We start from the raw sequence: 125,338 nt of genomic DNA, 5'->3' as shown, positions 1-125,338 counted from the left end.
CCTTCTTTCTGACATATCAGGGTTTTTAGTTTTTTGGACTCAACAAAAATGTTTGTTTGTTTTTTGGACTCAACAACACTGTTTGTTTTTTGGACTCAACAACACTGTTTGTTTTTTGGACTCAACAACACTGTTTGTTTTTTGGACTCAACAACACTGTTTGTTTGTTTCTGTCGGGGCCTTTTTTGTTCATGACTACTATAATGACCGCTCTTCCCATTTCCTGCGTGTTCTGCTCCTTGTGTATTTCTCCTGTGGCAAAGCCATAAGCTGGTGTGGAAACGCTCCATGGACTATAACTGTTTGGTGCCTGATTTATATTTTAGAAAGTTCACCTAAATCCGCTTGACCTTTGTCAGAAATAATTCATTTTTGATGTTTATGGCACTCTGTCAGCTGTTTAGTACCATACCTGTCACTGTCTTATTTGCATATCAGCATAGATCAACAGAAATTGGGTAGAGGGGGTGGGCAGAGGAACTGGAAACGTCTACTGATAATGTAAAACTGGGGAAATGTGTTCAAACGGCCCTGAATGGTAACAGCTGCACTCTTGAGTTAAAGTTTCACTTCGGCCACTGTGACCACTGTTAAAGACAATTCATCCATATGAACATATTTTTTTAATGAATTGATATTTAATCTATTCATATTTGCAGCTTTACTCTTACATACTCTTTAGACATTTTAGACTCTAATTTGTATAGAAAATATGATGTAAAGAAATGTCTCACTTTAAAGCCACTATTTAAGCATTTTAAAATGCCTAGCGTTAGCATTATTGGGTGGTAGCATTTGGAAATGGCAAAAAACAGTACCCTTCAACCAAAAAATAAATGATATACTGTAATAATAATCCTTTGTTACACAATCTGTACGAAGATTATCCCTGTGAGGATACATTTGTACTACATTTTGAAATGTTTTACATTACATAGTGAATCAGTTGCTTTATGAAGGAATCCCTTAAAGTTAACCCTTTAAACATACAGTATAATGTGATGAACTCTAAATGCTTTTGTGTGCATCTTTCAATCCAAATCGGTTTGGGGGGGATGTGATAAGCAAGAGCATGGCTGTAGCTGTGAGGTCACTGAAGTCATGTGACCTCTGTCCTTGTCAAATCTTGTTAACAGCCCTGTTCAGAAACCACTTTTGTTCCACTGCACTGAATTTCTTTGAGTGAGTGTATGCGCTGTCTTAGGTGTGTGTGTGTGTGTGTGTGTGTGTGTGTGTGTGTGTGTGTGTGTGTGTGTGTGTGTGTGTGTGTGTGTGTGTGTGTGTGTGTGTGTCATCCACTCAGTGTCATGTACAGCTGTGATGTATTCCAATAACATGTCACCCCTCTCTGTTTGGTACAGTCCTCTCTGCTTTTTATCGCCCCCTCTCTGTTTGGTACAGTCCTCTCTGTTTTTTTTAAATCATTTTACTTTTGATCATCCCCTCTCTATTTCTTTACTTCATTCACTGTTTCCACCAGCTCTCCTCTCCCTCCCCATCCTCCCTCTCCTCCCGCAGCTGTTCCTATCCACCACCACCGCCCTGTTGCCCTGCTTTCCGCCTCTCAGTCTTCCTCCCGCTTCATCTTCCTCTCTAATCACCATCCATCCACCCTCCTGCCTCTCCCACTCTCTTCCTTTCATCCTTCACCCTCTCCACTCATATCCTTCTCCTTCCACCCCATCTAACTTTTCTCCTCTTCATCATCTCTCTTTCCTTCCTCATCCATCTCCTCGCTCCCCTCCCTACTCGGCCTCGTCCCGGTCCCCTCCCCCATCGCTGTCCTCCGTCCTCCTGCTTTCTCGTTAGTCTAATGGAGGCAGAGTAATTCACTCAGCAGCGGGGTAATGTGACAGAGCGCTTGCTCAGCCTCTGGCCTGCCAGCCAACGCTGGATGGATGGCTAGATGGAAAATGGAGGTGGAAAGGTACAGAGATGAGGCAAGGAGAAAGGGACAGAGGAGGAGGGGGGGGGTGAGGCAGAAGGAGAGGTGGAGATGTGATGGAAAGATGAAAAGACAGTCAGAAAAATACATCATTGCATAACTCTTCTCCTTCGAAAGCACTGCGTGTGAGTTTCAGCTTACACTGTGTGACAGTGAAGATGAATTATTAAAACGTAATTAAAAGTTGAAAACCTCACTTACTTAATAATAAACAAAAATATCCTGCTTATATTGCCCATACCACATAATATAACTACACAATTTCAATGTAAGTGATGTTAGAATATAACAACAAACCAACATACAATCTTTTTTTTACCCAAAACCCTTGACTAAAAAGGTATTTTACACACTGGACTTATTTATATAGATTTACTTTGTTTATTTTTTATTTGTAGAATTCAAATCTGCTAACAGAGAAATAGACAAAAATGGTTTAGCGGATTTTGAGCCCTGAAAGTCCTGAAACTAAATATGTTATGTGCGTTAATATAATAACTTCCATATAATACTGTATACAGGTTATTATTTAATTGTAATGTTATTATCTTGTGAGAACATGTTTTGTTTGTTTGTCCACAAAATAGTAACCTGGGCAAAACTTCCATATGTGGTGTGCACGTTATTATTTTCTGGGAATAAGATAATCCACAAGAAAGATAAAAAAATCTTTGAGAACTTTGGTGGCATTCCAAGAAACAATTCAGTTAGGACTTCGAATTCCTTTCCCCCCCCCCCCCCCCTGAGTGTGTGTGTGCGCGTGTGTGCGTGCGTGTCTCACTTTACCTGTCTGTCAACCTCCATTTTTCTGTATTAACAAGGAGGGAACTGAATCCGCGCTGTGATTGGCTGAATGCTGTCCCAGCAAAGTGTCTCTGTTGGCATGTAAAGCTCCTATTTATGGACCGGAGTAGATTAGTCTAGCTTTAAAAAGAACTAAATATGAATAAAGGATTGTATCTGATGTCTAAAATACCAGTGAAGAATGCATGTGTGACTGGCTGTGTGAGTGACAGCTCCTCTCATCCAATGGGAGATCCCCACTTAAGCCCTCCTTCCCCTGTCCTCCTATCAGATCCTTGTGCATGTCCTTCCAGTATATCCTTCCAAACTTGGACTGTTATTTTCTGTAAAATTTGTACTTTTGAACAAAACTATTATCAAAGTGACTAATATAACTCTAATGTTAGGTACGTTTAATGTTAGCAATAAATATATCAGTAAAGGAATATATTTGATATTTAAATGCAGTGAAAATATAACGTGATTAAACAACAATGATGATGGATAGAGGTTGTGTTTTAAAAGCAATATTATTCTGACTAAAAATGAGTGCCATAAATCCTTTTTCAGTTTGTTTGACTTGGTTTCAGTCCTCTGCCTCATCGTTGTTTGTTCCAGTCACCAGTACTGTACGTCTTGAAGGCTTCTCTTCCCATGTCTCTGTGTATCATGAATGCTGACTTGGTTAAGCTATAGCAACAGAAATAAAGACACCCTGCTGCTTCTGTCCACACTGAGCTGTTATTGAGTCCAGCATGCACCAACAGCTGTGTCATTTTCTGAAAAAAGGCGAAACAAATATGTAAATGTAGACAGAATCATGGTAATTAAAGATACCATGTCAACATTATGGGATAATTATGGGACTTGCCACGACAATTTTTATTGTTGTCATCAATTATGAACCAGTTTTGTAGACCCCAACGGACACATCAGAGGAAAAAGAGAAGCTCATGTTTCCAGAGATAATGTAAAATGTTCCTTTACTGAGGATGTTGGTTTCATGCTGCCCCCTAGTGCATTTTCTCTGTACCTAGAGCAGGGGTGGGGATCCTTTTTCCTCTCAAGGGCCATTTCAATGTTTTCAACATCCTCCGAGGGCCGTACAAATTATTGACCTCTGCTTAAAAGGGGAAAGGAAACACCAATTACAGTTATAATATTCCGGTAGTTTATTCATTTTACAATGGATATTGATCGTAATATTTATTGTATATGATATTACTCGCCAAAAGAAAATTAATTATCCGCCGGCCGGGTGGGGAATTCCGGGACCAGGCCGCGTAGGGGAGTCCCAAATGGTGACGTCACTGGCTGTGTTTTCGCTCCACCGGAAGTCAACACAACGTAGCAGATATGGCAGCGATGGAGGAATTTTGCAATGAGATCGACGTTTTGAACGATGAATTTGACTATTAGTCGGGAGATGACATTGATGTGGAAGCATCTACAGTTACCAGGCATCCCATGGCCTATGCTTATGAACCGATTCGGTCGAATAGAGTGGCATACGATCCGGAATAAAAAAAATTAAAAAACACAATGCTAACAGTGAGCCTCTGAATTAGCCCCGAGCGAAAATGCTAACCTATTACTGCACCGAAAATCACTCCTAGGTCCCTTATTACTTATCCTAGCCGCACATCCAACACATCGTTTATGATCGCAAGGAGACACAGAATCTAACGGTGCCCACCTCAACACTGAAAGATACAAACTCGCGAGGTTATCCACAAAAACGTACATCAAAACAAGTGGCGCTAGGTACTAACATACGCCAGGCTAACGGCTTACCTTCCTCATTGTCTGGTCTAAACTGGTCTTCAATGGCATTACAACGATAAAAACGATGATGTAGTTAATCCATAGGTTAATATCCAATGGGGCTGTGTCCCCTTTGAAATGTTCTGATAATCTATAAGCAATACAACTGCAATTCCGTTATCTGCTGTCCGCTCTGTGCTCCGTGCGCTCTGGGTCCTGCAATACCATCCATCAATAGCAATACTAGCCTTTTTAGGGCTGTTTTCGACAGATGAGCGTGTGTATGCCAGTTTAATTAGTTGAGCTATAGAACACCCCCAATTCTCTATTGTACGTCATAATAATAGCTACCATTTAGTTTGGACGCGATTGCGTTAATTAATAAGGTCACACTGTGTCAGTAAATACATGTGTGAGCTAGTAATCTGGTAGTGCTGCAATATTTACCTCTCTCTCGGCAGCTGAAGCAACTCGTTTGGTGGCTCGAACTTCACGTTTGTTGACACTGTCATTGTCTTGCGCGACCGACGTGCTGGGACGGTCGGTGTTCCCGACTGCATACGTTGAGAAATCGAATATTGTGGGAACAGATCCTGGCTTCAAATCCAATGTTTTGTATTGAACCAGGCATCCACACTGGACTTTGAGCAGCTTCTCATCCTTTAGTGGCAGCCTATGGAAATGTACTTCTTCCTTCTTTGTATAAAATCCATTTGTGCAGCCTGGGGCAATACAATAAACTCTTGACGACGACCGTTTTCTTGTAATGTAAACTACTGGTGCATTGCACGCCATGTTGGTTGTTATTGAGCTTTGGCCCAGGAAGCCGTACCCACTCAGTGACGTCACTGGAAAAGTCCCGGAGTAATGGAAGCGCCCATGGTCATTAGGCACGTATTTCAAAAAGTAAATTCGCGTATCTCGATCGTTTACATTGGAAATAGACTAGATAAATACATTTCCTAATGGTAATATTGTCGCATGGAAAGCAGTTTGAAAAGTGTTTCCATTTCCCTTTAAAAAGACTAAAATCACAGTCCATTCATTTGGCCTTTCTTTCATGCTGTGGAAAGAAAAAGCAACCTCTTAATCCAGATATCTTGCCATGACTCGCGTATGCATGCACGGTTGTGGTATGAACACCCAAACAGAAAGATATGGACACAAGATGTGTGCAAATGTATTTAGTTTCCTATCCATGTGAACGTGATTTAAGTGGGGGGGACCTAACCTCCTCTAGGGGGGTCCGGGGGGCATGCTCCCCCAGGAAGATTTGTTTTTAAATGTTGAAGTTAAAAGCATCAATCTGGTGCACTTTGAGAGCAACATTAGGAGATCTATGGATACATCTCTCAGCACCCATATGAAACAGAACTGTAAACAGATTTTCTTTTTCTTTATGGATATTTTACAAATCACTCCCCTTTCAAACTGTATTCTTGTTTATTAATAACAACTTTTTTTACTGTCATATAGTATTTTATACCTGTTTACTTTATTCTCTTATAACTAATGATCATATAAAGATGTGCCTTTACCTCAATGGTTGTAGAAAAAGCTTCTTATATTCGTTAGCATAGCTAGCTAACCAGGTGCTAATAACAACAAAGTTATTGACTGTATGATCAGTATGACAGATGAACAGATCGCCACTGGGCTTACAACTAAAGACACAGCCACGCAGAAACTGCGGCATGTGTACGGCTCCTTATGGATACTGCAATTTCTGGAATTGCCAGAGCGGAGCTGCGTTCTGGTGCTCCCCGTCAGAACTACACCCCTGTCAGAGATACCACCTGATGACATGTTAGGCTTGTGTTGTGTTCAAGGACCCTGACCGTGGCCAGGAAAAACAGGCACTCACTTGTTTAATTATTTTGCGGTCTAGATTTCTTTAATTTTTTTCTTTTTTGCGTGTGTTTATAAATTACCTCGAGGGCCACACCAAATTGTCTCGCGGGCCGTATACGGCCCGGGGGCCGGAGGTTCCCCACCCCTGACCTAGAGCAACTTCGGAATGTTGTATTGTATTAAACCCTGCTTATTTCCTAAAAACCCAATTCTCTCCTCACAAAAGCCTCAGATCGATGATTATGTGTCTTTTTGTCGTACACATAAATGACCCCCTCCCCTCTTTACTTATAAGAGTAAAATACTCTTTCCTTCTTTGGTTTATAGCCAATTATACACTTTTAATGTATATAACATATTTATTAAAGGTAGGGTAGGTAATAATGGATAAACCAGCTCGAGTGCGATAGAATTGGAAAGTACGCAGCCGAAAAAAATCTGCCCCTTCCTTCAGACTTCCTTACAGAGCCCCTCCTCCAACACACACGAACGGGCACATGACCAATGAGGGCACGAGATAAGTTTGTGCACAGATGGAAGGCTGACAGGCAGGTAGGCCATCCAGTTATTTTAGCCGGGCCGGCTAAAATGATTGGTCGTGCTTTTTACAGCGCCACGGCTTCCACAGATGACATTTTTTTATGTATTTTTTGTCAAAGCATTTAATTTATTAATTGCAATCGGGATGTTAAGAAAGAAAAAGTGTTTCTGAAGTGAATTACCTACCCCACCATTAAGCTTGAAGTTTTCGATTATTTTTTTTAACAAACAATTTTAAATTGTCCTAAATAGTTTAAGTATGGGCATGGGCATGGACATGTCCCCCCCACTTTTCAAAATCCCATTTGTGACCCCCCCACTTTTTAAATGTCCATCCATCCATCCATCCATCCATCCATCTTCTCCCGCTTATCCGTGGTCGGGTCGCGGGGGTAGCAGTTCCAGCAGAGAGCCCCAAACTTTCCTTTCCCTGGCGACATCAACCAGCTCTGACTGGGGGATCCCATGGCGCTCCCAGGCCAGCGAAGAGATATAATCCCTCCACCTGGTCCTAGGTCTACCCCTTGGTCTCTTCCCAGCTGGAGGCGCCCAGGTGGCATCCTAAATAGGTGCTTTTCTTTCGGTCATGACCCATCCTTCATGACCATAGGTGAGGGAAGGAACGAAAATGGCCCGGAACACAGAGAGCTTTGCCTTCTGGCTCAGCTCCCTTTTCGTCACAACGGTGCGGTAAAACGACTGCAGTACCGCTACCCCGATTCTCCGGCCCATCTCACGCTCCATTGTTCCCTCACTCGAGAACAAGCCCCCGAGATACTTGAACTCCTTCACTTGGGGTAAGGACTAGGGATCGACCGATATGGCTTTTTCAAGGCCGATACCGATTATTAGTAATCAAGGAGACCGATAACCGATATTTGGAACCGATATACATTTGCAGTAAAAAAAAAAATCTTGGTGTCAAAATGTAGAATAACACAAACTCCAACACAACTTCTTTGAAATGCATTTAAGCATAGCCTATATTATGTTTAATTAACTTTTAAACATCTTACAACTGGTTTCCTCTCTGTGCCATTTTCTTTAGTGCAGTCATCTGCAATGAGTTAGAGAGAGACAAGAAGTGGGGCTGCAGGCTGACATGCTTAACTAACAATAATGCTTAATTTATTATATCTGTCTATCTAGTATAAAATCCCAATAAGCTGAGCAACTGCAAAACACTAGTGCTAATGTTTTGCAAACTATTAAAAGTGAGGCTATTAATGTAGACCTAACGTTAGTATAGTAGCCTCACTTCTAATATTTTGCTAAACATTTGCTAGATACATGTTGGCTAGCTAATGAGCTTCACATATCAACCTGAAAAACTGCGAGGCTCCACTCGCAGCCCCTCCCCCACCACAGTTACTCCGCTGCGAGACGCTGCACGCACCCCCAACTCTGACTGACTTCCCGCATCCCTGTGTAACTGGGAAACTGATAGAATTGGATCATAAGATCGTGGTGTTTTTGCAACTTCAGCATAGGGGATAGGGATGTTTATTGAACTTCGGTTTAACACATGTATGGCTCTGTCGCTCAGCGCTGCTGCTTGCTTCAGTCTGTGTCTGCGTTCTTTCGCACCTGCCTGTAATCTGAGAAGGTCCCGCCTCTCTGGCTGGCTCCCGCCCGGAAAATCTTCAGTAATAGCCTATCAGATAGCCCTGTGGGCGGGACATTGCTCGTGTACACAGAGTGGTGACTGCAGCCAGAGAAACAGCCGCATCAGAGCCAACGTTTTATCGGCAATTTGATAAAAAAAAGGCCGATACCGATAATCGGTCAAATGCGGAATATCGGCCCCGATAATCGGTCGACCCCTAGTAAGGACTCATTCCCTACTTGGAGTGGACAGTCCATCGGTTTCCTGCTGAGAACCATGGCCTCAGATTTGGAGGTGCTGATCCTCATCCCAGCCGCTTCACACTCGGTTGCGAACCGATCCAGTGAGTGCTGAAGGTCGCAGATCGATGAAGCCATTCGAACCACATCATCTGCAAAAAGCAGTGGTGCAATCCTTAGTCCACCGAACTGCAGACCCCCTCCCCCACGACTACGCCTCGAAATCCGATCCATGTATATTACAAACAGGATTGGTGACAAAGCTCAGCCCTGGCGGAGGCCAACCCTCACCGGAAATGGGTCCGACTTACTGCCGAGGACCCGGACAAAGCTCTCGCTTTGGGAGTACAGAGATTGGATGGCCCTGAGTAGAGACCCGCTCACTCCATACTCCTGCAGCACCTCCCACAGTAACTCCCTGGGAACTCGGTCATACGCCTTCTCCAAGTCTACAAAACACATGTAGACCGGATAAGCGTACTCCCAGGCCCCCTCCAGGATCCTTGCGAGAGTAAAAAGCGGATCCGTCGTTCCATGACCAGGACGGAATCCGCATTCTTCCTCCTCAATCTGAGGTTTGACAATCGCCCGACCCTCCTTTCGAGTACCTTAGAGTAAACTTTCCCGGGGAGGCTGAGTAGTGTGATGGTCTGATCCCCCTTTTTGAAAAGGGGAACCACCACCCTGGTTTGCCACTCCTTCGGTACTATTTCCGACTTCCATGCAACGTTGATGAGACGTGTCAACCATGACAGTCCCTCAACACCCAGAGCCTTCAGCATTTCTGGGCGGATCTCATCCACCCCCGGGGCTTTGCCACTGTGGAGTTGTTTGACGACCTCAGTGACCTCCCCCCGGGAGATTGGTGTTGATCCCCCGTCATACTCCAGCTCTGCCTCCAGTGGCGTTTCTATATGTACAAAAGTGGTGGGGCACAAAAAACTTAGATGTCCATAAGCTTCTGCAGTGAGGTTCATGGCTGGTGAGGCACTGGCACTGACTGTTCAGGTTTACAAATATTAAATTTTGACCTAAATCAAAATATAATATTATTTTCAAAAGCTTGACTTGAAGATGAAGTCCATTTGCCCATCCTTCTGGACAAAAATCTCTATTACTTTTTTGTAAAAGTCATCCCTACCTTCTTGTAGTTTCAAAAGTCATAAATCTAATCGATAGATTTATGATTCGAAAAGTATAAAAGTAGGGTAGACACGTAGACAAAACGTGCATTTATCTAACAGGTTTGTTTCCCACAGATCTTATTTGGAGCTATTTTCTAAAATCCTATGGAGAAATCTTATTGCTTTTTTGTCGAGGGAAGCCATGCGCAGCTTACTTTCTGGTTTTAGGACGCGTCTATCTCCTCTTCTTCCCCTGCTCACCACACTTTTCGTGGCACACGTACTTACAGCCAATCAGCTCTGAATTATGTGAGATGACGTATGGTGGGGATGGCAGCTCTATGCCCCTATGGTCATTATTTTTTGCCACACACATTAAATAGGAAAATATTCTGAGCATGCGCAGTGTAGTTTTTACAGTCACCGTTCACTTAGACAGTGAGAGGGAGGGGCAGGATCGGGTTTTGTCCCACATGGCTCTAAACAGCTCAATAGGCACACACTGTAGACACTAATTAGAAGAACACAGACTAAAACAGCAATGTACAGACGAATCAGATGATTAAACATGATCTTAAAATATATCTTATATATTTTTTGCATTTTTTAGTAATCATTATTTTTAATACTTTCTGCTGACACTAGTGCCCCACCTGCCCCAAATGACCAGTCGCCACTGTCTGCCTCTAACATAGAGGGCGGAGTTGTCGGGTTCAGGAGTTCCTCAAAGTGTTCCTTCCAACGCCCTAACACTCCATCAATTGAGGTCAACAACGTCCCATCCTTACTGTACACAGCTTGGATGGTCCCCTGCTTCTCCCTCCTGAGGTGTCGGACAGTTTTCCAGAACAACTTTGGTGCCGCCCGAAAGTCCTTTTCCATGTCTTCTCCGAACTTCTCCGAACTTCTCCCTTGGCCACGGCTGAGGCTGCAGCTGAGGAATCCCCCTGGATAACAAATCCCTGAAGGCCTCCTTTTTCAGTCGGACGGCTTCCCTGACCACCGGTGTCCACCAGGAGGTTCGAGGGTTACCGCACCTTGAGACCACAGCTCCCCGCCGCGGCTTCGGCAATGGAGGCTTTGAACACTGACCACTCTGGTTCAATGTCCCCAACCTCCACAGGAATGCCCGAAAAGCTCTGCCGGAGGTGTGATTTGAAGGCCTCCTGAACTTGGGCCTCCTCCAGACGTCCAAAACATACGGCCTCAGGTCCGATGATACGATAACAAAATCGATCATGGACCTTCTGCCTAGGGTGCTCTGGTACCACATACACTTATTAGCATCCTTACGTTTGAACATGGTGTTTGTTATGGCCAATCCATGACTAGCACAGAAGTCCAGTAACAAACCACCACTCCGGTTCAGATCAGGGGGGCCGTTCCTCCCAATCACGCCCCTCCAAGTGTCTCCATCATTGCCCACATGTGCGTTGAAGTCTCCCAGCAAGATTAAAGAGTCCCCTTCAGGAGCCCCATACAGGACTCTTTCCAGGGTCTCCAAGAAGGCCGTATACTCCGAACTGCTGTTTGGTGCATAAGCACACAAAACAGTCAGAGTTTTCCCCCCCATAACCCGCAGCCGTAGGGAGGCGACCCTCTCGTCCACTGGGGTAAACTCCAACAACGAAGCACCCAACCGGGGACTTGTGAGACTCAGTGAGTGAGACTGAAACTGAGAGAGTTACGTGGGTTGTTGTTAGCATCTGGTGCTAGCTCGGAGCTAACGGAGATTATTGTTATTAACAATAAGGAGAGGGAGAGTCCTCTCCTGTCGGACTGAGAGAGGTAACGTCAGCTCAGGGAGGTAAAGGACTCAGGTTGTAAACTTTAGTCTAAGTTATCTCAGTGGGTCTCAAACGGTTTGGTCATCTATGTAAACAAATAATTCCATCTATGTAATATTAGTTGTAAAACAAGTTAAGAAATCCATCCAATGTGTACTATAGGTCAGTACAAAAATAAAAAGCACAGTTTGAAAGGGGAGTGATTAGTCAAATATGCATAAATAAAAAGAAAGGATGCAGACTAGGTAAGATAAAGATAGGAGAGAGGAGTTTATCAAATATGTGTTATTGTTTGTGAGCATATTCTAATCGTTTTTTGATTATTGAAATATATACAGTTCTGTTTCATATGATTGTTGAGAACTGTATCCATAAATCTCTTAATGTTGCCCTCAAAGTGCACCAGATTGATGCACTCAACTTCAATTTAAAGAAAAAAATCTTCCCGGGGTACATGCCCCCGGACCCCCCTAGAGGATGTGAGGTAATCACAAATAAAACAGGTTCACATGGATAGGATACTAGATAAGTGTGCACACTCACTATATACACTACACATTTTTCTTGGATTTGTTGACACTATAGTCCCTAATATATGTGTAGAAAGGCAGGAAATGGAATTAAATTGAGAAAATGTTTCATGTTTTCAAAACAGGGGGAGGACCCCCTGTTTTGTGTGTCCCCCACTTCTCAAACCAAAGTTACACCCTTGAGTTTAAGTCTTGTGTTTACTCATATTATTGTCAATTGAATTAATAAATGAATCAAATACCAATATTTTGGACAGCATGTTTAAATGAATAATTCCAATAGGTTACTTTCATGGCAAAAAAGTTAACTTAAAAGTAAGTCTCAAATGTGTGATGTTATCAGGTATAAAGTCTGGAGCTGCTCCAAAGACAGAAAGGATTTTTTCTTTATACCGGAATGAGCTTTATTCTAGTATCATAAGAACAGGGCCGGCCCTCGGCATAGGCAGTATAGGCGAATGCTAAGGGCATTCAACCAAACGTATTTCATAACAACACAATTTCCCGATTTTGGATCAACAAAGTACATCTTATTATCTTATACTAACATAACTACACCTATATTGCGTACAGCGCCCATAAACTATGGCACACACCCCCAAATTGTTCTTTTTTTTTTTAAATAATGGTTTTAGTGTGCAATTATAGGTTTTAATTTTGTATTTGTATTCATTTAAAATAAATCAAACTTCCAAAAAACGTACACAGCTTCTGTGTGCTTTTATTAACATTGGAATTTACTGTGTAAACGGCCGCGGGGGGAGAGCTTTAGAGAGCTCTCTCCTGAAAGACTGAGAGGCTCTGATAACCTCAGCTCAGTGAGGTAAAGGCACACCTTTATATGATCATTATAGTTATAAAAAAATAAGAGAATAGGTGAAAAACAGGTATAAAATACTGACAGTACAAAAAAGTTGTTATTAATAAACAAGAATACAGTTTGAAAGGGGAGTGATTTGTAAAATATCCATAAAGAAAAAGAAAATCTGCTTACAGTTCTGTTTCATATGGGTGTTGAGAGATGTATCCATAGATCTCCTAATGTTGCTCTTAAAGTGCACCAGATTGACGCTTCCCGGGGGTGCATGCCCCCCCTAGAGGAGGTGAGGTCCCCCCCCCACTTAAATCATGTTCAAATAGATAGGAAACTAAAGACAGTTGCACATATCTTGTGTCAATATCTTTGTTTTGGTGGTCATGCCACAACCGTGCACGCGCGAATCATAGTGAGTGTCTGCATTTGGGGGGGGGGGGCGCCAGCTAAAATCTTGCCTAGAGCGGCAAATTGGTCAGGGCCGGCCCTGCATAAGAAGTAACTGTAACTCCTATTATAATGTTGTTCCTTCTGAAATATAGTAGAAGTATAAAGTTATGTTCATCCTACACTTACTTAGGACTTTATAGAAATACTTTACTTGGTGTGTTTAAGTAAAATAAGTCCTTACTTTAAACCAGTGTTGGAAGAATTACTCAAATCCTTTACTTAAGTATAAGTACAGATACTATGGTTTTAATATAATCTATTAGAATAGAATAGAAGTATTACAAGTAAAAGTCCTGTTTTAAAGTACAGAAGTGTTATCAGCAAAATGCACTTCAAGAAAAAACACATCTACAAAAAAAACTAGATGCAAGTCCCAACACCTCTTCAATCACTTAAAGGGAAATGGAAACACTTTTCAAACTGCTTTCCATGCGACAATATTACCATTAGGAAATGTATTTATCTAGTCTATTTCCAATGTAAACAATCGAGATACGCGAATTTACTTTTTGAAATACGTGCCTAATGACCATGGGCGCTTCCATTGCTCCGGGACTTTTCCAGTGACGTCACTGAGTGGGTACGGCTTCCTGGGTACGGCTTCCTGGGCCAAAGCTCAATAACAAACAACATGGCGTGCAATGCACCAGTAGTTTACATTACAAGAAAACGGTCGTCGTCAGGAGTTTATTGTATTGCCCCAGGCTGCACAAATGGATTTTATACAAAGAAGGAAGAAGTACATTTCCATAGCCTGCCACTAAAGGATGAGAAGCTGCTCAAAGTCCAGTCTGGATGCCTGGTTCAATACAAAACATTGGATTTGAAGCCAGGATCTGTTCCCACAATATTCGATTTCTCAACGTATGCAGTCGGGAACACCGACCGTCCCAGCACGTCGGCCGCGCAAGACAATGATAGTGTCAACAAACGTGAAGTTCGAGCCACCAAACGAGTTGCTTCAGCTACCGAGAGAGAGGTAAATATTGCAGCACTACCAGATTACTAGCTCACATGTATTTACTGACACAGTGTGACCTTATTAATTAACGCAATCGCGTCCAAACTAAATGGTAGCTATTATTATGACGCACAATAGAGAATTGGGGGTGTTCTATAGCTCAACTAATTAAACTGGCATACACACGCTCATCTGTCGAAAACAGCCCTAAAAAGGCTAGTATTGCTATTGATGGATGGTATTGCAGGACCCAGAGCGCACGGAGCACAGAGCGGACAGCAGATAACGGAATTGCAGTTGTATTGCTTATAGATTATCAGAACATTTCAAAGGGGACACAGCCCCATTGGATATTAACCTATGGATTAACTACATCATCGTTTTTATCGTTGTAATGCCATTGAAGACCAGTTTAGACCAGACAATGAGGAAGGTAAGCCGTTAGCCTGGCGTATGTTAGTACCTAGCGCCACTTGTTTTGATGTACGTTTTTGTGGATAACCTCGCGAGTTTGTATCTTTCAGTGTTGAGGTGGGCACCGTTAGATTCTGTGTCTCCTTGCGATCATAAACGATGTGTTGGATGTGCGGCTAGGATAAGTAATAAGGGAGCTATCGGTGCAGTAATAGGTTAGCATTTTCGCTCGGGGCTAATTCAGAGGCTCACTGTTAGCATTGTGTTTTTTAATTTTTTTTATTCCGGATCGTATGCCACTCTATTCGACCGAATCGGTTCATAAGCATAGGCCATGGGATGCCTGGTAACTGTAGATGCTTCCACATCAATGTCATCTCCCGACTAATAGTCAAATTCATCGTTCAAAACGTCGATCTCATTGCAAAATTCCTCCATCGCTGCCATATCTGCTACGTTGTGTTGACTTTCGGTGGAGCGAAAACACAGCCAGTGACGTCACCATTTGGGACTCCCCTAATGGCAAGGCCTGGTCCCGGAATTCCCCACCCGGCTGGCGGATAATTAATTTTCTTTTGGCGAGTAATATCATATACAATAAATATTACGATCAATATCCATTGTAAAATGAATAAACTACCGGAATATTATAACTGTAATTGGTGTTTCCTTTCCCCTTTAACTAAGAGAAGCAATACAACACTATTTTAAAAAAAAATACACATGAGTAAAGTATGTATAATTTATACATTTAAAAGTCAATTGTATATTTATCATAATGCAAAATGTGTGTTTAGAATATACAACCAGGTGGGCACCGGTGTGGCCTGCATAATGACGTCCTGATATAAGGGTTCTAGGTGTGTCGCATTTACCTGCGTGCAAGAACTTGCTGGGGGGGGTGAACAAAACACTTTATTTTCTAAAAGTCCTCTCTTATATGTCTCTCAGGCACAATGCTGCAACATTGACGCACTTTACAGTATTTAACCAAGTGTTTACATAGAGACCTGAGCCGTGAAGACCACCAACTGTCCATTCCTCACATTTGAATGTGTACAGAATAATGGGAACGTGAAACTGGACACCTTCACCTCCACCTCCACCTCCACCTCCTCCTCACTGCGTCAAGCTGACAGCTGACATCCGTTCCAACCGGAAACACAATGCGAGCGAAAAAATAAAAGCATGGCAGGAGAATAACGGGCACTTCTATTAAATACAAAAAAGTGCTGTCTCAGTGAAGACTTGGTACATTTACTCAAGATCTGCACTTAAGTACACATTACATGTTACTTGTTAGACACTTTTATCCAAAGCGACTAACATACTCAATACTGTGGGCAATCCCACAGGAGCAATTTGGGGTGAAGTGATCTTGCCCAGGGACACAACGACATGCTGATTGCAGTGGAGTTTGAACCTGACCCCAACACCAAGACTCTATCCGCTGCGCCACACACCTCCCACCAGTACACATTTGAGGTACTTGTAATTTACCTGAATATTTACATTTTCAGAATCAGTATCAGAATCAGATACCTTTGTCCCACATAGGGGAAATGTTATACTAATTTATACTTCTACTCTACTACATTTTGGAAGCAAACTTTGTACTTTACTGCGCTACATTTACAATTGTGATTCTAATTACCACCAGCACTCCAACACAAGGAAGGCTTCTCAATTCTCTAATTTCCCCTCCTCGACTCCTATCCTCGTGTCTTAGTCCCGCCCACAGGAGATGCGAGCAGAGGAGTCGAGGAGGGGAACCGAGGAGAGAGGAGGGGAAGCAGCAGGTGTTTAGAGAAATGAGAAATCCTCTCCTCTGAGCGGTCATTTTAAAGAGACGTCCATTAATGATGACAGGAGGCACAGTCCTCTGTCTGATGAACAGATGTGTTCATGACTTATATATATCTACTTTTAATTCATTCACAGTGCGGTATAATGACACAATAACAGGCTACAGATGCGGACATATACACACACATATATGTATGTAAATATTGTAGTGCCGAGAGATAGGAGTCGGAGGCGGTGCATTGAAAGTGCAGTTGACTTTATTCAGGAGCAGCAAAGGACATGTTGTCGGGTCGCAGCCCGGGAAGACAAGAGGAAGAATCAAAGAGAGCACACAATATATACAGCAACACATATGTCCGTGCGGAAACAATACCCCTACCCCACAGTTCCGTGGTGAATTACGTCAACCAGTGATCACTACACAAGCCCCCCCAGAATTCAACCATGGACACAATCCCCGCGTCTGGGAGGAAGCACCACAGGAGCCGAGGAGGGCGGGCCGCAGGAGAGGTCCCAAAAGGGGGCCGCAGGAGAGGGTAGGGGCCCAACGAGGGCGAGGGCATCCCCACCGGGGGTGGGGGGCGGGCCGGAACGGGCCGTCATAAGGGGGCCGCGGTCTGCGTTGAGGCGAACAAAGAACACACCCGCCAGTCGGAGAAAGCTGGCTGAGCCGGAAGGGCGTGAATATCCCGGTGGTCCCCAGCAGGAAGGAGCGCTTCCCGGCCGCAGGCGAGGGCACAGCGGCGGCGGGCACGAAGTCCTCGGGAGGAAGGAGCCGTGTTCCCGGGGGGCAGGAGCAGCATCCCCGGGAGGAGCGAGCCGTGGACAGCGGAGAGGCCAGACGGGGTCAGACGGGGCGCCGCCCGAAGCCGCCGTCGAGGCGAACTGTGAGCCGCGGTAAGAGGAGAGACCAGGCAGGGTCCAGAAGCACGCCACCCACGGTCCGATGAAGGCAGGGGCGACGTCCGAAACCGTAGAGTCGAGGCGAGACGGGGTCCAGAAGCGCGCCACCCAGGCGCAGATGAAAGCGTAATAAGTGATCACTACAATATACTGATATATCCAGTCTCTGATTGTGTTACGTTATTATGAGAGTGCTCTCATACTTGTTTGATTCTGAAATTGTATATATATTTATATAAATATATGTGTGTGAAATCTGTAGCCTGTTATTGTCTCATTATACCGCACTGTGAATGAATTAAAAGTAAATATATACATTTGCAAGAAAAAGTATGTAAACCCTTTGGATTCTCCACACATAGCGTTGTGTGTTCCTTCCAAACAACTCTTTGGTTTCATCTGTCCACAGAATATGTTGCCAGTAGTGCTGTGGAACATCCAGGTGCTCTTTTGCAAACTTCAAACGTGCAGCAATGTTTTTTCTGGACAGCAGTGGCTTTCTCCGTGGTGTCCTCCCATGAACTCCATTCTTGTTCAGTGTTTTACGTATCGTAGATTCGTCAACAGAGATGTTAGCATGTGCCAGAGATTTCTTTAGGTCTCTAGCTGACACTCTAGGATCCTTCTTCACCTCATTGAGCATTCTGCGCTGTGCTCTTGCAGTCATCTTTACAGGACGGCCACTCCTAGGGAGAGTAGCAACAGTGCTGAACTTTCTCCATTTATAGACACTTTGTCTTACCGTGGACTGATGAACATCAAGGCTTTCAGAGATACTTTTGAAACCCTATCCAGCTTTATGCAAGTCAACAATTCTTAACCGTAGGTCTTCTGAGAGCTCTTCTGAGCGAGGCATGGTTCACATCTGGCAATGCTTCTTAAGAATAGCAAATTCAAAACTGGTGTGTATTTTTTATAGGGCAGGGCAGCTTTAACCAACACCTCCAATCTCGTCTCATTGGTTGGACTCCAGGTTGGCTGACTTCTGACTCCAAGTAGCTCTTGAAGAAGTCTTTAGCCTAGGGGTTCACATACTTGTTCCACCCTGCACTGTGAATGTTTACGTGGTGTGTTCAATAAAAACATGAACACATATAATTGTTTGTGTGCTATTAGTTTAAGCAGACTCTGTTTGTCTATTGTTGTGACTTAGATGAAGATCCGAACACATTTTATGACCAACTTGTGCAGAAATCCAGGTCATTCCAAAGGGTTCACTTTTTCTTGCAACTGTAAGTCTTCATGAACACATCTGTCCATCAGACAGAGGGCTGCTGTGCCTCCTGTCATCATTAATGGACGTCTCTTTAAAATGACCGCTCAGAGGAGAAGATTTCTTATTTCTCCAAACGCCTGCTGCATGCTTCCACTCTCCTCGGTTCCCCTCCTCGACTCCTCCACTCGCATCCTCGCATCTCCTGCTGTGTGCGGGACTAAGTCACGAGGATAGGAGTCGAGGAGGGGAAATTAGATAATTGAGAAGCCTTCATTGTACGTGATAGGCTAAGGGGCGGGACTTCTCTAAGCGATTGACCAATCACAACAGAGCCGACAAGCTAACCAATCAGAGCAGACTGGGCTCTGGTTTCAGACAGAGGGTGAAAAGAGGTGCTGCAGCATGCAGCATTTTTATGAGAAAAATAAAGAGCTTTTTGAACATTAAAGCATGGAGACATGTCACAGTAGAAACACTAAATACTGGGGGTGTAACGGTTCACAGAAGTCACGGTTCGGTTCGTACCTCGGTTTGGGGGTCACGGTTCGGTACGGTTTCGGTACAACAAGGGAAAGTAAAAAAAAGTCCCAAATGCATAATTTTTTGCTGTTATTTATTTTTAACAGTCGTGCAAGTTTTGGTATGAAAATAAGGAACTCTAACATTTTGAATCATTAACTGTATTACACAGTTAAAAACAAACCACAAACAGTAACACACACACTCGGATGGCCATATTATTTATAATGGCTGATGTCAAACAAAAAGGTTAAATAAGCTGTACAACTAAAAAGAATGTCTTGATAATATTAAAATAAATAATAAGAAAGTGTTTCAATAAAAGGCAATACAGAACTGTATAACATCTCCTGATGTCAAAATATAAAATAAATACAATGCTAAATATAAAACAAAATAAAATCTGTACCTTTAGGAGCAATGTCTAACATGTGTAATTAACTTGTGAGTGTGTGAGGCCATTATGCCTAAATAAAAGGTACTCAAGCTTTACTCTATTTAAGTTTTTCTTCAAAAAGATGAGTTTGTCTATGTTGTCAGTAGCGAGGGCAGATCTGTTGGCGGTAAATATGTCACCTGCCGTCGAGAAAACCCTCTCGCTGGAGACTGAGACTGAGCATGTTTGACGTGTTACCACTAGCATACCGCACCGCTGTCGAACAACGCCGACACACCGTCCTCGTCCGATCCACAACTCGCACCGCATCATTGTTGTAGTCCACAGGGAACCCGAAATGTTCCCACACACCTGATTTAAAAGAAGCAGGTGGGTCTTCTAGCTCCTGTGTGTCGTGTAAACTCGCCGTAACTAACTTTTCTTCTTCATGTATTGTGTTCGTTTTGTTGTGTTTTGTTCTTGTTCTTCATTTGTTATTTACGGGCGGCTGGCTTTTAGGCGCAATACCGCCCCCTGGATTATATATAGTGTAATACTGCCCTGAGTGACAGACTTTTTTCCCACTCGTAAAAAAAGGCGTATTCGCGGTGTGAATGCATGTGCCGAACCGTGACGTCCGAACCGTGACGGTACGGGACGAATACGGATACCGTTATACCCCTATGAACCTGATAATGAGCATAATAGGGCCCCTTTAAGATATCCACAAAAATAGTTGTTCAAATTACAGATAATTTACTAATTACATTATAAATTCAGATTTTGAGACACAATAAAAAACACTTTTACCATATGATTATTTGGTATAAACCATCAAACATTATATTTCAGTGACTTAAACCACGAGTGCGGTAACAATACATTAATCGGCGGAAATGTTGCTAAGAAGTTATTTGTTCAAAAATATTTTTCTACTTTTGCGTTAAAATATTAAATATTTTTTTTAGTTTTTTCTGCAATTAGTACTTCTACTGCCAATACTTTTAGTATTTTCCTTATTGTACTTTAATATTTTACTTAGGTATCACTCCTTGATGCAGTACTTTTACTGGAAATTAAGTATTTCTATAGTGTGGTATTAGTACTACTTTTACTCAAGTAAAGAATCTGAACACTTTTTCCACCACTGCTTATATTGTCCAACCTTGGACAGAGGTTAGCTAGCTGCTTTTGGATGAAGTAAGTAAGCTAACCTTCAAACATACTTTTATTTTGAAGGGACTGACAGGAAATGGAAGACTCGAATTTCCAGATGCCAACTTTTTCCTCCGTGAAATTCCTCAAGTTTGTGTCTTTTGTTTGTGTGTTTGGACTAAGAATGGGTGGATATCTGGCATGATAATAGGCAAAAAGAGCTCCTAACCGCCGGGACACCGTGTGAGAGAGTGTGAGAGAGCCGGCAGACTGAGAGCGGGAGATGAGAGCCGCCTTTCAGACATTTTCCAGCTTCTTCTGCAGGGAGTGAGCTCCTGATGGAATGGACGGGGAGATAACAAGGAGGAGCTGAAGGAGCTAGCAGGCTGTTATGTGGCAAAACTGTCTTCTACTTCTCTGACAAAGACAACTCTTGAGCTGTGTTTATATTCTGTGGTAAGTTACCTTTTACCCATTAATGTCTGGCGTGGAACACGCTGGTTAGTCTAACGTTGATCTTAGACACGACCGTTAAGTGTTTCGAAACTCATGAGAGTCCAACCCTGTCCACAGTCTGTGGTCCAACCACACCAAGAAAGAGTGACTTTTTTCACTAACTGAAAAACATTTGAATATGTATCCGTTATGTTCCTGGATGCATGTTTGAATTTAACGTACTGGATATAGACATTTAGTTGTTCTAACAGCAGCTTCTAATGCAATGCAATACATAACTGTCTTGATACACTACTTTTAGAATATGCGTTCCCTACAGGCAGTGGTGGAGAAAGTACTCCGATACTTTACTTCAGTAAAAGTAGAAGTACCACACTTTGTTTCCAGTAAAAGTTCTGCATTCATAAAATAACTTAAGACAATTGACTTAAGTATTGCAATCAAAATCGACCTCAAACGTTGCAAAAGTACTTATTGTGCCTAATTTCAGAATCATATATATTAAATTACTGGATTATCAAGTAATTTAGCAATAATGTGTTAAAGTAGAGCTAATTTTCATTTAATTTATATACTACTGCTGGGTATTTTAGCGTCTTCGGGTTCAAGAAAAGCGCTATAGAAATCAAATGTATTATTATGTTACTTAACTATATAGCATGGTATATTTCTTAGTTTATTTACATTGTGTCTAATAATCTGAATCTTTAAAGTAACAAGTTGAACATTTTGTCAAATTATTGTTGTATTACTTGTCTTTCAAATTGATATATATATTAGCTGTACACTTTACGAATATAATAGTTTTGTATGGACAACTTTACCATTCAATCTCGTCCAACTGATCTTGCAGCTCTCACTCCTCGGCTCTTGGTAATTCAGGCATTTATCAAACCTGGCAACTCCGGGCTTCCTTGCAGCTGTCAATCAAAGTCCAGTGGCTCCGCCCCAAAGTGCCAGAAACTTTTCACGCGCGCGTAGACAGACTCCGCCAGCGAGTGAGGCTGACACTCCCGCGAGGAAGCAAGAGGGCTGTCTCTCTCACGAGCAAGCGCATAGCAGCTCGCGGGGGTTTAATCTGTGCGCAAGGGTCATTTCATGCGCGTGTAAAAGCACATTTTCCGCTCGTGAGTAGCTTGTTTTGCGCGCTAGAATATTGACCCAAATCTGACTCCATAGTAAGGACTTCCAGCAAATTGCTAAAAACTCCAAATTCCCAGAATGAGCATTAGGGCTGGGCAATATAGATTAGAAAACAAATCTACCAAAATGTGTTACAATATTATCGATATTCTAAGAACTTTGTTTGGGTTGACCATTGCTACTTAGACAACATTTTTTATTATTCATAAAAGTCAACAGAAACAAGAATCGCATGAAAAGTAAAAAGCAGATAATAGAACAGCTAGAAAACTGACATCACTTTGATGTAATGCATCCTTTAACATTTATTTTAACATATTGCACATTCTAATACAATATCTTGTATTGGATAACAATACTGATAGTACTACCCATCCCTAGCTGCAGTCCTGATTGTCGGAGTGCATCTTTCAATGCACTTAAGCTGTATACTTATCGAATACAGTTACAGGAGGATAGGATTTCAACTCCTATGTTTGGTGCCAACATATATGTTAGCCCATCTATAACTTTTCCATTGCAATAACTACGCTGTCATTGGAGGCAGTCGCAATTTCTACAGGCTCGCACTTATCTGTTAGCATCTAGCTCTCCTGCTTACAAACTTTTAGCCATCCCTGCTTATACAAGTAGTAGTTTTAGTTGTCTGCGATCTGCGGAGGCCTACTCCCACCTGTCGAGTACGGCTGTACTGAGGTGTTTTTCCTCCGGAGACGTCGCGAAGAGACGGAGCGGCTCCACCTGTTGCTGCAAGCGATCTGCGATTTACGGAGGCCTGCTCGTCGCGAAGAGACCGAGCGGCTCCACCTGTTGCTGCCTGCGATCTGCGATCTACGGAGGCCTGCTCCCATCTGTAGAATACGGCTGTACTGGAGAGGTTTTTACCCCGGAGTTGTCGCGGAGAGACGGAGTGGATCCACGCTTCGGGCTTGGCCTGCTTCCACCGGGCGTGTGCTGCTGTGCGGAGGAGGATTTTACCACCGCTGGGGCCTGCTTTCCACCTGTCCTGGTTCTGCTGTTGCAGAGGCCTGCTTTCACCCCGGGGATACCACGGAGGGACCGGAGCGCTTCTACGCTGCTGTTTTCGCATGTCCTTTGCTGCTGTGCTGATTTTGCTCCAGAAACATCGCGGATACTGTGTGCTGGTCTGGGAAAATGGCCCATATCGGGATTCTGCTGTGCCTGTTAACTGTTTTGGACTATGAGAAGATCTCTAGTCATTCTGAGAAGTCTACTGGATTCAGGTCTGTTCTGCCACCCGCAGTGGGCATCCCCTGCAAAGGTTCAGATGTGTTGCACAAACAATTACCGGTTGCCTTGTCAGAGACAATCTGCTCGACAAAATATGTTTGTCTTTTTTGTTTTCCTGCGATGATGGTTCGTCAGGACTGCTTCTTAAGCTCAAATCACACTCTCGCAGACTTTTCCGGTGTTTCTAAATTAGATGACAATGTATGTGTGTCGTTTAAGAGGAAAAGATGCCTGTTTTTTGTTGTTGTTATTACTGTCAGGAAATGTACAACCTAACCCTGGTCCGCCCAGTAGTAATAGTCAGATCGCTACTCCTGCTGATTTTAAAGCTAGGTCTGGGTTGGGTTTCATCCACTTGAATGTGCGCAGTCTGTTAGGTAAACTAGATTTTGTCCGTATCTGGGCGAGCTCGCCTGACGCTGACGTCATTGTTTTATCAGAAACATGGCTAAACAAATCTATTTTGGCCTCTGACATTGCCTTAAATGGTTTTAATGTGTATCGTACCGACCGGCCTAATAAAGGTGGTGGCGTTGGCATTTATGTTACAAATAAGTTCAGTGTAACCACATTAGTTTCCAAATCTATCAGTAAGCAATTTGAATTTTTAGCCATAAATATAGAAGTGGCAAAGGGTCAACAGGTCATGGTAGTGAGTTGTTACAGACCCCCCTCAGCTGTCAAAGACTCCTTGTCTTCACTAGCAAATCTTTTATCACAACTACAAGGAAATAGTGCTACTTGGAGATTTTAACTGGGACTGGTTAACTGCAGTGTCAGAGGATTTTAAAAACCTTTGTATCTCATTGAATGTTACTCAGATTGTTGACAGTCCTACTCGCCCTAACATTAAGTCCCCTAATAAATCCTCCCTAATTGATCTAATTTTAACCAATGTTCCCCATAAATATTCATCTGTGGGAGTATTTGCAAATGATCTGAGCGATCACTGTGTTGTAGCCACAATTAGGGACACTAAGGTCCAAAAGGTTAAACCTCGCATTATCATTAAGAGAAACATAAAACATTTTGTGGAGCAGGGTTTTGTGCATGATCTGTTTGGGTTTGATTGGGGTCAAATCGATCTGTGTGCTGATGTAGAAACCGCATTGGTCTTATTTTTATCTTGGTTTTATGGAGATCATTGATAGACATGCACCCCTGCGTAACTTTATTGTAAAGGGACGAGACAATCCTTGGTTTTCTGCTAATCTGTTCAGTCTCCTTCATGAGAGAAACAAGGCCTGGGCAAAGGCTAGGAAATCAGGCTCAGAGGTAGAATGGCTGCGTTTTAGGCAGCTAAGGAATAGCTTCACTTCACATGTCAAAAGTGCTAAATCAAAGTACTATCTGTCAGTAACCACAAAGAATCTGAATAATCCTGGAAAATGTTGGAAAGCCATTAAATCGTTATCCACCGACGATATCCGTAATGAGCTACCTCCGTGCCTTACCACAGCATCTGGCACTATATCGGACAGGGCTACTATGCTAAATTGCTTTAATGAGCATTTTGTGTCCTGTGGTTCTCTATTTCATTCCGTCACTAACTCTGCTTCTGTGAACACCACAGTCTGTGACTCTGAAAAACGTGTGTTGGAAAACCCTTTTGGTTTTACCCCTTTTACTGTTGATGTTGTTCGTGAAGCTTTAACCAAGTTGGATCCTAAGAAACCGGCTGGCCCGGACAACGTAGAACCTTTCTTTTTAAAGATAGCTGCAGATTTTATTGCTCCACCTCTCACTACTCTTTTTAACCTCTCCCTCAGCACTAACACAATTCCAAAATTGTGGAAGTCAGCGTATGTCCTGCCTTTGCTAAAAGGAGTGGAGGCCACCTTATTAAATAACTATAGGCCAATCTCTAAGTTGTCAGTTCTGGCTAAGGTTCTTGAACGCCTAGTGAGTGAACAGGTAAAGGTGTTTTTATGTACAAATGACATCCTGTCTAAACATCAGTCAGGCTTCAGAAAGCAACACGGCACCATCACTGCGACAATGAAAGTGGTAAATGACATTACTAGTATTTTAGATAATAAGCAGAGTTGTGCAGCTCTATTTATTGACCTTTCAAAAGCGTTTGACACCGTCGATCATCACATTTTAAAGCAGAGGCTAGCCAGTATTGGCATGTCCAGCCATGCAGTAGGGTGGTTTGTGAACTACCTCTCTGAAAGGTCCCAATGTGTTCATTTTGATGGGCTGCCTTCTGAGTGGTTGAACATTGAAAATGGTGTTCCCCAAGGTTCTGTTTTAGGTCCACTTTTATTCTCCATCTACATCAACAGTTTAGGTGAAAATGTGGATGAAGCTACTTTACATTTTTATGCGGATGATACCGTGATGTACTGTGCAGGTCCCTCGATTAAGGAGGCTGGTGTTAAATTACAGGCTGTTTTTAACATTATTCAGACTCAGATCTCTGAACTAAAGCTTCTTTTAAATGTTGAGAAAACCAAGGTAATGCTCTTCTCTAAAGCTAAAAAGACACCAGAGCCTGTTTTAGATATTGTAACTACGCAAGGAATAAAACTTGAAGTGGTTACCTGTTACAAATACCTTGGTATCTGGCTCGATGACTGTCTCACTTTTAAACTTCATGTCAATAACCTGCTTAAAAAGCTGAGGGTTAGGCTAGGTTTCTTCTACAGGAACAAGTCCTGTTTCTCGCTTGAGGCCAGGAAAAGGCTAGTCACTGTGACCTTTTTACCTGTGCTGGACTATGGTGATTTGATGTATATGAATCCAATTGCCTGGTCAAGTTAGATGCTGCGTATCACAGTGCACTGAGATTTGTGACAAACTGTAAAGCATTAACCCATCACTGTACCCTGTATGCAAGGGCTGGTTTGCCTTCACTAACTGTACGGAGGCTCAGTCACTGGTACATTTTTATATACAAAGCCATGTTAGGGAAACTTCCATCTTACATCTGCTCCCTGATCTCACGGAAAATTGTAAGTGGCTACTGCCTGAGATCGAATGCTGTGGTTTTATTAAATGTGCCAACTGCAAGGACTGTCTTAGGGAAGACGGCTTTTAGATGCGCAGCTCCTCTGTCTTGGAATAGTCTGCAATTGAAATGGAAACTGAGCAATCTGGTGCCACTAAATGTTTTTAAAGCTCGGTTGGATGCTAGTCAATCGGAAGCTATTGGTACCTGTGTACGTGGATAATTATGTAAATGATGCTGTATGATGTCCTGAGCAGGTCTCCCTTGAAAAAGAGATCAATGATCTCAATGGGATTTATCTGTATAAATAAAGGTTTGAAATGAAATGAAATGTAGATAGCTTGCAACATCTTGGTTTCCTACATCCACATCATTACAATCTTTTAACACTCTTAGCATTCTGCCTCATGTTTCATAGAAAGAGTGCTCTGTAAAGACTTGAACCCGTATACTTGTCTTTAAAGATGGAGGGGGAGAAGGAGAGACAGCGGCAGCAGGGGGAGGAGAAGGAGAGCAACGAGGCGGAGGACGACCGGAGGAGTGATGAAGACGCCGACAATGAGGAAGAGGAGGAGGATTCCGAGTGTGCGGCGCTGGTGTGGCAGGAAGGCTACGGCGAGGACAACCTGGGCCTTCCCATCATGCACTGGGAGGCACTGAGTCTGCGCATCGCTGAGCTGGAGAAGCAGGAGGAAGAGAATAAAGAGAAGAGGGCAAAGGTCAGCGGGTGTTATCTGGGAGAGGGGGGGTTTAGTGCTGGGAACTCCCACTTTTATTGAGGGTCATAGAACTCTCCTGGTTCTAGTTAGGACTGATGCAGCCTGTTGTTATGAGAGTTTCTCCTACTTAAGATCGTTTTTGCAGACAAAACTCTGGATCAGAATCAGGCTTATTACCATGAGGGTTTGTATAAAAGTATGGAGTTAAATCTGGGCCAGAATGATAGAATATTGACACATTCTATTGCTCTTTTACCGTCAGAGTTGTGTGTAGAAAGTGTTGAGCAATATTTCCTAAAATTCCTGAAGGCAACATGACTATGTAAGGCCTGTCACTCAAGATTCCAAGCCCCTCTCATTTAAAGCCTGCCCCCACTCAACATCAGGGCCATAAGTCTGAAAAGAAAAAAAAAGATCGGAATGGAAAATAATTACAATTTGATATCTGAACGAGAAAGAAAGGAGGAATCAAACATCAAAATATAAATAAAAGTGAAATATGATTTTGCTAATCTGAATCAAAATAATACTCAACCTGAAATAACTTTTCAAATACTTGTTTTTTGTTGGAGTTCATCATTTTATTTTTCAAAATTCAGAATCAAGCCTTCTAAATACATTACATGTTTTCCAATGATCAAAACGTTTTGGCCCAATTCAGCTCTGTTAAAAAGGAACACATGTAATTTACTAATATAAAAACAATTAAAAAAATTATTATAAAAAAGAAAAATTCAAATAAATGTTAACAAGAAATATAAATATATAATAAGTAAGTCTAACAAGAATATGATCAATTAAATGCATGAGTCACTCAGACTTGAATTATTATTGAATCCTTTTCCAGAATTGTTTTCATTGGACATGATGCCTGGAATGGCTATTATTAAACAGTCATTCTAAGAAATGCCCCCTGTAACTCTCCTGTCTCCAGAGTGGAGTCTCTCTGGAGCGAGGCAGAGCTCCGGTCAGCTGGTCGGAGGAGAGAGGGAGGAGGTCAGAGAGCTGGGAGGATGGGGACGACGCCTGCAACAGCCACGTGCTGGCTCTCACCTCCAGGTACACACACACACACACAAAGCCCGCCTAAGATATTCCAAAAAATAATATTTGAAAATATTAAAAACAAATGCATTTTAAAAAAATGTTATTACACACACACACACACACACACACACACACAAAGCCCGCCTAAGATATTCCAAAAAATAATATTTGAAAATATTAAAAACAAATGCATTTAAAAAAAATGTTATTACACACACACACACAAAGCCCGCCTAAGATATTCCAAAAAATAATATATTATTAATTTATTAATATTAAAATATTAAAAACAAATGCATTGAAAAAAATAAATAAAAATGTTGTTGTTACATTTTTCATTCGTTTTACCAATATAACTTGATTTAATTGTATTTAAAATAACATTTCCAAAGAAATAAGTCCTTCGAATCTGCCTGTTCAGTTTCTGTTGGAATGTGAAGGGTTAAATGCCGTCTCTGCGAGTTACTGTGAAGACGGGAGAGCTTGTTGGTCCCTCTGTACATTCACAGAGGGCCCGCTATAGTAACTCAATGAGAGAGTAATGTCAAATGACAGTACAATTGACCAATCATATCTTCCCTCTAAATGGGTGGGCTTTATTTTCGCCGACTTTATGACAAGTTCCGCCCGCTGTGAGGTTTATACACGTGTATAAAGTGGTGCAGTGAAAACCCGAAAGTAAGCTGCGCTCCGGTTCCCTCGACACAAAAGCAATGGGATTTCTCATGGATGTAATAGCTCGAAATAAGGTCTGTGGAAAACGAACCTGTTAGATAAATGCACGTTTTGTTCAGCCGGATAATATCCACATGTCTACCCTACTTTTATTATTTTCGAATAATAAATCTGATCAATAGATTTATGATCAATAGATATATGATTAGCATAAGTTTGTTCATGATGGCTCACTTCAGTGATAGTGATGACATCGTTGCGAAATTATTAACAGTCATTTTCAAGATTGAGTTACAATGATAAACTGGAGTGGCAAAAGATCAGCTGAATGACCCGCCATCAAGTGCTTCATCCTTTGTGTTTAAATGATTTATCATCAAAGGTAGGCCTACGTCATTTTCAATGTGGGCCGCCGTGCCGACTTAATTCATTTTTAATTGCTACTTTGCTGTGGGTGCCCTGTCATGATATGTGTTTATATAAATGGTGTTGTTCTGTGTGGTAGAGGGTCGCTGTCATTGATGCGTTTTGCACCCCGGGGCGCTGTTTTGATATTCCGCTGAAGTATACGCTGTGATGTAATAACTTTTTTTTCGTGGGGGGGGGTCAGAGGGCCTAGGTATAAAAGTCACGGCTCGCCACTGCAGAGCAGATTAGTCGCTCTAAAGTCCCATTTAAATATATAAAAGTCAGTGAAGGTAACATGATATGTTCTATTGATCTACCTGTTATAGGCAACAATGATCTGCATGTTAAGTTCATCGTAATCAATTTGTTATGTGAGGACAAATGGCAACTGAAAAAGTTGAATGAAATGGAACGAGCTACTCTTTTTGTAGTAAGTCACCACTCTGTAGTCTCGCTTGTTATCCCGCCCACAGCACCATCTGATTGGTGGCAGACTACGAGCAATAGCCAATCAACACTGAGGTCTACTGTGCCACACACACCTCCCTGATAAACCAGAGAATTGAACGGTACCATTGGGCTTCATGATCAAACAAACTGTTCCCTCTCTCTTTCTTGGTTGATGCACTACTGAACGATCTTAATGTGCAGTGAAAAAGTTTTCCATTTATTATAATGCTCAGCAAAACATCTTTAAAAATTAATTATATTTAAAAAAGCTATGCTTAGGCTGCCGGTGTTGTAATGCTTTGGCTCCAGTCTTGAAGGGCTGCAATAATGTCTGCAGGCCACCAGATGTAGCTGTGTATGCTGCGTTTGAAACCCCATCGTTTTTGTATTTGACACTTCTCCCACGTATGTTTCTTTACTGGGGCATGATTGTATCTGCTGTGTATCCTCCAGGCTGCAGACCCAGATGAACCTTCAGCTGTGCTTCATCAACGACAGTGAGAGTGAGGAGGAGGAGGAGAAGGAGAAGGAGAGCGACATCAGTAAGGAGAGCAGCACACGGGTAACTAACGGCAGATCCTCAAACAGAACACAGTTTAGATGAACCTGCTGAGCCTGTGGTTGGTAACCTGTTGCCCCCCCCCTGCTGATCCAGAGAGGGACGGTGCAGGTCCAGAAGAATCCTCAGCCTGCTGCCAAGCTGGAGAAACCAAAGTCCAGAGGCTTCCGGAACACTCTGAGGAATCTGAGGGATAGACTGAGAACGGACCACAAGACCCTGGTGAGAGCCGAGACCCTCTTCTAGCCTTTCATTCTGTCCTTATTGCCTCTCCCTTTCTTCTCGCACCTCTTTTCCTTTACCTTCACATAGTTTGCCTATCCTCTCATTTGCTCTACTTTCCTCCTTTCCCCTGCTTCTATCTCCTCTCTTTTTTCCTTTCTTCTCAGCTGCTCCTTTCACCCTCTCTCCTTCTCAAATGTTCTCCTCTCCTCTATTCCTCTTCTCCTCTTCTCTCCTGCTTCCTCTCCTTTCATCCTCTCCTCTCTTTTCATTCTCTGCTTCTATATAGTCCCCTTTTCTCTTTTGATATCCTTTCCTTAGTTAGTCAGTTTGCTACCGTCGACAGACTAACTAACCCCCCAGTGTCAGTAGCCTCTGAATTTCTATCCACCAGGGTAATGTCCAATGATTTTGCCTCCTTCTTCACTGACAACATTCAGAAAATCAGACAAGCAGTCAGTGCCTCTGCATCAGGTATAGCAAATGTGTTGTCTCTGTGTCCACTTAACATCAATTCAAGCACCATGACACAATTCCATCAGATTAATGATAAAAACCTAGAGGACATTATACAACTTCTGAAGTCCTCCTCCTGCTGCCTTGATATTATTCTAACAGGATTTTTCAAAGATGTTTTGCCTTGCATGGCCTCAGATCTACTTCATATAGTAAACACATCTCTTCACTCAGGTATTTTTCCACAGGCCCTGAAAACTGCAGTCATTAAACCGCTCTTAAAAAAGAATAATCTAGGGGTGCCCAACCTTTTTTGAACAGAGAGCTACTTTTAAAGTTGCCAGTCTGCCGAGATCTACCAGTCCAATAGAGAGGCGTAGCCATTACTGACAGCCTACTACCAGGTAAATACACACTTCTACTTGAATAAAACTGACCTTTTGTACGATTAATACTTCATAAAATACTGCAGATCCTTTATCTTACCTCTTTCTAATCTACACGCATACAAGTATTTAACTGAAGTTACACAACAGTGTTGTTGATACAGAGTTGGAGTTTATTTACACGTCACATACTACAGTGGGTAATGTTTTCAAGAAACATTGAACAGTGCTGCCACATATGACACAGGAAAAAAGAAAATACTCTGAACCCTTTCTTTGCCTTCATATCAAAATAGTGTTGCTACAAAAGTATAAATTAGGCTTACTAATAAGACAACTCAGATCTGAAGCTACACAGGAATCTGCTGCCAAAGTGAAATAAAAAGACAAAAAGAATCAAAAATAGGATGCAAGCAACACTAGTTTCTTAACCTGAATTGATGATAGACTATAATCAATTTAAGTTTGCATTCTTATACCATTTTGTACAATAATTATAATGAATAAGTTCAAAGAAACTAAAACTTACAGCTGATTAATAACAGTATCTAACTTGAGTTTTTATTACATCAATAACCTGTTGAAATTCTACGGTTATTTTTACTGTCCCCAAAAAGCGCGTCGGCAGCCTCCAGGAATGCTTCTTTCACAACTTCGCCGTCTTTGAAAGACTTCATGTGTTTCGCAAGAACGTGACTGACACGATAAGATGCTATGGTAGCAGCCTTGCTCTTGTTTTTGGGCCTGGTGAAAATGGACTGCTGTGCATTTAGCTGTCCTTTCAGGCCCCTCCCCTTTTGGGAGCGTAGGGCAGAATTAGGAGAGAATTCCGTCTCATAGCGTTTGTGCACTGTTTTGAAATGCCGCTCCTAAATTACCCTTTTCGATAAAGCCACGCTCGCATTGCAGGAGACAGATGGACTTTGAACTGGAATAGATATAAAAATAATCATCCTCCCACTCGGAGTGAAATTATATATTTTGGGCTTTTTTGCTTCTGCTATAATTGCGGTCTTGTGTGTGTGCGGACTGTCACTCCTGTTGAGACGGACAACGTCAGCGAAATAGTGCCCACTGCCCACCAGCCACGCCCCCACACATGGGGTCACGCCGGCCAATCACAAAGCTTTGGTGCGTTCAAGTGCATTATTCTGGCACGGGAAGATTATGTTATAGGACATTAACGATAAAACAGAATATTGTTGTTCTATTTTTAGACACATCTCGCGATCGACTGGGAATCTCGACTGGTTGGGCACCCCTGATCTAGATGCTTCAGTAATGAACAATTACAGGCCCATATCAAACCTGCCATTTCTAGGTAAAATCATTGAAAAAGTTGTTTTTCAACAGTTGAGTAATTTCTTGCATTTAAATAACTGTTTTGATGTGTTCCAGTCAGGCTTTTGTCCAAACCACAGCACTCAGACTGCTCTTGTAAAGGTCTTTAATGACATCCACTTAAACACAGACAGTGGCAGAACTTCAGTGTTAGTATTATTAGATCTCAGTGCTGCGTTTGACACTGTTGACCACAACATATTACTAGACCGACTAGAAAACTGGGTGGGACTTTCGGAAACAGTTCTAAATTGGTTTGAATCCTACTTAAAGGACGGAAACAACTTTGTTTCTATAGGTAAATACATATCTGAGTTGACAAATATGACATGTGGGGTTCCTCAAGGCTCCATCTTGGGGCCTCTTCTCTTTAACGTCTACATGCTACCACTGGCTCAGATAATGAAAAACAACAAAATAAGTTACCATAGCTATGCAGATGACACACAAATGTATGTAACAATTTCACCAGGAGACTATGCTCCAATTCAAACACTGAGTAAGTGCATTGAACAAATCAATGACTGGATGTGTCATAACTTTCTCCAATTAAACAAAGATAAAACTGAGGTAATGGTTTTTGGAGTTGATTCAGAACGCCGCTGCTCGAGTCCTCACTAACACTAAGAAAGTGGATCACATCACTCCTGTTCTGAAGTCTTTACACTGGATTCCTGTGTGTCAAAGAATAGATTTCAAAATAGTGCTGCTGGTTTATGAAGCACTGAATGGTTTAGGCCCAAAATACATTTCTGACCTCCTGCTAAATTATGAACCATCCAGATCTCTCAGGTCTTCAGGGACTGGTCAGCTTTCTGTCCCCAGAGTCAGAACTAAACATGGTAAAGCAGCGTTCAGTTATTATGCTCCAAATATCTGGACCAAACTCCCAGAAACCTGCAGGTCCGCTGCAACTCTTACTACTTTTAAATCCAGGCTGAAGACTTTTCTTTTTGTCGCTGCTTTTAATTGAACTATTCATATGACTGCACTGTAACTTTTATCCATGTATTTTTTCTTTTAATGTTTATTTTATTAGCTTTTCTTTTTAATGACTGATTTTAAATGCCATTTTCTTTATGTCTTTCATTTTTTGTAAAGCACTTTGAATTGCCTTGTGTTGAAAAGTGCTATATAAATAAACTTGCCTTGCCTTGATCCTCCCTTCTCATCTTCTACCTGTTCTCTCCTTCCATCCTCTGCTCTCTCCTCACCTTTTCTACTCTCTCCTCCTCTCCTCTGTCCATTCATCCTCCCTTCCTCCTCATCTCTGTCTCCTCTTTCTGTTCTCTTTCCTCTCATTCTCACCTGGACCTCTCCATTTATCCTTGTTTTATTATCATCCTCATCTCTTTTTGCCTCCCCTTTCCCCACATCTCTTTCTCTACTCCCCCCACTCTATTCCGATCCCTTGCTCCCCTCTCTTCCCTTTCTCCTCTCCCCCCCCCCTCCCCTTCAGGCTACAGCTGGTAGTGATCCTGAGGTCCAGAGAAGACATGTGGAGCGCAGTGATTTAGAGAACTTCAATCTAAAGGACCTGAATGCTCTCTGTACGTCTCTCAGCAAAACCATACAAGGTACACGCACGCACACGCAAACACACACACACACACACACACACACACACACACACACACACACACACACAGAGTATACACTGACACTAACCCACCCCACAAACATCCTCTTTTTTTAAACTGAGTCCTGTACATATTCATCTCTCTGAATACTTATGCACATTTGTTTAAAATCTGACATATTATATTCAAAGCGGAGAGCGTTGTGCAGATTTTAAAAAGAGGTTGTGTGGACACTTATTTCCTTTTGTTGTTTATGTTTGCACAACCATACACCAAAGCTAATTCCTTCTGTATGTACCTGGCAATAACTCCATTCTGATTCTGAATCTGTGTATTAATGAAACTGCATTCTAAACGTATGATTCTGCACATGTGTCCCGTCAGACCTGAGCTCAGACCTGGTGGGCCGTCTGCAGGCGCGGGACCAGCTGAGGACGGAGCAGGACGCCATGCTGCTGGAGGTCCAGGATCTGACGTTACTGTGAACCCCCCCCCCCCCCCCCCCCCCCATCACTGCCAGTCTTTATGTCCCACAAACATTTGTGTGAGAACATTGCTGAGAACCAGACGGTGCCACAGTGGCTCCACAAACATCTCAGTCAGCCCCACCCCATGTGGGTCTGACCAGCCAATCACTGTGAAGAGTGTCCCTCCCTGAAAGACATTCACTTGCTTTTATGTTATTGTCTCCTTTTTTAATTTTTAAAGGGATTTATGTCTCACACACCAGAAGTGGTTTAAAACTCCCATGCGACAGAACCAGCTTTGTATGGTCGTCATGGTAACCGTGCCAGAGCCATATGGTACGGTCATCAACATTAAAGTGAATGGGACAACACCCTTAAAGGAACAAGCTGCAATTTTTCTTGGGAAATATGCTTTTCCTGCTCTGAGTCAGAAAATAAGTTCTAGTTTCATCTCCTCTTCCTCCGCATACGGTCTGACTATTCCGACACTTCTTGAATGCAGCACAGAAGCCCTATCTCGCAGAAGTGAAACAACATTTTGGAGGGTGGGTTCTTCCTTGGCCCCTGCTACACCCTTCCACCATGTTTCTTAAAAATCGTGTCTTTAGTTTTTCTGACATCCAGCTAAAAACATCACCTCCTGGGTGGAGGGACAAATAAAAAGGGAAACATTTAAATACATTTTGCACATGAAAAATGCACATCCAGTCAGAGCCGTAATTGTACACTGCGCTCTATTTAATTTAACTTTTGTGCACCTGGTCAGCATTGGAGTCTCTCTGATAAATCTTGATAAGAGGCTGTTGTGTTTGACGTTGGATCTTAATTGATATTTTTGTAATTGTTTACAGAGTAACTCAATACATGTGGACAAGGAATGTGGCGATGCAGTTTTGTAACGTCCTCACACAGACACCGATTTTTGCTAGCAGAATGTTTAAAAAAAAGAACCCCCCGAAAGTTTTTGCTTTGATTTTAGAGGAACACATACGATTTGACTCTCCTAGTTACTATCACGTGTAAATTCAGACTCTGAGTTGTAACATGAGGGTGCTCTTTCATCAACGATAAATGTTTTTCTAAAAACTGCAATTCAAAAGGGACTTTTGTTATGAAGCTGCTAGTTCTGCAAACCGAACAATGTCTTTATTTTGTGTTGTCGTGTTTTCTGGATTTTTTTTTTTTCTGAAAGTTTTTAAATCTTTGAGTAGGCTTTTTAAGGGGACTTAATAAAGAACTAAATGTGGTCTAATGTACATCAAATGAAACGCATTTTTAAGTGCTTGTCTTTAAGGTAAGATATTTTAATATTCTTTTAATCCAACTAGTTTTGGGACGGTTTTGGCACAAGTTTTTGATGTTTTGTTTTGTTGTCGCTGTTAAACTACCATAAAAAAGACTTTGAGTACACACAGCAGCTATTTCATGATGTGCTTCACAAGTGAACATTCACCTTAGCCTAACAGAACAAAACATATTAACAAAGTAGAAGCTATTTAATTTAAACAAATGTATTATGTTGAATTTGCCATGGGAACAATTATAGTACAGCTAATGTTTACCCCACAAGAAACCAGCAATTTTTTTATATCAGCAGCATATTTCTGCTTCTATACAAAGTACCAATATTGTGGACCACATGGCTGGTATTTCAAGTTTCTAAGGACGCAGTTAGAATCTGTTGGCCCCCAACAGCTGAGTCAGCGTAGGGTCAGGCTTTAATAGATGTGGGTGGACATCACTCCCTTTCATTATTTTGGAAACAGAAATTCATTTATTTAATTCCAGTCTCATTCTTGTACTCAGTGTTTACATTGTTTTTATGCATGTCAATTTGCTAAAAAAACAGGATCCTGTTAACATTCTTGTTCTATTTTCATAGAAAAACATTAATCCTGTCACCCAGTCATGTATTAATCTGTGTATTGAGAAATCATTGATTGATTGCACGATCTAATACTGTGTTATTCATTTTGATACTGGTTCAACTATTTTGTTTACATTTGATCATGGATTGCGCCTTTTTAAATAAAGTATTAGTCAGGTCAACAAAAAAAAAAATCAGTTTCAGAGAACAACGTGTGAGCAGATTCTTTACGCTGAGCAAGTGTATCTGCTTGGGTGTGTGTGTGTATGTCACATTGTGGGGACACACGTTCCTTTTGGGGGACAGGTCCCCATAATGTAAATCCTTACATTCTGATAGGAATACTTCATTTAAGGTTAAGTGAGGGTAAGGTATGTGAAGTTGAATTTCCTCTGAAGTGATGGAACCACTTTTTGTGTGTGTACTTGTGTTTCTGCTTTTGAGACATGTCAGTGTTATGTTGAAATACGGATCCAATTAGAGAATGTTTTTGATCATCAAAGATTTTTAAGATTCTTACATCTGGCTCTGTGAGTAGATTTTGTATTGTGTTTTTTTCTCATTATGATAATAATTGAAAATAGATTTTGGCTGTGAATTTTTTATTTTTTTTATATATATTGGGCTACAGTGTATTTTATTTTTTTTGGGAGGAAAGTTTGGGTAATGGAGTCGCTATTGGTCACTCCAACAAATTCAAAGAGTGTATAATTCAAGATCAGTATAAGTATACAGAGTGTGAATACTGAACGCCTACCTAAATGGACATGCATTGGTGATTCCCATTCATCTGTGTCCTCAGGGTCATCAGCCGCGACTGAAAAACATCCAGCTCAGCTCAACAGGTGAGAAGGGACGCACACACACACGTCACACACACACACACACACACACACACAAAGGTGAAGTGGGGAAGAAGAATTGGATGACACACAGTGAGGGACAGGGGGCGGGACTGAATTACCATAGAAACTGCCTGTACTGTTCAGAGAAGCAGCAGAAAAAGGTGAAAGCTGAAGAGGTCCAACTGTCAAGGTCACAGATCACCAAACCACTGACCACTGCTCATCAGCTGTTTGAAATAACCAGGAAAAGGTGTTTTGAAGCCGTTGACATACAGTCAACAGCTTTTGGATGTTTTCGTACTTTCCTGTTTTTTCCGATTGTCCCCAGGGAAAGGAGCCATATGGAGTGAAAGTCATCGCCGTCTGAGGTAAGCTCTTTGTCCAACAGCAGATTGCAGTGATGCAGGTATTTATGAGTTTGGTGCAGGTCCCTTTACACAAACACTAATGCATCTCTCGAGACACAGGTTATTTTAGGCCTGAGAAAACTAAAACCATTTTGAAAGATTAGTATAGTTGTTACTAACTTTAATTACGTTAAAAACTTGCCTCTGAACATTTCTTAATGAGATTAAATATATCGATTTAGAGGCAGATGATGCGTTAGGCTGGAGAGGGATTTCCCAGAAGCTATTAGCTGCTCCTGGAAAACAACCTCTTTAATTTTGCCATGCAGTCCAGAAAAGAAGAACATCCATTCCCAGAGATTTGAACTCATCAAAACATTAATATCAGGCCAAAATATCATAGAAATGTATTTACTTGTATTTAAAACGTTATTCAACTACAGTTGAATAACTTTCCTTTTTCCACTTGTGCATTTCCATAGCAGCAATATGTGATCGCCTTTCAAATGTAACCTCTGTGTAGAACATAACACTTAAATAAAACGTTTAAGCTTCACACCTTTCTCAAGGAGATCAACATATTTTCATACTCAATTAAAGAGAGGATTTTAAAGACCTTGACAATTCCTGACAAATGTAATATTGTGATTTGTGGTACCACCATTTCAAGCATCCATTTATTTCTGTGTGAAATAAATCTATTAACAGACTCTTAAAACAAGCTTAAATAGTGCAATCCATTACAGTGTAAAGCAGATCTGACATCGAAATGTATGGAAGTCATTGGAGACATGGAAAGGAATAAAACGATGTATTCACCTTTCTAAAAAACATGCTTATTGCTAAAAGGTTAGCTGTTATGCAATTGATGTATTTATTGTTACTTTGTTACTAGTAAATTGGCTAGAACACACAAAACACCTATTGACTTCCATTCATTTTCTCTAATGTGAATGCGATGCATTATTGTATGATTTTGTCGGTGATCAAAATGGAGGCCAAACCTAATATCTACTGATATATTGTGCAACTCAAGCAATTATATAAAGTCTTCTAAACATCCCAACATTGAAAACTATGCATTCAAAAATGTTGTAGTTCAAGATCCTGGTTTATTAAACTGGTAAATGCTTGTCTAAAATATTAATAGGGGCCCATTTCATTAATCATTTACAGTTACACACCAGGAAGCAGGTCTGTAATGTAATACTGTTTTTTTAGCTCAGAATCATTACCTGTCTCAGGTTGTGGGATCATGTTTAGGGTACAGGCTTTAGACCTTTCACATCTTAAAGTATGGTGTTGTACTGTTAATATGTCATGGTACTGGTTGACACATTACCCTTATTTAGTTGAACTCTGAGGTGAATTGGTAGTATAACATGCGGGTGGCTCACTTACACAAACAGGCGTAGTTGCACCACCTGCCTGCGCACTGATCCTAATAATGATGGTGAAAGAGAGCTTAGCCTAATTGATCATGTGTCGCACATCATTCATACAACAGGTGTTCACCAAATATGCCTTAAAATGATAGAAAAATAGGTTAAAAATGATACAAGACAAGTTACAAAAAGTATAGCCTTTTATTAGGACAAGATAGTACAATAAAAAGGGAACAAGATACGCATCATTGTCAATACATGTTTTGGTCTGCTTTTGTAAAGAGTGCGCAGTTTTAGCAGACTGAAGAATACCATAATGACTGAAGGCACCATTACTTGATCAAGTCCATTCAACGATTTTATAGCATTCTGAATCAACCGCAGATTATTTAACACCTGTGTTGGAAGCTCAGCAACATGTTCATTACAGTAACCCAGAAATAAATGCATAAACTGAGACAGGAAGCATCTACGACAGCACTGATGAGTTATAGTAAATAGTCAGGGGGGTGACAGCAGGACCAATGTACAGAAGGGTGCATGGAGACATCTAGGGGAAGTGTGGTTACTTATTGCTGAGTTAATGGGGTGAGAAGAGACTGAATCAGCAGCATACCCTTGTACACAGGAAGGCAAACAAGCACTAAGAATCAACAGTGTACAGCAGGAGGTCAAACAGATTGTGCAAAGGCCTTACTCAAAAGGGGGGAGGGCGGTAGGGTCTCAGTTGGAAAATAAATACTATTCATGATCTAAGATCCTAAAACGGTAAAGATGGATTACTAATTTGTGTTTTTATCTCTAGGTATCCATGGAATTGACCAACTGATCATCCAGAACTACCAAAAGAGTATAATAATGTCAGAGAGGATTGACAGATCCCAAAGTGTACCAGACACCGTCTTGATCAGCTTCTCCCTTCCATGAACATCTCTTCACTCCTCACAATGCCATCCAGAAGTGGAGATCCTCCCAACATCAGTACCTCAGTACTCAATGACTTACTCAACTCCTCCTCTTCCTCCAGCACCACCCCACCTCCATCTTGCAGCATAGACGAGTCCTACAAGTACATCTTCCTTCCCATTTGTTACTCTTTCACATTCCTCTTCAGCATTTCCCTAAATTCTATCATCCTCTACCGTTCCTTCCGCCGGACCAAGCGTTGGAATGCGTCCCTGATCTACATGGTGAACCTGGCCTCCACAGACTTCATGTATGGCCTGTCACTGCCATTCCTCGTGGCTAGTTACGTCATGCATGACCGATGGGTCTTTGGGGACTTCATGTGCCGCCTGGTCCGTTTTCTCTTCTACTTTAACCTGTACTGCTCCATCTTCTTCCTCACTTGTATATCTGTCCACAGGTACTTCGGTATCTGCCACCCAATGAAAGTCATCACACTAGAGACCAAGAAAGCTGTCAAGTCCACTTGTGTCGTAGTTTGGGTGGTAGTGTTTGCCTTGACCTGCCCTATCTTCCGATTTGCTCAGACTGGTCATGTGACAAGATTTGGAGGGCTTGGCGGCAATGCAACTGGTATTGACAACCCAAGCCACGAAGTGTCATCCATGAATGGTAATGCCAGCAATAGTAACATGGGAGGGGTCATCGAGGAGTACCAGAACTGTTGGGACGACGCCATCGATAAGGAGTTCCCTGATTACGTGCCCTATGGCATGATTCTCCATTTGCTGGGATTTTTTCTGCCTTTTTCCATAATTGCTTGGTGTTACTCTCACGTTGTTCTGACCATATTTAGGACTCTGCATTCACAACCTTCGTCCTTCAGAGATCGGCGAGAGAGAGGAAATGGTGGGATAGAGAGAAGCAGCCTTTCAACAGTTGCCAGAGGAAAAAGAGGAAGCAATGGACTGTCGAGGACATTTGGAAGAGGTGAAGGGACTTCAATGTTCCTTGGTGCCCACTCCCCTTATGCCAATCGCAGACGGAAATCTATCAGGACCATCATCACCATTACCCTCCTCTTTGCTCTGTGTTTCTTCCCTTTTCATGTTACGAGAACCATCTTCCTCCTGCTGAAAGTAACCAAGGGAGTCCCCTGCCACACCATGACCATGGTCTCCATGTGCTACAAGATCACTAGGCCTTTGGCCTCATTCAACGCATGGCTGAACGCCCTCCTTTACTTCCTTACTAAAGACAAGGGGGGAAGTCACTGTTGCCCGGCGGTCAACACCAACACTCATCATCATGGTGGACTCCTATTGCCCCTGAGGGTGATGGGAAAAAGAGAGCACACAGAGGAGGGAAGGCTGGAAGACAGAATTGACAATAAGCAGAATAAAGAATTTCACAACAGTCCATCATACATAAACAGAGCGAAAATCAGATATATAATTGAGTGAGTGTTTTCATGGGGAATTAAATCAATAATTGTAGATGCACTGTAGATGATTTTTACTTTTAAAATATATAATATACTTTATAAGAAGACCCAAGCAAGAATTCTAATATGCCTTCTATGTTTAATTGTATGCGCCAAATGCTGATCTGCTACAGGTTTGACGTTACCCAGTGTAGATGCAGCATGTAGGCAAGACTGTAATCTGCGTTTTAGAAACTATATTGGGAAGAACCTAGAAAGTGTATTGCACAATATGAAATCAAACCATGTCTAAAGAGAAAAGTGTTTCTACTGGTTCTGTTACAAGAGAGAGACAAGGAGCAAATAGCAGTCACATGGGAATATTGGTGCACACTTAAAGAAAGTCTCTCCAGCATGGAATTCAGGGGGTTGCATGAAGTACACAGCAATTGACAGAGTGTAGAGCTTGAGAGAGACATTCAAACACACGTTCACACCTTTTCATGCCTTGCCAGTTCCTATTTTACAGGGGGTGTGCACGTTGGTTTGCAGTTTTGAGGAAGTTACAAATATGGTTGTGGTCGAAAGTTGTTTGGTTTCAGATGCTGTCATGGAAATGTGTTGGGCAAGCTGTTGTTGTGGTGTGACATTCCTATGTAAGTGTTTTGTGAGTATTCTGTTGCCATTCTGTTGGTGCAGTTACCTTCACCTTTAACCCTCCCCTTCATAAATGCCCCTTTCACAGCAGCGCTTTTTCAGCTCCTGCTCGGAGCTAGAGCCTGAAAAGCGCCGGTTTTTCCTGTTCACACCGCGGCGGCGCCGGCACTTAGCTCCGGAATCGGGTTCACTTCCAGCTCCAAAAAATTGTTGGTCTAGAGGCAAGAGCTTCGGAGCTAAGAGGTGGCGTCGCTTACGTCTCTCTTACGTCGAGGTGTGCAAGAAACTAAACCCACCTCCCCTGAACATGGGTCGACTGTTATGCCTGCCTACAAGCAGTAGTGCCTATAAACACACTTTATAAAGTCAGGCAACACTAACCAGGCTTCGTGTGATTCTGTTTATTCGTACCTTACTTTGACCATCCGTTCACTGTTATCGATCACTGTGGAGAGAGGCAGACGTGTTGTTTTGTATTATTGCAGCTATCGGATGCAAGTAGTCAGTTTAGCTTCGGTTGCTATGCTAACATCACCCGTTTTATACCAGAGAAACTTTCATAACAGCGTTGTGATACCAAACAGCGTCAATTCAGACTGACACACATTCACTTAGGCTAAGGGGAACTGGGGATATGCATCAGCTGCTTGTGTGAGTCGGACAGTGAATACTTTAGAGCGGCCGCTGCAGTGTGAGCTAACCGGGAGCTAACGGGAGAATAAACTCCCGTGGAAGAGCAGCACTGCAGCGGTCGGTAAATGCTGCAGAAACACATTAATAAACAATGAACCACAGCACTCTGGAGCAAAGTATAAGGTTGGAGAAGTCGTTATTCAATTTATTCTGGCTTCGTGTGATTAAAAGCAACACGATCATCGACCCCGACGCAGTTCCCCGTTGTTGTGAGGGCTGTAATGGCTACCGTTGGGGAGCAAATCAGCGATGTAAACGGTGACGTCATGACGTAGCAGGGGCAGCTCTGGGGCGCCAGTGGGCGGTGTGAACAGAGCGGGAGCTGAAAAGGGAAACCGGAGCTGAATCAGAAAAGCTCCCGCTCGGAGCTAGAAAGGGAAAAGCGCTGGTGTGAAAGCCGCAGAGAACCTTTGAGATTGTAAAACCAAATGTAATGTAGGAGATTCACTCTACACTAATGACACTAATTCTGTATGAGAAAAAGCGACCCATTTACCTCATAATTCACAGTAACGCTTGCCATTTCAGTGAACCCGTACCTCAACGGTATTTTAAGATAAAGATATTTTTGCGCACAAGTGAGTGTAACACCATGGTTTTCCTTAAAATACAGACTGCCAGTGAGCTTGGTTATACCCAGCTGTCCCATCTTTCCACTCGTTATGATGACATGCTAATTATAATTCTTAATCCTTTAAACTTATTTAAACAACCTAATTAGTACGTATTTCACCACTTCTGCAACCGACATCATTTATAATTTGCTTTCATGAATGAAATAATTGATTTGTGATTCGTCCAGTCAAGTTTTTTTGAAATTGTCTCTTGTCCAGACTTTTTCTGATATCTGGGGAAAGCCTTAAAGTTGTTCAAAAACACTGCTGCTAAAATCCATCTTTACATTCGATACCGTTCCACAAACCTAGCTGCACCTGTCTATTTTAGTTGTCTGGATGATTTATCATGCATTCAGAGCCTTTTCCTTCCATAGTCCATACCTTTTTGTTTTGTCTTTACCATTGTAAAACGTGTTGATGTTATTATGTATCACTATCTTATTCTACATGCACTTATATTCTCTAAATGAACTATTAATGCAGTTTAGTACCTTTTCTAATATTGTTTTTCTGTAAATATGATACACTTTTGTGTGATAATGCTTTTAAATAAATCTAGACCTGACTTTAACTGAAGTGTTATAGAGATTGACAGTTTACTTGTTTGGTGGCACTATGAAATGAAGCAGTAAACACTGGAGATACTGACAGTATGGTACAATTTGATCTCAAATTCTTACCTCTTCCAATATAATTAAGCATTTAGTTCGATTTGACTATACAGTCAGAGATACACTTGCTTTACCAATTATATCATATCCTCCTGACGCAGCCCATTGAAAATGTCCACTGTAGTGGACATTTTGTTAACATGCATCTCCTTTTACTCTTTTGAGCTACTCTATCAATCCTGGAGGAAATATTGTTGAATAATTGTCATTTTTACCATGAAAATCATATATGTTCTTGTTTGTTAACATGTGAGGAACTATATAATTAGTCCTGAAAGCAATTCAATAATTCAAGTTTTCAAATAACAGCCCTTTTATAAATGTCCATTCTAGTGGACGTCAGGACTATCTTCATGGACTTTATGACTCAATATTGTTGCAGGAGACGGAACTGAAGCAGACATTTTCTGTACCAGATAGTTCAGGGAGATTAAGATTTAGAGCTCTCAGATGATGAGAGAGATGAGGCTTTCACACCTGGGAGGGTGAAGAAGAAGGGGGGAAAGATGCAGGATGCTCCATGAGCGCACAGATACAGACAGAGAGACAGATAGGGACGAGCTGGAAAGACATGGCCCCCTGTGGGCCAAGAGTAGCACGTATGTCTTATTGTTGTTTTTATTTTAAGTGGAGCCATGAAAAATGAGAATTGCCTCAGGAATGCAAGATTTGTTTCTATGAGCATGGTCAAATGGAGACCACATCCATAAAACTAGTCAAGATGACCCTACAGCCCGTGCTGACTGGAGTCAATGAGGTACTTTCCGACGACATTAACTACAAAGTATTTGAAGATCTGGAAAGATTCACCAAAAAACAAGCTAGTTTTGTATTGACCAAATAAACAGCAATGTTCAGATCAATTACTTATTCATGTTTTAAATAAAGGTGAATGTATTATTGTATTAATATAACTCTATAACCATAATACGTTACATAGTCCATCTGTTAATTTTGGCTGTCTTTTCAAACTAATATGGTCCCGACGTCCTCTACAGTGGACATACTGTAACATTTTTTAAATAAAATTAAATAAAAAGTCTAAATTGCATGATGTTTTTTAACCCTAAATAGGTAGGAAATCACAAAAAAAAGGAAATTGGAAGACACTTTTTTTTCTCGGGTCCCAGGAGGATATCAATGAGCAAGTCTTATAATGAAATATGCATGCAGTGTAAACCATTGAGTTCTTGTTGAGTTTTTCCTGTGTTATGAAGGGTTAAGTCTGCTTGAATGAGTAAATCTGATTGTGCATTGTGTCTTTATTATCCAAACACTGTTATTCGAATAAGAATATCCTTCCCTTACTGTGGTTTATAATATTCATTTTGGATATAACTCCGATTTACCATTATTCATTTTTGCACTCTTGTTTCTGGTGCCCTCTGCTGGTAAAAAAGGGTATTTACCAGGCCACTTTATAAGAACTTACTGATCTAACAAAACAATCTACAACCAACGTCATTAATAAATAAATGCTTATTCTCTACCACTCGATTGTTACTTAAACAATTGAAATACACAGTTTCCTTTTTGTTTTTACAAGAAATTTAAGTTAAATTAAATATTGAAAACGTTTGGGTTTGTTACATTAATGTTCATAATAGACGTTGTATGCTTTAATTCAAGATGTTTCAATGTTTCAATCATGTATTTGTTTGCATTTATTTTCTATTTAATTAAAATGAACACAAGGTGGTTAACATATTTTATTTTGTAATGTACAGTAAGGCTAAGAGAAGTAGTTAGCTACAACACAGTCACAAAATCCCAAGTAGCTACTTGAGTTTGAAGAAACTGTGAGGTCATCTTTTCTTTTTTTTGCTGATGTGGCAAATTCAGAAACCAGTTACTATGTTTCAAAAACGAGAGTGGAAATGCAGACTTTGAATACTTTTGTACCAATATTGATTTGAAAATGCGGCTGTTTGGTCATATTTAAAAAACAAAAAGTGGAGCTACAATGTAAGAACTATACTGCTTTCTTGTCAACTGTCATGCTTTCTAGTAGAGGCCTGCTATTTACAGCTAACTCTACGCCTCAAAGTTAGCAAGTAGAGTTTAAGTACTTTTTGTTAAATGTATATATACATACAATCTATGCTTCAATGGTAAGTATGCATATGTATAACGTTTGAATTGATAGTCACACACACACACACACACACACACACACACACACACACACACACACACACACACACACACACACACACACACACACACACACACACACACACACACACACACACACACACACAGCCCCTGCAGGGGGAGACACTGCCCTCCTCTTCTCAGGCCGGTTAGAAATTCAAAACACAACCGCCTTGCACAATCTCCCGTCCTGCACCGCGGCCCTGAAAAGCCTGTGACGGTTATTTTAATTTAACATAAAAAATAAATAAAAATCACAGGAGCGATATTATTCAAAAGTAACAACGGGGATCGATCGTGCTGGTCCATGGGCACAATTTGATACTTGCAAAATATTGCTGCGCGCTCGTTTGAATTTCTATTTATTTTTTGTGTGTGTGACGGAGTGTGGGGAGCAAAGGAGCAGAGCGGTTGGCGCCACTTTCAAATCCTCCACTGACACAGAATGAGAGTCCGGCTTCAAATACATTCACTTAATTCCTCTTTTCATAATTTAGTGTAAATCGAGGAATATTTTAACATCATTTCGCTGTTGGGCATGTTTCTTCTTCGGAAGGTAAGGAATTCAGTCAAATATTTTTTATATTTTTATTTTATTTTATCCGAGATACTTTTGAGTTTTTATTAATATATGGTTAGGCAATATACTTGTCTTCCTTCTCATATTTTTTAAGAAAGAACGCTCCTTTGAGTGGTTTTGGTGTTACTACAGTGAAGCCGTTGTGTAACCTCCTGCTTAGTGGGAAATAATGAGCTGCTGTTTAAAACAAAGGCTGTGTCGCATTACAAACAAAGCTTTACGTGGCTCTATTTCTTCCGCTGCGCATTTATACCTTTCTACATCGAGGCAAGTCTGTTTGAAAAAGTCTTTAGCTCGTTTTTACAAACGGTCAAACATTTACATGGAAGGAATTGTTTTATATTTCTTTACAAAAGAGTTTTAGTGGAGTAAGTTAAGCAAGCGGACACTCCCCCAGTCATAGCCCCCTCCCCAAAGACCCCAACCCACTCCTGCCTGACTAAATAGGCTTTAAAATAACACTTTAATTAAAACGAAGTATTTCTCGAAATGCAGTCCTTCCGAGGCAAAGCGAGTTTAATCCAGTTTACAGTTTGAAGAAGAAAAAAACGAGAGCGAACTCGTCGTTTTTAGGGGGGAGGAAAAGTGACTCAGCAGTTTCCCGAGGGCTCGCGCTGTCTGTCATCTGTCAGTACAGTGTGAGCAGACTGTCGACAGTCCGACCCATTACCACCGATTCATACAACTCGTTAGCGACAATGTTACAGGTGCAGTCAACTAAATATACATTAAAGTATATAATAACCAACTAAGTGTTTTTATTTGTATTAATTATTACCACATTATATCGTTAAATATAATTTTGGCACGACTACCAACAAAATAGTCCCTCACGAACATGCTAGAATGTGGTGTATGCCATATAAAGAGCTGGGTGTTTCGTTGAACTAAGTGTAATGTTTCAGCAAAGTGTAAAAAAAAATACCAGCACATTTTATTTGAACTATTATAAACTAAACCTATAACATAATAGTAACTTTAACAATGCACAGTGCAGGCAGTTTTTACATTTATAGACAGACACATTTTTCACATCAAATAGTAAAAGTAAAGTAATCGTCATTTAAGTAATTTGTACCTGTTTTGAGGGTCTCTCATATGAGAATGCATTAATAAGTCAATTCCCCTGGCCCTCTCATAATCAATCATTTAGTTTAGACAGCTGTTTTTCATCTTACCAGCAGTCTCACTATGGGATCAAATATACAAACATTAGCCCTACATTTAAGTATAGGGAGGACAATCATATAATGTCTTGAACATTCTGGAAAAGAAATATGAATTTAAAAGTTTGGGTATACTTTTTTGGAAATATCTAAGGAAAGGGGAGTCAACTGAACCTCGTCTTAATACGAAGAACTTTATTTCTGGTAAAGTTGACTTATTTTGAGATAAATACAGATTGATTGGCTATAACAGGTGCTTAAATAGAAGTAAAATAGCAAGGGCCGCTTCGATACCATTTTTATAAATTAATTTTTTGGAAGTGAACACTTTGCTCGTCACACCTTAGACGAGAAAAAAGGGATATCTTCTCATATAGCTTTCTTAGTCTGGGAAACAATCCAAAAACCTCAAAGTGCAATTGAATACGAAAACAGTCCAGAAAAAGTGGTAGCATCTGAAAACCTTAGTGAATTTATTGAGATTTTTCTTGAGTTTATTTTTTCCGTCTATTTTCTGTAAACTGTCTGATTACTTATTTAAGTACCACGTCATATTCATGTAGGTGCTACTGATTTGGCTCAAAATGATTTAACAAAAGGACTAATATAGAGGATTCTCATAATTCTTCTACAAAAATTAAAGGAACAGTGTGCACTGAAAATTAGACTATACATTGTTGAAAGTGGAATTTAGCTCTTACTGAAACACTATGTTCATTCGAAAATATAAACTTGCCTTTTTTATATTCGATTAAGATATATTTATTAACCTAAATGTGCCATGTTTACCAACATGTTCGGATAACCTTCATATTATAGCTCTGTACGTGTCTTTTTATTTGTTTAAAGATAGCAATCTGCTGAGCTGTTTAGGGCAGAAACAATAGTCTTTTTATCATCTATTAATTTGACTTTTTGGGAATTGTTCATGCCTTGTACAAAAGTCAGAAAATGGTCAAAAGTAAGAATCCCATCTCAGTTTACAGGAGCAGAAGGTGACGTGCAGCTTTCTCGTTTGGTTCGGCGAACATTAATAAGACAAAGATATACAGTTTACAATAATATAAAACGGAGAAGGGCGGCAAACCCCCACATTTTCAACCTGATGTTGTTTTGCATAATGAATAACTAACAATTAATCTATTTAAAAAAGGTTTTTACCAATTAATTTTAAAGCAGTTTAAAGTTAGAGGCTTCACAAAACTAGTACTGGTTATTTAAAGTTGGTGCCATCGCCTGATTTTTTATGTAGATGTCCAAACGTATACCCTTGTCTTAACACCTGTTTTCCAATGAAGCCTTTTTTCTTTTTCACATGACAAAAAAGGGCCAACTCTTCAATTCCCCAAGTCCAACGCAAAATGGACGTCCCAGAATATTTGATTTAAAGTAGTGTGAAACTTTGACCAAAGCATTCAGTTCCAATCTTTAAAGTGACGTATTGTGATCAAAATGTAAATTAGAAATGTGGGCTGTGCCCTCAAAAGGGACATCTTAGAAAATGATGCAGCCAGTTTTTAATGCCATGCCTTACATTATTATCAACCTGAGGTGATTTGATGGGATTAGTCTGGAGACTGATGGTAATTATTTCTGTGTAAGTGAGATCATTTCTAGTGAAGGCATCCATCCATCCATCCATCCATCCATCCATGTCTTCAGGGGCCTGTCTCTTAGCTCTAACACAAGCTGGAGAATTTGGCTCATTTTATGTCTTTTAAAAAAAAAAAGTCATTATTCAGCAGAAAGTAAATCCTTGTTCTTTTTTTTTTATGTGCACTTCTTTTTCTATGTGCACGGCTAACAGAGAGGGGGTGGGCAGGGCCTGTGTGTCCTCCTGGTAAAACTGTTTAGTTTGAGAGCAGCACTTTCTGCATTCTGAGGGCCGGCCTCCTTCCCGCCAACTCCCATCTCATGACCAAATTACACAAGAAAATACAGGAGAGCCACGCAAACATGTATCCCAGCTATCAGTGCGTTTCGCTTCATATTTCTGCTTTTAATGCCCTCTCCACCTGTGCCTCCATTCAGCCCTTTCCCTTCTTTGTCTGGGTGTATAAGAGCCAGCCTGTTGCACTCACTTCCCTCATGTCATTTCTGTAGTTTATGCTTAATATTTTGTAACTTTACTCTTTACTTTTTTTGCATGAAAGGGAAAAGAGCTTCCTCTCAGAGCCACACTTTCTTTCATTTTATTTCCCTCCCTCTCCTCCCACCCTTGGTCTTTTTCTTTCCGTCTGACAGCCGAGCAGCTTGGCAGGCTTACAGCCCAGCGCTCGGCGCAGCGCAGCAGCCCCCTCGCCCTCGCAACAAATTATTTTTTTACTCCCAAACAGTAGCTCTGGCAGACCCCTCCTTTCACACCTGTCTCACACACACCCACGGGGGCGACCCTATTTTTTCTCCGATTTTTCGGCGTCCCCAAAAATGTTGATTTTTATTGTAGAAAGTGAGGGCCAGGGAAAAAGGCTGCAGCCCTGTAGGTTTTTATGCCTACTGAGCCTCCTCACTGTCTCAGTGTGCGTAGCTGGGGCTCCAGCGAGGCAGCAGGCAGCACTGAGGAGGACGGGGGGACACACACTCACATAGCTAGGAGGTGAAGATGTGAAGGGCCAGGAAGGAAGGATTAAGGGGAGGGACACTCAGTTTTGGGGGGCCAATTTTTGGGACTGGGACCCCCCCTACCCAACCCCCCCTGAAACCCCCCTCCCTCTCACTAGGAACAGGAGCAGGAGCAATCCCTTAACAGGCCTTTTTTCTATTCTCTCCTGTCACTATAGTAGACTGGGTATATTCCCTTTGATATGTTTTTGTATGGAGCATGGGTTTGTGTGACGTTTTACATTTTTATTTTAATATCTTTGCAGCCTGAATGTAGCATATTTATATCTTTGCGTGTGAGCATGTGCGTGTTGATTACTAATTTATTTTTTTGAGGACTAGTTATAGCTGAGTTTGTGTCTGGTTGGTGTCACTGGCCTTTTGGTAAGAGCACACACACAACGTGAGGGCCTTCGGGTGACTAGTGCTGTTAGTTAGGCAACAGTTAGGGTAGTTATTGCTCCCATCACTTGGTTAATGATCTCAGCAGCAGACGGTAAGTGAATCTTTTTTTCCTCTGTGAAGCGTTTAAAATGGCCTCTGTTGATGTGAATGAAGCGAGCAGCAGGCCACAGAGGGAGCTTTTCTCAGCTCTGCATTGCTTCTTTCTCCCCCCTTTCCCTGCACTACAATTTTAGTTGTGCTCTTTTTTTGTCCTTCTCTGCCTCACCCCCTCCTCTGTCTACCACTCTCTGGCTGGTTCAGTTTTTTTCTTCTTTTGAATGAAGCTGAAAGTTTGGGTCTGAATTTAAAGCTTGTCTGCTCTCCCTGCTGACATGACCTCTTGTTTCAAATCCCTCAGCACTGCTCTTTCTCATTGACTCAGGTCGTATTGCTCTGTAATAAGGCTTCACTTGAGCCCTCAGCACGAATTACACTGCTTTTCCACTTCATCACGTCCATATAGGCCTTAAATGCTGACCCCACCTTTTAAATTCTTAATCGGATAAAGCTAGTTGATTTTCTCGTATTTAATTTGTGGCAGAGAATATGAAGTGTACTTGTGTTTTTACCCCTTAGATGAAACTTTGTGGAAGGTACAAATCTTAAGTACATGAGGTAGGGTGTGGTGCTTCAGGCCATGAGTTCTTCCTCTCTGTGGCCCTCAAACTTTATCTCAGGTTTACAGTCAAAGTTTGGCACAACTCTTAGTTTGCCGTTCTAATCTACCTATTGTTAAATTACTTGATATCATTTATTTTCGTGTGGAAACGATTAACAATTATTTGATTATTCAATTGATGGACAATTATTCATAAACACATGTTTTAATGATTACTTTAGGCATACAACCTCTGCATTGAGATGTTTTTTGTTATAGTAAAATAAATATTTTGGGGTTTTCGACTGTTTGGATAAAACTAACATTGCATTGAGAACTTAACGTGGGCATTCTTCATTATTTTCTAACATTTAAAAAAACAATATATTAAATAATCCAGAAAAACATCTTCATTAATTTCATTTATGACAAAGATAAATAAAACAAGTGTTATTTGCAGCCCGATACAGCACATCTCAAAGTATACACCTACATCCCATTTCTGGTGTAGTCTAATGGTGAAATAGGGATGTCTTTTCAAAACGTCCAACATAAGAACATTTTGCCAACATTTTTAATAAGCAATTAATTGTTGAAGTCATTAATCAAGCAGAAATGTCAAACATGTTTTAGGGTTTGGACTGTCGGCCTTTTGAAGACACACCAGAACTCATAACATGTTCAAAAATGCTCATCACAGTTTTCAAACACATGACTTTTTATAATGAATCATTAGTTAAATAATTTACAACAGTTTTGTTGATGGACAGCTTAATCCGACTCACGTGGCTCAGCTCTGGTTACTCTCTCTGGGTATGTGGCATTAATAAAGCTGCTCAGGGCGATGGAATTAATTAACTTCATAATTAACAACAGCACTTGTAAAATACGATCCATTTATAGACTTTTCTTGTGTGTTTTTTTTATAGTATTAAAACATTATTGGTGTCCATTTACCCAGAGTGAGGTTGTGCTGCTATTCCCTGTTCCATGTGTAAAAGTAATACCTTTTAACAAAAAAGGTTTGCCTTTGATAGGAAATGACTCATTATGACTGTTTTTTACTTTTTAATTGAGTATTTTTCCTGTGTATTTGTTATTGGTCTTAGTATATTAAAGTGCCTGCTGTATTTGATATGCTAAATGCAAATGCTTCATAACCAATTGCCCCACTGAACACAATTCAAGTTTTTTTTAATTGATCATTGTGATAGACAGATCCCCATCTCACTTTAACCTGCTGAGCAGATTCAGGATGGAAAGCATGTCAAGTGGAACAACATTCCGAGGGATTGAATGCCTCTAAACCACTTTTAGGGAAATGAGTGTAAATGTAGAATGAATCTAATCCACATTAGCAGCCCATCTAGTGTTTAATGAGAGCAGAAGCCAATCAAACATTTCAGTTTGAACTTTTCTCCCATCTAGTCCACTTTTTGTTCCTTTCATTTTTGGGTTTTTTAAATAACAATTTGCATTGCCTTGTTAGTATCCTGCTCTCTTCCGGGCTCTTGTGTCAGTGTATAGAAATGACACTAAAAGCAGATATGAAATCGAAATGTACATTTAAAAAAATGCATGTCAGAAAGAATGAGGCGGATCATTGATTAACAATTTCATCAATTGTACATTTTGTAAAGCATTTAGCAGCGAGGAGGAGATGCTCACGCACGTGTTGACCCTTGGTGTTCCTGTTAACAGCATGGTGATTTGCACTGACACAATCTGAAGGGTTTGTTACATTTGTGCATCATTTCTTTCTATTTTCGTTATGTTAACATTATTAAAATAACAGGAATGTTGTCACATGTGAATGGGCCTGAGCAAATGCATAGACAGGTTGTTCTCTCCAAAACAGAAATGAAGAAAAGGAGGAAACAAAAAAGGAAATTGTTACTCGTCAAATGTAACTCGTTCAGTTGTCTTATTCTGTACTTGAATGCATCATTTAAATGTTCCTGTGTAATTCTTAGAGCAGAACAGCAGTGTGTCTCATGGACTCTTCACCTCTAGTCCTTCCTCTTTTTTTCTTCCTCCATTTTGTCCTCTTCAACCATTTTGTTTGTGTCAGATTTCCCTTACAAATAATACAGAACATAAAAAACGGCTGTATGTATTCATATTTAAAATAATAGTATTAGTTCTGTCATTAACTGCAGATTATTACATATTTGACTGAATTGAACTGCTTTAAAGAGAAATCCTGTTTGTGATACAATGAAATGAAGATATTGTAAATGAAGAGAAAAGGAAGACTCTAATTTCCCTGTTATGTCTGAGTGTTAAACTGTTTTGCGTGTGTGTGTGTGTGTGTGTGTGTGTGTGTGTGTGTGTGAGAGAGAGAGAGAGAGTGTGAGCCAGTAAACGTGATGGACTCAGTGTCCAGGGTGCGCTCTAGCAGCACATCATGTTTTGCAGATATTTGCTGAATCACTCCAAATCATTTTGTGCTGCCACCGTGAGCCCTGGGATTCCCACCATCACACTGGGAGCTCCCAGTACCTGATCTGTGTCTGCAGTCTGTCCTCTGAAAGGTCAGAGGTGTCATATGTCCTCTGTCCACGTGTGTGTGTCATCTGCCTCACTGTCACCTGTGGAACAGCAGCTCTATGACACGTTTGGTTTATTTTGTTCAATAGCATTGAGAAAAAACATTTAAATATAGAGAATTCTTGTATGTACACCATTTGTAGATTAAGGAAAGACTCATTATTAATAAAGTTAATCTGTGAAAATTCTAGAAATATTTAATTTGTTTGGAATTAATCAATCGGATAAATTAATTCGTATCCGATTGGCTGTTTTCGATACTTCTTTTAGGTAAAATAATTGAATTACATAAGTGACTGAATTTTTAAGAGTGGGCCTTTTTTCAAGTGTTGTCAATTATCGTTAAAAATTACAAAACAAAAAGAGAACTTGTTGAAAGCTGACTTCTAGCCTTCTCAGTGTAAAAGCTGGGGATCCGTTGATGCCAGAGGTGGTGAGTGGGGTCATAAGTGAGTCCAATAGGACAAATCCACTTCCAGTTATTCCCCTTTTCATTAGCTGTCTTTAACTAAATAATTGTGTGCCCCCCCCTCTTTAAACCAATGTTATTTATGGGGAAAGAATAAAACACATTGTTACTTCCTCTTTTGTTGCAGTTGAAGAGTCCGATGGCTGAACACAGATTATAACCCAAAATGAATCACTGTCTGCTGCAAATCCAAGCTTTTTCAATAAAGATAGAAATAGAAGTGATGCGTTTAATACCAATGTGATTTATAATCCACTCTGATTGTCTCATGGTCATTTTATGAGACACAGAAGACGACATGTTTTTGGTTTCTCTGATATCAATGAATTCTTGCAGGCGGTGCAGTTTATCTGTTAAATAAAATAATACTTTTTTTCCCTTCATTTCTTTCTTCCAGCAGGTGGAAGGGATCTGCTCCCTGTACGATGTGGACTAGAAACAGTTCACTGAGTGGAGCTCCTGTAAAAGTTCACTCAGCTTATTCTATTCACACATGGGAAGAAAGTATTTCACAAAAGGTATTGGATAATATAATCTGTGGATGATGAAATATTGCACCATGCTGTCCGTCTGAACATTCTAACATCATTTCTGGTTATTGAAATAAAAAGCTTCCTGTATTCCACCGATACAAAACATGTTTGTATCACATGATAAACGCCATGATATCCTTAAAGATTTGAGTTGATATATATTCCTTCTGAATATGTGAGGTTACCTTCAGTGTGCCAGGCTGTAGCAGCACATCATTACTGGTAGTTCTGTCCGTTACCAGTATGACGTGTGCTGCTCCTGTCAGACTCACACTCCTCCACCACCATCTTTGAGAAGCAAATGTGTTCCAAGCTTTCACACTTTTTTTTGCAACAAATGTAGCAAAATTATGAATTGTTCTTACCTAGTGCTGTTGGGATATATGAATAATTACAATATTAATAAAAACACTTAAATCAAATAAAGAAGTGTCGGCTCTTTTCATGTCTCTTCTTCATACAGCCCGATTTAAACTGCTGATTTCACTCGGCTCACTTTCCTAACTTTGGAAAAGGAACACAGGCAAACATAATCTCAAACTGGACCAAGGAGATGACTTTCAAATAGTCTTTATTAAATCACATGTGTATCAGTCACTCCTTCCTAAATGTTGTCCCAATCAAAGTGTCTCTTTACAGATTGAAACTACTGAGGTGACAAAGCTAACGGGCATGTTTGAATATTTGATTTGCACTATGTAAATGAAGGTAAATGCTACAATAGGCAAATCACTTGCTTTGCATTTAATGCAAGTCTTGTATTATATATATATATAAGTTCATTTGAAATGTTTGCTGTTTTTTGTATCATCAGACACCTGGGTTGATATGACACCTGTGAGTATTTCAAAGTATAAATAATTAGTTACAAGTCATTTTGGTTACATCTCCAAACTTTTGTAGCATTTGTTTTGTGACAAGAGGATTGTTTTCTTAGACAAAATGTAGTCGAGTATTTAATGTGTACAACTTAAATGTACAGTATACGTCAAAAATACCGTGTTCCACATTTATTTCTAACTCTTGTTTCTGATAGCTTCAAGATATGTACTGTACTCATACATGTGTACTACTGATACTTATGTTTCAGTTCCTAAACAATTAGCAATGACCCTTGTTAGTTATTTAACAGAGTTTCTTAGAATACAATGCGACTGTTGTAACACTTTAACTGGCATGTTAGGAAGGAAGCATTTCATTCACTCAGACGGGAGTCCAGCATGTCTTTGTTCTAAAGACTTTAATAACTACTTCAATATGTTTATCCTAAACTAAGACTTGTGTAATCACCTGCTCATACAACCATTAGCTAAAAGTGGCGAGGACAAGAAATACAATCAAACATTATTATTCAGACAAACATACCATTTCTAAACTCTGTCCCACTTGTAATGTTGTTGCTGCAGCCGAGGTTTCTCTGTGGCATTGTGTTTGTCTTCCTGGCTTCTTTGTAAAGAAACACAGGAAGTTTGAATGTTGGAACAGCTTCCTCACTTTTGTTTTGGACGCTCCTACAAAGCAAAATTAGGAGAGGAAATGGTCTAATGCAATAATTACTGCAGTAAGAAAATGTAAATGATCCAAACATGATTCTGAGAGTGCTGACAACTCTCACACTAGTAAGACGCGTCCAATTGTCCCGCATGATACCACACAGTATTCAATACTATCTTCAGTCCGTTCTGGGTGGTCAGCGTCTTCTGGCTCAAAGGAAACGTCCGTTTTTTTTTAAAAACTTGGGTTTTTGGGTCCATCACTTTGTGTCCACAGGAAGTGACGGGTCAGCGGGAGAGCAGAGGAAGGTCACTGGGGTTCATGATGAGGCCCGAGTCCAGGTTCAGGTTATCTGTGGAGACACAAAAAAAGCACCAATATTAAAAGGAGAGAAGTCTGGGGTGAAGCTTTAAATATGGCAAACTAATTCAGAGAAAAATAACGTCTGATTTCCGTCCCCAATCTGCAGCACTCAGCTCAACTGTAAACACTGAACCTCTGCATTGCTTTCAAAAATACCTGAAACATAATGTTACCTTTACGAGGCCGGGTTTTCAAGTAAAGTATGTGTTGTTTTTCAAATGTGCCATTTTTATTGAATTGAAGCCGTTTGAACATCTTGTGTTTTATACAAAATTGTGATTTTTAACATTATTTAGGTCGTAACTTTAAATAAGCCCAATGGGTTGTTGTGCCTCTTCCTGCTCTGTTTATCATTGGTTATCTGCTATGTTTGTGTGTTTTTAAAAATGGTGGAAAACCCATTAACCCTCCTATTGTCTTCGTTCCCCCCCCCCCTTACTTTGGTGTTCGCGGTCAAATTTGACCGGTCCTGTTTTAACTGCTATTACATTAACACAAAAACCATTAATCATCATCCAATTTCATTTCACACCCTTTCAAACTGTAAACATTATATCAGACTACTGGTATACATGAAACACTGCAGTACATATACAAAGAATAGACACTGAACATGTATTGTGTGTGAAATGTATCAAATTGTTCTTTGTGAGTGCCAGGTGTGATTCACATGGGGGGATGGGCACATCAGGGGGGGGGGGCACATCTAGAGTATGTGTGTGGGTGTGGGTGTTTGTGTGTTTTATCTGATCCGGATGGTTACTAATTCCTTTTCTTTATGGCGGTCATTTTTGACCGGGAACACCACGGGTGTTACAAAGTTGACTAAATCATCCAGAATTCAATGAAAGTGGTGATCAGCCATTTTCTATGTTCACAGGTCTACTGTGAAGGACATCATGAAGCCTTGATGCAATCGAATGTAAAACAAAAAAGTTATGATTGATGAAAGTAGTAAATCGGTCAGATTTGACCCGAAGACAACAGGAGGGTTAAATAAATCTAATTAAATAAATGATGCAAATTGGCTCCTACTGAGGACTATTGAATCTTTAAAAACAGCTCTTTAAAATTAAGATTTTTAAAAGCTTATTTCTTTTTGGTCAATTCCTTGTTGATTAATGGATGTTTAAAAGTCGGATCCCTTGGTCTATTCTCTCTGAAATACTTGTAGATGAATTATGCCGGTGTGTACATTTGATTATGAATTGTTCAATGCTGCCTGCGCATTAGATTTAAAGCCACCATGTCCAAACTGTTTGGATGTCCTGTCCCCAGCCCTTGTGTAAAATCCCTCTCTTTTAGGAGCTGTTCATGAACTCACCTTGATCAAAGTTGTTGAGTTTCTTGGAGTTGGATCCTTCACCGAGTCCCTCCATGTCCACAAGATCGCTGTTGACATCTGAGTCGTTGAGAGCGCTGAGGGTCACGTCTACACACACAAGAAAGAAAACTGTTATGACATACTGTACCACACATTGATTGATTTGATTTCAATAATACTTCCATATAAGTATTCAGTTTCAAAGATCGAAAGCAGAAAGAAAGTGAATGATATGTTTGTCTACTAACATGTCATCACCCCTTCATTTTGTTTTCATATTGTGGTTTTATCAGTGTAATTTAGGTGGCTGTTACATTGCTGCTAGACCACAGTGAGCATTGTTGCTGGTTGCAAACAAATGTGGACTGTAGTTGACATCTACTTTTTGTCCCAATTCATTTGGACTTTTAGAGCTTTACAACACACTGAATTGGAAAGGTCAAGAAATCACAGGTGTTTTACCGACTATCATCAGTTTTCTGGCATCATCTTAAAATAGATATATAAGGTATGGTGCACGTCAATGGAAGCCTAAAGTATGCACACTATAAACAAGTTATAACTGATATAGGTTAGTCCTATATATACAGTTGTTGGCTAGTTGTCACTCATTTAAGCGTTTTGAGCACCAGAAAAAGCGCTATATAAATAACATGTATTATTATTATTTGCAGAAGTGAGACATTACATCTTGTGGACTACATAGAACTGGACTGTCTAACAACACAAATAACTTATCTTACAGCTTCAACCCAAAACAGCAATCACAACACTTCGTAAAAAACCTGCAAATAAAAAAACAATATATAATTTGTTTTTTTTCTGTGTGGGCTAAAGCTTTGACCTTATCTTTATCTGCAATTTTCCAGAAATACCGGAGGTAAACAGATCAATAATAGACATGGACAAACAAGATATAGATAATATGATGCCTGTGGAAATATGTTGATGCTAATGGAGATCAATTACTTATTGAAAAGTTTGGAAGAAAACAGTTGCAAAATAATTGCACAAGTAAAAGAGTGTGTGGATTCGACACATATTTTAGTTTAACTATCAGGTTTGATGAAGAAGAGATTGTGATATTAACAACAGATTTATTTTTGCAGTAACCGTATAGTTTCCAGACCCACCTGCAGTCTTCTGTTTCTTCAGGGTGGGCTGTCTGGAGGGGGCACCTTGTAGTCCTGATGCTACGACCACCCGACCAGTGCGCACGGAAATGACATTTGGAGTGGCCTGAGTTGCCATGGTGACAGCAGTGTTGGTTTTCTTGGTGCCCTTCTTAGGCCCGTCAGAGATGGAGGGCAGACCTCCGTCTTCATACAGCTTCCTCTTCACGGTGCCCTTCGTCTGACCACTGGAGGGAGGGTGGGAACTGAACTGACTTTAGTATTTATAACAGTTTAACATATTCTTTGTAATTAAGCGATCAGTGTCTAGTGTGTGTGTTACCCTGCAGGACTGGAGTCTGCCACCGGGTGAAGCTGCATGGTGAGCTCTCCTAGTTTGGTGAAGGCGGCTCCAGCTGCAGAGAAGATCTCCCCAACCTGTGGGACACACACTTATTCATCAGAATGTTTGACGCAATGTGAAAAACCACACATATCATCTTTTTAAAAAAATCACTTTTATTTGACATTTCCATGGCACCTTTGTACCATCATGAATAATGATGATGTTGGAGGCTGGCTCCAGGGATTTACTTTTTTACACAAAAACATTTAATATTGGAGTCTTAAACTAAGGTATGGAAGCAGAGGTGAAAGAAATACTCAAATCTAGTACTTTAGTAAAAGTAGAAGTACCAGAGTGTAGGAATACTCTGTTAGAAGTAAAAGTCCTGCATTGCAAATGTTACTCAAGTAAAAGTACAAAGGTATTAGCATCAAAAATGTACCAACAGTATAAGTAGTCATTGTGCAGAATGGTCCATTTCAGAATAATATCTATGATATGTTTTATAATGATTGATCATTAAAGTGTTAGTGTTCTCAAAGCTGGTAAAGGTGCAGCTAGTTGGAATGACGTTGTATACTGCTGGGTAGCCTTTGAATTTACTCCAGGTGGAAATAAAGTCTGATTTAAGACTTGATTAGATTTCACATCATTAATCTAAATCTGTAAAGTAATTTAAGGTATTAAAAAAATGTAGTGGAGTAAAAGTACATGATTTACCTAGCAAAGCATGGACATACTCAAGTATAGTACCTCAAAATTGTACTTAAGTACAGTAGGCTACTTATGTTAATGTACTCAGATACTGTACAGTGCTGCTTGTGTGCATAGTGTATGTAGCCTTGTGGAAATTATGACAGCACAAACTTTAAAACAGATCAGACTTTAGACAAATTAAGGGCACATTAATTTCATTCAGCGGGAGAATTAATTTCGAAAGTGTTTCTGATAGAACTGATAAAAGTCTCCAACTTTCCTACGTCCATCTCTGCACACTGAAGTGACCACACTCTGTTGTACCTGCAGCAGCGGGAAACACTGAGGGGCTGTGTGTACAGTACATGCTATTATTTAAACCGGGCTAACTGCATGGGCTATCTACCTCATATGTGAAAATGACTTACTTTAGTGGAAGCTGAGGTCATTCTGCTGATCTCCTTGGTACCATGGACTGTATGTAGTCTGTATAGTAGGACTCTGATGCCTTCAATTGGACGGAACAGCTACTAAGATGCTAACAGTGTAGCTAGGCAAGTTAGCATTTGGTGCTCATCCTGGTGTAGCAGAGCAGCTACAAATCTGCTCTTAAACCGCTACTGCTTGGAAAACTCCGACATTGTTCACAGTGCTGCATAGTGCATTAAAATGTTTCTGCGTTAGGTTACACTGCACACAAATAGGTCACACAATAAAACGACAATGCTTAAGCCGCATTCAATGTCTCCTCGTAATCTTCACTTTCGGTAATACCTTATTTCGCCCTATCTTTCAGAGATGTACGTCAATGGGGTAAGGTATATATTCAAGTACTCTTCTCAATTACAATTTTGAGGTACATGAGTGTCTCCATTTTCTGCAACTCCTACCCAACTACAATTTTGAAGTAAATATTCTACTTTGATTCCACTACATTTATGTAGTATCTTTACTGATTTGGATTAATGTTGTGAAATATAATCAACTCTTACATTTAGCTACCCTGCAGTATACAAAGTCATTCAAACTAGCTTTTACCAGCTTTGATAACACTTTAATGCACCAATATCGTTTATTTTTTATTATAATCAAGACATATCATATATATTATTCTGAAATGGATCATTCTGCATAAAAAGTAGGCTACTTTAAAGGTGGGGTAGGTACGTTTGAGAAACCGGCTCGAGATACACTTTTTGTTATATTCCATGGAATGCTCTTAACATCCCGATAGCAATGAATATCTTAAGTGCTTTGACAAAAAATCCATTAAAAAAAATAATTTTAGCCAGCCCGGCTAAAATAACTGGATGGCCTACCTGCATGTCAGTTTTCCATCTACACAAATGTATCTCGTGCCCTCATTGGTCATGTGTGTTGGAGGAGGGGCTCTGTAAGGAAGTGGCAGATTTGTTCCGGCTGTGTATTTTCAATTTCTAGCGCACTCGAGCTGGTTTCTCCAAAATTACCATACCCCACCTTTAAGTAGCCTATATTTTGATGATTATGCTTTTCTACCTTTACTTGAGTATCAATACATTTGAGGATTACACAAAAAATGATTAGGTATGACCATACTGAAAAGTAGCCTTTATGCATTAAGTAGTATACATTTATGTTAACATGTTAAAGTAGTTGAATTAGTTATCCCCCAGGTTTTCAGAAGGCTTGAGACTTTTTGATTTCATGCCGTAAAGAAACAGAACATGTACATCATGTATTATTACGCCAACGTTTTTCCATGTATCACTAGTTGTTTGGCATCAACAGATTACTTAGGCAGTGTATGGTGCATGTCAATGGAACCCTAAATGATGCACACTACAAAAAGTTAAAACTGATATAGGTTAGGTCTATGTTTGACAATGTGTGGCTAGTTGTCACTCATTTGCTAAAGTGAAACATATCTTGTAGACTACATATAACTGGAATGTGTTTAGCACTGGGAATCAGCCCTTTTTTTAGCTGTTTGAGGGCCACTTTCTGGAAGTAAACAGGGGATTATATATATATTTTACAATGTATAGAACCATCCTAAAGGCACCAAATGGTTTCTTCAACACAAATAACTTAACTTACAACTTCAACACTAAACAGCAATTACAATACTGTACAAATAAAAAAAGCACATAAAGTGCTAAGTAAGCGCAAATGAAGAAACAAATGTATCATTCCGTTCTGTTGCGTGGGCTGAAGTTTTTATTAATTCCGACAGAACTTGAACGCAGCATACTATCACGTCATGGTTATGTCTCGCCTCGTCATATCCGAAGCAGCCAACCACTACAGAGAAATAGAGAATCAAATCCAATATGTACACTTACTTAAGTTTTGACAGGAGCCAAACATAGATTATTTGTGCTTTGTTCAAATTGCTAATACATAACGCAATAAAAGCATTTGACCAGTGTTAGCGGAGTGTTGTCCCGGTTCTTCCCATTCTACCGACACTGCATGAATCACTGAAAAAAGTCAGAGGCGTGACGCTTGTAAGGTCACGTGATTTAATGTGTTCATGGACAATAATGGGATTTTTGTATCTGTATGTACATATTTGTGTTATATTTACGTGGTAATGACTTCAAATCGATTATATATCATTCGGCATAATTAAAATTAAACAAGTGACGTGATATTTAAAACTTTTTTTCTCAGCGGATTTAACAACCTGGAAACTTCCGGTTTTCAGTCAGAGTCACATGACCAACACAGAGTTTGACCCAGTTTGACCAGCAGCAAGACAGCTTTCTTTTGGAATACATCAGTTTAATCATGCGTGGGTTAATTTGTGGACCAAAAGTAGCCGCGTGCGGGATGGTGTTGAGCGCGTGGGGGGTTATAATGCTGGTGAGTGTGTTCTTTGTTAACTTCTTTATTCTCGATTTTCTTACCTTCATGTTCAAAAGACTACAGTCATTCAGTCCCTCTTCTAACAGTACCCAAAAGACAGGTTTCCTCGTTACTGTTTGAGTTCCACTTACATGAGGTAACTAAGGCATATTATCACGAAAAGTAGCAAGAAATTACAACTTCCCAAATAACCAGGGGGTTGAGTCAACACTTCTCTAAAGTAGTTTTAGATAGGTGGGAGAAGTACACATGTCTTGTAACTGAGTTGAAGTACCAGAGTGTAGGAATACCCAGTTACAAGTAAAAGTCCTACATTCAAAATGTTACTGAAGTAAAAGTCCAAAAGTATTAGCATCAACATATAGTACACCTACACCATTTACCTCTGAACTGTAGTGGGTTAGAAGTACAAAGTAGCTTAAAATGGAAATAAGTCCCTAAAACATTTTACTTAAGTACAGTACTTCAGCAAATGTACGTAGTTACTTTTCAACACTGCCTATACTTCAATCAATCAATCACTGAAAGCAGCAAGAAGTTGAGTCAACAATAATGGAGTTTAAATAGGAACAGGTGCAGTTGCATAACATTTTCCAAAAATGTCTTTTTTCTGATTTTTGTAACACACTGTAAGTTGACCTTTTTCTGAAATCTTTGAACTAATATACTATAACTTTTTGTCTGATGTTTTCAAACTTAAAATACTATGACACACAAAACATTTTCTAAAATGTTCGACATATTTTATTATAAAAAAAAAAATCTGGATATTTTTGACCTATGATTTTTATTTATTTTATTTACACACGCCATGACCTTTTTTCAACTTGCTATATTCTGACTTTTTTCTTATATTTTCAACATGCTATACTACAGTATGAATGTGCTTTTTCAACATACTATACTGTGATTAATATTTTCCGATATATATATTTCTTTTTTTAATTAATGTTGTGTTTAAGGTTGATGTTATAAACTGACTGTATTCTGTTGTTAAATGTTGCACTTTAAAACAAGTTTGGTCATATTATTTTTGATGAAATTAAACATTAAGTTTAGTTTAATCATACTTTTGTCATATAACTTTACTTTTACTTGTATTTATATATTCAAAACAAAAGCCATTTCGACCCCTGTCTGACCCCCCCCTCCCCTCTTTCTCAGGTCATGCTGGGGATTTTCTTCAGCACACACTCAGCCGTGCTGTTTGAAGATGTTCCTGTGACAGAAGACGACCTCAAAGAGTAAGGACTTTACTACCCCCCCCCCCCCACAGAGTACACAGACCGTTATTGACATTTTAAATAATATTAATAGAGTATGCCGAAGACAAAATGTAGCTGTCAGAAACCCTCACTAGATCCTACTTTGCCTCAGATTTCCATATGACATCCCTAATCACTAATGACTTCATACAATATTTACATTAGTGAACTTTTTATATCTGTATGTGTGTTTAACTTACTGTGTTTCCTTGCTTTGAGTCTTTAAATCCATCTTTTTACAAGATAAGGTAAAAAGATAAACACATATTATTTGAACATAATAACAACAACAATTTGAACATAACAACAACTCATTCTGTTCAAAAGGAAGCAAACATCTCCTACAATTCTGAAGTATTCCTTTAATGATTTAACAATGTTGTTGTTCTGATGTTGTCCTCCTCAGTACGGACCCACCCCGCAGGATCTACGCTCTGTACAACAAGGTGGGCTACAACTGCTTCATCGCTGCTGGTATCTACGTGCTGTTCGGACTCTTCTCCTGCTGCCAGATGAAGCTCAACAAGCGCAAGGTCAATTCTTTATTAGTTTTTATTTGATTTATTGAAAGGGTTAGGCCAGAGTAAAGGACGAAGGGAAGGGAGCCCTGATTGTGTATACAATACAATACGTACTTTCTTCTGATGTACTCGCTTTAACTGATGTTGAGAAATGTAAGGTATTTAATGTCACATCCCGCATTTTTTATTTCTTAGTTTATTTCATTAACGGATGCACTTTGTTCAGAACTTCAGAATATAAACTCATATTTTTCCAAATAGCATAGGTAAGTTACAAAGAAAAAAATCAAACGAATAAAGAATAAGAAAAAGAGGGAAAAGAATCTAAGCAGTAACATATACGTTATATTTAGAGTTATTTAGAGCTGGTTACAAAGCAATGACTCATGGGTCGAACAAAACACAGGGATGATTTCACGCGGTGGCTGTTTCTCAATGTCGAGTAAAGCTGCTCCAGAGCCACTATTTCAAGCATACCACGTCATCGAGTGCCGCCGAAGGACTGTTCCAATGTCCAGGATACTTGGAATTCTACTGAGCCCGGCGTACTTCGTAGCGAGAAATTTCGAGGCTGCACATGTGTAGACTCCGCGGTCTTAAAATCCCCACAATGCTTTGCGCACAGACCAATTTCCCCAAATCTGTGGTGGAAAATGTAAGGCGGGCCTCTCATATGACGCACACCTGCACACTTCACTCTTCATTTTCCGAATGCCAGGAAGTATTCTTGCCTCACTTCTGAAGCAAGTGACTCTGAAGACATGTGCTACCAAGCAAGCGTACTCGACATTGAGAAATTCGACATGTATATACCCCCGTCATCTACATACAGGGTTGGGAGGGTTACTTTGTAACTGTAATCAGTTACTGATTACTGATTACATGGCTCTGAAAGTAATCCGAATACAGTTACAGTTACGTGTCTTTAAAAAGTAACGTAATCAGATTACTTTTAGATTACTTTTAGATTACTTTATTTTTCCATCACAGATGGGTATGTTTTGGTGAACAGGAGACACAAAAAGCAAAAGGAAACTGAACATGTTTTTACTGTTTTAATGGTTTATCAAGAGCACACTGAAACACAACATCTGAAACGATGCAACAACATAATACACTTTTTGGGGATGCAGCTTGGGATGTGAGAAGAGTGAGGGACACGGCTTAGAACGGGCGTGTCGCCTTCTGTCCTGCCAGTGTTGGCAGGACATGAATTAAAATGTCGAACTCGGACTTCATTTTAAGGACATTTCGGCCAGGGGTGGAGAGCTATATTTGTTTAAGCACCGGATCGGCAAAACAGGAGTGTGTGCACCAGTCTGCCTTGATCTATGAATTCATGTCCGTGACTCTCACAGTATCTGCTGCCCACAGCTGTTTTATAGAAGGAACACCTCCTTCACTTCATGACATCTCTGCAGCACCAGGAGGCAGCGGGAGGGTTAACTCAGCCTCTGAGAAGACGAGCTCGCAGTGCCTTTCACGCACCGCCTTTCACGCACCGCCTTCACTGTGTTTACCTTCAGAAATAATCATTAGTAAGACTAAAGAGCGACCGCAGGCTGATGTGTTTTAACCACACACACACACACATGCGATTTAAACGCAGACTTTTGTTCCTCCATGTTTCGTTGTTATTGTTTCAGAGCGAGCGGACCCGCGATTTTCTTTCAAACGCTTTTTTGGCCCATCTGCGGCGGTAATAGGTTTTGTGCGCTGTGATGATTCGGCTGTACCTTTAGTAATGAATATTACATGTTGTGAGGAAATCTTTCCACCAATAATTCCAATAAGTAATCCAAAATGTATTCACTTCAGGTTTACGAAAGTAACTATAATCAGATTACTCATTTTTCAAATGTAACGCGAGCTGAATACAGTTACTTGATTTTTGTATTCTGATTACGTAACACCGTTACATGTATTCCGTTACAACCCAACCCTGAATATATATATACATTTATATACATACATACACACTTACTTGTATACATATTAGCATGCGCAGCCTTATGTTTAGCAGCTCAGCATAACTAAAAACAACCAGCATGCACTGGGGAAAGGAAAACATGCTCTGTGCTTTAGCCCAAATAATAATATGAATCATTTAAAAATAAAAAGAGCATTACATTTTAGTTTTAGTTTTTGCAATATTCAATCCATTTTCTCCACCCGTTATCCCCAGTTGTGCAGTTTTATCTTCCAAGAATATGCCAAAAAAGTGAATTTGTTGTCTTGTGCGTTTTATTATTATTATTATTATGATATTCATTTCTAATTCCTCCTTCCATTTTTCTTTGAACCCGAATTTATCTCGTTTATTTGTATTAGTTAGGATTTAGCTAATGATAGATATTAGGTTTTTAATAGTTTTCTAGAATACGCTTTACAAAAGAGAATGACCAAAACTTTGAATGATATATTATATTGAGTTGTGAACTTCCCAAATGTTCAGAATAATTTTAAAACATGAGGAATCTGTGTTTTTATCAAGGTCTCTTTCTGTATGTCTTGTACACATCATATCCCCTTTGTGGATTGAGTCACTGGGTGTGTTTGTCTCAGAGGTCTCAGTTCTGCTCCTGGTCAAAACCCCCTGAACTATGGACCAGAGTTCCTGTTAGCCGGTAATTACCGGACTATGACCGGTAACATATGCTGAAGACCGGCAAATCTAAATCTCCGGTCAAAGTGTCCGGTCAAAATAATTTCCCCTTAGCGCAATACCACATCAGTTGCGCCACTTATGTGACAGACAAGAGAGTATGTGACAGACAAGAATATCAATTATAATGTCTAACACTTAATAAAGAAAGAGATTTCCTGTATGGGATGATTGTGCGTTGATCTGTTGGTAATGCCTCGGGTGGGCACTGCGCTATACTTTGCTAACTCACCCGGTTGCATAGCGACGCTTATTGTTTAGGTGTCTTTTAATAAGCAGGTAGTCATATCATTAGCTAGAACTAGCTGGATCTGATCGATATGGACATAAACGAGAGTAAAGTCTAATCTGACGGGAGAGAGAGATCAGCTGCTGCTGACGAGTCGACACGCAGCTCTGCATGATCACCTGCAGCGGGTGATGGAACAAAACACACACTTCAGGTTAGAATATCACACGTAGCTATTTTAATGACCTCTCAAACTAACTAAACTAGTTATAGAAATGTTTAGTTTGACTCTCGGGTCACTCATTACTGATCCGCGAGCTGCATGAGACTGACGCGCTGCCAGGAGAGGGAGAGCGCTCCGTTTATCATATTGTAAATTACTGAACACTTTTGAATAATGTAGTTAATCTACTCTAATTTGTTTTTTTAATATCGAATCATATCAATTTGTTTTAAAGCTCAATAAATAAAGAAGACCTTTGACCGGCACTTTTCAAATTTTGTCCGGAAGATTTAAACTTTAACGGACAAGTTGACCGGCGAAAAAATATTCTAACGGGAACTCTGCTATGGACTACAATTCTCATGAACCCAGAACGAAACACTGCCGGTTTACAATACAATCCAGGAAAGTCAGTTGAAGATGATGGTCCATGATGTTGAAGCTATAAAAGACAGTTTGATCAGCTATAGAGCATGAAAGTATCAAATCATTCATTATCATCTGGTAAATCTTCCCCGTACTATATCAAGTCATTAATATAAACCCCTCTTTTACCAAGTGCAGCACTGAAGTAATGAACACATTAATGCATCAATAATTATAATACAATATTTTAAATATATGGTGCTTAAATCGTGCATTCTGCGTAACGAGTAGTTTTACTTTTCAATGCAACACTTTTACTTGTAACTGAATATTTTTACACTGTATTATTGCTACTTTTACTTAAGGGAATCATTTGAGTACTTCTCGCACCTCTGATTATTTATTAAATATGTCCTTAACCAGTTTTATATTTAATGATATAACTGTTTTCTGTTCTTTAGGAGTACCTGGTGCACTAGTGCCTCCTGATTGGCCGAGAAGTTCTATGATCATGTCTTCGTCTCAGGATCTAAACTCCTGACAATTATCTACAGGGGGGGGGAGCTGTGAGCAATGTTGTGCACCTTTCTGTATTTCAAATTAGATTGATTCTACCTCTGTGCTAAAATGATTTGTTTGTGCCATGATGATACCCACTGCTGTTCTCCAGAGTTAACTACATGTAAGGGTTGTAAATGATATTGTCCTGATTTGCTCTTTCAAACTGTACTGTACAAGTTCATGTATTTCAAATTGCCAGAATCCAGCTGTGTGTGGAACGTTTGATCACATTTCCTTCCTGCTTACTTATCACCGTACAGTTCCTCAAAAAAATCCTATCCTGTCTCTATTTATGGCCAAGGTCGCATTACATGTATATAGTGTTCGCTTTATTCACATGAATTCTGGAAAGCTTTTTATTTACATGTTTATATGTCCTTTATTTCAATAAACGGTAAACTGGAACGTTCAACTTTTTAAGACATCATCAACATCTGTAATTGAAGTATTTAAGTTTTGTAATAAAGTGCATGGGTATATATGTAATGACATACCAAGACTCCAACTTGCACACACTGCACAACACACAAATAGAACATTGTCGAGAAAATATATATATTTTTAATGAGATGGTATGTCGAAAATGTAAAAAACAACAACATAGTATATAGATTGTCGAAAGTATTTGAAAAAAACGGGATAGTATAGCATGTTAATTATTTGAAAAAAGGACAAAGTATGTCGAAAATTTAAAAAAACTACATAGTATAGTACACGTGTCAAACTCAAGGCCCGGGGGCCAAATCCGACCCTTGGTGGATTTAATTTCGGCCCGCAGGATCATTTCTAATTACTATTAGATCTGGCCCGCCGGTATATCGCACGCACACCTTCACTCCATCCTGAGGGTTTCCTCCGCTCAGAGCCTGAGCCCAAACATTGATGACCTTGCACCCAAGATGAGATGCCAAGTATCTGCTTTAACTAGCATCACGGAGCAGCACACTGAGTTCAATGGATGTTTCCTTCTGCACTTTTTTTCTTGAGACAACAGGGCAGGTTATTTTGTTTTTTTAGCGAAATAGTTTTTTTTAAGCTGTTGTTGGCCTGTGGAAAAATGTAATCATAAGAAATTACTTAAAGCTGCAGATAGAGCCATAAGAAATTAATGCAACTGATTATTTAATGTTTAATGTTGTTTTTATAGGCAATAATTTAAGCTTTGTTAGTTCCAGGTTTAATATGTACAATCAGTTATTTCAATACGTTTTGCAATAAACATTGAACCAGTCCGGCCCTCGACTAGTACCCATTTTTTTTATCTTGGCCCACTGTGTATTTTAGTTTGACACCCCTGTCGAAAGTATTTTTAAAAACAGCATAGATATACATATATGTTGAAATTATAATTTTTTTAAAACTAACATAGTATGTCCAAAAAATGTAATAACGTAAGTCAAATATACCAAAAAAGTGGCAGATATTTAAATAACGACATAGTATATAGTATGTCCAAAATATTTATTTTTTTAAACACATAGTATAGTAAGGTTGAAAGTATTTTTAAAAAACAGCACAGTATAGTATGTCGAAAATATAAAAAAAAAAAACATACTATGTTGTTTTTTCTTTAATTCTCGACAGACATACTAAATCCGCCTTAATTTTCCCTACATATTATAGTATTTTTTCTGGTACTTTTTCAATACACTATTCATTTGTCTTCATTATTCTGTCGTTCCCCCTTATATTTGGCCAGTAAACACCTGTGCTAGGAATGTCATTGGATCACATTATTCAAAAATATTGGTTTCGTGACAAAATACGTCTACTGCTACAACTTAACACATTGTACACTTTGTCCAACACCAGTGGTGGAATTTAATAAAGTAGATTTACTCAAGTACTGTACACATTTGAGGTACTTGTACTTTACCTGAGTCTTTTAAATGTATGCTACTGAATACTTTGGCAGCTTTAGTTACTATTTACTTTATAGATTCAGAGTATGAGATAAAACCAATTATAAATCAACTAATAAGTACAAATTAACATTAGCATTTCATTTAAGGCTAAAATATCCAGATCAACTTACAAAGTCATTCAAATTAGCTCAAACTTTTCCAATTGTGATGGATGAATTAATGCATTACTCCTAAGTGAATCCTGAAATGGCCCATTAAGCATAACGAGTACTTTTACTTTTGTCACTTTAAATGTATTTTTAATGGCAAACTTTTTTACTTTTACGTAAGTAAGATTTTTGAATGATTGCATGAAATGTAGTATTGCTACTTTGACTGAAGTACAAGATCTCAGTACTTCTTCCACCACTTTACAACACACAGCATATTCCATAAAATGTTTCCTTAACATCATAAATAGTTTAATATTCAAACACATATAAACATATTTCTCCATACTTGTGTTTTCTTTTGATTACAACATTGAATGTAATGACTCCCTGAGTGTTTCTCAATCGCGAGGATGCTGGTTTGATAGTCGCGTACTTCCAAGTCACTTCCTTCTGAAACTAAGCAAGTATGCTTCCAAGCCACGGGCTTCGGAAAACGAAGAAGAATGGAACAGGCTAACAAGTGTGCCACTCTCTCTAACGGTTTAAACAAACTGTACCGAAAATAAATACCTCACAATGTCTATCTAATTATGAACTTGCTTTACTTTCACGGAAGACATCTTTGGTGATAACAAACAAATGTAACAAAGTAACATATTTACCAACACATGTTCTACGCCACTACACTTACATTTAAATGTGTGCTGTGTCGGTTCAGCCATTCTCCGCAAGGGTTTTTGAAATTGGTCTGTGCGCAAAACATTGTGGGGATATTAAGGACGCAAAGTCTACCCATGTGCAGCCTCGAAATTTCCCACAAACCAAGGACGCGGCCTCGGTGGAATTCCAAGTATGCTGGAGATTGGAACAGTCCTTCGGCGGCACTCGATGACGTAGCATCCTTGGAAGCCAGTATCCTCGAGATTGAGAAACGGCCTCTGACTCTGAATCTGGATGTTCTCTAAATGGTGATGCTGTTCTCCACACGGCTGGGCAGCAGGAACAGGTACTGGAGCTCCAGTCCTTCATTCTGACCCAGGATCTGCTCCTCGATTTCCTTCAGCTCTGCTCTGAACCTGTCAATCACCTCCTGGGCCCGCCCCTCAATGAAATGCTCCTCAGTGTATTGTCCCAAAGGAATCTAGGCAGGAGGAAACAGGAAGTTACAGAGGAAGTGTTAGAGCCAGTTTACTTTAAGATGATTATTGTTGGAACTTTTGCTAAGTGGTTTAGATTGAACGTATAGATAGATGGATAGATAGATAGATAGATAGATAGATAGATAGAGAGATAGATATATGGATAGATAGATAGAGAGATAGATAGATAGATAGATAGATAGATAGATAGATAGAGAGATACACTGAACAAAAATATAAATGCAACACTTTTGTTTTTGCTCCCATTTTTCATGAGATGAACTCAAAGATCTAAAACATTTTCTATATACACAAAATAAGCATTTTTCTCAAATATTGTTCACAAATCTGAAAAAATCTGTGATAGTGAGCACTTCTCCTTTGCCGAGATAATCCATCCCACCTCACAGGTGTGGCATATCAAGATGCTGATTAGACAGCATGATTATTGCACAGGCTGGCCACAATAAAAGGCCCCTCTGAAACGTGTAGTTTTGCTTTATTGGGGGGGTCCGAAAACCAGTCAGTATCTGGTGTGACCACCATTTGCCTCACGCAGTGCAACACATCTCCTTCGCATAGAGTTGATCAGGTTGTTGACTGTGGCCTGTGGAATGTTGGTCCACTCCTCTTCAATGGCTGTGCCAAGTTGCTGGATATTGGCAGGAACTGGAACACGCTGTCGTATACGCCGATCCAGAGCATCCCAAACATGCTCAATGGGTGACATGTCCAGTGAGTATGCTGGCCATGCAAGAACTGGGATGTTTTCAGCCTCCAGGAATTGTGTACAGATCCTTGCAACATGGGGCCGTGCATTATCATGCTGCAACATGAGGTGATGGTCGTGGATGAATGGCACAACAATGGGCCTCAGGATCTCGTCACGGTATCTCTGTGCATTCACAATGCCATCAATAAAATGCACCTGTGTTCGTCGTCCATAACATACGCCTGCCCATACCGTAACCCCACCACCACCATGGGCCACTCGATTCACAACATTGACATCAGAAAACCGCTCACCCACACGACGCCACACACGCTGTCTGCCATCTGCCCTGAACAGTGAAAACCGGGATTCATCGTGAAGAGAACACCTCTCCAACGTGCCAGACGCCATCGAATGTGAGCATTGGCCCACTCAAGTCGGTTACGACGACGAACCGGAGTCAGGTGGAGACCCCGATGAGGACGACGAGCATGCAGATGAGCTTCCCTGAGACGGTTTCTGACAGTTTGTGCAGAAAGTCTTTGGTTATGCAAACCGATTGTTGCAGCAGCTGTCCGAGTGGCTGGTCTCAGACGATCTTGGAGGTGAACATGCTGGATGTGGAGGTCCTGGGCTGGTGTGGTTACACGTGGTCTGCGGTTGTGAGGCCGGTTGGATGTATTGCCAAATGCTCTGAAACGCCTTTGGAGACGGCTTATGGTAGAGAAATGAACATTCAATTCACGGGCAACAGCTCTGGTGGACATTCCTGCTGTCAGCATGCCAATTGCACGCTCCCTCAAAACTTGCGACATCTGTGGCATTGTGCTGTGTGATAAAACTGAACATTTCAGAGTGGCCTTTTATTGTGGCCAGCCTAAGGCACACCTGTGCAATAATCATGCTGTCTAATCAGCATCTTGATATGCCACACCTGTGAGGTGGGATGGATTATCTCGGCAAAGGAGAAGTGCTCACTATCACAGATTTTTTCAGAATTGTGAACAATATTTGAGAGAAATGGTTATTTTGTGTATATAGAAAATGTTTTAGATCTTTGAGTTCATCTCGTGAAAAATGGGAGCAAAAACAAAAGTGTTGAATTTATATTTGTGTTCAGTGTAGATAGATAGAGAGATAGAGATAGATAGAGAGATAGATAGAGAGATAGAGATAGATAGATTAGATAGAGAGATAGAGAGATAGAGATAGATAGAGAGATAAAGATAGATAGAGAGATAGATAGAGAGATAGAGATAGATAGAGAGATAGAGATAGATAGAGAGATAGAGAGCACTTCCTCACTGCCCAACTTTTGAACCTGTACGGAAACAATTCTTCCCAAAACTCAAACATAAGCATCCTCAAATATTGAAAAATGAAAATGAAAAACTAAAAATACTTCTCGGGGAATATAAAGAGAGCTGCATTGTGGCAGCACAGTTTGTCTCTGCCTGCCACAGTCTGAGGGAACCGGAGAGAGCAGATACACCAGGTCTCACATCTTATATATCTTAAGTATATATATCATATTCTATTTTGTATTAATGTATTATATGAATGAAATGAATCTGTATTGCTTGTAAAAAAAAAATCTTAGCAGTTTGTTTATAACTGTTTATTTGTTTATTTGTGTGTATTTTTGTATCGATGTTACAACTATACATAGCTTTGGCAATACTGTATGTAAATATGGTCATGCTAATAAAGCTTTTGAATTGAATTGAATTGATAGAGAGATGGATAGAGATAGATAGAGAGAGAGATAGAGAGATTAGATAGATAGAGAGATAGATAGATGGATAGAGAGATGGATAGATTAGATAGAGAGATAGATAGAGAGATAGAGAGATAGATAGATAGAGATAGATAGATTAGATAAAGAGATAGAGAGATAGATAGAGAGATAGATAGATAGATAGATAGATAGATTAGATAGAGAGATAGAGATAGATAGATTAGATAGAGAGATAGAGAGATAGAGATAGATAGATTAGATAGAGAGATAGATAGAGAGATAGAGATATATAGATTAGATAAAGAGATAGAGAGAGAGAGAGATAGATAGATAGAGATAGATAGAGAGATAGATTAGATAGAGATCGATTAGATAGAGAGATAGAGAGATAGATAGAGAGATAGAGATAGATAGAGAGATAGATAGAGAGATAGAGATATAGATAGAGAGATAGATAGATAGATAGATAGATAGAGAGATAGAGATAGAGAGATAGATAGATAGATTAGATAGAGGGATAGAGAGATAGATAGATAGATAGATAGATAGATAGATATAGAGATAGAGAGATAGATAGATAGATAGAGAGATAGATAGATAGATAGAGAGATAGATAGATAGAGAGATAGAGAGATAGAGAGATAGAGAAATAGATAGATAGAGAGATAGATAGAGAGATAGAGAGATAGATAGATAGATAGAGAGAGATAGAGAGATAGAGAGATAGAGAGATAGATAGATAGAGAGATAGAGAGATAGAGAGATAGATAGATAGAGAGAGATAGAGAGAGATAGATAGATCGAGAGATAGAGAGATAGATACGTTATTGATCCCAATTTTGGAAATGTTTGCGTTGCAGCAGCATAGAAACACAAAGGAATGTACATAAGAGAAATTAAGACACAAGAAATGAACAGTCCAAAATATTTCAGAAATAAAATAGCATACAACATTTAAAAGGTTAAAGAATAAAAAATGTACAATGTGTGTCAAATGTCATTGTGTTAAATGTTGTTTTATTGCTCGATTTTAATTTGACATTTTCTTTCTTTCTTATTTCTTACCCCTGTTTTTTTACCCTATTTGAGCACCTGATAAACGCTTGATAAATAAAATTTCAAAATATAATATATATAGTATATATTTGACCACAATCTTTTTAGTTATATTAGGTTACACAGAGAACTCCTTTTTTTTACATTTAAATGAAGGAAGTATAAATATGTACATGCTGCCTGCCTGCTAAATAAATATTATGTGATGCAAGGTTACATTTGGAAACAAATTGAGGCGAGTCAGAACCCAAAGGACAGTGGCTTTTTATTTGAGAAATGCACTAAAACGCCACGACAGGAAGTAATGGAGTCCTCACATAGGCGGCGCGTGAGGCTCAGGTTTGGGAAGGCTAAATCACTTTTTTTACCTGTCGCTGCCCGCCTCCGGCGTCTATAGAAAAGAGATCAGCTCAGTGAAAGCACCGCCTGCTGACCAATCAGAGCTCAGTGTGCGGAGTTTAAATCTATCAAGTCATATTACAGGATAAAGGAAATACAGTTTAAACTGCCGTATGCAGAGAAGACGCCGACGTGTCGCACTTATCATTCATATCACATTCAATCAGATTGTGACGAAGGTAACTTCGTCACTGTGAACTGACGGCTTCGGACCTGGTAACTCAGCACTTTGGTGAACAGTTTTGCACTTTATGAGCGCGATTGCACAGTACCGTTTGGCATGGCATATTTGCACATTTTATATAATTTATACTAATTATTGAGAGAGTATTTATTAAAGGATTAAACCGTATTAATTGAAATGTCGTCTGGCAGGTGCTGGTCGGGCCCTCGGCTCCGCCTGACAAGATAGGGGAGTTAGCGAGAGCGCCGAAAGTGTTTATGCTGGTGTATAATGACAGCGGTTAAGAATAATCCGGGTGCAAATAATATGTGGGGGGTGTAGACATCATAGTGTTAAGTGGCATTAATTGTACAAGTGCTGACTGCGTTTAGTTGGGTGTGTACTTCTGTTCAGTTATATGTTTCTGTTTGAAAAGTGTTCCCCCTCCCATTATGTCTGTTGCTGGATTGTGTGCACCTGGGGCCCTGTGTTGTCTCCTCCCCCCTCACCTGTGTCTAGTTGCTGATTAGTGTGTGTGGGTATTTAGGCTCTGTTTCCCTGGCTGTTAGGGGGAGGTAGTGTGTGTGCGATCCTGGTGGCTGTGCTCATGTGAACAGCAGATTGAGGCTGTGTCATGTTTGTGAGTAATAAATGCCCACACCGGCTTATATTTGAATTCTCTGCCTCTTTCTCCTTGCTTGGTCGGGCCGCTCAACGGTCAGCGTCACACAGATCATCGATCATATAATATCATAGCCTATATTATCTCCTTATCTGAGTCAGCTGAGCCGTGCAACACTCACAGCGTCACATACTGTATGCAGGGGCGCCGTAAGGGGGTGAAAAGTTAGGACGATTCTAAGGGCCCATGACTGACAGGGGCCCCAAAATGTTCAGAACATTAAGAAAAAAAATGTAAGTAACCTTTAATCAATAATTAACATTAATAGAACGTTATATTGATAAATTACTCACTAAACTTACGATACATTTAACTTATTTTCTTCCAAAAATTAATTACCCAAAGCCTCTGTACACCCCCTTCTATTTACATGTAATGGTTTGGTCCTGCCTCCAAACGCGGTGCGGCACCGGCACTTGCAGAGAGTGAAAGCATGTGAGGAGGGATGCTAGTACTTAGCCTATACGTGTGGTGTACCATGTTTCAACAACAAAGTCAGGCTCTAAGCAAAGAAGAGAAAGGAGAGAAAGACAAGAGAGAGGGACTAAAGGGCGACAGCATGTCACCCAGTTTTTCACAAGAAAAGGTGGGTGTGGTCCATGAGTGGTGGAAATTAGTCTGTTAGCTAATGTTTTTTTGTTTACTAAGCTGACATTAAGTACTGTTAATATCTTTACAGAAAATTCAGAGGTCTTTAATTTCACTGCTCTTTTAGCTGATATTTAAAGGTATGGTAGGTAAGTAACTTCAGAAGCACTTTTTGTTATATTCCATGGAATGCTCTTAACATCCGATAGCAATGAATATATTAAATGCTTTGACAATAAATACATACAAACATGTCATCTGTGGAAGCCGTGGCGCTGTAAAAAGCACGACCAATCATCTGAGCTGGCCCGGCTAAAATAACTGGATGGCCTACCTGCCTGTCAGCCTTCCATCTGTGCACAAGCTTATCTCTTGCCCTCATTGGTCATGTGTGCATTTGTGTGTTGGAGGAGGGGCTCTGTGAGGAACTCTGAAGGAAGGGGCAGATTTTGTTTTGTACTTTCAAATTCTAGCGCACTCGAGCTGGTTTCTCCATTCGTACCTACCTACCTTTAAAGAATGCAGGCACATTTTTAGCGCCTATTCATACTAATTCAGTTGTCCCTCCCCCTGGTGCCAGGTCCAACAGATCCATCTTTAGGCTCAGCAGCCCTGTCCCCCCATAAGGCTGAACCTGAACCAGCTTTTCTCCCAACTGAAGGAGGTGAGCAGCATTGTGTTGAATGACATGCCACTTAACATATCTGAAGGGAGACTGGAATACAATATATATATATATATATATATATATATATATATATATATATATAAACAAAAAGCTAACATCTCATTTCAATTATACATTTCAAACACAGTATTTTCCCACATAGCCAATGATCTATATAAAACTGCTTTTAGTCTATTTAGGATGATGGACAGTTTGAAGCATTGAGTGATCAGTCTGTAAACAAAATGTTAATCACTGACATTTTGGTTATGATATTAATACTAATGTTATTATATTAAAGCAGGGGTGGGGAACCTCCGGCCCCCGAGCCGTATACGGACCGCTAGACCATTTGGTATGGCCCTCGAGGTAATTTATAAACAAAGTGGCCTGTGCCTGGTGGTGGGGCCCAATGTGATATATTTTCATGGGGCCCAAAATCCCTGGCGGCGCCCCTGACTGTATGCAGAAGTATTATTTTAAGCAACACATTATTGACGAAACACTCAACTCAAATGTAATTTAAAGTCAGATCCACTCGTGTCTTAGATGGGGCAGTGATATCATAAAACTGTTACGCTTTCAAACACTCGGTAGTTTATTTATTTTGTAACCAGTTGTTCTGTATTCACCCTGCAGGTGGCTTGTATCCTGGATTATTATGTTTAAGTCATGGATGACTAATATTAGACAAATATGAACCTTAAAGTTCATATTTGTCTACTATAAGTTTACTTTTCATTAATGAAGTATGACGCTGCGCTGTCAGTACACTTGTCCCTGTTTGTGATTGGTCAAATGTTGCTAACCCCACCCCTTTCACGTGAACGCGCTCTCTGCTGGTGAGAGAAGCCCTGGCTTGATTTACCGAGTTGATATAAACCATCTCGTTTGTTGGGTTAGTTTAGATAACTCAAACATATCCAGGGTTTGAACTGGCTTCGTAGTACAGGGCACAGGTGGCTGCATAGCAGCGCTAATGTCAAAGACACAAACATTATACATTATATTTTTATTTTACCAGGATGCAGTGACACAAATATTTGGGAAGGCTTAGCCTTCCCTAGCCTACAGCACCCGCCGCCCCTGAGTCCTCATCACGTTAATGATCACCTGACAGATATACTCACTGCGTCTGGCTGGGCCCGCCCTAGATGCCATGTGATGGCCATCTGCACACAGGACTGGCTCACATCAGGGAGGGTGGCCATGATCATCTCCATGGTGACAGCATCTTTGTCTGCTGGGGGGGGGTGTCTCATGGTGCAGGGGGTGTTCGGGACCCAGGCGCACCAATCAAACTGGAGAAACATCAGAGAGAGGAGGAGTCAGAGCCCTGAGTGGGAAGTAGAACTATTTCCTCCAACAATTTACATCTCAAAACTGACTTTTGCAATAATCAGTGTGAGAAGAAGTACTTAGTAAAAGTACAAATACTATTATCTTAAAGTACTCCATTATAATTAAAAGTCCTGATCTCAACATGTTACTTAAAGATACCTATCATCAAAATATACTTAAAGAATAAAGAGTTCTCATTCTGCACAATGACCCATTTCGGAAGAATATAACATACAGAAGTATTATCAGCTAAGTGTACTTTAAGTATCAAAAGTAAAAGTACTTGTTGCAGAATGGATCTTTTCACAGTATTATATTATTATGGTTATATATTATCCTGTTTGTATACATGTAGGAGCATTTTAGTATGATAGTTGGTCAATGTGGAGCAATTTAGATACTTGAAATCCAGAGTATATTAGTATTACAGTACTGCATTACAATATGTTTTATATGTACAAAGTAACTGTATCTGTGAGTGTTAAATAAATATAGTGGGAGCAAAAGTTCAACATTTGCGTCTAAATGTAGTGGAGTAGAAGTTTAAAGTAGCATTAAATGAATATCCTCAAGAACAAATATGTTAAAACAGTACTTAAGTACAGTACTTGAGTGAATGTGATGTGAGCACCTGTCCGTTGTTGGTGGCAGCGTGCTGGGCTGTGGCGATGAAGATGACCACTGACAGCAGGGTGCTCAGCTCCTCCAGGGTCAGCCTGCTGGGCAGACCTGAAAAGGTGGAAATAATCAGGACTAATTATCTCATGTTTATATATGTGTTGTATGTATTCTGGTTTTTGTGCTTTTACGTTGGAATCAGGGTTGGAGTTATGTGGGAGCCAATGGGAGCTGAGCTCCCATAAGGAGGGGTCTGAGCTCCGATGAAAGCATTGAAATCATACATCTGTGGGGGTCGCTAATACATTACCAACAACCATTATTTTAATCACAAATAATGCATGTGTCAACGTAATGAGTGTTATTTACGTTAATGAGGTAAATAGGCTAAAATAAAAACATGTTTTCCAAAAGAACTACGCATCGTATTCTCTCTTGAATGACAATATGCACCTCCAAGGTTAAATACATTATTGCGCAATCTATGCCTGTGAGCGTGCTGCGCGAGCCGAGATGATGTGTGTGTGCGCGCGTCGTTGAACATTTTCATATTTAAGTTTGTAGCAAGTAGAGGGCTGTGTGTGTGTGTGCGTGCGTGCGGACGCGTTCGCATGCACGCACACACGGTTAGTTTTAAAGACCCCCATAAAACTCAGATTATAACTCGAACCCTGGTTGTAATAAAATAATGATATACATTAAACTGACCAAAGTTGGGCAGCTCTGTGAAGCCCTCCTGAGTGATGTCTCTGAACCAGGCCTGGAGCTCCTGGTCCTCCGTCACGTCCTCGTCTGACTGGTAATAAAGACCCACAATGCCCGAGACAAAACTGGAGAAAGAGGCGCAGAAAACAAATGATTTATTAATAGGTTAACAGTTCCTTCATTATTTTACTATCCCAGTTTCAAGTTTCAGACAGAGGGCGAAAAGAGATGCTGCAGCACAGGCAGTATGAGAAAGATAAAGAGCTTTCTGAACATTAAAGCATGGAGACATGTCCCAGTAGAGACACTACATACAAATATGAACCTGAACATGTGCATAACCTGTGCACAAACACACAAAATACATATTTATATTGTTGAACTTCAGGGGGCTCTGTACAAGTCTGTATCATTATAACCACTCAGGTACCTCAATATAAAAAACACCCTACATTATTGTGATATGGCATTATAAAGCTCTTAAATGTGTACAAGCATGATCATTCATGTCCTACAATATTATTATGGAATAAAATGGATCTCTGTTAAAAATGAAAGTGTGGAAGTAAGATCTGCTAAATATCGGTTGCTACCATATCTGCAATGGTCGAATCACATGTTAGGGCTTAATATCCCTTTGGTGGATACAAAGTGAACACAAGGACATTCTAACTGGTCTGTTGTTTCTGAGATCCCTGGGTCTTCTTGTTTGCAGAATAAAGCAGAGCCAGCAGCATGTGTGTGAATACACAGAGTGTGTGTTGTGTACCTGTGTATGGCCTCCCACAGCATCAGACTGTTGTCTCTGTAGAAGTATTTGGGGAGCTGGAACACACCCCTGTCAGCGAAGTCGTTGGGGGGCTGCAGGGAGCGGTACGTCAGCACCTTGTACTCCCTCTGGGCCAGGATCATAAGGCCGTCCCCCCCGGTGGACACAACCTACACACACACACACACACACACACACACACACACACACACACACACACACACACACACACACACACACACCATGGTTAGCTCCATCATTATCGGATGCACACACATGCACACATTATATAATTTTCAAATCAAAATGTAATTATGTAGCACTTTTCATACACAAAAGTGATTCACCAGCTTTGTGATTAAAAACAACTAAGGGACTGAATAAAAAAGGAATAAAATCAATAAATAAATTCAAATAAAATACATAAAAATGAATAAAATCTGAATAAAATCAGATACAATCTGAATAAATCCTTGCCCTCAGGTCTTCTGGGAGGCTGGTCTACAGTGGTGGGCCGTAATAAGAAAAAGACGCCTCACCGGGGGTCTTTGTTTTCACTTTGGGTATGATTAAACTGCCGGTAACAGAAGACCTGAGGGGTCCTAGGCCCAAGACCAATAAGAGCTTTAAAAACCAATACAAGTGTTTTAAAATGGATCAAACTATGCGGTGGGGAAGTTAAACCTTCCAGTTACATATTATTTTTCAGTGACACACCCTTTTGAAGATGCCGTTGGACGAGAGGAGCTGAGTGCGCCCCCTGCAGTTGATCTCCAGGGTGTAGCGCAGGTGAGGGGACAGGAGCTGCAGGAGAAACAGAACACTGATCAGAACACCATGACAACCAGAGAACATAACAGAAAAAAAACTGAGCTGTTAAGATCTGGAAAACACCTCAGGTTACAATTCCTCTGCAATGCGAGTAATAGACATAGATTGCTGTTTGTTTGTTTGTTTGTTTGTTTGTTTGTTTGTCTCTTCTTAGTCTGTTTTTGTTTTGTGGGTTTTATTATGTGTTGGCCTTAATATGTTGGTATTGTCTCACCTTGTAACTTCTGGGGGAAAAAAATATTGGGAAGAGAAATAATGTTTTCATTCATTAATTGTTTCCAGTTGCCTCTATTTTTTTATTTGAAAGGCTTGCCAGTAAAATAATTATGGAATTATGAGCCACCAGAAGTCCTTTGAGTGTGCCATTAGTATTTGTTGTTGTGTTGGTGTCAGTGAAGAAGGCTCTGAAGAAGACAATAAATAGTAATAGTAATAAATAGCACCTACGAATATCTTGTTGCAATAGATGAGAGTAACAAAGAGTAACACTTCCGGGCAAAAATAACGGCTCCGCCCACTTTTGGGGGAAAACAACGCTGTCAGTTGAACGGCGGTCAATACAAATTCTGAAGTTTTTGCCAATCCGATCAGAAATGTAAGAAAACCGGAGACTTTTGGATCTTCAACGAGCCCGATTCCAATGGCCAGACAGGCAAACAATTGCATTAAGCCATTATAAATCGACGATCGGGCTCGATATATGGTTAAATATAGCAGTAGACGATCGATTTTCATAGATGAGAGTAACATCTACGTGACTTTACGGCCCCGCCCACTTTTGGGGGAAACAACGCTGTCATTTGAATGGCAATCGAGCCTGAAGCCACAGAGCTCTTCTGTTACTGTCCTTTCTTCTTAGAGGAAGTACAGAAACACGTAACTCTGGATATGTTTTTATGTTTGAGGTGCAATAAACGACACAGCAGCTTTTTGGCATGTTAAAAACTATTATGTTCCGCCTCGCTTATGAGAGTAACAGCTGGAGAAATTACAGGCTCGCCTACTGATTTTAATTTAACCATATATCGAGACTGATTGTCGATTTCCAATGATCGAATGCAATTGTTTGCCTGACTGGCCATCGTAATCGAGCTCTTTGAAGATCCAAAAATCCACGGTTTTCAAAAAAATGTGATCGGATTGGCAAAAACTTCAGAATTTGTATTGACCGCCATTCAAATGACAGCGTTGTTTTCCCCCAAAAGTGGGCGGGGCCGTAATTTTTGCCCGGAAGTAACGTAGGTGTACCCGATCGGTCCCCCTGCCCTGCGCATGTGCGAGACGAATTTAACTTCTGTTAGACAGCTATATACCATACTAAATATTTATTCAGTATGATAGCTGTCTAACAGAAGTTAAATTAATTTCTCACTTATTCTGACAATGTACTTAACCCCAAATAAAAGAACCCAATAAAAAGAGTTGTTAAATAATATTGAAGTCACGTTGTAATAACAATAACTCATCTCTCTCTCGTTTTCTTTTTGAGCTTTGCTAAAAGCCACTATGTCAAGTGTCCATCTTGGGTTGCCGCCCGGAGTTGTCCAATATGGCGGACCATCTCGCACATGCGCAGTACCGATCGGGCAGGGGGACGAATCGGGTAGTGACAACCTTAAAGGAGATATGTCATGCTTTTCTGGTTATTACCCGTCCACTTGTATGTTATGAAGGTTGTTATGCATGTAAACGGTATGCAGAGTCATAAACCCTCAAAGTGCACCCTGTAGCGAGTACCCTGTACCCTCTAACACAGAAAAGACCTCCCCAAAACGCCTCGTTGGAGATACGTCATTGTCCATTTGATTCTTCCGGGTACGGCATAATGTCAACCCGTACCCGGAACGAAATGGACCAATCCGTGGAGCCGTTACGTTACGTCCGCGGAGCCATTACGTTAAACCCCCACTGATTGGTCCAAATTGACCAATCCACGGACTTCCTCACACACACACACACACACACACACACACACACACACACACACACACACACACACACACACACACACACACACACACACACACACACACATGATTTCTGCTCCCTGGCTGCAGGCTGATAACAGACAGTTGGGATCGCGGAGAAATTCTCTCTGCAGACCCATTCTCACAGCGTTTATCAACCTTTTTCTTACTCAATATCAAGCCACACTTATTGTTTTTACTTCGGCTGTGACTTTGTGTGTGCTCAGGATGAGTTTGGCTGTGTTTAGCTGTGTATCGCTAAACAAGGAAACAACACCTCCACGGAGCTCAGCGCGATTCAGAACGTCCCGACCAATCAGAGCACACTGTGCTCACAGGGAGGGTGGGGGCTGGAGCTATAGAGAACCGCAGTGACGCGTCCTAAAACCCGGAAGTAAGTTAGCATTTTTAGCACTTCCGGTTCCTTCGTCAAAAAGCAATGCATTTTCTCCATAGGGTTTTGTAAAATAGCTGGAAATAAGGTCTGTGGGTGACACACATTTAAGAGATAAATCACGTTTTGTTCTACGACATTAAATACATCAGCAGTGACCCCACTGGTGATTTTTGAAGAGTTTACGTGTCTGAAAAACGATGGTTGTTACCGAGTGGCTGAATAGGACAACAGAAATTGTCGAGGCCGTTGTACGTCATTACGCCGAACATGTAAACACTCCTGCTAAATTTGTTTCCCCCTGTGTTCTGCTTGAAAGCAAGTACCTGCCTATCTTTAGTATCTGTAGTAGCGTTAGTATCTGTATATCTATATCTGACCATTAGAATCTGTATTTTTGAACGCTACCAGTTAGCTACGTTTGTTGCTTTGCTCCGGGTTGCAGCCACAGGTCTTCGCATGAAACGTGCTCGTTCTATCGTTTCCCGGCCAATGTTTTCCAAAGGAGAGTCTGGATTCGTGCCATGAGGTAAGCTGACGTTACATTTTTGTCCATGCCATGGTGAAATGTAAATGACGGGTAGTGACTGTATCGCCGTTTAAGAGATGGTGCTGCTGAAAAGACCGCAACATAAGTAAAGATAATGAATACATCCTATTAAAACCTGTGTGGCTTATATGATAAGTCTAATTAGTACAAGCAGCATAACGTTTCACCATGTAACTAAAGATTGTAGTCAGGGAAATCAGTTTGACATATTGAACTAATAACAAATAACCTCTGGCAGAGAACTCTACTCCATAGCTTCTCTTGGACGTACAATCATGTACATTTTACATTTATATTCAATTTAATATTCCATCCCTCACATACTTTTGTATATATAATAACTTATATTTTGTTTTTCTTGTTATGCTGCTGCAACACAAACATTTCCCAAATTGGGATCAATACAGTAATATTTTATCTTAATTAATTAAGAAATATAACTATTATAATTAGTGTAGCAGCTGACACCTATTTTCAATATGGATTAATCTACCATTTATTTCTTTAGTTCAATTTTGAACTATAACAATGTCAAAATAGTGAAAATGTTCACGAGACAAAGTGCAAGGTTATATCTTTAGATGTTTTGTTTTAGCCTATGTACTGTATGTCTTAATGCTCTTATATGTGACGGTGTGACTTCCATGAAACTAATGTTTTATATCTTCCCAACAGACGAGCTGACAGGAAACCTAACACTCTAACAACCACAACATTGCAAAGGCGAGCAAATGTAAATTAAAAACGATTCACAATTTCTTAATTTCTTCTTCTTTCTTGTAGTGAGGTGAAGCTGACCTTGCACTTGGTGCCAGTAAGGATGCTCCTCACGCAGGCTGAATGTTTCTCTTCCTTACTGACACAGAAGCCCTTGACTTGCAATGCTTCACTAATTGTCATTTCCCTGGCTCCGTAGGGACACTTTACCTCCAGCACAGCGGAAGACCCTACCAGACCATCTGGAGATGCCCCCAACAATCCTGATTGGGAGAGCCACACACCTGACTCATGGACCTGCATCTGGGTTGCAGTGGTGAATGCCCTAACGCCCTCACATTCATTCATAGTCCCCCACTGTACAGACAAAACACCATCAAGGGCCTGTTGTTGCCCTAGCACCCTGGCAATAAGGGAAGCAGTCACACGCTTTGACCTCAGGACAGCTCCAACGTTGCTGGCAGTCAACCTTCCTTTCCTGAACAAATGCCAGTTTGGGTTGGTTCGCTGACCAGTGGTAGCCACCTGAATTGCCCTCTGTTGCTCCTCAGACAATGCCATGCTTGCCACAATTGCCTCAGGTCCTTGATGCCCAACAGATTTGATAATTTCAGGAACAGTAAGTGTTTCCAAGCTGTAGTGTTCCTCTTCTGGCTCGGGGGAGAGAAGCCAAGAAATTCCTGAGAACCTGCCCCAGAGTCTGTCCCTCAGCCAGTCACGATCTTCGGAGGTGGGCTCTCTTGTCAGCGGGTTGAATGACTTATTGGTTGGAGGAAATAGCTCCTCCACTGAATGCGTATGTTTAGCTGCCTTTGGCTTCTTCCACTGACAGGGGGTGTCAGTGCAGCTGAAAGTGTGGATGGCAAAGATGGCTAATGAGCCGCATGACTGCATTTCCATTCTCCACGTGGGCATTCACAACATTTTGTGGAGAGAATTCCCTCTTCTCCTGTAGATACCTGTGGTGGTGGGATTGTTTTATTATTTAAAATATATTTACATTTGAAATGCCTTCCCAATTATCCCTTTAATTGTTTATAGCCTACTGTATGTTTATTTCATGGATATTTCTGTGTTTTCTGGTGTGTAATATTTGTAATAAAGATTTCATGTGACACATAAAATGGATTTGTGGATGGGAATTAATGTCACTAATGTGAATAAATTAACTCTAGGTTAACGGTACTCTTGCTATCACTACTCACCGACACTATAAACCTTGTCCCTCATGCTAGCCCTGACAACACCGGTATGCACACCTTCATCTAGGCTGCACTGTTTTACGTGTCCTGACTTGTAGTGGCTCTCTCCTCTATCTACACTCTTCTTGTCATCTTTGTAAAACGATATCAGACTGGTAATTGACACAGCCATGACTTCTAGTTAAATTCAGTGTGGCTACAATTAAAAGCTTTGTTAAAATATGCAAGTGTGCGAAAGTCAAAGTCAGCTTTATTGTCAATAATTCTACATGTGTTATACATCCAGAAATATCGTTTCCCACAGTGTGACATGTATACATAAAACAAAACAAAAAGGGCCTAGATAAACGTGGTATACATTAAACAAACAAAAAAAGGGCCTAGATAACCGGGGTATACAGTTTAAAATGTTAATAATATATTTAAAGTGTTCAAAATGCAGTTTCAGTGCAAGTCAGTTGAAACGATCTGAAGTTGGCGTGACGTTGAAGTCGTGCGACCATGCTGCTGTACTAGCTTGTAGTTCGTTTATAGCATAACGTTAGCATTTTGCTTCTGGCGACTAGATTTATGATTCAAAAATGATAAAAGTAGGGGAGACATGTGGAGATTATCCGGCTGAACAAAACGTGATCCCTCTCTTAAATGTGTGTCAACCACAGACCTTATTTCGAGCTATTTTCCAAAATCCTATGGAGAAATTGCATTGGTTTTTGACGAAGGAACCGGAAGAAGTTTACTTCCGGGTTTTAGGACGCGTCACTGCGGTTCTCTATTGGAGCTACAACGAGCCGTTAAAGGCAGAGAGTGAAATTCAGTGAATACACGTCGTTTACAGAGATGCTGTTTGAGAAACCAATGTGAGTTTGGAAAATTGCACAATATAAATCTATTCTAGTAGACCTCAACAATGGAATTATGATCAGTGGAAATGGCCATGACATGTCTCCTTTAACCTATAAATATATGCCAAAGTGTATTTAAAGGTAGGGTAGGTAAGTTTGAGAAACCGGCTCGAGATCGCTAGAATTTGAAAATACACGACCGGAGAAAATCTGCCACTTCCTTATAGAGCCCAACACACACAAACGTGCACATGAGTCATGACCAATGAGGGCACGAGATACATTTGTGCACAGATGGAAGGCTGACAGGCAGGTAGGCCATCCATCCAGTTATTTTAGCCGGGCCGGCTAAAATGATTGGTCGTGCTTTTTACAGTACTACGGCTTCCACAGATGACATTTTTTTATGGATTTTTTGTCAAAGCACTTCATATATATTCATTGCTATCGGGATGTTAAGAGCATTCCATATCATATAACAAAAAGTGTATCTCTAGCCGGTTTCTCAAACTTACCTTTAATAATTCATTTATATTTGTATTCACTAATAATCTAAATCTAAAAAATAACTAGTGACTCAAAGTTGTCAAATAAATGTAGTGGAGTTAAAAGTAAAATATTGGATTCTAAAATTACAGTATTAAGTACAATTTTTAATCAGCCAACATTTGAAAATGAGTCTTGTAGTTTCACATTGACCACAATATGTGACCTTGAAACCAGAATAGTACAAAGACATGGTTTAATATTCTCACTGAAAGATACAGTTTTGATTATTAAGTATAATGGAATACATAAAACTTGTGCTTGTCTGATATTGTTCTTAAGCCCAATTTTCAATAAATTCAGTAAATTAAAGTTTTTAACAAATCTTACTTGATGAAAGAAGCCCAATAACTTATTTGCAAAACAAGTTTGAAATATATATACCTCACCTCTAGTGAGTGGCCCAGCCAGGGGCGGCGGGTGCTGTCGGCTAGGGAAGGCTAAGCCTTCCCAAATATTTGTGTCACTGCATCCTGGTAAAATACAAATATAATGTATAATGTTTGTGTCTTTGACATTAGCACTGCCAGCCACCTGTGCCCTGTACTACGAAGCCAGTTCAACATACCCTGGATATGTTTGAGTAACAAACAAACTAACAACAACAAACTAACAAACGAGATCTCGCTAAGCGGTCCTACGACGCTGGTTATCAACTCGGTAAATCAAGCCAGGGTTTCTCTCTCCAGCTGAGAGCGCGTTCACGTGAAAGGGGTGGGGTTAGCAACATTTGACCAATCACAAATAGGGACAAGTGTACTGACAGCGCAGCGTCATACTTCATTAATGAAAAGTAAACTAATATTAGACAAATATGAACTTTAAAGTTCATATTTGTCTAATATTAGTCATCCATGACTTAAACATATAATCCAGGATACAAGCCACCTGCAAGGTGAATACAGAACAACTGGTTACAAAATAAATAAACTACCGAGTGTTTGAAAGCGTATAGTTTTATGATATCACTGCCCCATCTAAGACACGAGTGGATCTGACTTTAATTACATTTGACTCGAGTGTTTCGTCAACATAATGTGAAGAAAATAATACTTCTGCATCCAGTCTGTGACACTGTGAGTGTTGCATGGCCAGATACGGCTGGAGAAGCTGACTCAGATAAGGACATATATGATATATTATGATATTATATGATCGATGATCTGATTGATGATGTAATATAATGTAGATAAGTGCGACACGTCGGCGTCTTCTCTGCATACGGCAGTTTAAACTGTATTTCCTTTATCCTGTAATATGACTTGAGAGATTTAAACTCCGCACACTGAGTTGATCTCTTTTCTATAGACACCGGAGGCGGAGGCGGGCAGCGTCAGGAAAAAAAATTATTTAGCCTTCTCAAACCTGAGCCTCACGCGCCGCCTATGGGCCCAGCCCTTTGTATATTTGTATGTAAGTGGCTCTCAGTGACAGATGTTTGGACCCCCCGATCAGACTGTACCTTGTATACGGGGTGCACGGCGGGCAGCTGCCTCAGGGTGGACACACAGAACACCTCCACCACCAGGTGGGTCCGCAGCAGGTGGGACAGCAGCTGGAACACCTGGAACTCAGAGTGACGCACCCACATCTTAGCCATCAGCCAGGCCAGGGGGGGGTCGCTGGGCAGGAAGATGGGGGTGTCCCGGTCCGGATTCTGCTCCAGCTGAGGACAAGCAAGGGAGACTATAACAGGCAGTCAAAGGTCAAAGTTCAAAGGCTTTATTGTTACGCAGCAGCTACTGGTCTAGTTGCCAGCACTGTGAACCCCAAAGTGATATGATACAAATGTATAGTAGGGTTCCCAGTACATAGAAACTGCTGGATTCTCTAAACATTACTTGGCCCATTTGGACTAATTGTGGGGGTTATTGAGTATGCTGAATCCATTTCTGATATTTTTAGAATCTAAAGTGGCAGTTTTAATCAGAAAGTGATCATATTTGTACTCTCGATGGGCTGATTTTGAATAGCATGTTGCAACAATTAGATATAGAGAGAACAAGATGAACATTATTATCTCTACTTTCGCCATTTTTTTCCTCTCAAATAAATAGGCAATCTGTCCAATCCAAATGATCCAGAGATACCTAAATCTTCCAAATCGACAGAAACAAATTAATCGAAATCAGCCCACCGGGAGTACACATATTGGCATGTTCTGGTTAAAAGCATTATTGATCCTGAAAATGTCAGAAATGGACTCAGCATACTCAATAACTCCAAAAACCATTGCATGCAACAAATAAAAGAAGAAACAAAGTATAAATAAAGTAGGGCAAGAAAATGCTTCAGGACTAATGTGGACGTAATGCAGGAGAAGTTAACTGTATAGCTAAATAGATGAAGATGACTACCTGTATAGCGATGGGCATGAGTCCATTGTCTGGGTGCAGGTACAGCAGACAGAGGGGGGCCGCGATGAACTGGGGTCTCCCTCTGATGGTGTTGGTGGGGATCCCGTCCATGATGGCGTAGTCCAACAGGTAGATGTTCCCTGCCTGGGAGAAACAAGTCAGAGACAAAATGACTGACGGAAGAACCTACACTTCACAGATGGAAAATGTTAATTAAACCTAGAAGAATGTCAGAAGACAGTAATAAAGAAAGACAATGAATCAAGATATGGAACAACATTTACAAAACTATGTAGATGAGATAAGCCACAGTGTGTGTGTGTGTGTGTGTGTGTGTGTGTGTGTGTGTGTGTGTGTGTGTGTGTGTGTGTGTGTGTGTGTGTGTGTGTGTGTGTGTGTGTGTGTGTGTGTGTGTGTGTGTGTGTGTGTGTGTGTGTGTGTGTGTGTGTGTTGTTTTATATCAGTTTTGCAAGTAGTGGGGGTGCAATATTATTTTATGACAACCATTTTTCATTGACGTTTTTGTTCTTTAATTAAATAATTAATTCATTAATTATTACTGTTTCGATATTTCAATTTGACTCTATTCTTTGTTTTGAGGAAGTGACATTTTGTGTCATGTTGAAATGTTCACTGTAGTGAATTCAAACCCCCACTACTTCAGTAAAAATAAGATTTAAAAAAATGACTGAAGTTGCATTTTTTTGGTTCTCTTCTCCACCTTGAGTTCTTTGTCCAGGTGGGTCCCCAGAGCCATGGAGCTCTGCACCATGTTGGGAACTACTGGGAAGTTCTCTGGAAGCTTCCGGATCATCCGGATCATCCTGGGGTTAGAGCCGTTCATACACTGGTAGCCGAAGAACCAGTCCTCCTTCCAGTGCTCCATGCAGTACTCTGGGCCACACACACACACACACACACACACACACACACACACACACACACACACACACACACACACACACACACACACACACACACAACACACACACACACACACACACACACACACACACACACACACACACACACACACACACACACACACACACACACACACACACACACACACACACATACCATGTATACATCACTTCAGGGGACATTACATTGACTTACATGCATTTCCTGGAGACTTATCCTAACCTTAACCACATCCAACACATGCCTAACCCTTAACCTTACCCTTAACCTTACCCTTAACCTTAACCCTAACCCTTACCCTAACCAAGTCTTCACCCTAAAATTAATTATTCCCTTATGGGGACCTCCAATTTGTCCCCATAAGGGAGGCGAGTCCCCACACGTGACTATGTAAACAGATTTAGGTCCCCACAAGTATAGTAATGCAAGACCACACACACACACACACACACACACACACACACACACACACACACACACACACACACACACACACTAGATGTTAAATTAACACTGAAAAGTTACCAGAGCTCGAAGAAATGCAGGCACTTGATTGACTTTTTTATTTTGAGTTGATAAAAAAAGCCTGGCAAATGTTTTCAATAAACAACATAAATAAATTGAGTTAAATGTTATCTTTTAATTTGAGTTTATTTAATCCGCAAAATATACCTAGTTAATACAAAATGATCGGTGAAATTAACAAAAAAAACAGAAGAACATTTCTGAGGAACTCAAACTATTGAAAATGATGTAATCAAGATACAAAAAAGTCACATAAAAAACACAAAATCAGATCACTATGACATTTCCCAAAAAGTGAGATAAGTAGCAGGATTACTAGTGTTTGTTGTAAAGGATCAGATGTTCTCTCTTCTCTGTAAGCTGTACTGTTCTGTAGGCTAATACTTTAAGTGTGAATCTATACTTCTACTGCCTGAATCTGCTTTATGGGTTTCACTTTCTTTGGTTCATTTGTTTTGTTTTTAATTCAGTAGGTGAACCTGTTATGTTCATAAAATAGTGTGTGTGATCTTAACTGTGTGTATTAAACTAAAACTGAGCATTTTCTGTTGGCTCAGATTTTATCTCTGCTTTTTTAAACTGTAGTATGTGCTCATGTGTTCCAGTGTTGGTACACCCTGAAACGCTGCTGCCTGAATATGCTGAGTGTAAGGTTTTCCTATGAATAAAATCATTTCTGATCGAAAATATCTAGCTTTCATCTTTTCTAAGGTCACATTGTTCTGTTGTCATAATACACTTAAGTAAAAAACATCTTATTGATATTAATTTTGATATTAATTTTCTTTCCAGATACCTTTTTATCTTTTTCATTAAATTATGAAACAGTATGTATATATAAAAAGCAAAACTTAACTTCCATCTTTCGTTGCTGTGTTATTAAGAAATCTTGTCGCAAAATGTTGTATCTCTCGTGAAACCCAAAGTCTTTTAGTCATTCTCTTTTTGGAGGAGTGTGGATTTACCTACCGGCTATGGGACTTCGTAGTTTCCAGAAAATTCGTTTGAAATCCTCCAAGTCCTTCCAAGACTTCCCAAAACTGATGGCCAGCTTCTTCAGAGACAACTCGAGCAATCTGAGGCGAAGGAAGAGAGCATCACATTGAAACAGTATCTCGTACCCTCTGAATTCTGCACTCAAAGCTACCTCTTCTATCTGCACATATATCACTTCTTTTTTATTTGTACGGATATATCAATATGTCATCTATATTTTGTGTAAATATTGCTATATTCTAGCAATATAGTTTTCTTAAAATATATATATTTTAAATAATAGCTTTATTTGTTGGTCCTTTTCTTACAATGAACTCTTTGACTGTGTTTATGCATTCACAAATACGCCAAGGCAAATTCCTCGTAAACCAGTTGGCAATAAACCTGTTTCTGATTCTGAGGAAGTAGGAACTCAAATCTTATCAAGAGACTTTCTGAGAACTAGATCTAGTCTGATAGTGTGATAAACAAAACTGAGATACGTGTGAACCACCTACGCGTAGTGCAGTGAATGTTCAAAGTCACTCCTTTTCTCGTTGTCGAAACGTTCATCCTGGGGTAAATCTGCTTCTGTTTTGGCGTCGATACATCTGGGAATCCCCGGAGCCCATGTGACCCACCTGAAAGAGGAAGAAAGAACAGTGCATCATATGAATATTAATATGATTCACACAGTCTGTAAAGGCCTTCAGTGTATTGTGAGGTTGTGGACCTGTAAGTGGCCTGTCTCTCCTGCAGCTCCTTCCTCCTGTGCTCCAGCAGCTGGGGTAAGGAATCTTGCATTGGGGTCTTCGCTAGGGAGAGGGGGAAAACATGAAAGTGCATGTTCAGCATGAATTCAGTTCCAGGGTATATGCAGGAATCCTGAAGTCAAATGTAATACCTTTTAAGACCCTTTCCATATATTTTAAGACCTCATCGCAACTTCAAGTGCTAACCGGTTACATTGGCGACATACTTTACCTCACATTTACTATATTGATTGTAAGATAGCACAACTAAACCGAGTGCAGACTGAAGCCTCCTCTCCACATGAACTTCAACCTCTCTGTGAAGGTCAGGTTTAATGCAGTATGCTGCTTTGTTGCTTCTGTACTCTGTGCTCTTTCATTCCAGTAAAACTCCTCAGAAACCATTAGAAACCAGTATCTGACCAATAAACAAAACAATTGACAAAACTTTGAACTATGAAATATATTAAACTTTGGTGAGCTTCAGCGGGGTAATGCCATATAGGAGCTCCCTCACAAATACCCAGGGGTTAAATTGGGCTGGGGCTGTCCGGGGCTAAGCCCGGCACATAGGACGATGCTCTGACGTCATCACCCTCACACATTGGTCATATGTTTACAAAAAACGATATATATGTTAAGACTTTTCTCGTTCTTAATATAGACTATATTTAGGGTAGGAAATATCAGTTTTTGAGCATGTCATAAGCATGTTTTGTCTTGACTATATTATAATAAAACAATATAGTATTTATATTATTGAATTGATTATGGTTATTATTATTAGTAGAAGTTTAATTGCATTAATTATATTTTAATCTTTATGAGGCTAGTATTTGGCAGGAAATGCAGACGTATTCACCTGTAAACGCATACATGCACATTTACCATTTACCTCACTGTATAAAAAAGTAACTGTTGATAATAATAATAAACAGGAATTATATTTGCAAAATAAATTCACTCCAGTCGGTTGGGGGGGGGGGGCCTCATCTCACAATGTCGCTTGGGGCCCCAAGTTGGCAAGGGCTGGTTGGGCTTAGACCCCGGCCCCACGAGGACGCATACAGTGAAACGCATACGCAAAAAAGTCTTCCGTTCACACGCATTCGATTCATTAACGTGTCCGTTCACACTAGACCGCTGGAAATGCTGGAAACGCTGTAGTACATATGCCAGGCCTGTAAGTGGCGCTGCTGCCGCCACAAAATACACCAAAAGCAGCGAAGAAGACCCCGGAGCATGGTTGGCCTTCTGTTTATTCTCCGCGGTGGACGGCGTGTTCTCCTGCTGTATATCTCTCAGGTAGTCCACCAGCAGATAACCCCCCCCCCCCCCCCCCCACAGAGCGGAGCAAGGCAACAAAACTTAAAATAAGAAGCAGCATTTTATGGCACGCTATGCATGGGGCCACCTTGAGGGGGTTTCCCGACATGTTGTGTCAGTAAATTAAAGGGTGTTTCATGTTGTCGTTGCTGTGGACCTTCTTAATACCTTGGAAAATGCCGTTTAATACTTTTTAATACTTTTTAATAGCCTTAATTTTCGCTAAATTGATTTATCAACTTTTAATACTTTTTAAGACCCCGCGGACACCCTGAGTTCACAGGTTATTTTTTTTGGGGTAAAGACATAGGCTCCATTCATGTGGCATGCATGATGATATCTGATACACTGGCCTTTGCATTAATTCCTGATACAGGTCTGCATCATTCCATCCAAATTCGCAAATGAGTTGGTTGCCATTGGCGGACAAATACAAAATTAACGACATAGAAAAAACCTGGATGTCATCCAAGTTCCTCAAGCTTAACAGCAGGAAAACAGAGCTCATGGTTGTCGCACCCAAGGCGCTGCTCCAGAAGGTTGGTGACTTCATCCTTGAGGTTGACGGCTGCTCCATCTCCCCATCTCCTGAAGTCCGCAACCTGGGTGTCATCTTTGACTCCACCCTTTCCTTCCACTCCCACATCAAGTCTGTGACCAAATCTGACTTTTTCCATTTAAAGAACATTGCCAGACTCCGACCGTCACTCTCGGAGTTGGTTGCAGAAAGCTTAGTCCATGCTTTCGTCACCTCCTGCTTGGACTACTGCAATGGTGTCCTGTTTGGGGTCCCCAACAAAACCCTGGACAGGCTCTAGTATGTTCAAAACTGTGCTGCTAGGGTACTCACACATACAAAGCCGTGGCAGCACATCACTCCCACCCTCATCCACCTCCACTGGCTGCCGGTCAAGTCCCGCACAACCTACAAAGTCCTCCTCCTTACCTACAAGTCCCTCCATGCCCCCCGGTACTTATCGGACCTCCTCCGCCCACATGCCCCATGCGGTCTTCAGACTCTGGCCTGCTTACCACCCCCCGCACAAACCTGCGAACCTTCGGGGACAGATCCTTCAGTGTGGCAGCCCCCACCCTCTGGAACGCTTTCCCTGCGGAGATCCGCAACATCCCCACGCTTGACGCCTTCAAAAGGGCCCTCAAGTCCCATCTGTTTGCCAAGGCCTTTGGCCCCTAATCTATTTGTTGTTTTGTCTGTCTGACTGCCTTTTGTTTTTGTTTGTTTTTATTCCTGTTTTTCTATGAAAAGCGACCTTGGGTCCCATGAAAGGCACTATATAAATCTAAGCTATTATTATTATTATTATTATTGAATATTCCAGTTGAAGAGAAGAAGTGCCTTCAAAAAGCAGGTACAACTTCATATATGAGTCATATTGATTGTGGAATTGCTGCATTCAGTTTTCAATTCTACTGACCAGTGCAGCCATCCACAATAAATACAAAGCTTATTTATAACCCTACTCTCTCCCCCCACACAGGCATCATCCATGACGTTCTGGAAGGGAACACTTACTTACTGCAACCTTTTTCTAGCTGTTGCTTTTAGCTGTAACCATCAATTCACCACCCAGTGTGTCAGATGCATAAGGTTAGCCATACCTTAACCTTTGAGCCCTAACTGTCCTTCTTTCTTATAGCCAGCAGGGTTTGTTTCTACGGGTGCAAAACGAAGTCCTATTGTATAGAAGTCTATACGAACATTACCTTAATCTGCTCTTGATTTATTTCCTCATTAAAAGTCTCCTATTATACTATTTTTAGGCATATATTATAGGTCTCAGATAAAACATGTCTATGAAGTGTTTTGCTCAAAATACCAAACAGATCACTCATTGCCTAGCCATGCCTCATACCCCTCTATTTCAGCCTGTTACTAAAGTGCTGTTTCTTGGTCCGTAGTAAAAGAGACGAGGTCTCATGCAGGAGAATTCTACCCAGATATTCAGCAAAATGCTGCCGTGATTAAATGCCATATCATGTTCCAAACCACATCAAGCATTATTTCTGAAACAATATGGAGCTCAAATGCTTTTTCTCTTGTGGGTTTACCACAAGGTGAGTACTTTTTTTAGCTTTTTTACTCATACTCTCTCCAGTACTGCGTTAGCTCCGAGCGTTAGCGATGCTTGCTAATGTAAACAAAGACCATATTACTTCCAAAACACGTCGGGCATTGTTTCTGATAGCGACCTTTCTGATAGGGCCGTGGGTGTAAAGCATAGGTGTAAAGCCAGCCCACATTGCCGATATTACATCATATCGGACGCAAATCTGGATCAGCTCCGTTGTACCCCCGTCTTTAGAGATTTGGGAAAGGAGGAAAAGGAAGAGGGTTTTGTTTTCTGACACTTTGTAAGTTCCCTTACACACCGGGTGTGAGGATCTTTAGTGCTGCCTCCTTCCTTTCGTGTTTGTTATTGTCTGTCTGTCTTCCTTGCTGACCTACTTTCGATTCCCGCCAACTCACCTCCTCAGCTGTTGCTCGTCACTCTGATTCAACTACTCACCTACACCTGCTTATCTACCCGGTTTTCGTCATCCAGTATTCACCAGTTCGTCGTCTCACCACAGTGGTAATACGTCTTGGTATTTAGCTCTTAGCAAAACCTAATCTCAGTGTTCCTGTAAATCCTCACCTTATACTCTCTCTGTTCAGAATCCATCTGCCTACTCCTCTGCCACCAACCCCTCGTCTGTGTTCCTCCGTGCTTCCACGCACACCTGCCCCAGCCTGCTTGCTCTCGTCAGCTCTGAATCCCCGGCTTACCTCGCCTGTGTTCCTCCGTGCATCTCCGCACACCTGCTCCAGCCTGCTCGCACTCGCAAACTGGATCCCCGGCTTCGTACCTCCAGTCCACCTCCGAAGATAGGCTACTCCCTGACCCTGGACATTGTGAATATCAATTCCCTCAGCTGTTCAGCATCACCGGTTTTGGAAATAAAGCCTTTTTGTTTCAGTTCAGTCTCCTCTCAATAGTGTTCAGTATTGTGGGTTCACACCTGTAAGCTCTCGGAGAGCAGAACAGTACGAACTGGTCAATATGAACCCCTCTGACACTGGATCGGATTCCTCCGCTGTTCAGCACGCCCTGTCTCATCAGGGAAACCTTCTGGGTCAACATGAGCAGATAATTCGAGCTTTAATTGACAGCAATCAGTCCATGGCACATCACATCACGAATCTTGCAGCCCAGATTTCAACCCTGACGTCTTCTGCTGCAATTCCTGCACCCTCCAATCTCCTTCAGGAATCAACTCCATGTCGGGATTTCCCCATCACCGACCCAGAGACTTTCCACGGAGAGGCGGAGAAATGCAGAGGATTTATTTTTCAATGCAACAAGGTATTTCGCCAGCGCCCCTTGTCCTTTTCTTCTGATGTGACTAAAATTAACTATGTGTTGGGTTTGCTTCGTGGCAAAGCATTAACCTGGGCCGAAGCATTGAGTTATTCTGTGGATTACGACACTCTTTCCTTTGGAGTTTTTTCTGAACATTTGTCCACTGTTTTTGATCACCCCGACTACTCTGGCTCAGCTGCAAATCGTCTGCTAAATTTGCAACAGGGGACTCGTACCGTTGCAGATTACTCTATCGAGTTTCGAACACTGGCGGCAGAGGCTCGATGGGACGAGGCGGCTCTAAGGGCAGTGTTTGTTAGGGGGTTGAAGGATCAACTGAAGGATGAGCTGGATGCAAGAGATGAGCCTGCTGACCTCCAATCCTTAATCTCCTTGGTGTCTCGTCTCGACAGCCGGCTACGGGAACGCCGTGCGGAGCGAACGCTGCGTTCTCCTTTTTCTCTGCCTAGTAAGTTAAACAACTCACATAATTGTGCTCCCTCTGTATCCAGACCGTCTGGCTTCACCTCGCCACCTCGCGTGCCCACCTTTGCTAAGGAGGAAGCAATGCAGTTGGGACGCGCCGGACTATCTCCTGAGGAGCGACCTTCGACGTCTGAGGTCTGGAGAGTGCCTGTATTGTGGGAGATAGGGGCATTTCCTTGCTGTTTGTCCTGTTCGCCCAAACGCAGGGGCTCGTCAGTACATATGGGGGTCCTGACGAGTCTACATCCAACACCAATTTTAGCCCCAACCTTGCGCCGTTTTCTCATTCCTGCCAGACTTTGTGCAAACACTCAGACCTTGCCCCTCTCTGCCCTCATTGACTCTGGAGCAGAGGACAGTTTTGCGGACCTGGAACTAGCCAACCAGCTGGGTCTCAAGTTGGAAACCTTACTGGATCCTATGACTGCTTATGCTCTAAATGGTCAAAGCATTTCAAGATTCACACAGCTGTAACCTGTAACCTTGATTATTTCTGGAAATCACAGAAGTAATTCAAATTAAGGTCATTTCCGCCCCTGCTACCCCTTTGGTTATTGGTTACCCTTGGCTTCGCACCCACAATCTGCATATTGATTGGGCTGGAGGAAGAATCATTGAATGGAATCAGTTGTGCCACCTTAACTGTTTACAGTCTGCTGTGCCTCCCGTCTCTGTTCACCCTATGCCTGCTCCATGTGTCTCAACTTATCTGGTGTTCCTGACATTTACCACAACCTGAGTGGGGCCTTCAACAGGGATAAAGCTCTCTCTCTCCCACCTCATCGTCCCTATGATTGTCCCATCGATCTGCTTCCTGGGGCTTCTTTACTAACCAGCCGACTCTATAGTCTGTCCCGGCCAGAGAGAGAGGCCATGGAGAAATACATCGGTGACTCCCTTGCTTCAGGTATTATTCGTCCTTCTTCCTCCCCTCTGGGTGCAGGGTTTTTCTTCGTGGACAAGAAGGATAAATCACTCCGACCCTGTATTGACTTCCGTGGGTTAAATAACATCACAGTTAAAAACAAGTACCCACTTCCCCTGATCAACTCTGCTTTTGAGCCACTCCAAGGTGCCACTATCTTCTCTAAACTTGACCTCAGAAATGCATACCACCTGGTTCGAATTTGCCAAGTAGATGAGTGGAAGACAGCCTTTAACACCCCCCTTGGTCACTTTGAATATCTTGTCATACCCTTTGGACTCTCTAATGTCCCAGCTGTGTTCCAGGCCCTTGTAAATGATGTCCTGCGAGATTTCCTCAACCTGTTCGTTTTTGTGTACATTGACGACATTTTGATCTTTTCCAAGAGCCTGGAGGAACACCAGAACCACGTCAGTCAGGTTCTACAGAGGCTGCTTGAGAACAAACTGTTCGTCAAAGCTGAGAAATGTGAGTTTCACCAGGAACGGGTCAGTTTCCTTGGATACATCATCAGGCAGGGCAAGTTGGAGGCAGATCCAGGAAAGATTCTAGCCAGTCCCCACTACTCGGAGAGAGTTGCAGAGGTTCCTGGGATTTGCCAACTTCTATCGCCGGTTCATCAAGAACTATAGCAAGGTTGCAGCTCCACTCTAAAAGTCTCACTTCCATCAAAGTCAAGTTTTCCTGGAGCACTGATGCTAACAATGCCTTTCTTCAACTCAAGTCCCTGTTCACTTCTGCCCCCATTCTCATCCAGCCGGACTCAAGCAAGCAGTTTGTTGTTGAGGTGGATGCATCTGACATCGGGGTTGGTGCTGTTCTGTCCCAGACTGCAGGGCCAAACAATAAACTTCATCCTTGTGCTTTCTTCTCTTGCCGTCTTTCCCCAGCAGAGAGGAATTATGATGTGGGTAACAGAGAGCTTCTGGCAGTGAAGATGGCATTGGAGGAGTGGCGAGACTGGCTCGAGGGCAGCGAGCAGCCATTCCTTGTTTGGACTGACCACAAAAACCTCGAGTACATCCAGTCAGTCTTGTGTTCTAAAAACACCAAGCCTGATGCCCTGTCCAGGTCGTTCTCGTCTGTGGGACCTGTAACCTCCTTTGACTAAATTCTCCCCCAGAGTTGTGTTGTGGGTGCCCTCACCTGGGAAATCAGTAACTCAATCCAGGAGGCGCTATTGGAGCAACCAGACCCAGGTAACGGTCCACCTAACCTTCAGTTTGTCCCCAACTCTGTCCGTTCCCAAGTGCTGCAGTGGGTCCACAGCTCTCGTTTCGTCAATCATCCTGGGGCCAACCGCACACTCTCCCTTCTCAGGAGACATTTCTGGTGGCCAACTGTTGATCATGACACCAAGGAGTTTGTTTCAGCATGCACTATATGTGCTAGGAGCAAGGCCTCCCACCAGAGACCTGCGGGATTGCTCCAACCCCTTACTATTCCAAGTCGACCCTGGTCTCATATTGCTCTGGACTTTGTCACCGGCCTACCTCCCTCACAAGGTAACACAACTATTCGAACTGTTGTGGACCGTTTCTACAAATGTGCCCATTTCGTAGCCCTACCCAAGCTCCCCTCAGCCCTGGAGACCTCCCGACTACTCACTGTAAGGAAATATTTGTATGTATTCATGTTAGTAAACTATGAAGAAGCTTAAAAGGGGAAAATGATTTGTGCAGAAAACTGTGAGCTGGTTTTGGGCCTGTTAACATGTGGTTTTTTGAGGACAAAGGAAGAAGGGGGGAAGGTGAGGAGTTAACATACAGTCATCTCAGATCCCTGTGATAATGAAGCTGAGCCACTGTGATTGGGAAACTCAAGTTGTGAGGTGTTGATGATATTTGGGCAGCCAATCACGGAGGTCTGGAAGGGAGGCGCAGATAACTCCTCCTCTTGTAAGCGAGGTATTTAGACAGGAACCACGCTATGTGCTCCCTCTCTTTCCTCTGGCTGGCTCACGTGAGTATCAGGTAAATGTGGGATCCCAAAGATAACTGTATTGAATTTGTACTGTATTTGATTGTATTGCATTGTCTTATTACCATTAAAGTAGATTATTGTTATCGGTTAATTGTATGCTCTGGATTCCTTCCTGTAATATAACCAGCTTGTTTAGGGACGCGCGGAGATTTGAAAAGGCGGACTAGTTGTCCATTCATATCTCCAACATCACCCAGCATGTTTTCCGTCTGCATGAGGGACACTCGCTCAGCTCTCCTCCGGACTTCCGCCAAGAACCAACAATCTGCCAACCGCCATAGACATGTCGCTCCCCCTTACGCCCCTAGAGAATCTGTTTGGTTGCCTTCCAAAAATATCCCCCTCCTTACCGAGTCCAAGAAGTTGTCCCCTCGGTTTATTGGCCCCTTCCCCATTGTGCGCATAATTAACCCCTCTGCTGTCCGCCTGAAGCTCCCCAGAACCATGAAGATCCATCCCACTTTTCACGTGTCCCAGATCAAGCCAGTTCACACCAGCGACCTGTGCCCTCCAACCGTTCCCCCTCCTCCCCCCCGAGTCATCGATGACTGAATTTTCTTAAACTTCAGTCTCCTCTCAATAGTGTTCAGTATTGTGGGTTCACACCAAGGGGCAAACTCTGGGGAATAGCCGGGACGCCAATACGGAAGTGCCACACACTGGAGTTCATATATTGGCCGATAGGCGATGACTGCAGAAAGGAGCAATTTCCATAGACCCCATGTTAAAATGCCCAATTTTACAGCAGAAAAAAACATGTTTCTACCCCTGGCTCCATACATTTTATTATCGATATAGTTATATTCCACCTTCATGATTATGGATCTGTGAGTGAATTGTTTTCTAACGCGACCCTTTTATTTATATTAGGTCTTAACGTTTTTGCATAAATTAGGGCGTGGTCACATTGACTCTGTCAAGTGACTGCTGCTGCTGCTAGCTTCTCGTCTCTCTGCTAGCTGCTCCGTGAAGCTAGCTACAGGGACTCTGCCTGCTCAGTTCATCCAGGAAACACAACTTGAAGCCGGCCGTGGTTGTTTGTTCTTCATGCTTATATATCGGACTATTGTGACTCGCTCTGCGGTTAAAACAGAAGGTGCATGAATGCGGTTTTGCGGTAAGAGAAATTCGAGCGCTTTATTTACGTGTTAATGATTTTAAACAGCTACGTAATGAATGTTAAGGCTTGGGTTAACGAGTGGTAGCTACATCGGTGCTAACGATGCTAATCGTAGCCTCCAAGTTAAAATAATAGACTGTATATATAAAGGTTAAAACGAAATAGACGTCAAGTGGGATAATACTGTTGAACAAACGGCTTCTGTTTGAGGTTATAAAATAAGGTCATCCTTGTAACTTAGAGATATTTTATTATGTAGGAGGAACCGTATGCATCGCTAAGGTTAATTTAAATTGGCTATGCTCAAGTATGTAGACAAGTTAACGTCGAAGTAGTGTATGTGAAATCAACCTCACAATAAGATGTGTATATTACAATTATTAATGTCATATTTCAAGATGATTACTTAGATAGTACAATATGGTTGGTTGAGCTGGAGTTCATTATTGAGCTTACACGTTAACGTCAGTCATCTGAAGAACGAACCCAAACCTTGTTGTTTTTATTAATTGCATTACCAAATTGATATCAAATAAACAGTAAGCATTGGTAACACAACTTCCAAAGTCACAGTAAAATAAAAAGGACCCTGACTCGGACAATACACAATCCAACATGTTCAACAGAAGATAATCAGTTATATTGTTTGTACACATGGTACTTTACATATATATATACATATATATATATCTGTTTGTTTAAGGTGTCCAGGTGATGCAGACAGGCTGGACCAGAGAGTGAGAGACAGAACTGGACTCCTCACAGCAATGCACTTCAGCACAGGTACAAACTCTTTTTTTCATACTGTACAAAGAATCAAGAAAGATATTGGTTTAAATAAATGAAGTATTGACTTGAATACACTGATATACATTCCATTAAACAATACTAAATACTAGATCACCTACACATCAGTTAAGTTGAGGGATTTTTTTCCATGCAAAAAGTTAGATGTTAACAAGCACTATGATTTTGTCAGCTTTCTAATGTAATGTATTGAAGGCAAAGATATTTAACACATAGTGAGAACTGCTACTATTTATCTCTCAATATTGTCTGTAAAAAACGTGGTAAAAGTGATTCTTTCAGTGAGACAACAGAGCAAGCTTCTACAGTTGCACTACGTTTTGTAACAGTTCAATATTATTTTGATAATAACATATATTTCAATGTTGATGAACTTCATACTGTTCATTCATAATCTGATTGTCTTTATAGCTCACTGTTGAAATAAAAAAAAAACATTACAATTACAAAATAATTATATCTACAGCCCCTAAAAACACAAACACACCGCTTTCATAAATAACACACTTGTTCTGCAATAATATGTTTTATGTTTACTGTAATTTTTGTTAGGAAAGGACATGCCTGAATGACACGACATTTTCTCCTTCTCTGAGGGTCAAGAAGAACATCCAAGAGGAACATTAAAAGCTGATGTTATGAGATTTTAAGACCAGTATACACAAAGAAACTACTTTTATTGTAACAGTCAGCTGATCGAATGCAGCTATTTCCACATCTACACTCCATCAGCTGATTATTTCTATTTGCCTCACTTTATGAGCTTCACATCGCTTGTGCCTTGTACCGCAGAGTTTGCAACTTCAAAAATAAATGGGGCCAATCTTCAGTCAGATGTGAATGTGTAATCTAACATTTTCAGTAAGAATAATGGACAAAAGGAGTGCAAATACAATTTATTGAAATGTGAACCAAAAGTTAATCAAATGTTTTAAATAAAAAGCACATATGGACAGAAGGTGTAAACCTATTAAATGTATAAGTAAACACATTTAGTCAAATAAAGTGACAGACTAGGCCTGTGCAGTTGGTATCAGCTTTGCCCAGCATGGGCTCCTCCATCAGCTCTGGTCCTCCTCGCAGAGGAAAGACCCTCAGTCCTCTCCAAACCAACAGACAGGACGTCCATCACACGGAGGTTTCTCCCTGAAGTCTCTGCAGCTCTCTGGACACCATGCTGTCTCAATCCGTCCACACTGAATATGAGAGGGGGAAAATGAAAATAATAAATGCTTTAGACAATAAGCAACATAAAGTTGACTGTTGAGTTGCTCAGTTTTTTTAGATTGTCAATACTATTACTGTATAACTAATATATCAGGTTAAGAGGCACATTCAAATAAAGATTGGTCTTTAAATACATGTTGTCTTTTGAATTGTTTGTCTAAAGTCAAGGATCTAGAACTGGTACTTAGTTTTAATGATTGTCTGGTTATTATGCTGTTTGGAGGAGGCCTCACAGGTAAGAGCACTAACTAGCTACCATCACATGTACCTAAGCTTGACTTAAATGTATTAAACGTATAGTTAAGTGATATCAAAATACAAATAACTAATGTCATGCAAACATATTCATATTTGCTTAATTCCAGTGTTGAATTTAGCACAATTGCATACAAACATTAAGGGGTTTTAAGATTCTGAAGTATTATGCTAAAAACTCAATAACTTAGATCATTATTTATAGTTTTGCTGAATAGTTTCATGGCCGCTTACCTTAGAAACGTAAAATGCGACGGCAGTGTGCAGATGGGGAGCATGTTAGCTTAGCTTGGTAGCTTCAGCTAGCTCTGGAACTTCCAGCTCGGTGGCAGCAGGTCCCGCCTCTTTGCCCTTATTTGGAGCAGGCGGGAGTTGAACTCTGACGTCACTGTCGAGCCGTTAGTGGCCGACTCCGCCTACTAAGGGCTTCTCGGCAACTCTGCAGAATCCTATGGGTGACGTCACGGACCCTAGGTCCATTTATACAGTCTATGATTCACACCTGTAAGCTCTCGGAGAGCGTAACACTGCGGACACATATTGATGTATAAAAGACATCAGAAAGTTCATTTTGCATGATAGGGGACCTTTAAACATTTTGTCAGTAAGTTTATGGTCTCTTTCATTAATTTGAAGTCTTCTTCAACACACCATGACTTTGATTTTGTAAATGATGGTTACAGTAAAATAGGTGATTAATCAGGGTATGCTTTAGGGCGAGTTGCTACCACGGAGTTGTCCGTAGATTTTTATCTTGCAACATTATCCCTTTACAGTTTATTAATTAATGAGAGTAAACTGTAACATTGTCGGCTCAAAATATCTTGTTCAGCATTCACTTGTACTATCCTTCCTGTCATGTCAGTCCTGTTTCCAAAAATGACAACATTTAACTTAAGGCTCCTAAAAAGTATTCCAAAAATCAATGGGTGACATCATGTGACTATGTCCACTTCTTCTATACATTCTATAACCTTAACCATGGTTTATTGGACACCACAAAACTTTGTTGCACTCAAAATGAATATCAGTAATACGTGTTTGCTTGCACTATATATACAGTATATGGTTTATATTATGGCTGGTTTATTGCAGGTCAGGACATATATTGTAAACCAGATGATGGAATAATCAGTCCACACAGCAGAATTTGCATGGCACTGGCTATAAAGAGACATGTGCTTAATCCCATTGCAATGTAAGAGCAACTGTCAGTTCGGAGTTGGCAGCTTTGCTCAACGGTTCCTTGACAGCTGAACATTAGAAGTGGATTCTGAGTCCTACCTGTGGCCTCCCTTATCTCCACCTTGGTGTCTCCGATGAACCAGCGGTAGCAGGGGAACGTCAGCACTGTGTCTCCACCTGGAGGCTCCACTGTGACGTAGCGACAGAACCAGTTGTCCTCCAACCAGTACCTCTGCTTCTCCAGCCTGACCAGCAGCAGGGGGCCGAGAGGTGAGGGGCTGGTCACCTTGTACTCATCCACCTGGAGAGGGAGGGGTTGAGAAGACAAAAAGTTCAATTATACCTGCGATCGATGTTTAAATGTTTAATCAGCACACTCAGTGATCGGTGGTCTGCAGACACTCACCGCTCCTCGGCAGAAATCCAGTCCGGGGTTGTCCAGCACGGTGCGTTCACTCTCTCCTTTCTCCCCCACCAGGGTCACATAGATGTAGTTGTTGGTGCCTGAATACTCTGATGTACCAGTTGCTACTTTCACTGTGTAGACTTCCATCTGTGGATAGGAACACACAACAGATTAGCTTTTTATTAGCAACACCCCACTTTGAATTGATCTTTATTATTCTTATTATCATACTGTTTCATTTAGGTTTTTATTTATTTTATAGTTCTACACTGAGAAAACTGAACCGTTGACTTTATTTTTATGTATTAAGTCAACAAATTAGATATAACAGTATTAGGTTAGTTGAAAGCAACAATATTAAGTTTAAATAAAAAAGATTAGGTTCAACTTAATCTAATTGCTTTCAACTAACCTAATACAGTTACGTGACATTTGTTGACATAATACATTTAATTAAAGTCATCGTTTCAGTTTTACAGTGTATTAGCGTCATCTCCTTTTAAATGTGTCTTTTAATCTTTGTTTTTCTTGTCAACGTTTCAGTTTTTCAGTGCAATATCAATTATTCTGTATGTGGACTAAACCTAACCCCCCCAAAAAACCTAAAAATATGTTTTTCAATTATTCTGTATCAACATGTCAACAGTGGCAGTGCAGCATTGAAATGTTGAGTTAGGAATAAGCTATTTTTAAACATTGCTCACAAAGTTAACGCTTATACAGTTTAAGCTGTACATATATACTTGTACATGGCTCATACGAGTTTGATTCCTATGTCCAAAGTTGACAACACTGGCAAACATTCTGTGATGTTATTGACGGGTTGTTTTACTCTATTCCTGGGAATCATTTGAATATCAAGTATGCAAATGCTTAAGCCACACTCACACAAATGAGCAGATGAAACAACAGATAAGTGGTCTGAAGCAGGATGTTGTCTGTAGTATAAAGTAACTTCATGAGTACAGAGATAAATAATAAAAATGTGAATATAAAGTTAGTGTATACAAGCCGAGCGAACAGTTTAATAAGCGTAACAAAGTAGGAGCTTCAGGGTTGAAGTCAAATGCTTCATGGATGGCATCATTTCTTCAAGTGAGTTTTCATTAACCCTTTTTTATTTTATTTTTTTCCACCAGAGCGAAACAAAAAAGTATTGCAATCTTTTTTAGATTTTTCTCTGACTAGTGTCATCTATCATTTTCACTCATGTCTTTGTATTTGCATTAAACAGAATAGATGGAAGCACACTCTGTCCAGTAAAAAGGTGTTTAATAGTCTCATTGCACAAAATTGGAATGAATCATAAATCATCATTTCGCACCAACTCTGCGACACCGGCCTGACCGTTTTATTGCATGCATTGAACTGCTAGACAGAAGTAAATCAACCATTCATTTTGTGCAGCCAGGTGATTTAAAGTGTACGTATTAGGGCTGTCAGTCGATTACAATATTTAATCGCGATTAATCGCAAATTAATCGCACATTTTGTATCTGTTCTAAATGTACCTTAGAGGGATATTTTTCAAGTTTTTAATACTCTTATCAAAATATGAGTGGACAAATATGCTTTATGCTAATGTTTATTATCATTTGAACAATGACAAAAATTGTCATCGCGTTAATTTTGTTTTGCGTTAAAGCGTTATTAACGCGTTAACTTGACAGCGCTAGTACGTATACTTAGAGATATTACAAAAAAATCAGCATCACATGCACAAATACAAATAAATATCGGATTAAATAAATGATGAAACTTAGGTATCTCGTACATTGAGCCCCACTGTTACGTGCCGTAGTGTGTGTGTGGTGGTGTGTGTGTGTGTTTTCTCTCTCTCCCTCTGATTTGTCCCCAGGTGCAGCCTCTTCCCAGGTGCAGCCTCTTCCCAGGTGCTCCTACTTTGCAATCAAGGATTCCATATAGGACCGGAAGAGGACGGCAGTGAGGGCCTTCTTTCTCTCCTCCTCGTCTGGCTGCATGTGTGCAGCCTGTCTCTGTGTACAAGCCAGCCTAGTTGTGTTGTTTATGGTACCATTGTGTGGTAATGTGGCTGGTGAGCCGCCTTACGTATTGACGGATTAAAAACCTCACTTAAACTCCTGGTGTGTCGCTACTTCCCTTGGTATCCCTAGCTCTACAAGGGAACGTAACATGGGGGCTCGTCCAATCTTTGAGACAAAGAGTGAGTATTTGGTTGTTGGTTAGTGTTATTGTGTTTGGTGGTGAGCAGTAGTGTATATAGGTGTAGAATTGGCTGTGATATTATTTACTGTTGAACAGCTTCCTCAGTTTAGACAGGGGAGTGTCTAGCTGGACTGAATCAGTCCTTCCTTCGGATACTCATTTTTTATTTTGCCTTTTTTATTTTCAGGGTAATCCTGGGTGGGGATTTATTCCCTGTTGGGGGCAGGCGATTCAGGGTTTCGGCCGCTGATGTTTGCCTTTAAAGTCACCTCGAGCCCGGCACGCTCCAGAAGATAGTTAGGTAAAGGTTGGTAGGCAGGATCTGGGGAAGTTTGTAAATAAATATATAATAATATTTGTAAGTAGCCGTTGCTAAAGATGGCTTTTGTGTTGGAGCAGTTTGTGGCCAGTCCTACTGTGGGTCAGCTAGACGGGTGCAGGAAGGTTGATTTGCGGTTTGTTGCTGACCATTATCATGTTTCTGTTTCCTCGGCTCTGGTAAAAAGTGAACTCAAGGCTACTTTGATAGCTGGACTAGTTGAACAGGGGGTTTTGAGGCGGCCTGTTTTAGTGGAATCTCCTGGCACGGTGGTTCAGAGTGCTACGAAACAGGCAAACATTGTCACCACACCTCAGTTTGACTCGTTTTCGGCAGGATCCTCACCTACGGGGTCTAAAGTAGATGCCAGGGTAAAAGTACGTATGGCTCGTCTCCAGTGTGAGAGGGAGGAGCGTGAGCGTGAGCGAGAGTTTCAGCTCAGGAGGGAGCTGGAGTTCAGGAAGTTGGAGGCAGACACTGCTGTCCGGATGCGTCAGCTAGAGCTCCAAGCAGCTGTGGTGGGTGATTCTGCAGTTACACCTTCTGGTCCTGCTGCCTCCTTTGATGTGAGCAGGCATATTAATTTGGTCCCTGTGTTTCGGGAATCAGAGGTGGAAGTCTATTTTGGTGCCTTTGAGCGCATTGCTGCGGCCCTGCACTGGCCAGAAGACGTGTGGGCTATTCTATTACAGTGCAAGCTAGTCGGCAAGGCTCAAGCGGCTTGCTCTTCTCTTTCTGTCGAGGATAGTTTGGAGTATGACAAGGTGAAAGGTGCTATTCTCAGGGCATATGAGCTTGTGCCTGAGGCCTACAGGCAGCGTTTTCGCGGCATAAAGAAAGCTGCTGGCCAAACATACGTGGACTTCGCGAGGGAGAAGAAAGTCCTCTTTGACAGGTGGTGTAGAGCGTGTAAAGCGGATGACATCGCTTCAGTATGTGAGCTGATGCTGGTAGAGGAGTTCAAAAACTGTGTACCGGAGCGTACGGTAGTCTACCTCAATGAGCAGAGAGTGACTACCCTTCAGCAGGCTGCCACTCTGGCAGACGAGAGTGCGCTGATACACAGGAGCGTTTTGTTTCAGCGGGACCCTCCTCAGCGGGACACTTATCGGAGAGCGCCTGATAATGATGTTCCCTGTGCCAGTGTTCCATTGTTAGGTCCCAGGATAGACAGAGCTTGTTTTTTTTGTCTTGACCCAGGTCATATGATAGCAGACTGTGCAGCTTGGAAGCGAAAGCAGGCCACCACTATGGCGGATGAGGAAGGGCTTGAGCTTTTGGCTCAGAGCGATTCTCCTCATCGTTTTGGTTTCCGGAAAGCTCGTAACAGGCGTGCCACACAGGCTCATTCTGCTTCTCTTCCAGGACCCAGGAAAAAGAAATTGTGTTTCTTTTGTCTTGATCCTGGTCATCTAGAGGCAGAGTGTGTAGCTCGGAAGGAGCAGGTGGCAACTGCTCTGGAAAAGCCAAAAGACCGGCACCCGGTTGCGATGCGACAGAGTGGTGTGGTGCAGTTAAGTTCTGCATCCGTCTGTGACAGTGCTGTGGGTGTTTCCGTCTCTGAAGCGGTGGGTGTGGACCTAGCTCAGAGCGATGTGGATCTGTGTTCAGTGAGTGGTGTGTGTGTTCCATGTATTCCATGTGTTGCTCCGGTGTTGGCTGCTGGTGAGCAGTATAAGGTGTGTTTTATGGGGGGAAGTGTTATGTGCCGTAGTGTGTGTGTGGTGGTGTGTGTGTGTGTTTTCTCTCTCTCCCTCTGATTTGTCCCCAGGTGCAGCCTCTTCCCAGGTGCAGCCTCTTCCCAGGTGCTCCTACTTTGCAATCAAGGATTCCATATAGGACCGGAAGAGGACGGCAGTGAGGGCCTTCTTTCTCTCCTCCTCGTCTGGCTGCATGTGTGCAGCCTGTCTCTGTGTACAAGCCAGCCTAGTTGTGTTGTTTATGGTACCATTGTGTGGTAATGTGGCTGGTGAGCCGCCTTACGTATTGACGGATTAAAAACCTCACTTAAACTCCTGGTGTGTCGCTACTTCCCTTGGTATCCCTAGCTCTACAAGGGAACGTAACACCCACACACGCAGAAAGAGAGAGAGGGGAAAGTCAACACACACACACACACACACACACACACACACACACACACACACACACACACACACACACACACACACACTGGACATGTTTCAGCACTTCTCTCAGTGTAGTGTCATTGCTCAATCATGCATCTTACAGTTTTTCTCGATTGCTAACACACTAAAATTATACATAAAGCACAATTATTTTAACTGACACTCAAAGAGCAAAACATCGGCTCAAATCTCCAAAACTCTAAACACGTTTTCAGCTTTTCACACAATTTGCAAATCAACATGGCAGTTTTTGCAAACCATTGCACACGTTTCTACACGTAAGACACAGGAATCTGACATAAAGTCACGTGTTAGCAGGTTTAAAACACTATTCTGCCCTTGCGTATGCATTCCACTGCATAGCTTAACAGATAGCGAACAAAGACTCAGAAGACAGTTGTTGAGTTGACCATTTACTGAGGCTTGAAATTGTAAAACTGCAAGAATAAACAGAAAAATACAACACAAGTTACACAATTGAAAAAAATTTCAACGTCCTGGAGATTAGGCCGCTCCTCGGTCCACTTCCTCCGAGGCTGGAGTTGCCAGATACTCCTGCTTCCACCGTTTCCAGTAGGAGTTCGCCAAGCTCTGAACCTGGCGCCACTGTACCTTACATAGGTGATCCAGTTCAAAGTCCCCCGGGGGTGTGGGTCTCACACTCGCCTTCTGGGTTAGAAGAGTAGCAGGTGAGAGTATCTCAGGAAGGTCTGTATCATAAGAGATGGGAACCAGAGGCCTGGCGTTCATGATGGCCATAACTTCAGCCATCAAAGTGGCCAGGACTTCATGGGTCAGTTTATCCTTATTCTTCAACAGCAGTGCATCAATGACCCGTCGAGCCACACCAATCATCCTCTCCCAAGCTCCACCCATATGTGAGGAATGAGGTGCGTTAAATATCCAAGTCCTTGATCTCAGGATCGTCCGTGTTTATCTGAAGCTCTCTGCATGCTCCAATAAAGTTTGTGCCTCTGTCTGACCTGACCTGACCTGAGGTGTTTGACAAGTCCACGAATCGACAGGAAGCGCCTCAAGGCATTAATGAAACTTGAGGTGGTCATGGTTTCAATAACCTCCAAGTGAACAGCTCTCGTACTGAGACATGTGAAAATGACTGCTCATGTTTTACACTCAGCAGCACCACCTCTTGTGCGACGAGTTATCACACTCCATGGACCAAAGACATCAAGCCCTACATGTGTAAAAGGTGGATCCATGGACAGTCTGTCAGCAGGCAGATCGGACATTTTCTGAACCTCAAACTTGCCTCTCAACTTCCTGCAGATGACACATTTGAATATTGTACTCAAAATGAGCCTCTTCCCTCCTACTATCCAGACACCGGCAGTGCGCAGTGCGCCCTCTGTTAAATGGCGACCTTGGTGAGCTGCTTGATCATAATAGTGTCGGACTAAGAGAGTGGCAACATGATGACTGGCTGGAAGGATGAGTGGATGTTTCTCTTGGTCTTCCAATTGGGCTTTATGGATGCGACCCCCAACTCTCAGCAATCCATCCTTGTCAATAAATGGGTCCAGTTTCACAAGAGAGCTGTGGCTATGAACATTAATGCCCTGAGTTGCGCAGTCCACCTCGTTCTTGTAAACATCCTGCTGCACTGCCTTCAAGATGATTGTTTTGGCCTGAAAGAGCTCTGAGGTGTGTGACTGTTTGCAGTGATGCCATCCATTGCACTCTACAGTGTGAGACTTGCTGGAATAGGACTTGGCTACATGAATGAGTGTTGCCATACCTCTTACTAGAGCCTTCCAAGTAGAGAAATGTTTGAACCGTTGTGATCTGAGACTCTGCTCTGTGACCTTGGTTGCAAGAGAGAGAACTTGAGGATACATTTCTTTATCAGTCTCTGGTTGCACAAGTTCAAATGATTCAGTCTTATTTTCTTGCTGTGTCTGTCTGACGGAGAAATTGAGGACCAAAGAACCAACTGGATGACATCAGACAAGCTGCTGGTATTGGCCTTGTTCCGTGGTCAGCAGGGTTCACTTTAGTTTTCACATAGAGCCACTGTTCTGGGTTAGTACTGTTCCTTATGCGAGCTACTCTGTTAGCTACGTAGGTGTAGAACCGTCTTGAATTGTTGTAAATGTAGCCAAGAACAACACGACTGTCCGTGAAGAACCTGACTGCCTTCAACTCCAAGTCAATCTCAGACTTGATTAGTTCTGCCAGTTCAACCGCCAAGACTACCCCACACAGCTCCAGGCGACGTATGGTGTGCAATGGGTAAGGAGCTAGCTTTGATTTTCCCATCACAAAGCCTACATGCCATTTCCCATCAGGGTCAAGAACACGTAGGTATGCTACGGCAGCAATTGCCCTTGTAGAAGCGTCTGAGAAAACACAAAGTTCTGTTCGTTTGCAAGATGACATTGAGACCGGGGTATATGGTCTTGGTACTTGAATCTGTTCCAGCTCAGTTAAGGAGTCAGTCCAAGCTTTCCACTGAGCTTCCTTCTCTGGTGGGAGTGGGACGTCCCACTCGTACTGCTCTGAAGAAAGTTCTCTTACCAACGCCTTGCCTTGCACAGTGATGGGAGATGCAAATCCCAGGGGATCAAAGAGACTGTTCACAGTGGACAGTATGCCTCGACGAGTGAACGGTTTAATGTCCTGTGAAACTTTAAAGGTGAAACTGTCATTATTGAGTTCCCAGCTTATGCCCAGACTCCGTTGGAGAGGCAAAGGGTCGGCTCCCAAATCCAGATCTTTAAAGTCGCTTGTTCGTTCTTCAAGAGAAAAGGCCTCCATGAGCCTGGCAATGTTTGAAGCTATTTTGCGAAGCCTCAAATTGGACTCAGCCAGTAGGCTCTTGGTTCGCTGTAGCAGATCAATGGCTTCATCTTCTTTTGACACTGAAATTAGTCCATCATCGACATAAAAGTTCCTGAATACAAACTCCTTTGAGTCTGTGCAATGTTCAGTTTCCCCTTGCTCTGCAGCCTTTCTCAGCCCGTATGTTGCTACTGCTGGTGATGGACTGTTCCCAAACACGTGCACTGTCATCCAGTAGTCAACAATCTCCTTATCTGGGTCGTTGTCTCTGTGCCACAAAAACCGCAGGAAGTTGCGATGGTCCTGTCTGACCTTGAAACAATAGAACATCTGTTCTACGTCAGCTGTGACAGCTATTTGCTCCCTTCTGAATCTCAGTAGGACCCCAATTAGAGTGTTGTTGAGGTTGGGTCCACTGAGGAGAACGTCGTTCAATGACACTCCTTTGTACTGAGAGCTGGAATCAAAAACTACTCTTAGTTTCCCTGGTTTTTGCGGCTGGTAAATACCGAATGTAGGCAAATACCAGCACTCTTGTCCATGCTGCAGTTGTGGAGTTGGCTCGGCTTGGTGGTTGTCAATGACCTTCTGCATGAAGTCAAAGAAATGCTCTTTCATGTCTGGTCTCCTTCTGAATGAGCGCTGGAGAGAGGAAGGGGCTTGCGGGGGAAGCGAAAGGGCAGTGGTGCCACCCAGTGGTTTTCATCCTCCATATACACCTCGTTTTCCATGATTCGGAGAAAGATCTTGTCATCCACAGACAGGGCTGGTTTGTCGTCATCAGGTGTTTTTCGAAACACACTTTCTCCTATACAATCTAAACTTCCATTAAGGACGTTTTCCAGGCTGTGAGATGGGGCTGGAAGATGATGCTTGGCTGGACCATTTAACCTCTCCTTCACCTGAATGCTGTTCGTGCACGGCTTAAGAAAGGATGGGCGTCCATTTTGAAGGACATGGGTCTTGTAGACGTTGACATTGTTTGAATTGTGAGTCCCATCCAGGCATATTTCTCCAACTATGACCCAACCAAGGTCAAGGCGCTGGGCGTAGGGTGAGTTGTGAGGCCCGTTACACTGTTCACGCACCTTATGTAGACGCAGAATGTCTCTTCCGAGCAGAAGGAGAATAGGAGCATTGGTGTGGAGGGGAGGAATCTTGTCAGTCACTTGCCTGAGGTGTGGAAAATACTGTGTGATCTCCGGAGTTGGAATCTCTGACCTGTCGTCAGGCAAGTTGTTACATTCCAACAGAGGAGGGAGTGCTGCTTTAGTTTTCCCATCAAGTGACTCCACTATAATGTTGCATGCTTTTCTTCCTGCTGTCTCCACTTTGCCTGAGCATGTTGTTAGAGTATAGGGAGATGCATTGCCATTCAAGCCAAACAGATCGAAGAATTGTGATTTTGCTAACGACCGATTACTTTGATCATCCAGCACTGCATACACTCTGTGTGACTTGTTGGGATAATCAGCCTGGTATACATTCACCAAGCAGATTTTCGAGCATGATCTGGGCTTGGGAGCACCACAGCAGATTTCTGTACACATGGAAGTTACTTCAGGTGGCCTTTGTCCTCCAGACTCTCCGCTTTGCTCATTCTCAGGTATAAACATACCAAACGACCAAGGAGCTGGACCAGGATGCATGGCTGAGGTATGTTTGTCACTTTCACACTCCTTGCATTTAAGTGTTGCCTCGCAATCTTTGGCAATATGCTTTGTGGATTCACAACATCGAAAGCAGATGGATTTCTCCTTTAAGTAGGTTATTCTCTCATCAAGGTGTCTTCCTCGAAACCAACGGCATTTTGACAGTGGATGAGGCTTGTTATGCACTGGGCATTGTTTGTCTGGTTCCTCTGTCTTGATAGCTGAGCTAGACTGTGAGGCAGAAGCAGTCACTTCAGTTTTCCTAACTGAAACAGCTGTTCTCTGAGTGTATTTAGGTGTTCTATCCACTCTAATGTCACTTTGGGAAGAGGAGAGACTGAATGCAAAACTTTGATCATTTCTGATCTTTGCCTGGGCACATACAAATTTCACAAAGAAGCTGAAAGGTGGGAAAGGCACAAGATAATCTTCCTTATACCTGGAACCTTGCGTTACCCAGCGCTCTCGTAGACTGTAAGGAAGCTTTTCCACTATTGGATTAACACCTCTTGCAGTGTCCAAATATGCTAGGCCAGGCAGGAATCCACCAGATTTAGCGGCATCTATCTCCAGTAGCAAGTCACCTAGCTCTCTGATCTGGTGGATGTCTTTGTTTGAGGTGGTTGGAAATGTCTCTATTCGTTTTAGAAGGGCATTTTCGATCACCTCTGGGCATCCATAACATTCCTCTAAGCGCCACCATATCATACTGACACCTGCTGTGGGGTTATGAACGTGCACTGACCTTATCCGCTTTGCATGTGCTGCTGACTCCGGTCCAAGCCATTTGACAAGGAGGTTGAGCTCTTCGTGGTCAGACAGATACAGCTCCCTTGTAACTGCTTGGAATGATGATTTCCATCCATCCATCTTCTCCCGCTTATCCGTGGTCGGGTCGCGGGGGTAGCAGTTCCAGCAGAGAGCCCCAAACTTTCTTTTCCCTGGCGACATCAACCAGCTCTGACTGGGGGATCCCAAGGCGCTCCCAGGCCAACGAAGAGATATAATCCCTCCACCTGGTCCTAGGTCTACCCCTTGGTCTCTTCCCAGCTGGACGTGCCTGGAACACCTCCCTAGGGAGGCGCCCAGGTGGCATCCTAACTAGGTGCCCGAACCACCTCAACTGGCTCCTTTCGACGCGAAGGAGGAGCGGCTCAACTCCGAGTCCCTCCCTGATGACCGAACTTCTCACCTTATCCCTAAGGGAGACACCAGCCACCCTGCGGAGAAAACCCATCTCGGCCGCTTGTATCCGCAATCTCGTTCTTTCGGTCATGACCCATCCTTCATGACCATAGGTGAGGGTAGGAACGAAAATGGCCCGGTAGACAGAGAGCTTTGCCTTCTGGCTCAGCTCCCTTTTCGTCACAACGGTGCATTAAAGCGACTGCAGTACCGCTCCCGCTGCTCCGATTCTCCGGCCCATCTCACGCTCCATTGTTCCCTCACTCGAGAACAAGACCCCGAGATACTTGAACTCCTTCACTTGGGGTAAGGACTCATTCCCTACTTGGAGTGGACAGTCCATCGGTTTCCTGCTGAGAACCATGGCCTCAGATTTGGAGGTGCTGATCCTCATCCCAGCCGCTTCACACTCGGTTGCGAACCGATCCAGTGAATGCTGAAGGTCGCGGACCGATGAAGCCATTAGAACCACATCATCTGCAAAAAGCAGTGGTGCAATCCTTAGTCCACCGAACTGCAGACCCCCTCCCCCACGACTACGCCTCGAAATCCGATCCATGTATATTACAAACAGGATTGGTGACAAAGTGCAGCCCTGGCGGAGGCCAACCCTCACCGGAAATGGGTCCGACTTACTGCCGAGGACCCGGACACAGCTCTCGCTTTGGGAGTACAGAGATTGGATGGCCCTGAGTAGAGACCCCCTCACCCCATACTCCCGCAGCACCTCCCACAGTAACTCCCTGGGAACTCGGTCATACGCCTTCTCCAAGTCTACAAAACACATGTAGACCGGATAAGCGTACTCCCAGGCCCCCTCCAGGATCCTTGCGAGAGTAAAAAGCTGATCCGTCGTTCCACGACCAGGACGGAATCGGCATTGTTCCTCCTCAATCTGAGGTTCGACAATCGGCCTGACCCTCCTTTCGAGTACCTTGGAGTAAACTTTCCCGGGGAGGCTGATTTCCATGCCCAGTAATTTTCTGGACGATCATCAAAGGCAAGGAGCCCAGAACTCACCATCTATTTTCTCACGAGATACTGAGCAAGATCAGGAGTATGAGGAGTTGGAGCTGAGTAGTTATTTGGAACGAATGCTGGAGAGACAGGAAGCGATGCATAGTGTAGGTCCTTAGTGGGTTTGTGCTAATCTGCACCCTTGTGTGGCCAATGTATGTGACTGCTGTCCGTTATTGTGAGAAGTGAGTTTCTGTGTTTCCACGTTTTGAAACTGTTGGTGAGTGTTTTGTAAAAATGAATGTTTATCAATGTATTCTGTTGTGCGTCTTGCTGGATCCTCCTGAGCTAAATCCTGTAACTCACCAAGATGTCCTTCTTCCAAATCTGCTGCAGCTGCTTCAAATATGGCTGCCTCTTTAGATGCGGCCACAGCTTTACTTTCCAGCTTCAAAACATAAAGGTTTGCCTCCACCTCTGCTTTCTGCCTCATCATGGCTGCCTCCACCTCTGCTTTCTGCCTCATCATGCCTGCCTCCCTTTCTGCGAAGGATACCTTTATTTTTGCTGCTTCAGCTTTACCTCTTGCCCTTGTCGTTGCAGCACTGGCAGATGACTTGCTTGACCTTGTTGATGACCTGTGACTTGAGGCCCGGGACCTGGTCTCCACAGACCGGAGTTCTTCTTCCTGGTCATTCATCTTACTGCTGTCTGATGAATGAGTCTTTAGGTTGAAGTAGTAGCGTGCTGATCACAGAATTATTTCGCTGCCTTTCCAGCTGAGTAGTGTATTTTTACTATTCTGCCCTTGCGTATGCATCGCACTGCATAGCTTAACAGATAGCGAACAAAGACTCAGAAGACAGTTGTTGAGTTGACCATTTACTGAGGCTTGAAATTGTAAAACTGCAAGAATAAACAGAAAAATACAACACAAGTTACACAATTGAAATAATACATGTGCAACATAATGCAAATAGAGTGCAATATAATCAACAGCCTATGCTAAGAATGAGCTATGTCCGTTAGCTTAGCAGCTAGTTAGCTTAGCTTATTTTACACATTGAAACTACACAATCAATTAAACCACATTTTGTAAACATAACTTGGCACACAGGTAAGTTTGTATACTTACAGACAGATCTACTCCAAGGATTAAAACAAAATGATATGTGGCATAGAACTGAGCTACGATATGCTCTGCATGGCTTTGCTGTGTAAACTAAAACACAAGAAGGAGAGTCGCCAATACACTATGTCAGGGGTGGCCAACCCGCGGCTCTCGAGCCGCATGCGGCTCTTTACCTACTTTCATACGGCTCTTCAGTTCATATCGAATTTTATATGTGTGAGTTTGGGGGAGAGACACTGACTCCTGACTAGTGTTGCACGGTGTACCGATACTTGAAAGGGATACCGCGATACTCTGCCGTTAACAACGTTACGATTCCTCCGTTTCATTAGTATCGGTACTTTAAGAATGACGGGGAAAGCGCCGTTTTAATAAGAGCCGTGTGTGTTCAGCACTCTGCTTCCACTCCCTGCACTGCAGCTGTGCGATCTAAGTGCCTCCCCTGGTGCACGCTCTAGCTGCCAGAGCATGTGAGAAAACGAGAAGCATGGGTGCAAGTGTATGGGGGTTATCTTTATTCAAGAGCGTGGTATTTAAATTTGAGAGCATACTTTATGTATTTATTTCCCTCAAACTCTGTCCTCGCACTCAAATAGTGCCCTCGCACTCAAATAGTGCCTGCTTGCACTTAGATTTGCTCTGCTTGTGTTCAAACTGTACGCTTGCACTCAGATATATTGCTGCTCAGAATTATTCTGTGCGAGCTCGAAACTTTTTCTGCTCTCAGAATTATTCTGTGCGCGCTCGAAACTTTTGTGCAACAATCCTGTCAAAATCCCTCAACCAATAGGAGGCCAGGTGTCCTTGCGGGTGCGTTCGCTTTACTTATTACAGCGTCCCGTAAGGGCGGTTACTCTTTGGTTTATAAACTCCCGCCCTCCACGGCTTTATAACATAACATGTACATCACTTCGCTGTACAACTTTTTTTGGGGGGGGGGGTGTAAGCACAGTTAGTACATGTTTATAAAACGGACAATTCAAATCAAGCAATCTGATGTTTCTTAGTCGTGATATAATGAGCGTATATCCCGGGTATAATTGTAGTTACTTTTCACAAGTCAGTATCCCTCCGCGTCTGAGAACCGTTACAACCATATGGTTACAACTGTTACATTACGTCCGTCACGAAACTAACTAACTAACAAAGCTTAAAATGGAAACATTTAAGGTTAACTTCGACCTCCGGGGTGGCCTTACTATGGAGGAGTGGATTGAGAAGTGCCTATCTCCAGAAAAAAAAGCACCTAAACGACGACAATGCTGTCTGTCTATTATGTTCTCTCTAGCTATTGTTGTTGCATAGCAACCACCTCGCACTATGTTTTGTGCAGAAGGCAACGGAGGGACTATTTTATTTTAAACATCATTATTTAATAATAAAAACTATTTAAATTGGAGTGTGTATTTTTCTTTCACATTGCCAGCCACACGTGGTAACCGTTTTATAAATGCAATAGCTCACTTCAGGCCGTGATATACGAATATCTATACAATATGGTTGTCGACACTCCGCTTCGCATCGGGCCGAACCAAACCGTAGCACAACAGTGCTGGAGCAGAACAACAGTCTGGAGGAAGAAGTGGGCCGGTCGGAAAATTCACTAGCAATCCCCCCTCCCAGAGCTCTATATATGGCGCTACCCCCTCCTCCCGTTGACAATTTACTAGCGATAACGAGGGCCGGTCGAGATTCCCGGGCTGATTTTTAGTCCCAGTACGCCACTGAACGTAGCTATTATGTAAGGTGCTGGTATATATATATATATATATATACTAACTGTGCTTCCTCCCCCACCCCCCAAAAGAAAGTTGTAAATCAAACAAGTGAAGTACATGTTATAAAGCCGTGGAGGGCTGTAGTTTATAAACCAAAGAGTAACCGCCCTTACGGGACGCTGTAATAAGTAAAGCGAACGCACCCGCAAGGACACCTGGCCTCCTATTGGTTGAGGGATTTTGACAGGATTGTTGCACAAAAGTTTCGAGCGCGCACAGAATAATTCTGAGAGGAGAAAAAGTTTCGAGCGCGCACAGAATAATTCTGAGCAGCAATATATCTGAGTGCAAGCGTACAGTTTGAGCACAAGCAGAGCAAATCTAAGTGCAAGCAGGCAATATTTGAGTGCGAGGGCACTATTTGAGTGCGAGGACAGAGTTTGAGGGAAATAAATACATAAAGTATGCTCTCAAATTTAAATACCACGCTCTTGAATAAAGATAGGGAATAACCCCCATGCAAGTGGGAGTGCAACTGCCGCTGCGCCTCGGCTTGTTGACAAAAAAGACGCCAGACGCGAAATTTGGAAGTATTTTAGCTATATCTCTGACAGTGAGGGCAAGCCTACGGACACCACGAGGCCTGTCTGTAAGAAATGTATTAATTATATTTAATACGAATTCTTGTCATTTATTTTATTTATTGTTCTCATTGTTTAAAGGTTTGTGTTATGGTTATGGTTCTGGTGTGAAATAAAGCACAATAATTACATTTAAGACTGTTTCCCTCTTTTTAAGAAAAGTATAGAAAAAGAATCGGAATCGCAATTCTTGACTTGGTATCGAAACCAAAATGTTGGTATCGTGACAACACTACTCCTGACACTTAAACCTGATATTTAGTAGGTCTGTTAAAGGTGGAGTAGGTAAGTTTGAGAAACCGGCTCGAGATCGCTAGAATTTGAAAATACACAACCGGAGAAAATCTGCCACTTCCTTATAGAGCCCCTCCTTCAACACACACGAACGCGCACATGACCAATGAGGGCACGAGATAAGTTTGTGCCCCGATGGGAGGCTGACAGGCAGGTAGGCCATCCAATCGGTTGTACTTTTTACAGTATTACGGCTTCTACAGATGACATTTTTTTATGGATTTTTTGTCAAAGCACTTAAGATATTCATTGCTATCGGGATGTTAAGAGCATTCCATGGAATATAACAAAAAGTGTATCTCGAGCCGGTTTCTCAAACTTACCTACCCCACCTTTAAATATTGAATGCTGATAATTCTGACGTAATTTGGCCGGTCAAAGTTGTTTGGGCTCGGATAAAATCGGGTCTAATTTTTGATGTGGCCCAAGAGCCAATGCGATGCAGTGAACCAATCACCTTTGAGGGGGGGGGAACCTATCGTTGATTAAACACGATCCAGTGTTTCCCCTACCATTGTCTTGGAGGGGCGCTGCGCCCCGCCAACGGAGCCCCGCGCCCCCCCTGAAATTCAAGGTGTTTAAAAAAAATATATATATATATTATTTAATTTTTTTAAATATATATGTAGCACTAAATTGCAAATAATCTATAACTACTGTCACTTTTCACATTGAACATGTGCTCTTTTATTAAATAAACTAAACGCTTTCATTTTAAGTTGTGAGTTTAGTGTTTTTGACCCTAAGAAACAATGATGCATTAATCAATAACAATAATCCACAGCTCCTCTCTCTGCTCCAGAGGATTAAAAAAATATATATCCCAATGCCACAAAAATGCATCAGTGACGTGGTTGAAATCTTGTCTCCAGAAAAAACTGAAACAAGCGGTATCAGTGACTGTGTGTTTGATGTGGCTCTTTGCAGTAACAGAGACAAAATGTGGCTCTTAACCTCTGACTGGTTGGCCACCCCTGCACTATGGTGTCAGAACAAACACTGATATTCAAAATGCCTCACACATGGACCAATAATCCAGAAACACGTTCCACCTGACCAAACACCTGATAGCATAATTGTTGGCGCATCAATCAGGATGTTAGCACTATGAAAAGACCACAGGTGAGTACTTTCTTACAGCAACAATGGAAGCCAACATGGAAGCAAGAGCAAGAGGAAGAGGAGAGGAGGAGGAAGAGTACTCTCTAATGAAATTAAATGTTATCAACCATGGTTTGACGATGAGAGGCTGGACGGAGGGTTCAGCCTAATCTAAGCCGATGTACTGTCGCCTCTGTAATCCGGACACTTAGACTTGAAAACAGGTTAGTCACCAGTTTGTAGCTCTGCATAACTCATGATATATCAGAGCTTATATCTGTTGTGTGAAACGTATTTACTTCCTTACTGTAATTGAATTGTTGGCATGTTGCAGACTATAACTGTACACACATCCTGCACAATGTACTGTGGTAAAGTTACTTTTATGCAACACACACACTAACCGACCACTATGTCTTTGTAGTTTATCTGAAGGACTGAGAGACAAAGAGGTGGAAGGCTAAGGATGTCCAATGAGGCAGGAAGCAGCAGCTACTAACTGGGTGTTGGCAAACAATGCCATCACACTTAGAGAGATCCGAAGCATAGTAGCCATGTGCTGAGATGCATGTTGCACGATGTATTTCTTCATTTACTGTATTTCTGTAAACTCAAGCAATCTTTCTCTGCAGAACCCTCTATGTACAGAGCATAGCCCATTACAGGTGAAAGTGCTTTAGAGTATGCTCAGCAGTGTGTAGTTGGGTGGTCAAACCATCTAGTATTATGAATGAAGTTATATTTGGAGCTAAAGTTTGCATTTGGAAAGTGTTTATGTAGTTGTGAGGGCAGTTCTTCTATGCTCAATAGACCTCATTCTCACAAAAAAATATCACATTCTGTTAAAAGAATGCAAATATGTTTGAACTATTTTGACTACAGTTAAGATTAGAGAAACATGTGTCTATCACAAAATGTCAAAGTTAGGATTTAGTTTGAAACCATTTGACATTTTAAATAGCTGCACAGAATAACACAAGATGCTATAAATGTAAACCAAACATACAATTCTTGGTAGGAAAGTCGTATAGAACCATGAATGTGGCAATGGCCCGAGGACAACAGGCAGGTTAAGTGCAGTTTTAACTGTAAATTCCACATATGAGTTCTAACCCCAGGCTATTCTTGTATTTAGAACCCGAAATACAATCAAACCTACTCACTGTGTTCAGGGTTGTGTTCACAGAGTGGCTGTTCCCTCCTCTTCTTTTCCTCTGGTGTCCTTTTGAATGTTTATATTCTGGCCCTTCCCCTACTTTTTTTCTTTTGCCTATGTATCCAATTTCTTTCTTTTAAGTCCTCAAAGATCCATGAGTTACAGTTATCTGGTCAGCAGGACTTTTTTAAATGCAGACCCTCTTCAGTGTTTTGTTGCCAGCTTTAAGTTTCCCTAACCCTCTAACAGCTCCCTGCGACTGACTCACTCGCTCAATCACTCCTTTGTGTAGTCTCACCTTGCTCTCTTCAACACACACGCAGAAAGAGAGAGAGGGGAAAGTCAACACACACACACACACACACACACACACACACACACACACACACA

At 41.3% G+C, this 125,338-nt stretch overlaps 5 protein-coding genes across 6 annotated transcripts; 3 read left to right on the top strand and 2 right to left on the bottom strand.

Annotated features, from left to right (window-relative positions):
• The first annotated feature begins 20,881 nt into the window (after positions 1-20,881).
• Positions 20,882-34,932, top strand: LOC117463312 (schwannomin-interacting protein 1). Its single transcript, XM_034105486.2, has 7 exons — positions 20,882-21,239; positions 27,051-27,305; positions 28,240-28,364; positions 30,339-30,447; positions 30,541-30,666; positions 34,309-34,426; positions 34,814-34,932. The coding sequence occupies exons 2-7, from the start codon at positions 27,051-27,053 to the stop codon at positions 34,912-34,914; spliced, it is 834 nt and encodes a 277-aa protein (XP_033961377.1). The 5' UTR covers positions 20,882-21,239; the 3' UTR covers positions 34,915-34,932.
• Positions 34,933-37,744: 2,812 nt separating this feature from the next.
• Positions 37,745-44,212, top strand: LOC117463805 (P2Y purinoceptor 3). The gene is made up of 2 exons (XM_034106268.2): positions 37,745-37,976; positions 40,146-44,212. The coding sequence occupies exon 2, from the start codon at positions 40,264-40,266 to the stop codon at positions 41,707-41,709; it is 1,446 nt and encodes a 481-aa protein (XP_033962159.1). The 5' UTR covers positions 37,745-37,976; positions 40,146-40,263; the 3' UTR covers positions 41,710-44,212.
• Positions 44,213-55,975: 11,763 nt separating this feature from the next.
• LOC117463728 (chromatin complexes subunit BAP18) lies at positions 55,976-61,539 on the bottom strand. 2 transcript variants are annotated; one of them, XM_034106123.2, is made up of 5 exons: positions 61,166-61,539; positions 60,039-60,133; positions 59,717-59,943; positions 58,584-58,691; positions 55,976-57,248 (listed from the first exon to the last, which is right to left on the bottom strand). In XM_034106123.2, exons 1-5 carry the CDS (start codon positions 61,184-61,186, stop codon positions 57,184-57,186), a joined length of 516 nt encoding a protein of 171 aa, XP_033962014.1. In that variant the 5' UTR covers positions 61,187-61,539; the 3' UTR covers positions 55,976-57,183. The 2 variants fall into 2 exon arrangements, with proteins under 2 accessions (XP_033962014.1, XP_033962013.1); XM_034106122.2 differs by having other exon boundaries at positions 59,717-59,961; positions 61,166-61,536.
• A 1,879-nt stretch (positions 61,540-63,418) lies between these two features.
• rnaseka (ribonuclease, RNase K a) lies at positions 63,419-69,822 on the top strand. The gene is made up of 4 exons (XM_034106124.2): positions 63,419-63,584; positions 64,752-64,831; positions 65,259-65,385; positions 69,318-69,822. The coding sequence occupies exons 1-4, from the start codon at positions 63,510-63,512 to the stop codon at positions 69,333-69,335; spliced, it is 300 nt and encodes a 99-aa protein (XP_033962015.1). The 5' UTR covers positions 63,419-63,509; the 3' UTR covers positions 69,336-69,822.
• A 1,893-nt stretch (positions 69,823-71,715) lies between these two features.
• alox12 (arachidonate 12-lipoxygenase) lies at positions 71,716-125,024 on the bottom strand. The gene is made up of 15 exons (XM_034105677.2): positions 124,956-125,024; positions 107,679-107,825; positions 107,372-107,573; positions 94,578-94,659; positions 94,363-94,485; positions 93,839-93,945; positions 92,142-92,314; positions 91,421-91,564; positions 90,526-90,729; positions 82,729-82,815; positions 82,012-82,181; positions 81,246-81,367; positions 80,551-80,648; positions 79,709-79,879; positions 71,716-72,575 (listed from the first exon to the last, which is right to left on the bottom strand). The coding sequence occupies exons 2-15, from the start codon at positions 107,823-107,825 to the stop codon at positions 72,396-72,398; spliced, it is 2,010 nt and encodes a 669-aa protein (XP_033961568.1). The 5' UTR covers positions 124,956-125,024; the 3' UTR covers positions 71,716-72,395.
• Between the last annotated feature and the right edge of the window lie 314 nt (positions 125,025-125,338).

This window comes from Pseudochaenichthys georgianus, chromosome 18 (genome assembly GCF_902827115.2).
Source record: "Pseudochaenichthys georgianus chromosome 18, fPseGeo1.2, whole genome shotgun sequence".
Taxonomy (NCBI): domain Eukaryota; kingdom Metazoa; phylum Chordata; class Actinopteri; order Perciformes; family Channichthyidae; genus Pseudochaenichthys; species Pseudochaenichthys georgianus.
Note: the sequence above shows the minus strand (reverse complement) of the source record. Positions and strands in the feature narration are given on the sequence as shown.

Coding starts and splice junctions, on each gene's coding strand:
- LOC117463312 (XM_034105486.2), top strand. CDS start 27,051: ATGGAGGGGGAGAAGGAGAGACAGCGGCAGCAGGGGGAGGAGAAGGAG. Junction 30,448..30,540: donor GTAAGGAGAGCAGCACACGG/GTAACTAACGGC, acceptor CTGCTGATCCAG/AGAGGGACGGTGCAGGTCCA. Junction 30,667..34,308: donor GAACGGACCACAAGACCCTG/GTGAGAGCCGAG, acceptor CCTCCCCTTCAG/GCTACAGCTGGTAGTGATCC.
- LOC117463728 (XM_034106122.2), bottom strand. CDS start 61,186: ATGACCTCAGCTTCCACTAAA. Junction 58,692..59,716: donor GAAGAAACAGAAGACTGCAG/GTGGGTCTGGAA, acceptor TTGTGTGTGTAG/ACGTGACCCTCAGCGCTCTC. Junction 57,249..58,583: donor ACTCAACAACTTTGATCAAG/GTGAGTTCATGA, acceptor GTGTCTCCACAG/ATAACCTGAACCTGGACTCG.
- rnaseka (XM_034106124.2), top strand. CDS start 63,510: ATGCGTGGGTTAATTTGTGGACCAAAAGTAGCCGCGTGCGGGATGGTG. Junction 63,585..64,751: donor CGTGGGGGGTTATAATGCTG/GTGAGTGTGTTC, acceptor CCTCTTTCTCAG/GTCATGCTGGGGATTTTCTT. Junction 64,832..65,258: donor ACAGAAGACGACCTCAAAGA/GTAAGGACTTTA, acceptor TGTCCTCCTCAG/TACGGACCCACCCCGCAGGA.
- LOC117463805 (XM_034106268.2), top strand. CDS start 40,264: ATGAACATCTCTTCACTCCTCACAATGCCATCCAGAAGTGGAGATCCT.
- alox12 (XM_034105677.2), bottom strand. CDS start 107,825: ATGGAAGTCTACACAGTGAAAGTAGCAACTGGTACATCAGAGTATTCA. Junction 94,486..94,577: donor GAGAGACAGGCCACTTACAG/GTCCACAACCTC, acceptor TTCCTCTTTCAG/GTGGGTCACATGGGCTCCGG. Junction 80,649..81,245: donor CACAGAGCTGCCCAACTTTG/GTCAGTTTAATG, acceptor CCACCTTTTCAG/GTCTGCCCAGCAGGCTGACC.